The 144179-nt window shown below is 45.5% G+C and overlaps 7 protein-coding genes and 3 pseudogenes across 11 annotated transcripts in view; 3 read left to right on the forward strand and 7 right to left on the reverse strand.

Moving 5' to 3' along the window:
- The window catches only part of LOC125536801 (cysteine-rich receptor-like protein kinase 6), a 2881-nt gene extending 1088 nt beyond the window's left edge, over positions 1–1793 (forward strand). Inside the window, exons 2-7 of the mRNA XM_048700069.2 lie at positions 1–69; positions 174–313; positions 404–614; positions 731–968; positions 1061–1211; positions 1297–1793. The exon at positions 1–69 is cut by the window's left edge and continues 57 nt beyond it. Of these exons, the coding sequence (XP_048556026.2) occupies positions 1–69; positions 174–313; positions 404–614; positions 731–968; positions 1061–1211; positions 1297–1587 (1100 nt within the window). The 3' untranslated portion in view covers positions 1588–1793. The remainder of the gene's footprint in view (positions 70–173; positions 314–403; positions 615–730; positions 969–1060; positions 1212–1296) is intronic.
- Positions 1794–18268: 16475 nt separating this feature from the next.
- On the reverse strand, positions 18269–35744 carry LOC125535761 (cysteine-rich receptor-like protein kinase 6; annotated as a pseudogene).
- On the forward strand, positions 35743–36707 carry LOC125527137 (uncharacterized; annotated as a pseudogene).
- Positions 36708–41272: 4565 nt separating this feature from the next.
- Positions 41273–42819, reverse strand: LOC147984567 (uncharacterized). The gene is made up of 2 exons (XM_087543640.1): positions 41870–42819; positions 41273–41790 (listed from the first exon to the last, which is right to left on the reverse strand). The coding sequence occupies exons 1-2, from the start codon at positions 42575–42577 to the stop codon at positions 41443–41445; spliced, it is 1056 nt and encodes a 351-aa protein (XP_087399766.1). The 5' UTR covers positions 42578–42819; the 3' UTR covers positions 41273–41442.
- Positions 42820–49720: 6901 nt separating this feature from the next.
- LOC125537017 (uncharacterized) lies at positions 49721–54119 on the reverse strand. Of its 3 annotated transcripts, none has more exons than XM_048700302.2 (5): positions 53705–54112; positions 53401–53564; positions 53209–53241; positions 51460–51696; positions 49724–49988 (listed from the first exon to the last, which is right to left on the reverse strand). In XM_048700302.2, exons 2-5 carry the CDS (start codon positions 53433–53435, stop codon positions 49862–49864), a joined length of 432 nt encoding a protein of 143 aa, XP_048556259.2. In that variant the 5' UTR covers positions 53436–53564; positions 53705–54112; the 3' UTR covers positions 49724–49861. The 3 variants fall into 3 exon arrangements, with proteins under 3 accessions (XP_048556256.2, XP_048556259.2, XP_048556257.2); XM_048700300.2 differs by having other exon boundaries at positions 49727–49988; positions 51460–51667; positions 53705–54107; XM_048700299.2 differs by having other exon boundaries at positions 49721–49988; positions 53209–53564; positions 53705–54119.
- Positions 54120–54374: 255 nt separating this feature from the next.
- Positions 54375–55792, forward strand: LOC125536183 (cysteine-rich receptor-like protein kinase 7 pseudogene; annotated as a pseudogene).
- Positions 55793–56564: 772 nt separating this feature from the next.
- Positions 56565–61902, reverse strand: LOC125537018 (cysteine-rich receptor-like protein kinase 6). Of its 2 annotated transcripts, XM_048700303.2 has the most exons (7): positions 59726–61717; positions 58785–58916; positions 58199–58329; positions 57919–58129; positions 57531–57768; positions 57307–57457; positions 56569–57144 (listed from the first exon to the last, which is right to left on the reverse strand). In XM_048700303.2, exons 1-7 carry the CDS (start codon positions 60558–60560, stop codon positions 56803–56805), a joined length of 2040 nt encoding a protein of 679 aa, XP_048556260.2. In that variant the 5' UTR covers positions 60561–61717; the 3' UTR covers positions 56569–56802. The 2 variants fall into 2 exon arrangements, with proteins under 2 accessions (XP_087399764.1, XP_048556260.2); XM_087543638.1 differs by having other exon boundaries at positions 56565–57144; positions 57531–58129; positions 59726–61902.
- A 2186-nt stretch (positions 61903–64088) lies between these two features.
- Positions 64089–67739, reverse strand: LOC125537019 (cysteine-rich receptor-like protein kinase 6). 2 transcript variants are annotated; one of them, XM_048700304.2, is made up of 7 exons: positions 66787–67734; positions 66249–66374; positions 66053–66180; positions 65767–65977; positions 65186–65423; positions 64957–65107; positions 64089–64872 (listed from the first exon to the last, which is right to left on the reverse strand). In XM_048700304.2, exons 1-7 carry the CDS (start codon positions 67619–67621, stop codon positions 64531–64533), a joined length of 2031 nt encoding a protein of 676 aa, XP_048556261.2. In that variant the 5' UTR covers positions 67622–67734; the 3' UTR covers positions 64089–64530. The 2 variants fall into 2 exon arrangements, with proteins under 2 accessions (XP_048556261.2, XP_087399765.1); XM_087543639.1 differs by having other exon boundaries at positions 64089–65107; positions 66787–67739.
- Positions 67740–83865: 16126 nt separating this feature from the next.
- LOC147984568 (putative E3 ubiquitin-protein ligase SINA-like 6) lies at positions 83866–85010 on the reverse strand. The gene is made up of 3 exons (XM_087541162.1): positions 84876–85010; positions 84105–84793; positions 83866–83995 (listed from the first exon to the last, which is right to left on the reverse strand). Exons 1-3 carry the CDS (start codon positions 85008–85010, stop codon positions 83866–83868), a joined length of 954 nt encoding a protein of 317 aa, XP_087397288.1.
- A 30589-nt stretch (positions 85011–115599) lies between these two features.
- On the reverse strand, positions 115600–116804 carry LOC147984569 (uncharacterized). The gene has a single exon (XM_087543641.1). It carries the CDS (start codon positions 116731–116733, stop codon positions 115894–115896), a length of 840 nt encoding a protein of 279 aa, XP_087399767.1. The 5' UTR covers positions 116734–116804; the 3' UTR covers positions 115600–115893.
- Positions 116805–144179: the final 27375 nt, after the last annotated feature.

Raw genomic sequence — 144179 nt, forward strand, 5'->3', positions numbered from 1 at the left:
CCATAAACCTTGTCGTTTGCTTCCTTCTCTGGAGGAGGCGCCGGCCACTAGCAGAGGCAAATCAGCCATGTATGCCCTACAAATTTTCTCAAATTTACGACATTTTAACAGTTCATAGGGCCTAGCTAGCATGACATAACTTGTGGTGACAAACGACATTGATGTTTCAACAGATCCAGGTTATTCCGCCAAAGCCGAGGACATCGATAGTGTGGAGTCGATGCTGATCGACATCTCAACTTTACGAGCTGCGACCGGAGATTTCGCGGAAACAAACAAGCTCGGCGAAGGTGGATTTGGTGCGGTGTACAAGGTACAGTACCAAGCAAACATATATCTTGAAGAAAATTCATCGAAATTTTGGTAAGTGAGCTTAGTTCTAGTTATGGTTCGATTTGCACAGGGTACTCTCCCGGACGGCGAAGAAATAGCAGTAAAGAGACTGTCCAAGAGCTCGGCACAAGGAGTGGAGGAGCTGAAGAATGAGCTCGCCCTGGTTGCCAAGCTTAAGCACAAGAACCTGGTGAGGCTTGTCGGCGTCTGCCTAGAGCAGCAGGAGAGGCTGCTCGTCTACGAGTTCCTCCCGAACCGGAGCCTCGATAAGATCCTATTCGGTACTAACAGAATCGAATCCTATTGTGGCATTTCCTCTGCAACTTGTGATACCATTGCCTGCCTGTTTATTTGCGTACATACATTCACCACTCCTAGTTTTCTGAACCTGTGGTAGACACGGAGAAACGCGAGCAGCTTGACTGGGGAAAGAGGTACAAGATCATACACGGGATTGCTCGAGGCCTGCAGTACCTCCATGAAGACTCCCAGCTCAAAGTCGTCCACCGTGACCTCAAAGCCAGCAACATCTTGCTTGACACCAACATGAACCCCAAGATCTCGGACTTCGGCCTCGCCAGGCTCTTCGGGCGAGACCAGACGCAGGCCGTCACCAGCCGCGTCGTCGGAACATAGTCAGTGCCATAGCATACATATTCGAGTTCAGGCAGCAGTAGTCGTCCCACCGTGCAGAGAAACTGACTGAATTACCACCCTGTTGTTCCAGTGGGTACATGGCGCCGGAGTACGTGATGCGCGGGAACTACTCCGTGAAGTCGGACGCGTTCAGCTTCGGGGTCATGGTGCTGGAGATCGTGACGGGCAGGAAGAACAACGACTGCTACAACTCCCAGCAGTCTGAAGATGTCTTGACTACGGTACGTGCTGTTGTTTGGTTACCTCTGAATATATATGTATGTATCAGAAAGAATGTTTGGCTCATGGCTGCTGCGAATGACCCAGATATGGGAGCACTGGACGGCCGGAACAGTGCTGGCTACGGTGGACCCGAGCATCGGCAGCAGCTTCTCAGAGAGCGACGTCCGAAGGTGCGTCCACGTCGGGCTTCTGTGCGTTCAGGGGAACCCGGCGGATCGGCCGGTGATGTCGTCGGTGGTCATGATGCTCGGAGGCGAAACAGTCCCTCTCAGCGCCCCGTCCAAGCCGGCGTTCTACGCGAGGAACGCCGGTGCCGATCACTCGGTCATCTCGTCCACTGTGTCCGTGCAGGATGGTCCTGGAGTGTCTATTTAACAAGTTCAGTTGCAGATTAATGCATGCCTCACGCCTGAGGGCATGTGTAAAGAAATCTATTTTTTTTAAAGAGGTCACCCTGCATAAGTGATACACATTCTGTAAGATGGTTTCACTGCGAGATGGAGAGATGTCGTTCAAGGCAAGGTTGTTGTAATGTAACACTATTTTTGCACAAAGGAGGATAACCCCTGGCCTCTGCATTGAGCGATGCACACAACAATTTTTATTATATTATTCAACAGAGTCTGACAAAACAAATACATGAATCAATCCAAAGTCATCTTCGTGACGACCTATGTTACTACACCTACTAGTTTTATCATGTGTCGTGACCTCACACCAATGCACATCATCTAATCCGGTGGCCTCACCAAACTGCCACACGGCGAGCCGAGAGCACCATGCCCCCTACTGCAACAAGCAATGCTACACTCACGGAGGGATCTATTACGGGATGCACGGACTAGCTGGCGTGGGCGATTGGGATTGGATACAAGAGGAGGATGGGCCCCACCCCCACTGAAAACCAGGAGGGGCCTGATAAATTAGTTAGAAGGAAATTAAGTAAAAGCTTATAATGGGTTCGTGTGTGTAGGATTATTGTACTGCAACATACCACAACCTTTCACAAGAATCATTTTGTTCATGTGCCTTGGTGTCTTAGTATGGGAAAAAATTTATGCAAGTAAGACAATGTTGATTCTTTATAATAAGAACCTGATATCGTTCTCTCTACGAAGGACTCGAAAGCCATAGGCCGTGTATGACTGTGTAGCGAGCGTTTTGGTGGTGGCCTAACATAATTCCTCTGTTAAACTAGAATGGCTAGGAAAATTGCCCATGAGTTATAACAGGAGATGCAGGGTTAAAACACTATTATGGCAATGAAAACGAGCAAAAAAGAAAGTATGAAAGGATTGTGTGTGTTTTTAGCTCCACACTTGTCATGCGTGCATCATTGTTTAAGATCCTGCCAGTGCCAGGAATCAGCCTTAGCTTCATCATGAAGCCCGAGATGTTAGGCATCACCATGATGGCCCCCACACATTGGCAAGGCATGGCAGCCTCGGTGAGCGCATGGCGTACAACACTATAAAAAAAAGACATATCTGTATTGATACTTAGTTGTCATAGTAGGTCATATTTTCTGTCTCTCATATACATCTGTGACGGTTTTATGACAAAATCAAGATAGTTATATATATGTTGCCGTAGATGTGTTCTATGATAATAATCACTTTTTCATCATGAAAGTGTGCACTTTCATGATAGAAAATGGTGCGTCATGGCGTCATGGGAAGTGCTTCTTCAAGGGTAACCGTCAAGGGTGAACTATCGGGTGCGAGTTTGGATTCGATACCCGTTAATGACGTTGACCATTGTTGATCCTTCACGTGTCGTCCTCTTAATCATCAACGGAGCCATGTGTCAACTATTCATTGGAACAAGTATTGCGCGTCTAATGCCGGCATGCGCCTACGAAGCGACGATATGTGGCATGCATGGCCCAATAGTCACCCGTCTAGTTAAAAATACCGACCCAGTCAAAGGCATGCTTAAGTCCCAGGTGACTTAGTCAAAAAGTTAGCGGACTGGAGGATTCAAGGCCCATTAATGGCATGCTTGCAGATGACTCACTTAAAGCCTGGATCCATATGCCCCATTAGGACTTGTATCAATTAATCCCAGCAACAGTCTGTGGGACAATCGACATTATTACGGTCTGTCGATAGTTGCGGCCCATTGACGAACCGTGTTGACTTTGGACCATTTACATGCTGATGTGTCTTTCGGCCTGTTAGCGCCAGGTATTTTCTTTGGGCCCATTTGCGGCCAAGTGTCTTTTGTCGTATTGACGGCTTGCGGTTTTATTGGGCTCTTTTATGACTCGATGTGTCTTTTAGCATGTTGACGGCACGTCGTGTCTATGGGCCCATTTTTTGGACCAAGCTGCTTTTGTTGCCTATTAGCGGCCAATGGTGTTATTGGGTCCATTTATAGTCTGATGTGCCTTTTCGGCATGTTAAAAGGCTAATGCCGAATTGGGGCCATTTAGGGCCCAACATATACTTCGAGTAGGCTGAGGAGAGGAGGCAAAGCACCGCTTGCAAGGTGGGGACACATGCAGGGCTCGATCCTGCCGGTGAGGGCTCAAACCCTAGCTCCGCCTAGTGTAGGAGGACACACAAGCAAAGAAGAACGTTTTGACTCAAATGATTTTTTTATCTTCCCATTTTACCCTTGGACTACTTTTGAGAAGGAATAAAGGACGCGGTTTGTGCAATGATGAAAATGCCCCTTGTACTATACAAAATCATGTGTAGTAAAGCGAATTTGGATCTTCAAGTTCGCTCAATTTAACAGCCCATATAGATTTGATGTACCATAATCAAACTCTAATTTTAATTCCAATGTATGCAGTGGCGGAGTTTCAAAGAAAAAGTTAGGCGGGCGGCTAAAGAAGAGCACAACATAGAAAAACAAAACAAAACCTGGCCAAATGAGTTCCGAAATTTCCGCTCCCCTGGGAGAGGCGACTCGGCGGCGTTTGGGCGCAGCGGAAGACGTCCAAGATCTGGCGCACAAGATTAGGAGATTCGAGGGAGTAAAAGGAGATTTGGAGATCAGATCGGATGCGGGCTCCTATCCCGATCCGTTGGGCCTCCGAGAGTCCTGGATGAGAACAAGGAAGGCAGTACGAGATCTGGCAGAGAGGGGATCGTGGTCTGTGAAGAATAGAATCATATCAGAAGGAAATCAGATTTCTCCAAGGAGTGCATGCCTGGAAAGACTAGCAACCAGGATCAGAGAGATGCACGAAGATCTACAGAGGCCGTTCTTTGGAATGGATAACGCGCAGAAGCATGATATCCCGGCGATCCAGGAGAGGAAGGAACCACCGGACCGAGGGAGAGAGGTTTTTCAGCAGGAAATAACAGATCAGATCACAATGGAAGGAAAGGATCTTCAGAGCCCAAATCTTCAGCCTGTTGTGTTCGAGTTTGAGAGCCGGGCCATCTCTTTAAAAGCAGGCGGCTCAGGGCAAACTTCTTCACAGATCTCTCTTCCCCACCAGCATACACCAAAGTCACCGATGGCGAGCCAGGGCGCGAGAAAGGACAAGGCGGCGATGCACGAGCTCGAGGAGGTGGGCTCGTGTGACCGCGTGGATGGCGGTAGCCGCAGGATGCTGAGGGGGAGTTCGTCCAGGTCCAATGGACGGGTGACCATGGATGCGCAAGCACCCGACGTCGTGTTGCTCGACCTCTCAAGGGAGAGGGCGGCCATGCGTAACAGGTGGCTCGCGGTTGGTCTGTTTTTCTCGATGCAGGCCTTCAGCGCCATGGGCCTCTTCCGGGAGCTCAAGGATAGGTGGGGCTTGCGTGGCAAGCTTCACTACACGCAGTTGAAGAACAACAGGTACCTCCTTGAGTTCGAGAAGGAGGGTGACCTCCGTTTCATCCTCGACAACGGGTCGTGGTCTCATCGCGGTGACGCCTTCCTGATGGTTCCAGTGGACGGGACAAAGGCACCGGGCGAAGTGGAGATCGCCCACATGCCAATTTGAGCCCAGATCTTCGACGTTCCCCCATTGTTCATGTCCAAGGAGGTTGGGGAACAGCTGGGCTCCCTGCTTGGTAAGGTCATTGCAGTTGATACAGATAGGATGGGTAGAATCCGCAATGAGTTCATTAGGGTCAGAGTTGAACATGATGTTGATGTACCACTCTCTAGGAGTATTAAAACCAGAGAGCTAGGGATGATAGGCAATAAGGAAAATGAGTTGCACATCTTAGAGGTGAAGTATGAGAGAGCTCCACGCTTTTGTGCGTATTGTGGTTGTATAGGACATGGCCAACGCGATTGTAAGCTGCCAGAGGATCTCTAGATGATGAGGTACACGGCAGCAATGCGAGCCTCTCCTTTCAAAAGAAGCAATAGTGTTAGTGGGGTCGTTCTCCCCGATGCGGGTGGAGCTCGTCGCTTCCTCAACTTCGGCTCGGAGAGCGATGAGGAGACCAGGAGAGTCCCAAAGAAGCTTGCTATGGTGCGCTACAATGAAGTCCCCGAGGATGTGCTTGCTGACCCCAGGGTGCAGGCGGCCATCGCCGCCGTCAGTGCCATCAGGGTCGGTGAGGGCACTCCATGGGGGTATGCACGCAAGTCAGACAAGACGGCGGCGTCCTGTGAGGGTGTTGTGATGGATTCGGTTCTGCCCACGGCTGGAAGCGGCGGCGGTTCAGCGGGCGTCTTGGCCGAGGTCTCTGCGGATCCCAGCTACCCGCCAGGCTTTGGACCCACCCCGCTCTATGGAGGCACGGCCATTCCGGCTGTCACCGATGCTCATAGGCCGAGCCCTGATCTGTCCACTGGTGCACAGGAGACTGCTAGCCAGGATGAAATCAAGGGGAAAGTTTCCGAGGAGGACGAAGCTACGAAGCTGCTTGCAAATCCAGTACAGAAGGAAGGACATGTGGAGGCTGCACCAATTGAGAGTCTGGGCAAGGGTGGGGACGTAGCTGCAGAAGAAAAAGACAGAGTTATGCGGGACTTGGCTGGCATCAAGGGCAACGGGAAGGGCACACCTCACTCTGGATCGGTCCTTGGCAAGAGAGACACTCGTGGGCAGGATGATTCAGAGAGAGCAGGCACTGAAGAGGTGGGTACTGACTCTGACCAGAACAAGAAAAAGAAGGGCGCAGGGCAGGGGAGCAAGGGCAAGGATGGTGGACAGGAAGCAACCGAGCCAGGGGCTCTCGGTCAACTGGTGGGTGCGATGGACGGCACCCACCAGGAGCCATGACGATAATAAGCTAGAACTGTCGGGGCCTTGGGCAACTCCGGACAGTTCAGGAGTTGGTGTGCCTAGTGTGCACCTACCGGCCTTCTCTGGTCTTTATCTCTGAAACTAGGAAAAGCGAGGATTATGTTAATAAGCTACGTAGGAGACTAGGTCTCAAGCATTGCATCTCCCATGTCGGTAAGGGAAAGGGTGCAGGTATAGCTCTCTTCTATGATGAGCAAGTTGAAATAAAAGAACTCGCTATTGGCCCACGTTACATCGATGTGTTGGTACGCCTAAATCCCCATGGCCGGCAATGGCGGGGTACCTTTGTTTATGGAGAGCCAAAAGCTAGTGAGAGGCATCACATGTGGGATCTCTTACGCAGAATCAGGCTGATGTCAAATGAACCATGGCTCATGGTGGGTGATTTCAATGAAACTGCTTGGCAACATGAACACTTTTCTAGAACACCGCGAAACGAGAAGAACATGGAAAGTTTCAGAGAAGTTCTGGCCGACTGTAAGTTGTTCGACCTCGGTTTCAGCGGTCCAAGATGGACTTTTGATAATAAACAGAAGGGTGCGGACAATGTCAAGGCCAGAATCGATCGCGGGGTTGCTGACCAACAGTGGAGCTCTATCTTCCCTGAAGCTTCAATCGAGCACATTTGTTCATCTAGATCCGATCATCTTCCCCTGCTCCTTAGATTCGGTCCGAGGAAAGAATGGAGACCCCTGCATAAGGGATTCCGATATGAGTATATGTGGGAAAGAATGGAGTCGTTGACAGATGCAATTTTGAACTCATGGGAGGAGAGAGGGACAGCTGTGAACCTATCTGATATATCACAGAAAATTGCAGGTCTGCAACGCTCCCTAAACACTTGGGCAAAAAACAACTTCGGCTCAATTATAAAATAGACTGCTTCGCTCAGGAAGCAATTGGAGAGCCTGTGGAAGAAACAAGCGTCGGCTGCCAGAGACAGGGAGATTAAGGCTGTATCTAGGAACTTGGACGAGGTGTTGCACCGGGAGGAGATGATGTGGAGCCAGCGATCTAGAGCGTTATGGCTGAGAGAAGGAGATAAAAATACAAAGTACTTCCAACGGAAAGCCTCATGGAGACGGAAAAAGAATACAATCAGTAAGTTAAAAAATGAGGATGGTGTTTGGGTGGAGGAAATGGACAAGTTACAGGAAATGACCACAAGCTTCTTCAAACAATTGTACACTAAAGAAGAAGGAGTCGATCCTAAGGTAATAGTGGACTGCCTGAATGGAAGAGTTACTGCAGAGATGAATGCGTCGTTGGTTAAGGATTTCACGGAAAAGGAAATCAGCGACGCACTCTTCCAAATTGGCCCTTTGAAAGCTCCGGGGCCCGACGGCTTTCCAGCAAGGTTTTTCTAGAGGAATTGGAGTACTGTCAAGAGGGACGTGGTGAATGCTGTTCTGAAATTTTTCCAGGAGGGTATCATGCCGGAGAGGATTAATGACACGGTAATCATACTCATCCCGAAGAAGAATAATCCAGAGCACCTGAAAGACTACTGACCAATAAGTCTATGCAACGTGATATATAAAGTGATCTCCAAGTGCATGGTGAATCGCTTGAGACCCCTTCTGGATGATCTGATTTCTGAGACTCAGAGTGCCTTTATCCCCGGCCGCCTGATCACAGACAACGCCACGATTGCTTTCGAGTGCTTCTACAAAATCCAGCATTCCAAACAGCCAGCTAATACGCATTGTGCTTTCAAGTTGGATTTGGCAAAGGCATATGATAGAGTCGATTGGGGATTTATGGAAGAGTCTCTCCTGAAGCTTGGGTTTGAGCAAAAATGGGTTGGCTGGGTGATGAGCTGTGTAAAATCTGTGAGATACACAGTCAAATACAATGGGGAGCTCCTCGAGCCTTTCATCCCCTCGAGAGGGCTTCGGCAGGGTGACCCGTTGAGCCCATATCTCTTCCTTTTTGTGGCTGAAGGACTAGCATGCCTGCTGGACAAGGAGATTCGTCAAGGAAAAATCACCCCCTGAAGATTGCCAGAGGCAGTCCCGGGATATCCAACCTGCTGTTTGCCGACGACAGCTTACTCTTCTTCAAGGCGTGCAAAGAGGAGGCAGAGTGCATCATGCAAATACTTGCCAATTTTCAGAAAGGTTCAGGCCAACTACTGAGTTATAGCAAGTGTTCATTTCTCTTCAGTGAGCTGTGTCCAGAGGCGACCCAACAAGTTGTCTTGACGGAGTTGCAGATCACGTCCTCTACATTTGAGAGCAAGTATTTAGGGCTCCCCACGCCAGAAGGACGCATGAAGGATTCTTTGTTTCAGCCTATCATGGAAAGATTTATAAAGAGATGTTCAGACTGGTCAGAAAGATTCATGTCTCATGCAGCTAAGGAGGTCCTAGTGAAATCGGTCCTGCAAGCCCTTCCCACATATTGCATGGGGGTCTTCAAGATGACACAAGGTTTCTGTGATAAGTATGAAAGACTAATCCGGGATTTTTGGTGGGGCGAGGAAAAGGGCCATAGGAAAGTTCACTGGATGTCTTGGGAGCAAATGACTAGACCAAAGAGAGGAGGGGGTATTGGTTTTAGAGACATGAAGCTGTTCAACCTAGCTCTGCTCGCCAGGCAAGCATGGAGATTGATTCAGAGGCCAGACAGTTTATGCGCACGCATTCTAAAGTCAAAATACTACCCGCACGGGGAGCTAATAGACACGGTTTTTGCATCGGAAGCCTCCCCTGTTTGGCGTGGAATTGAGTATGGACTCGAACTGCTCAAGGCCGGTCTTGTGTGGAGAATCGGGAACGGGAGGAAGGTAAATATTCAGAGAGACAATTGGATCCCACATAAAGAGGGCCTCAAACCAGCAAGCTTCATCCGCCGGTCTAGGCTCAGATGGGTAAACCAGTTGCTAAGGGCTGACGGTACTGGGTGGGACACGGAGAAGGTGCACCAACTGTTCTACCACTTTGACGCGGAGGCTATATGCAGTATAAGGCTTCCTAGTACTGAAACTGAGGACACCCTCGCTTGGCACTTTGAAAAATCTGGCGTTTTCACAGTTCGAAGTGCGTACAGGTTAGCGGTCTCCCTCCAAAATCAGTCCAAAAACCCAGCCTCGAGCTCTACGAATGACGCCGACGACCGAAGCATTTGGGACATCATATGGAAAGCGAAAGTTCCTGAGAAAATCAAGATCTTCGGCTGGAGAGTTGCCACGAACACCCTGCCCACAAAGAAGAATAAATGGAAACATACTCTTGAAGTGGACAGTGTGTGTAAGATTTGTGGTACTGAAGAGGAAGATGAATTTCATGTTGTAGTTTCATGCACTAAAAGCAAGGCTCTGAGGCATGAGATGAGAGAAATCTGGAACTTCCCTAGTGAATCCCAGTTCAGACACACTGGGGTGGATTGGTTACAGAACCTCCTCATCCCTTGCAACCCAGAGACAAGAGTTAAGATACTGCTACTACTATGGCGTTGTTGGTTTCTCAGGGATGACTGCACGCACAACGCAGGGAAGGAGTCTGTCAGCCGGTCGGCCCATTTCTTGGAGCAGTACGAGGAGGAGCTGAAGTGTAGCGACACTATTTTGGAAACTGACACAAATATCAAACAGAAGAAGCTACGGGCAGGGCATGCTTTGGACAGGAGAATACCCATGGATTTTCTATCAGGGGCGACAGGCTTGCAGTTTGAGACCTCCCAGGGCCATACAGCAAATCAGTGGTGTCCCCCAGTGGCCGGAACTGTCAAACTGAACTCAGATGCTGCTTTTCTAGTCGATAGTGGGATATCGCAAGTGGGCGCTTCGCGCGGGATCATGAGGGGCTCGTCGTTGTCTCTCTGTCCAAAGGAATTGGATGTTGCTCTGCAGTGGAGGAAGCCGAAGCGAAGGCCTTACTTGCTGGCCTGCAGGCCCTGTCACCTCTGTACAGGGGGCCAATCATTGTTGAAACTGACTGCATTTTCGTTGTGAATGAGCTTCAACCGGGCGCCAGCAACAGTTCTTCCTGGCATTCAGTTTTCTCCGACATCAAAAAGGAACTCCAGAGGTTCAGCGTATCCCAAGTCATACATGCTAGCCGATGTCAAAACAAGCTAGCCCATGCTCTCGCTGCGCGTGCAAGAAGGCTGGAAGACATGCAGAGGGGGGGGGCAATCCCGGACGATCTGAATGCAGTGTTCTCTGCCGACTATGTGTTGGCTTAAGAGTAACGTGGTTACTCTTGCTCCTCAAAAAAAAAAAAAGAGCACAACATTTTTTGAGATTAGTCACTACTCGGTCCCTTTTGTTTTTCATTTAGTTTTAACAAACAGTTACCAGCAAGCTACTCGCTGGCACGATATCATCTTTTACCATGTTTCAATGAACTTCATACACTCAAATGCATTTAACAAAAAATATAAAGCATTAGGTACGAACATCCGCTGATTCACCAAGGAATAATATCGTCTTCTACTTCCACATATGAATAACTAATAAAATGCCTTAATTATGCTCAGTACAACCAATGCAACACCATCTTCCGTGTGTGCGTGCGTTCGTGATGATGTTGTGCGATCTGCGCGTGTGTGTGAGTGGTGGGCTGGCTGTGCGACGTGCCGACGCCTGCGCGGGATGCCGGCGGCGGCGGCGGTAGTCATGGGCGGCTGCGTGTGGCTCGTCCTGCTGTGTGCACTCGTGTGAGATTGGAGGCTTGGATCGATCGTCACCGTACCTTGTATCATGTATACTCACTCGATGTGGTTGACTCGGCTGACTGGTACAGGAAGTGCAGCATAAGAGTAACTCTAGCAAAACCCGCAAAACAGGCAAACCCGCAAAATTCCAACGAGTATGCCGGCTCGGTCCATTTTTTCTGTCAGAACAGAGCCCGCATACTCATTCGGCCCACAAACCGCACGCCCTCATCGCTATAACTGCGGTTTCGCGACTCGTTTGCGGGTCCAAACCCTATCCCTCGCCGCCGCCGAGCCACGCGATTTTCCTTCCCCCTCTCCACATTTCTCGCCGCCGGTAACCACCCGCCCCGCCTCCAGCCATCATGTGGAGCCGAATGTGGAGCTCCGGACGCGGCTCCGGCAGTAGATCCGGTGGCGGAAGGGACCCGGAGCGCGAGCGGCGCGTCCGGTCCGACTGCACGCGGAAGCGCAGGGCCCGGAAATGGACCAACCGCAGCCTGTCGCCGCCGGCGAGTTTCCAGCGGAGCGAGACGGCGGAGTACGACCGCCGGCGCACGTCCTTCTTCTCCGCGAGGTCCTCGTACGCTGGGAGCTCCTCCTCCTCCGGCGCGGGCCTTCTCCCCGTGAAAAGGGAGTGGTCGAAGGACGAGGAGGAGCCGGACGCGTTCGCCTTCGTCCCCGTGAAGGAGGAGCCCACTCCGCTCGGCCGCCGCGGAGTCATAGGGACGGAAGACTACGTCGCCGATGTCGACGCCGTTGCGTCCGCCATCGCCGAGCGGAGCGTGCACGAGGAGGCGGAGCGCCAGCGCCACGCAGAGGAGCTCGAAGCCCTACAGTGGCGGGAGGCGGTCGCTGCCAACCTCGCCGCCAAGGAGAAGGCCGAGGAGTGGCACTGCACCCGCGCGGAGCAGGCGGCGAAGTACGTCAACCTGTGCAGCTCCGGCGAGGAGGATTGAGCGTCCGGCTCCTCCACGGCGTCGTCCATTTGCCGCGACCTCGCCGCCGTCAGATCCGACCCCTCTAGTACTAGTTTAACGTAGTATGTAGTATAACTATGTTGGTGAACGTAGTAATTTCAAAAAAGAGTCTACGCACACGCGAGATCATGGTGATGCATAGCAATGAGAGGGGAGAGTGTCGTCCACGTACCCTCGTAGACCGTTAAGCGGAAGCGTTATGACAATGCGGTTGATGTAGTCGTACGTCTTCACGATCGACCGATCCTCAGTACCGAACGTACGGCACCTCCGCGTTCAGCACACGTTCAGCTCGGTGACATCCCGCGAACTCACGATCCAGTAGAGCTCGTGGAAGGGTTTCGTCAGCATGATGGCGTGGTGACGATGTTGATGAAGCTACCATCACAGGGCTTCGCCTAAGCACCGCTATGATATAACCAAGGTGGATTATGGTGGAAGGGGGCACCACACACGGCTAAGAGATCAAGAGATCAATTGTTGTGTCTATGGGTGCCCATGCCCCCGTATATAAAGGAGCTAGGGGGGAGGAGGCCAGCCAAGGAGGAGGGCGCGCCAAGGGGGGAGTCCTACTCCCACCGGGAGTAGGACTCCCTCTTTTCCTAGTTGGAGTAGGAGAGGAAAAGGAAGGGAGAGAAGAGAGAAGGAAAGGGGGGCGCCACCCCCCTCCTTGTCCAATTCAGACTAGAGGGGGAGGGGGCGCGCGACTGCCCTTGGCCGCCCCTCTGAAAGATCGTGGATGTCGCTTAGAGGGGGGTGAATAGGCGTTTTAAAATAATTACGGTATAGGCTTGAACAAATGTGGAATAAACCTAGCGGTTAATTTGTCAAGCACAAAACCTAAAACAACTAGGCTCACCTATGTGCACCAACAACTTAAGCTAAGCAAGATAAGCAACTATGTGATAGCAAGATATATGACAAAGAACAATATGGCTATTACAAAGTAAAGTGCATAAGTAAAGGGCTCGGGTAAGAGATAACTGAGGCATGCGGAGACGACAATGTATCCCGAAGTTCACACCCTTGCGGATGCTAATCTCCGTTTGGAGAGGTGTGGAAGCACAATGCTCTCCAAGAAGCCACTAGGGCCACCGTAATCTCCTCACGCCCTCGCACAATGCAAGATGCCGTGATTCCACTAAGGGACCCTTGAGGGCGGTCACCGAACCCGTACAAATGGCAACCCTTGGGGGCGGTCACCGAACACGTACACTTTGGCAACCCTTGGGGCGGTCAACGGTACCCGTCAAATTGCTCGGAGCGATCTCCACAACCTAATTGGAGACCCCGACGCTTGCCCGGAGATTTACACCATAATGATTGAGCTCCGAACACCACCAAGGTTGGGCTTAACTCCCCAACGACACCATGAAGGTTCACCACAATGGAATACGGCTCCGAGGTGACCTCAACCGTCTAGGGTGCCCAAGCACCCAAGAGGAACAAGCTCAAGGGTACCAAGCACCCAAGAGTAATAAGCTTCTCAACTTGTAACTTCCACGTATCACCGTGGAGAAATCAAACCGATGCACCAAATGCAATGGCAAGGGCACACGGAGTGCCCAAGTCCTTCTCTCCCAAATCCCACCGAAGCAACAAATGCTAGGGAGGAAAATGAGAGGAAGAACGAAGAAGAGAACACGAAGAACTCCAAGATCTAGATCCAAGGGGTTCCCCTCACATAGAGGAGAAAGTGATTGGTGGAAATGTGGATCTAGATATCCTCTCTCTTTTCCCTCAAAAACTAGCAAGAATCCATGGAGGGATTGAGAGTTAGCAAGCTCGAAGAAGGTCAACAATGGGGGAAGAACATGAGCTCAAAGGATAAGGTTGAATGGGGAAGAAGACCCCCTTTTATAGGAGCTCCCGAATCCAACCATTATGTGCTCAGTCCGCGCACGAGCGGTACTACCGCTCAGGGGAGCGGTAGTACCGCCTGGGCGGTAGAACACGGAGAGCGGAGCGAAACAGAGTGCGAGGCGGAGCCGTATGAGCGGCAGTACCGCTGGAGCCAGCGGTACTACCGTTGGCCGAAGCGGTACTGCCGCTTGGCCCAGCGGTACTACCGCTGGGACCGCGCACATCGCCTACCACGAGCACAGGGAGAAGGAACAGGGAGGAGGGCCATTGAGCGGCACTAGGGGCGGTGGTAGCCGCAGTACTACCGCACATGAGCGGTACTGCCGCTCCTACTGCCGCTGAACCCGACACGAGAAAACAACGCCTCGAGTTGAGGCGGTACCAGCGCGGAACCGGAGCCGTACTACCGCTTATGGCCATGGGCGGTACTACCGCTGTGGGACAGCGGTACTACCGTTTGTGGCGATAAACGGTACTGCCGCTCCGGCCCAGCGGTACTACCGCTGGCGCCATCCTTATGCCACTTCCACGAAAGCAAGTACTCCATGGAAAACCAGAACTGCCATAACGTTTGCATATGAGCTCCGAATTTAGCAAACTCAAGATTGTTGGAAACAAGACGACGAGTAGCATGCATCAAAACAGCGACTGGCTATAGTAAGAAGAGGCAGGGGAGGTATGCCTAACAAATAGAGGAGTGAAACCTCCAACCAAGAAGAACCGGCAAAACCTTCAACATCGAAAACATCATAGAAGATGCAAGTGAACTCCGTTTTCGATGAACTCGAGCTTGTCACCAAGATGACCATAAGCTCCAAAACTTACAAAGAGAAGAACCAAACAAGAACCAATAAAGATGATGCAAGGATGCAAAGTTTTGAGCTCTCTACGAACGATACGTTCAAGTTACTCATCGAGAGCCCCCCTTGATAGTACGGCAATCGATCCTATAACCCGGTCTCCCAACCACCACTATGAGACCGGTAAAGTAGAAAACCTATCAAGGGCAAACCTTTGTCTTGCACATAGTCCACTTGAGCTAGATGATGACGATCTTGACTTCCTCAAGTTGGACCACCTTTCTTGATTGTGTTCGCTCGATGAAGACTAGTTGATTGCTCCCCCATACTCCACTATGGGTGAGCCACTCTTCGGCACATCTTCATAAATCCATTGTTACCATAATGGACGGCAAGCTTCAAGTATTTGATCTCTTCGTGATGCTCCACTTGAACTTGCACATCGCAACCTAACCCCACAAAGAACTCTCACGAAGACCATGGGTTAGTACACAAAGCGAAATTGACAATGCTTACCATACCATGGGATCACTTGATCCCTCTCGGTACATCTTTTGCGCTTTGTGAGTTGATCAACTTGATTCATTCTTGACTTAATCTTGATCAACCTTGAATCTTTCCAATTCTCTTCATTTGGATGATGTTTTGAAGGTAGACATGAATGATCACACAATCTTCTTCTTCAAGACATGCTTGCAATAAGCTCAACACTCACATGACCAATCTTTGGATAATTCCTTGAATAGCACCTTGGTCGACGCAAACTCTCCTTGAAACCAACGCATGTACTCCAAGAAAAGCCTATGGACAAAACCTTCAAATATAACTCAAGGTAACCATTAGTCCATAGAGATTGTCATCAATTACCAAAACCAAACATGGGGGCACCGCATGTTCTTTCACCCTCCTCTTCTCCCACTAAGGCCCATTAGGCCCAATATACTCCCCCGGGGTTTCGGTAACCCCCCGGTACTCTGGTAAATGTTCGAAACCTCCCGAAACCTTTCCGGTATCCGAACATAGTCATCCAATATATCGATCTTTACGTCTCGACCATTTCGAGACTCCTCATCATGTCCATGATCATATCTGGGGCTCCGAACTACCTTTGGTACATCAAAACACAAAAACTCATAATACCGATCGTCACAGAACTTTAAGCGTGCGGACCCTACGGTTTCGAGAACTATGTAGACATGACCGAGACACGTCTCTGGTCAATAACCAATAGCGGAACCTGGATGCTCATATTTGTTTCTACATATTCTACAAAGATCTTTATCGGTTAAACCGCATAACAACATGTGTTGTTCCCTTTGTCATCGACATGTTACTTGCCCGAGATTCGATCGTCGGTATCTCAATACCTAGTTCAATCTCGTTACCGGCAAGTCTCTTTACTCGTTCTGTAATGCAACATCCCGCAACTAACTCATTAGCCACATTGCTTGCAAGGCTTATAGTGATGTGCATTACCGAGAGGGCCCAGAGATACCTCTTCGACAATCGGAGTGACAAATCCTATTCTTGATCTATGCCAACTCCACGAACACCATCGGAGACACTTGTAGAGCACCTTTATAATCACCCAGTTATGTTGTGACGTTTGGTAGCACACAAAGTGTTCCTCCGGTATTCGGGAGTTGCATAATTTCATAGTCATAGGAACATGTATAAGTCATGAAGAAAGCAATAGCAATAAACTTAAACGATCAAGTGCTAAGCTAACGAAATGGGTCAAGTCAATCACATCATTCTCCTAATGATGTGATCCCATTGATCAAATAACAACTCATGTCTATGGCTAGGAAACTTAACCATCTTTGATCAATGAGCTAGTCAAGTAGAGGCATACTAGTGACACTATGTTTGCCTATGTATTCACACATGTATTATGTTTCCGGTTAATACAATTTTAGCATGAATAATACACATTTATCATGAAATAAGGAAATAAATAATAACTTTATTATTGCCTCTAGGGCATATTTCCTTCAAACTATGCTTGTAGTTTGTTGATCATGTGATGAACTATGTAGTATGTGATGAACTATGTTTGTGCAATTTCTCCTGCGAAAGTGTTTTTTCAAATTATGCAGGTTTAGATATGGGTTCTATTCGGCCGCGCTAGTTTTTGACACGCAAACGCGTTTTGCGGGTCAAATTTTTGCGGGGTCTGCTAGAGTTGCTCTAAGTATAGAAAAAACATCAGAAATCCTGGGCGGGCCATGGCCTGGTTTGGCCCCAAGCAAGCTCTGCCCTTGAGGGTGTGTTTGGCAGGGTGCATGAGGGCAAAAGTTTTCAATCTGACCAACTTTCTCTTGTTTGATAGCTTGCATGGGCCTACCTATACCTGGCCATGGGCCGGGCCGGGCTTGGGCCGGGCCTAAAAAGCCCATGGCGGAAAAATGAGGCCCGGGCCCTCCAAGGCCCTTGGGCCTACTTTTCAAGCCCAAGCCCGGCCCATCTGGTAAAAGGCCCTAAAAAGCCCTTAGGGCTTAGGGCTGTGGCCGGACCTCTTCCTTAAAATGCCAATATGCCAAGCCCAAGCCCGTCCAGGCCCTGCTGGTGGACTCAAAACTCAGGCCCAAGCCCGGCCCACGGGCAAGCCCATCGAGCCTAGGCCCTGGATTTTAGGGTCGGGCCTGGGTGGGTCGACAGGGTCGGGCCGGAGATGGCCAGGACTAGGCTCACCTGAGCTATGCCCATCTGATGCATAAAAGGGTCCTCACCATGCCCAGGGTGCATGGAGGCAGTCATGCTGGCCCTGACCCTTGTCCCGACCCACCAGACCACGTCCAGATATGTTTAATTTTTTAAAAAATGTTCAGAATTTCGAAATTTGTTTAAATTTTCAAAAAAATCAGAATTTTAGAATTTGTTTAAATTTTTGAAAAAGTTTAGAATTTCAAAATTGTTTAACTTTTCAAAAAAATCCAGAATTTCAAATTTTGTTTAAATTTTCAAAAAATGTTCAGAATTTCAAAAAATATAAAAAAATGTTCAGAGTTTTAAAAAATTTTAAATTTTCAAAAAAAATGTTCAGAATTTCAATTTTTTTAAAAAAAATTATAAAATATTCAAATTTTGATCAAATTTTCAAAAAATCAAGAATTTCAAATATATTCAAAATCTTTAAAAAAATGTTCAGAATTTCAAATTTTTAAAAGAATGTTCAGCATGTATATGCAGGCTGCCAAACAGACTCTCAACTCAACATGTTTCGACGCGTAGATCACTGGCAAATAAGGGCAACTGCATGGACTCAGCGTGTCTACATTCAGCATGGATGAGAGAAGAACAACTAGGCTAGGTCCATACATGCTACCAAACACACCCGGAATGTATGAGACCTTTGTATGCCAGAACTTAGCATCTCCCTGGCTTCATTTCTGTGCGTTCGGTCATCGAGTTAGTTGCTTAATAAACTTTATTTTGTTGTTTGGGTGTTTCAAAGTGCCTTTTTTATCCAAGAACCGAGCCCAGATGGTATTCCAAACCACTCTTCTTTGTCTTTTGCTTATCTAAGATACAATCTATAAAAGAAATTATCTACGATATGCATCGGTAATTGTGAGCCCATTCAGAGAGATATTTTCAAAGATCACCTCAGACCGGTTGTACACGTAGGTGCCCTGCTAGCATGGCAGAGAAGGTGAGTTTGAGTCTTCCCCGAAGAAGAATGCAGGCTATGCTGGTGGCTGAAGCTCCATGTCCTCCCTGTTCAACATGAAAATGATGGATGGGATGTCAGGCCTGTCGTCAGGGTCAGCTTGGACGCACAGCAACCCAATGTGGATACATCTTAGCGGCTGGATTCGGGGGTGTCCTTCGAGTGATTCATCAATCATCTGTGATATCATCCCTTTGCTCCAACAAGTCCATACCTGTTCCCATCAGTTTGTTACTACTTGAAACTTGTCGGAAAAAATTATGTTTCATCCATGATAATAAGGTTTCCAGCTTGCTGCGATATACACATCCGCTTACATCACTTAGGAGATTCACCGTGTCCGTCTCGCAATCATCGGAGCCGCAGTTCCTCCTCTTGGTTAAAATTTCAAGCACCAAGACACCAAAGCTGAAAATATTGATCTTTGGCGACATGTTTCCATGTATTGCATACTCTAGCGCCATATTCCCGTTGCAGATGATTATCAGTTAGGCATAGAAGCAAACATCTTGACATCTGCAATATACTAAAAAACTTTTGTATGAAGTTGCTTACCATGTTCCAACAACTCTAGTTGTCATGGTTTGAGTATGGCCTCCTACTTGCAGCCTAGCTAACCCGAAGTCCGCAATCTTCGGATTCATGGCATCATCAATCAGAATGTTGTTAGCTTTCAGGTCTCGGTGGATGATCCTTATGCTCGAGTCCTCGTGAAGATACATTATGCCCTTGGCAATTCCGAGAATGATGTTGTACTCTTCATCCCAGTTTAGTGTATTTCTTCGACTAGCATCTACTACAACGTATTGTCCAAGTTTTATCAAAAGCTGCATTGACGAAAGATAACAGAGAGTATATGTTAGAGATATATTTGGGATACTTGTATTTGGTAGTCTAGGATTTGTAGTCCGTCTCCTACCTTATCTCTAGGAGAGGCGTCTTGCCCTCCAAGTCTTGTACTCAATATATACTCGCCCTCGAGGCTCAATAATACATCCATCATATTCCACCAATCCTCTCTCTCCCTTCTAACAGTAGAGAGCCATTCTACGTAGTAACTTTGCTAATGGAAACTTCAGTAATTCCTTACACTAACAGAATGTACTTTGCACTATCTAACTGTCTATGCTATGGACCTGTAGCAACTTCCTTTCCAGAAATGCTACAGTGAGTATGAATGACTAGTAAAGAAGGTATTTCCAAACAACAATACTCACTTCATGATTCCTCTGTTCTCGGCATATTTTGGTGGACAATTTTTTATCACAACCAATGGCTAATTTTTCATGAGACATGATTTTTTTCGAAAAGGGGGGACTCCCCATCCTCTACATCAGAACGATGCATACAGCCATAAAGGAACATTAAAAGAGATTTTAGTATATGGAGATGTGAGTGGAAAGGATGCAGGGAAATACCAAAAAGGAACGCAGAAGAAGATTAAAACAGTTTTCAGTACATGAAGATGTGAGTGGAGAGGACGCAAGGAAATACCAAAAAGGAAGTTGTCGAGGCTCCCATTCCTGATTTATTCATAAACAAGTAGCATCTCCTTCTGATGGAGGCAAAACCCCAGCAACCTAACAAGGTTCTTGTGCTGGAGTTTTGCCAACACCAGCACTTCATTGCGTATCTAATCCAGTCCATGTCCAGCACCAGCACCATCTATAAGTTTCTTCACTGCTATTTCTTGTCCGTCCGGGAGGTTTCCCTCAAGAAGCAAGTTCTTTTTTCAGTAGAAGAACAGAGTGTGGCAAATAGTTTTACCCTGCATTCTCCAAATCTTTTCTATTTACCTTGTATACAAATCCGCCTCGTGGTGGTGCTCGTAGTGAGACGGCGTGGGCGGTGGCGCAACCGCGGTGGCGCATTGGGTGGTTGTTTGGATGGTTGGCTTCGGATGGGCGGTGGTGTTTGGTGAGCGGGAGAAATCCTTGCCGGTTCGTCCGGCGCCGATGCGGTGACACCGGCGGGTGCCACCATTCCTTCTTGAAGGGCGTCGGTGGTAGCCATCCCCTACTTTCCTCCGCATACCGGGGGAAACCCTAGGACTTGCCCGGGCAGCAGCGTCGTCGGCGTCGCATACCTTCTTGGAGGTGTTGCTTGGTATGCGGCACTCGGAGCCTCGAGCTATGGTGGGGTGTTTCCGGAGGGCGCAACGGTGGCGGGCCTTCCGCGCTTTGTCGAGCTGTCGTTTTTGGCATTATGTTTCTTCTTCTTCTTTGTCTTTGGGCTTGTTGTGTTTCGCCCCAGCGTCGAGTTGTGTACTATGTTGGCTGGTTGCTTTGGAATACAAAGCGGGGGGGAACTCTCTTTCGGTAAACCGCCTTCTCCAAGCTTATGCTTCTCTGAGAAGTTTTCGGTTGCCTCTTGCAGCGTCAGAAAATCGTAGATAGTGCACTTCCCTCTTGCCGTTTTGTTAAATGCTGTTGAACAATGCACACATGTTAGATTGGGAAGCGTTCCTACTCCTCGATGAGGAGCTGCATTTGGTTTATATTGATATGAGGCAAACAGCCATGCCTTGGCTTACAAGTTGGAGGAGACCGACCGCATGTGATCAGGACCGATCGCATGTGATCAGGTCGTTACAAGGAGATCTCCTGGATAGCTACGAGAGAGAGAGAGAGAGAGAGAGAGAGAGAGAAGATATGTTGGTTGAGATTACAAAGTAGAGATAAACATAAATTCTAACACCCTCCCTTAATCTCAACTATCCTAGGTTCAGATTCCTCTTGAATTCTTCAAATGGTTTTGCTGGCAGTGCCTTGGTAAATCCATCAGCTACTTGATCTTTGGAAGGGATGAACCATATCTCAAGTTTCTTGGTCTGCAACTCTTTCATGTACAAAGTGAAAGTCAATTTCAATATGTTTTGTTCTGGCATGAAATACATGATTTGCAGATAAGTATGTTGCACCCAAGTTGTCACACCAAAGACATGAGATACGATTTAACTTAACTCCTAGTTCCTCAAGTAGTGACTCTAACCAAATAGTTTCTGTAGTGGCATTTGCCAAGGATTTATACTCAGCCTCTGTACTTGACCTTGATACTGTTGTCTGCTTTCTTGCACACCAAGAAATGAGATTGGATCCAAAAAAGACTGCAAAGCCTCCAGTTGATTTTCTGTCATCACTACAACCTGCCCAATCAGCATCAGAAAATGCACTGAAAAGTGTAGAATTAGAATGTTTGAAATTAAGGCCCAAGCTCACGGTGTGTTTTACATATCTCACAATCCTCTTGACAGCTGACCAGTGTGCAGTGGTAGGAGTATGCAAATACTGACAAACTTTGTTAACAGCAAATGAGATATCTGGACATGTGAGTGTCAAGTACTGTAATGCTCCAACAATGCTTCTGTACCTCATACTTTCTACCTCTTGAAGAGGCTCCCCTTCATAAGCTGAGAGTCTTTCTGAAGCTCATTGGCATATTTCTCTTGATTTAATACTATACCATCCTGAGTTTTCTTAACCTCAATACCTAGAAAGAAGTGTAGATCTCCTAGATCCTTCAAGGCAAACTCTGAGCTCAAGTCATGTAGAAGAGCATTAGTAGCATCTTGTGATGAACTTGCAACAATAATATCATCAACATAGATAAGCACAAAAATGACTACTCTTGCCTTGTTGTAAATGAACAATGATGTATTAGCCCTTGATGCAAAGAAGCCAAGACATCTTAACTGAGTGCTCAACCTAGAGTACCATGCTCTAGGTGCCTGTTTTAACCCATAAAGTGACTTGTCAAGCTTGCATATATAATGTGGTGTTTTCTAACTCACATACCTAGGTGGTTGTCTCATGTAAACTTTCTGTTCCAAAACACCATGCAAAAACGCGTTCTGTACATCCAGCTGACGCAAACTCCACCCCCTGGACACAGCAATAGCTAGAACAAGTCTTATTGTGGCAGCTTTCACAACAGGACTAAAGGTATCTTCATAATCTATACCATAGCGTTGTTTAAAACCCTTTGCAACCAATCATGCCTTATACCTGTCAATAGTTCCATCTGCCTTCTTTTTAACCCTGTACACCCATTTGCAATCAATAATATTTTTACCTCTCTGATCTGGCACGAGATGCCAGGTTTTATTTTTCATGAGTGCATAGTATTCTTCATCCATGGCTTTCTTCCACCTTGGATCATCATCAAGTACCTCATTCAATGTTGTTGGTTCACCTGAGATACACAACATGCCATATGGTATAGTGCAATCAGTACGCATTTCTGGATTCTTTATACCTTTCTGTAGACGTGTCATGACTCATGTAGAAGCTTCTGAATGTACACGTTGCACAGGAGAGTCGGCTGCAGAAGATCCAGTCGACCCCGCTGGCGTTGGCGCAGAAGATCCGGTGGAGTCTGGTGTGGCCCCGTCTCCACCAATCATCCTGGTGTCCATAGGATCTGCAGATGCAGGGGATCCCGCCTCGCCTAGTGCATGCATGCATGGGGACAGCGACCAGAGCACAAGGGGGATGCGGCTCCGCCTGTCGATGATGTGGAGGCGCGGGGCTGGCTGGACGAGGCACAGGACCGCGGCGTGAAGCATGAGGAGGATGCGGCCCAGCCTGCTGGTGACGTGGAGGCGCGGGGCTGGCTGGTCGAGGGAGCGTGCCCACGCCTGATGAGTCTGTGATCCGAGGACGATTACGTCCCGCGATCCGGGGCCAACGGCCGCACAGGAGTTGCTGGCGGCGCCGGATCAGCTCCGTTTTCAGTGTTGTTTTCGTCTTCTTGCGACACATGAAATATCCCTTCGTTTTGATCATTTTGAACATCATTTTGAGCACCATTTTTGTTGCCAACCTGCACAGGGACAAGAGCAGAACTGGTTCTTGCAATATTATCAACATTTTGGTCAGTGCAATTGTCTCCCCCTTGCTCAAAATTCCGAAGATGTTCAGGAAGGAGAAGAATTTCTTTTCGAAGGAGGGCACCGGTGTTGGGATGTAGAGATGCAAACGGAAAGATGGACTCATCGAATACACCATCTCTGGATATATAGACTCTTCCTGTAGGGACATCCAAGCACTTGACTCCTTTATGCATGGGACTATATCCTAAGAACACGCATCTCTTTGAACGAAATGCAAGTTTTACGTGTATTGTAGGGCCGAAGGTTCGGCCAACATGCACAACCAAAAATGCGAAGTGATGTGTAATCTGGTGTTATACCAAGGAGTCGTGTGATGGGTGTTTCAAGTTTGATGACCTTACTAGGAAGCAAGTTGATAAGGTATGTAGCAGTTAAGAAAGCTTCATCCCAGAACTTAAGTGGCATGGATGCATTAGCTAGTAATGCAAGCCCTATATCAATAATGTGACGGTGCTTTCTTTCAGCAGATCCGTTTTGTTGGTGAGCATGACGGCAATAAACATGATGAGAAATGCCAAGTTTTTGAAAGAATGAGTTGAGTTCCTCATACTCACCTCCCCAGTCTGTTTGCGTAGCAATAATATTGGAGTTTAGTTTGCGTTCAACAAGATTTTGGAAGTTGATGAAAACTCGGAATACATCAGATCATTTCTTTAACAAGTAAATCCAAGTAAATTTACTATAGTCATCAATGAAGCTTACATAATAGGAAAATCTTCCAACGGAAGTAGGGGCTGGCCCCCATACATATGAAAATATGAGTTGCAATGGTGCAGTGGACACACTGGTAGAGATAGGGTAAGGTAATTGATAACTTTTTGCTTGTTGACACGGATCACAAACTGACTCAACACTAGGCTCATAGGAGAGCTTATTCTTGCTAAGGACATGTCTAACAATTACTGAGGACGGATGACCCAAACGACTATGCCACTTTGCTGAAGATGGCTTGGTGACGAGATACACTTGCTTATTTGATGCTGATGCTGCTGATGATATGAGTGGGTAGAGACCTCCCACACACCGTCCTCTAAGAATGATTCTCCGTGTGACCAGATCCTTAACCAAGAAAAAATAGGGATGAAACTCTATGAGAACATGATTATCATGAGTGAATCGATGAATAGAAAGAAGACTTTTTGCTGCTTCAGGAACATGTAGAATATTTTTCAGATGCAAATTTTTGATGGGGTTTTTAACAATTGAACTGCCAATATGTGTTATTGCCATACCAGAACCGCTTGTCGTGTGGATTTGATCGCCTCCGTTGTACTTCTCCCGCATCGTTAGCTGATCAAGTTCTCCTGTTATGTGATTGGTGGCTCCCGTGTCGGCATACCAGTTGGTATCCACACCATAGGTGGCTGCATGTGTCGCCTTCTCTTCTGGTTCTCCATCTTCATAGCACCACCAGCAGAGCCGCGCCCCCTGGATGATATTTGAGGCATATTTGGCACTCAGGATTGTCGCGCTGCTGCTGATCACGCGCCTATTGCAGTTGATTTTGTCGCTGGCGCCCTCTGTAGTCGTTTCCGCCGCGAGCAGGAGAGGGCTGCCAATCTCCACGGTCGCGCCCCCTTGTGCCACGCCCACGGTAGGGTTTCCCGCGACCTTGGCCACGGCCTCTGTAGGTTGCGTTTGCCAACGTGTGGAAGCCACCAGAAGAAGCATCGTCCAACATCTCCATTCTCTGGTCGAAAGCAGAGATTTGGGCAAAGAGATCATCGGCGGTGATCGTGTTCTTGATGGCACTGATCGTCGCGACCACAGGATCGTAGTCACGGTCCAGCCCCGCCAAGATGTAGCCCACCATCTCCGGGTCAGAAATCGGACGGCCAGCGGCTGCTAGCTCGTCGCCGAGACTCTTCATCTTGGCCATAAAGGCAGAGCTTGACATGGTGCCCTTCTTGGTGTTGGTGATCACAATCCTCAGATTTGTAATCCGAGACTGCGATTGGGAGGCAAAGATGGTTGCCACCGTTGTCCACAACTGGAAGGTGGAATCCTTCCCGATGACCCGCGCAACTATTTCTAGAGTCATGGAGTTCAGTAGATATGAGAGCACTTGTTGATCATTGACGATCCAGGCCGCATCCAGTGGGTTCGGCACCATGGTCGTGGTCTTGTCCGCCTGCGTGGCCTCCATCGTCTTGGGCGGAGCTTCGTCATTGTTGTCCAACAAACCAGTCACCTGCGCGCCTCGCGGGGCTGGTAGGACTTGTGCCTTCCAGAGGATGAAGTTTCCTCTTGCAAGCTTCTCAGTCGGCGGTGACCCGAGGTTGAGGGCGACGGACGACGAGGAAGACATGACGACGGCAGCGGCAGTTGTGGTTTGTGGTTTGTGGTTTTGTTGTGTCTAGATGTGTACGGAAGAGGTGGCTCTGATACCATGTTAGATTGGGAAGCATTCCTATTCATCATGAGGAGCCGCATTTGGTTTATATTGATATGAGGCAAACAGCCATGCCTTGGTTTACAAGTTGGAGGAGACCGATCGCATGTGATCAGGTCGTTACAAGGAGATCTCCTGGATAGCTACAGGAAAGAGAGAAAATATGTTGGTTGAGATTACAAAGTAGAGATAAACATAAGTTCTAACAACACACATAAAAGACATGAATAAATACCCTTGTAGTAAGATCCAGTGCTTTGAGCAATTGACTAGTTACTCACAGTCGTCATGCTTCTTAGCCTTTCTTCTCTTGTATCGAATGAAAGCAGAGACTGCAAGAATCAACATCAGGACAGCGAAACAAGCGACGCCTGTAGAGATCCCTGCCACTCTCCCTTTCCTCCCTGCAATGAAATCAACATCGGATACATCAAATGGAGATCTCAAGATGACTTGAAATTTGCGTGGGATAGGGAAACCGTGAACCAGAGCCGACCTGTTGGCGTCTCTGCTATAGCAATAGAAGGCACGGCTGCGGGTGCTGGCGCCGGCGGCGCCGAGAGCTTCACCATGGCGCCGCCCGTGTAGAACGGGTTCACGCTGTACCTCAGGTTGCACCAGACCCCAAGAGCTCGGCCGCCGGAATTCCCGTTCTGGAACAAGAACCACGGCGCGGCTCTGATGAAGCCAACGAGGCAGCCTCGGCACTGCGCGGCCGTCACCTCCGGCACGCACAGCGCCAGCCCATAAATCTTCGGGTAGTAGGTCGCGTCGAAGCTCCCCTCGCCCGTGGCGAAGTACTTCTTGGCGGGGTCGCCGCGCGCAACCACGGCCTGGTCAACCGTCGCGTTGACGAGCGCGAGGGCGGCGGCGTTGAACCAGGCCGCCGGGGCTGCGAGGTTCTCCACGTCCGAGGAGTAGGTACCGGCGGGTGATTCCACGCCTACGAAGTCCAGGAAGCGCTGGTCGGAGAAGCGGAGGACGCAATCGTCCTGGTAGATGGCGACGTCCTTGTTGTTGGGGCGTCCTGGTAGATGGCGACGTCCTGGTAGATGGCGACGTCCTGGAAGCTGATACGTCTCCAATGTATCTATAATTTTTGATTGCTCCATGCTATATTATCTACTGTTTTGAATGTTTATGGGCTTTATTATACATTTTATATCATTTTTGGGACTAACCTATTAACCCAGAGCCCAGTGCCAGTTTCTGTTTTTACCCTGTTTTAGGGTTTCGAAGAAAAGGAAAATCAAACGAAGTCCAATTGACCTGAAACTTCACGGAACTCATTTTTGGAAGGAAAGAAGCCCAGAAGACTTGGAGTGCACGTCGGGGGATCTGCGAGGAGGCCACGAGGCAGGGGCGCGCCCTCCACCCTCGTGGGCCCCTCATGCCCCCCTGACGTACTTCTTCCACCTATATATCTCCATATACCCTAAAAACATCAGGGAGCACAATAGATCGGGAGTTCCGCTGCCAGAAGCCTCCGTAGCCACCGAAAGCCAATCTAGACCCGTTCCGGCACCCTGCCGGAGGGGGAATCCTTCTCCGGTGGCCATCTTCATCATCTCGGTGCTCTCCATGACGAGGAGGGAGTAGTTCTCCCTCGGGGCAGAGGGTATGTACCAGTAGCTATGTGTTTGATCTCTCTCTCTCTCTCGTGTTCTTGAGGTGATACGATCTTGATGTATCGCGAGCTTTGCTATTATAGTTGGATCTTATGTTTCTCCTCCCCCTCTACTCTCTTGTAATGGATTGAGTTTTCCCTTTGAAGTTATCTTATCGGACTGAGTCTTTATAAATTTGAGAACACTTTATGTATGTCTTGCCGTGCGTATCTGTGGTGACAATGGGATACCACGTGATTCACTTGATGTATGTTTTGGTGATCAACTTGCGGGTTCCGCCCATGAACCTATGCGTAGGGGTTGGCACACATTTTCGTCGTGATTCTCCGGTAGAAACTTTGGGGCACTCTTTGAGGTTCTATGTGTAGGTTGAATAGATGAATCTGAGATTGTGTGATGCATATCGTACAATCATACCCACGGATACTTGAGGTGACATTGGAGTATCTAGGTGACATTAGGGTTTTGGTTGATTTGTGTCTTAAGGTGTTATTCTAGTATGAAATCTAGGGCTGTTTGTGACACTTATAGGAATAGCCCAACGGATTGATTGGAAAGAATAACTTTGAGGTGGTTTCGTACCCTACCATAATCTCTTCATTCGTTCTCCACTATTAGTGACTTTGGAGTGACTCTTTGTTGCATGTTGAGGGATAGTTATGTGATCCAATTATGTTAGTATTTTTGAGGGAACTTGCACTAGCGAAAGTATGAACCCTAGGCCTTGTTTCAACGCATTGCAATACCGTTTACGCTCACTTTTATCATTAGTTACCTTGCTGTTTTTATAATTTCAGATTACAAATACCTTTATCTACTATCCATACACCACTTGTATCACCATCTCTTCGCCGAACTAGTGCACCTATACAATTTACCATTGTATTGGGTGTGTTGGGGACACAAGAGACTCTTTGTTATTTGGTTGCAGGGTTGCTTGAGAGAGACCATCTTCATCCTACGCCTCCCACAGATTGATAAACCTTAGGTCATCCACTTGAGGGAAATTTGCTACTGTCCTACAAACCTCTGCACTTGGAGGCCCAACAACGTCTACAAGAAGAAGGTTGTGTAGTAGACATCAAGCTCTTTTCTGGCGCCGTTGCCGGGGAGGTTAGCGCTTGAAGGTATATATTTAGATCTTGCAATAGAGTCTTTTAGTTTCTTGTTTATCACTAGTTTAGTTTATAAAAGCAAACTATAAAAAATAGAATTGAGTTTGTCTCATACGCTTCACATTTTTAATATCTTTCGTGAGTATGATGGAAAGGATAATTGTGCTCAAGTGCTAGAAAAAGAAATCTATAAAATGTTTGGCACTAAATATTTGAATGATGAGCATGATTGCAATGTTGTTATTACGAATTCTTTGAATATCCATGATGCTAATGATGATTGCACTAGTTATGATGAAAATGTCTCCTATAAACATGTCAATTTTTGTGGAGTGCATTGGGTTTGTAAGTACACACCAAATAGGGAAGATAGATATTGCAAGAGGCATAAGTACTTAGAAACTAAATTGTTGCAAGAAGAGCTAGATGAATGTGCTGAAAGATTCAATATTTCTCGTGCCCCTTGTGAACTTTGCAATGAACATGGTCATTTAAATCTCCAATGCAAATTTCTTTCATGACCGAATCGTATCCAAAAATTATGATAATTTGATTACCTTTGAGCAACATAAAGAGCTTAGTCTTCTTTTGGGTTATGAAGAAATGAAACGTATAACTAAGGGTATTCCAAAGTTTAATCTTGATAGAGTTCTTGATTTTGATCTAGAAGAAATTTATATGTATTGTGCGGTGAATTGTATTGAAAATCCTTATATTGCCAATTACATAAATAAAAGAAAACAAATAGAGGATGAAGAGAATACTAACGAAAGGGAAGAGACTTCCCAATATCCTCCTATTATTTCTTATGATGAATCAGGTAACGAGGAGGAGCCTCCTATTCAACCAATCTCATTAATAAGGAGCTCCAAAAAGAGGATTGAACCCACACATGATGTGGTGAAGAAGAAGAAGAAGAAGAAGAAGAAGAAGAAGAAGAAGAAAAGAAAAAGGAAGAGAGGTAAAAAGATATCTCTCCCAAATAATGCTGCTCCTATTACTATTGTGCCTCATGAAAATATAATTGTGGAAGATAATGATACTTCTTATGATCTTGAAAATCTTTTTGGCACTTACTTGGAAGAATATGATCATTGCTATACTATTGGTGTTATCTATACTATTAATGATGAGAGTGATTATGCTTATGATATGAAAAGGCCCAAGCTTGGGGATGCTATGTTTGATGAAGATTATGTTTTTGAGAATATATTTGCTGCAATTAATGTTTGTCCCAAGCTTGGGGAAGCTATGATTAATGAAGATGATATTTTTAGTCTCCCAAGTTTTGATATGCAAGTTTATAGTTATGATAGCATGCCTCCTACTTATGATGATTATTGTGATGATACTTATGCTATAAAAAGTAGTGATTATATTTATAAAACTTGTCATGATTATGATTACCCCTTCTCTGAACATTACTCTTTTAATGTGGAAACAATTTATAGTATTCGAGTCTCTTATGATACTCCCACTATTATTCATGAGAAGAATTTTGCTTGTGTGGAGAGTAGTAAATTTTCTATGCTTGTAGATCATGAAAAGAATGCTTTAGGTGCTGGTTATATTGTTGAATTAATTCATGATGCTACTGAAAATTATTATGAGGGAGGAACATATGCTTGTAGGAATTGCAATATTATCAAGTTTCCTCTCTATGTGCTTAAAATTTTAAAGTTATGTTTGTTTTGCCTTCCTATGCAAGTTGATTATTGTTCCCACAAGTTGTTTGCTCACAAAATCCTTATGCATAGGAAGAGGGTTAGACTTAAATGTGCTAGTCATATTCTTCATGATGCTCTCTTTATGTTACAATTCTTATCTTTTATGTGAGCATCATTGAAATCATCATGCCTAGCTAGGGGCGTTAAACGATAGCGCTTGTTGGGAGGCAACCCAACTTTATTTTTATTCCTTGTTTTTGTTCCTGTTTAGTAATAAATAATTCATCTAGCCTCTGTCTAGATGTGGTTTTAGTTGTTTAATTAGTGTTTGTGCCAAGTAGAACCTTTGGGAAGACTTGGGTGAAGTCTTTATGATCATGCTGTAAAAAACAGAAACTTTAGTGCTCATGAGAATTGCTGCCATTTTTATTTGGAGAGTGATATTTAGTTAATTATTTTTGCAGATGATTAATAGATAAATTCCTTAGGTCCAGAAATTTATTTGAGAATTTTATGAGTTCCATAAGTATATGTTTGATCCATATTACTACAGACTGTTCTGTTTTTGACAGATTCTGTTTTTCATCTGTTGTTTACTTATTTTTGATGAATCTATGGCTAGTAAAATAGTTTATAAACCATAGAGAAGTTGGAATACAGTAGGTTTAAAACCAATATAAATAAAGAATGAGTTCATTACAGTACCTTCAAGTGGTGATTTATTTTCTTATACTAATGGAGCTTACGAGTTTTCTGTTAAGTTTTGTGTTGTGAAGTTTTCAAGTTTTGGGTAAGGATTCGATGGAATATGGAATAAGGAGTGGCAAGAGCCTAAGCTTGGGGATGAACAAGTAACCCCAAGGTAATATTCAAGGATAGCCAAGAGCCTAAGCTTGGGGATGCCCCGGAAGGCATCCCCTCTTTCGTCTTCGTCCATCGGTAACTTTACTTGGAGCTATATTTTTATTTACCACATGATATGTGTTTTGCTTGGAGCGTCAATTTATTTTGTTAGTATTTGCTTGCTGTTATTTAGAACAATATTTTGCATCTTTTATTTCAATAAAAGTGGCATTGATAGCCTTTACTATGCCTATGTTACAAGTATACATGTTGCTGTTTGAAAACAGAAAGTTTACCGTTGTTGCATTAATTCCCTAGAAAAGTCAGGATGTTATAAAATGTTGAAACCTTTTGAATATTAAGCTCTGATAAATTTACTACAGTGGGAATTTTATTTCATAATTTTTGGAGCTAGGTAAGTATGGATGTTGCAGCATTCTTTACAGACTATCCTGTTTAGGCAAATTGCTGTTATGTTTGCATTGTTTCCATATGTTTGCTTCTTTAATGATTCTATTTGAGGATAGGACTATTAAATATGCAGAGGCATTTAGTATGCAATATTGAATAATAATTTTGGTGATTTTCTACAGTAGAGTATGATAAGGTTTTGCAATGGTTTATACTAACTTATCTCACAAGTCCTTGTTGAGTTTTGTGTGGATGAAGCTTTTGAGATTTAAGGAGACCGTGATATGAGAGGAATTAAGGAGACACAAAAGCTCAAGCTTGGGGATGCCCAAGGAATCCCGAGATAATATTTCAAGAAGTCTCAAGCATCTAATCTTGGGGATGCCCCGGTTGGCATCCCACCTTTCTTCTTCAACAACTATCGGTTAGTTTCGGTTGATCCTAAGTTTTTTCTTCTTCACATGATGTTTGCTATTCTTATATATCACTTTATTTTGTTTTGCTTGCTGTTTGAATAAAGTATCAAGATCTTAAGTTGTTAAATGTTAGAGAGTCTTCACATAGTTGCATAATTATTCGACTACTCATTGATCTTCACTTATATCCTTCGGGGTAGTTTGTTGTTGCTCTGGTGCTTCACTTATATCTTTTAGAGCACGGTGGTGGTTTTATTTTGAAGAAATAGATGAACTCTCATGCTTCACTTATATTATTTTGAGAGTATTTAAATAGCATGGTAATTTCCTTAAATAATCCTAATATGCTAGGCATCCAAGAATAGTAAAAACTTTCATATAGAGTATTGAATACTAAGAGAAGTTTGATGCTTGATGATTGTTTTGAGATATAGAGATGGTGATATTAGAGTCATGCTAGTTGAGTAGTTGTGAATTTGAGAAATACTTGTGTTGAAGTTTGTGATTCCCGTAGCATGCACGTATGGTGAACCGTTATGTGATGAAGTCGGAGCATGATTTATTTATTGATTGTCCTCCTTATGAGTGGCGGTCGGGGACGAGCGATGGTCTTTTCCTACCAATCTATCCCCCCTAGGAGCATGCGCGTAGTACTTTGTTTCAATAATTAATAGATTTTTGCAATAAGTATGTGAGTTCTTTATGACTAATGTTGAGTCCATGGATTATACGCACTCTCACCCTTCCACCATTGCTAGCCTCTCTAGTACCGCGCAACTTTCGCCGGTACCATAAACCCACCATATACCTTCCTCAAAACAGCCACCATACCTACCTATTATGGCATTTCTATAGCCATTTCGAGATATATTGCCATGCAACTTTCCACCGTTCCGTTTATTATGACACAGTCCATCATTGTCATATTGCTTAGCATGATCATGTAGTTTACATCGTATTCGTGGCAAAGCCATCATTCATAATTCTTTCATACATGTCACTCATGAGTCATTGCACATCCCGGTACACCGCTGGAGGCACTCATATAGAGTCATATCTTGTTCTAAGTATCGAGTTGTAATTCTTGAGTTGTAACTAAATAAAAATGTGATGATCATCATTATTAGAGCATTGTCCCAGTGAGGAAAGGATGATGGAGACTATGATTCCCCCACAAGTCGGGATGAGACTCCGAACGAAAATAAAAAAATAAAAGAAGCCAAAAAAGCCCAAATAAAAAAAGAGAGAAAAGAGGCCATAAAAAAGAGAAGGCCCAAATAAAAAAACAAAAAATGAGAGAAAAAGAGAGAAGGGGCAATGCTACTATCCTTTTTACCACACTTGTGCTTCAAAGTAGCACCATGATCTTCATGATAGAGAGTCTCCTATGTTGTCACTTTCATATACTAGTGGAAATATTTCATTATAGAACTTGGCTTATATATTCCAATGATGGGCTTCCTCAAAATGCCCTAGGTCTTCATGAGCAAGCAAGTTGGATGCACACCCACTAGTTTCTTTTGTTGAGCTTTCATACATTTATAGCTCTAGTGCATCCGTTGCATGGCAATCCCTACTCACTCACATTGATATCTATTGATGGGCATCTCCATAGCCCGTTGATACGCCTAGTTGATGTGAGACTATCTTCTCCTTTTTGTCTTCTCCACAACCACCACTCTATTCCACCTATAGTGCTATATCCATGGCTCATGCTCATGTATTGCGTGAAGATTGAAAAAGTTTGAGAACATCAAAAGTATGAAACAATTGCTTGGCTTGTCATCGGGGTTGTGCATGATTTAAATATTTTGTATGGTGAAGATGGAGCATAGCCAGACTATATGATTTTGTATGGATAGCTTTCTTTGGCCATGTTATTTTGAGAAGACATGATTGCTTTGTTAGTATGCTTGAAGTATTATTATTTCTATTTCAATATGAACTTTTGTCTTGAATATTATGGATCTGAATATTCATGCCACAATTAAGAAGAATTACATTGAAATTATACCAAGTAGCACTCCACATCAAAAATTCTATTTTTATCATTTACCTACTCGAGGACGAGCAGGAATTAAGCTTGGGGATGCTGATACGTCTCCAACGTATCTATAATTTTTGATTGCTCCATGCTATATTATCTACTGTTTTGAATGTTTATGGGCTTTATTATACATTTTATATCATTTTTGGGACTAACCTATTAACCCAGAGCCCAGTGCCAGTTTCTGTTTTTACCCTGTTTTAGGGTTTCGAAGAAAAGGAAAATCAAACGGAGTCCAATTGACCTAAAACTTCACGGAACTCATTTTTGGAAGGAAAGAAGCCCAGAAGACTTGGAGTGCACGTCAAGGGATCTGCGAGGAGGCCACGAGGCAGGGGGCGCGCCCTCCACCCTCGTGGGCCCCTCGTGGCCCCCCTGATGTACTTCTTCCGCCTATATATCTCCATATACCCTAAAAACACCAGGGATCACAATAGATCGGGAGTTCCGCTGCCAGAAGCCTCCGTAGCCACCGAAAGCCAATCTAGACCCGCTCCGGCACCCTGCCGGACGGGGAATCCTTCTCCGGTGGCCATCTTCATCATCCCAGTGCTCTCCATGATGAGGAGGTAGTAGTTCTCCCTCGGGGCAGAGGGTATGTACCAGTAGCTATGTGTTTGATCTCTCTCTCTCTCTCTCGTGTTCTTGAGGTGATACGATCTTGATGTATCGCGAGCTTTGCTATTATAGTTGGATCTTATGTTTCTTCTCCCCCTCTACTCTCTTGTAATGGATTGAGTTTTCCCTTTGAAGTTATCTTATCGGATTGAGTCTTTATAGATTTGAGAACACTTGATGTATGTCTTGCCGTGCGTATCTGTGGTGACAATGGGATACCACGTGATTCACTTGATGTATGTTTTGGTGATCAACTTGTGGGTTCCGCCCATGAACCTATGCATAGGGGTTGGCACACGTTTTCGTCGTGATTCTCCGGTAGAAACTTTGGGGCACTCTTTGAGGTTCTATGTGTAGGTTGAATAGATGAATCTGAAATTGTGTGATGCATATCGTATAATCATACCCACGGATACTTGAGGTGACATTAGGGTTTTGGTTGACTTGTGTCTTAAGGTGTTATTCTAGTACGAACTCTAGGGCTGTTTGTGACACTTATAGGAATAGCCCAACGGATTGATTGGAAAGAATAACTTTGAGGTGGTTTAGCACCCTACCATAATCTCTTCGTCCATTCTCCGCTATTAGTGACTTTGGAGTGACTCTTTGTTGCATGTTGAGGGATAGTTATGTGATCCAATTATGTTAGTATTGTTGAGGGAACTTGCACTAGCGAAAGTATGAACCCTAGGCCTTGTTTCAACGCATTGCAATACCGTTTACGCTCACTTTTATCATTAGTTACCTTGCTGTTTTTATAATTTCAGATTACAAATACCTTTATCTACTATCCATACACCACTTGTATCACCATCTCTTCGCCGAACTAGTGCACCTATACAATTTACCATTGTATTGGGTGTGTTGGGGACACAAGAGACTCTTTGTTATTTGGTTGCAGGGTTGCTTGAGAGAGACCATCTTCATCCTACGCCTCCCACGGATTGATAAACTTTAGGTCATCCACTTGAGGGAAATTTGCTACTGTCCTACAAACCTCTGCACTTGGAGGCCCAACAATGTCTACAAGAAGAAGGTTGTGTAGTAGACATCAGAAGCCCGCTGCGACGAGTTGGTGTCGCCACGACAGAGCGTCAGCGCGGAGATGAGGTCCAGCACCACGCCCATGGTGGCCGTGGCGAAGCCGGCCGGCGAGGCCGAGACGTTGGCCGGTAGCGCCGCGGCGAGCAGGTCCAGGTTGGTCTGGTAGGTGTTGTTGGCCGCGTAAGCGCCGCTGGCGCATGTCGTGGACTGCCACTGCGTCGCCTAGGGCGCGGCCAGCGGCAGTAGCACGGCCACGAGAAGGAGGTAGCCGCCGAGCATGGTTGTCTCTGGAAGTGGCAGAAAGCACGAGTTGGCTGCACAGTCAACAACAGCTCTGGCCTCCGAGATTGCCAATGCCATACACACAGACACGGAACACAATGAGCCACCTCGTCGTGGCATCCCTCACCGTCGTGCTGCTGGCGCGGTGCGCAGCGGCGTATATGTGGCAGGTGTGCGGCACGGCAGCCAACTTCACAGCCAACAGCACGTACCAGGCCAACCTGGGCCTCCTCGCCGCGGCGCTGCCCATGAACATCTCCTCGTCCCCGGACCTCTTCGCCACCGCCGTGGTCGGCGCCGCCCCAGACCAGGTCTGGGCGCTCGTGCTCTGCCGGGGCGACGCCAACGCCACGGCCTGCTCCGGCTGCGTCGCCATGGCCTTCCAGGACGTGCAGAACCAGTGCGCCTACGACAAGGACGCCGCCATCTACTACGACCCCTGCGCGCTCTACTACTCCGCCAACGCCAGCTCCCTCTCCTCCATGGACAACGTCGGGAGGACGAACCGCATCAACAACCAGAACGTCACGTCCGACCCCGGCCGGTTCAACCGCCAGGTGGTCGCGCTCGTGAGCGCCACCGCCGACTACGCGGCGTACAACTCCACGCGGTGGTACGCGTCCAGGGAGGCCAACCTCGGCGGCCAGTTCCCCAGGGTGTACGGCTGGGCTCAGTGCACGCCGGAACCTGACGCCGGCACGGTGTTGTGCCTGCCTCGCCGGACTCATTGCCGGAATGCCGAGGCGGTTCACCGACCACGTTGGAGGGAGGTCTCTTGGGGTCAGGTGCAGCTACCGATACGAGACGTACTCCTTCCTCGACGGCCCGGTGATGGTCAGGCTGGCTGCGCCGCCGAGCTCGGTCGCACCTGCGCCTGCAGATGGGCCCGCAATTCTGACTCCACGGGCGGTCGCCGGAGGTGAGTCTCCGTACTACCGTACATTTCAAAGTTCAAACTAATGCTAAACCTACGAAAGAGTATACGTAAGGTTATGAAACGTTCCAAACTAATCTAAACATCGCCTGATTTTCAGAGGGTGGACCCCTCACTCCCCTAAATACTAATCCTATTCTTCTACGTTGGTGAAAGTGCAACTATCCCTAGGTGGTTTTGGTAATTCATAACAACATATAGCTCACTGAGCTAATGCTATTCCAAGATGATTATTTCAGGAAAGCTCAATGATTGGCATGGCATGGATGTGAAAGTGGAACCCTCAAAATGCTAAGGACAAAAGATTGGCTCAAGCTCAAAAGCTCAAGACTCTTCATTTTATATTTTAGTGATCCAAGATCACATTGAGTCTTTAGGAAAAGCCAATACTATCAAGGAGGGATGAGGTGTTGCTTAATGAGCCTCTTGCTTCATGTGCTTAGTGATATGCTCCAAAACCCTCAACTACTTTCCCATATCCACTTATGACCTAAACCCTAAGCCAAACTCGGTCATACCGATTCTTTCTATCCGGCGCCACCGAGTTTCACTTGTCATAAGCCACTGCCAAACCCTAGCAAATCGGTTCTACCGATAGGGATCTCGGTCTCACCGAGATGGGATTGCAAACTCTCTGTTTCCCTTTCGTAACTTTTCGGTCTCACCGAAAGAGCGGATCGGTCCCACCGAGATTGCAATGTAAATTCAGTGTTTCCTTTTTGTAACTTTTCGGTCTCACCGAAAGAGCAAATCGGTCCCACCGAGTTTGCCTGACCAACTCTCTGGTTAGCTAATTACCAAAATGGGTCTCACCGAGTTTGTGTAATCGGTCTCACCGAGATTACGTTATTCCCAAACCCTAACCATATCGGTCCTACCGAGTTGCATGTCAGTCTCACCGAAAATCTCTAACGGTCACTAGGTTTACCTTTTCGGTTCGACCGAGTTTGTTGATTCGGTCCCACCGAGATTGGAAAACTGTTTGTAACGGTTGGATTTTGTGTGGAGGCTATATATACCCCTACACCTCCTCTTCATTCGTGGAGAGAGCCATCAGAACACATACACAATTCCAACTCATATGTTCTGAGAGAGAACCACCTACTCATGTGTTGAGACCAAGATATTCCATTCCTATCATATGAATCTTGATCTCTAGCCTTCCCCAAGTTGCTTTCCACTCCAATCTTCTTTCCACAAAATCCAAATCCTATGAGAGAGAGTTGAGTGTTGGGGAGACTATCATTTGAAGCACAAGAGCAAGGAGTTCATTACCTACACACCATTTGTTACTTCTTGGAGAGTGGTGTCTCCTAGATTGGCTAGGTGTCACTTGGGAGCCTCCGACAAGATTGTGGAGTTGAACCAAGGAGTTTGTAAGGGCAAGGAGATCGCCTACTTTGTGAAGATCTACCGCTAGTGAGGCAAGTCCTTCGTGGGCGATGGCCATGGTGGGATAGACAAGGTTGCTACTTCGTGGACCCTTTGTGGGTGGTTGCTTCTTCGTGGACCCTTCGTGGGTGGAGCCCTTCATGGACTCGCGCAACCGTTACCCTTCGTGGGTGGAGCCCTCCGTGGACTCGCGCAACCGTTACCCTTCGTGGGTTGAAGTCTCCATCAACGTGGATGTAGGATAGCACCACCTATCCGAACCACGGGAAAAACATCCGTGTCTCCAATTGCGTTTGAATTCTCCAAACCCTTTCCTTTACATTCTTGCAAGTTGCATGCTTTACTTTCCGCTGCCAATATACTCTTTGCATGCTTGCTTGAATTGTGTGATGATTGCTTGACTTGTCCTACAATAGCTAAAATCTGCCAAGAACTAAAATTGGGAAAAGGTTAAGTTTTTATTTGGTCAAGTAGTCTAATCACCCCCCCTCTAGACATACTTTCGATCCTACAGTTGGCTGATACGTAAGCTTAAGTAGTTTATTTACGTAAGTGTAGCATTGTTCATCTGGTCTCGTCGTGGCATCCTTGGATACGTGGTTTCTACCAAGGGTCTATTTAGGACACATCTAGATGTGACATAGTTGCGTCACATCTAAGTTGATGTACACTTTATTCGTGGTATTTTTTTGTCTAGCTTTTTTAAATTCTTGTTGTTGTATTATATATTTGTGGGAATTTAGATGTGACATCTTTAAAAAACATTTAAATATGAATTAGACAAACTATTCTACCAAGCCCATTTTTCTAATGCGTGTTTTGAGGAATAACCACCCAAAACTACGTTTGGTTAGCGTAACAAATTCCCGGATAAGTAAAACTCGTTTCCCGTAAAACCAGAAAAACGAGCTTTTGGAAAAATGACTATTAGTCGTTTTTGTATAAACGAGTTTAGCTTATAAGCCGGCCGAACTCATAGTCACATGTCCGCTGAAAGACACTACCGTCGTTTCCTGTGAACCCACGCCCATCGCTCAACGAACGTAGAGTTATTTACCCAAAACCACCACACTTGAGGCTAGGGTAACCGGTCAGTACCACATTTAAGCCATGTCACAAAAAACTACCAACTCTGGGACTAATCGGTACCGCGGAGCACTGACTGGCCGTTTTAACCGCGGAAACAGCGAAACCGACAGGTCGGGCCCACCTGTCGGGTCGACGTGGCGCGGGCTGACGGACGCCGTTAGACGAGGGGGACGGCCGTTTCCGCGCCCGTGTATTAGTGGGCCGTGCGGGTCGCTGGTCGGACCAGACCGCACCAGAGCACATCCGACCCCTCTGTCTCGACCTCGACGACCTCCGCCGCCGCCACCGTCGTCTAGCCGTCGTCCGCCGGTCCGCCATGGTTTCCTGGAGCGAGGGGTCAAGCTCTTCTTCTTCGGACGACGAGTCAGTGACTAGCGAGGTATGTTCATTTGGGGATTCCAACATTTAGGGTTAGGGTTAGGGTTCTCGAGTTGGGGATTTCTTACCAACTCACTGATTTCTTCAATCTCTTTGGTTTTAAGCTTCCTAGGATTATCCCATGCTATGAATGGAGTGGCATTGCTCATGAGCTCTCCTCTCGATGTCTGCATCGCGAGCCTTGCCTCAGGCTAGTAGCATTTGAATCTACGGACACGGGCCGCCGTTTTCTTGCTTGCGCTGAGGAGAAGGTATGTTGGTTAGTACTGTATTTAGTTAACCTTAGTTAGTTTTTGCTCCATTCAAATGCCAGAAGGAAATTTTGCTCTGCTTATTAGTGTGAACAATTGTCACTGCCCACAGTTGGATTTAATTATGCTCTGACAATAGTAAATTATGCTATGCCAGTGTAATTTGCTCCAAATAATTAAGTAGTGTACAACATTGTTAGTGCCAGTAGGAAATTATGCTATGGCAGTGTAATTTGCTCAAATAATTAAGTAGTGTACAACTAGTGTACAACATTGTTAGTGCCAGCACTAAATTTTGTTGTTATAATGACAACATATATTTAGTTTATATGCTGTTAAAAGTGACAAAAATTTCGTATTGAAAACACCTATTAATTTGATAGGCTTTCTTAATTGTTTGTGCATTTAAATGAACACAATTTCTTACTGAGAACATCTCTTGTGTAGTATGATTGACAATATTTTTTCTGAATTATAGGCTGAACTAAAGTGCAACTATCTGGAGTGGATAGACCGTGAGTGGTCAGTGGCTTTGCAGTTCTGCCTAACTGAATTGTGGAGCATGTATGACAAAGAAATCAATGACAGGCTGAGAGACAATGTTCAGCTTGGTGAACATAATTACAAAGTAGTTGGAAAAAAAGAGGAAGATGGAAGAAGAGCTGAGATTTTTCAAACTTGATTTTGCAAAAATGGTGGCTGACAAGGAGGATGCTATTACTGAGCTGGGCAATACTAGGTTGGCTCTCAATGATCTGAAAGAGGAGATGGAGAAGAAGAAGCTGGCAGACCATGGTTGCACAAACCTACATCAGTTACTCAGGGAAAAGGCAGAGAAAGAGAGGGACAAAATTGTGGTAGAGAGAGACCAAGTGCTCACAGAGAGAGACCAACTAAAGGAAGAGAAGAAAAAGCTAGAGTACATCATCTCTGATTTGCTGAAACAGAAGCATGGCTACAAGGACAAGATCAAGAAGTTGAAGGAGATCTGTGATGAATTTTAATTATGTAATGTGGCATTGTACTGGTGCAGTTGTGTTCTGTTGCACTGAATAATCAGCCCTACTAGAAGTGCACTATACTGTTGTAATGGTTAAATTTGTACTGAATTATGCAGTTTATCTGCAAGTCTAGAATTTGAACTTATGGCATGAATTTGAGCTAAATTTGTAGTGCTATCTCTTGTATCATATTGAGTGCTCTATTATATTTACTTCACTCCAGGTGAAACTGGTGTGATAGTCAAATTATTGTGCACAGAAAAATTTGAAATACTAGTAACTTATGGCATGAGTATACCAGGAACTTTCTGGCATTATTATTATGCACATAATGTGATGATCAGGGAGTGCAAACAACATAGCAGTACAGAGTAAATGTAGCAGTGCAAGCACATAATTATAGATAGGTACATGATGATTGAAGCAAGCCAACATAGCAGTACACAAGAATAATAGATAGCAGTTCCTCATAGCATAAAACAAAGATCCATACATAGGTTTAGCATAGCATTACACAATAGTAGTTCATAGTGGCACACATAGGTTCAACACATCATTACATAAGTTCAAATTTAGTCTTGGCATAGATAAAGTGCTCTAGTGCCTGATGGAGCACACATGCACTTGGATACAAAGTCAAACAAGAACTCTCAGTAGTTCCCACTGGCATAGAAGTACCCCTCCATCCTTTTGCTCATGTATCTTGCCCTTTTCGGCCTATTTCCTGTTGGCTGGCTGGTTGAAGCTTCTGCAGTAGTTCTTGGAGGATTGAAGGTTCTTGCACCTGTTTTTGCACCTCTCCTTGCAGCAGCAGTACCAGCACCAGAAGGAGAAGAATTTGCAGCTCTAGCAGATAAACCAGCAGCTCTAGCAGATTTGCCCCTTGAAGCAGCAGCATCAGATCCCCTTGAAGCAGATGTAGAGCTTGCACCCCTAGGAGTTGTTGTACCAGATGTTGAGCTTCCACCTTGCTGCCATGCAGGGGCTGTCCTGTTTTCCTGCAATTATTTTTGTTGGATAAATTTCAGTGATACTTAATGAGTGATGAGATAGAGAAGGAAGTCAAAAATAACATACCATGTGTTTGTTCTTCCTGATTTGCAGATCTGGCCTCAATGGCTTTGCACAACTTGTGTATTTGTGGCCCTGCAACTTGCAGTTACTACAAGTTATTGTATCCATCCTTGATGTCTGCTTTGCTTGAGGAGGCTCAAACCTGCCTTTCTTCCTTTTCTCTTCTGCTGGTCCCTTCTTGTCTTCTTTGAACTGAGGTGGGTCAATGTCAGGAGTTGCAATTTTCACCCAACAATCAGGACTAGGAACTGGGTAAATGATAGGCTTGTATGACTCCAAGTACATAGCTTTTTTGAAGAAAACATTTACATGGTCCTCTGGTAGTTGTTTGGACCTGTAGATGGCAGAACAACCATGGTTGCAAGGAATTCCGGAGATGTCCCGCTTCTTACAACCACATGTTTTCAGATTAGTGTCAATAGAGTAGGTCTTATCCCCAATACTCACTTGGAAAAGACCTGGTCCATCTATCAATGATTTGTAGCCCCTTGCATATCTCTTGTTCATCTCTAACCTCTCAACATAAGTTGGTGCAATTTCCCATCTTGAAACTAGTCCACCCTCTCTCTTTTGCTGATACCTTACCAGAAGTTTGTCCTTGATCCCATTGATCATGGTGACAATTGGCTTGTTCCTTACATCAAGTATGTACTTATTAAAAACTTCACTTAAGTTATTGACAACCAGATCAGTTTTGCAGTTAGTATCCATTGCATGTCTTGACTAAGCTTTTGGAGGAATCCTTGACATCCACTCCCAAGCAGCCTTGCACTCAGCCTTCATGCTCTCCATTTCCAACTAAAAGTCATGTTCAATGTAAGCATGTGCAGCTGCATCCATGCATTTCTTCAAGTCTTCTCCTCTGAATCCTACTCTCTGAAAGTTGGCATAAATGTGCCTCAAGCAGTACCTATGAGGGCAGTTGGGAAAGACTGTTGTGACTGCATTCAACAGACCCTGCAAAGGATTTTGAATTTGTTAAAATGAAATAAATTATCAAAAAAAATTTAATTCAATTTAATTGTTGTAGTAATATTATATTGATTTAATATTATGTTGATTAAATTCGATTTAATTGTTGTAGTAATATTATATTGATTTAATATTATGTTGATTTAATTCAATTTAATTGTTGTAGTAATATTATATTGATTTAATATTACATTTATTTAATTCAACTTAATTGTTGTAGCTTGTTCTATGTTGGCCCATAAGGGTCACCCTAGGCTACCTTGACTGAAGTGTCGACAAGATGCGTTACCACTCGACACATGCCAACTAGGGTAGGTGGGAGGTTGGTTGGGCTATGGTGGCCCATAAGGGTCACCCTAGGTGACCTTGACCGAAGTGTCGACAAGATGCGTTACCACTCGACACATGCCAACTAGGGTAGGTGGGAGGTTGGTTGGGCTATGGTGGCCCATAAGGGTCACCCTAGGCTATCTTGACCGAAGTGTCGACAAGATGCGTTACCACTTGACACATGCCAAGTAGGGTAGGTGGGAGGTTGGTTGGGCTATGGTGGCCCATAAGGGTCACCCTAGGCTACCTTGACCGAAGTGTCGACAAGATGCGTTAGCACTCGACACATGCCAACTAGGGTAGGTGGGAGATTGGCTGGGCTATGGTGGCCCATAAGGGTCACCCTAGACTATCTTGACCGAAGTGTCAACAAGATGCGTTACCACTCGACACATGCCAACTAGCTAGGGTAGGTGGGAGGTTGGTTGGGCTATGGTGGCCCATAAGGGTCACCCTAGGCTATCTTGACCGAAGTATCGACAAGATGCGTTACCACTGGACACATGCCAACTAGGGTAGGTGGGAGGTTGGTTGGGCTATGGTGACCCATAAGGGTCGCCCTAGGCTATCTTGACCGAAGTATCGACAAGATGCGTTACCACTCGACACATGCCAACTAGGGTAGGTGGGAGGTTGGTTGGGCTATGGTGGCCCATAAGGGTCACCCTAGGCTATCTTGACCGAAGTATCGACAAGATGCGTTATCACTCGACACATGCCAACTAGGATAGGTGGGTTAAAAGAAAGGTTGTTTAGGCTATGGTGGCCCTTTTGGGCCACCCTAGGCCCTCTTGACCTAATTGTCGACAAGATGCATTACCACTATACACATGCCAACTAGGGTAAGTGTTCAACAAATTAATGAACTAAATACACTAAATGCAGAACTAATTAGACTAAATACACTAAATGCAGAACTAATTAAACAAACTAATGAACTAATTAGAGTACTAATTTAGGGACAAGTGAAGATGTAGATGAACTCACCTTCTGTCTATCAGACATGAATGTGTACTTCCCAAATTTTCCCTCTTCAGTCCCTCCTAGGGCATATTTGAGTTGAGTCAAAAACCATGACCAATTTGGTGTGTCTTCAACTCCAACCACTCCAAATGCTATGGGGTACATATTGTTGTTTGCATCCCTTCCAGTAGCAGCTAGTATTTGTGCCCCACTAGTTAACTTAATGAAACAACCATCTAGGCCTATGAATGGCCTGCATCCATTCAAAAATCCCTCAACACATGCATTCAAACAGAAAAAAAGACCATGAAACCTTGGTCCTGCAGTTGGGTTTTCTCTTGTTTTTTCACTCACAGTACTGACAATGCATCTTGATCCAGAATTTGTAGCCTTCACAGTCTTCAAAAAATCTCTCAGCCTCTTGTATTGCCTCTTGTGATCTCCAAGCACAATCTCCTTTGCTTTCCTCTTTGCTCTCCATGCCATCATCTTGGGCACCTCAACACCAAACTGCCTCTTTACCTTGTCAATTATAGCAGGTACAGTAGTGTTGGGGTCTGATCTGATAGTTTCAAGCATTTTGTTGCCAAGCCACTTGGAGCTGATCCTTGTCTTCTCAGATTGGGTGGGACATGTGTGCTCCAATACCATCTTCTTAATGCAGAAAGTGGGCTCATTACTGATCTTTGCTGCAACCATGTGGAACTGACAGCCCTCTCCATCACAACACACTATTACCCCATCACTGCAGTTTCTGTAATATTTGTATCTTCTAAGTTGTTTCACATGCAAATTCACAAGAGCCTCTCTAAATTGGTACACATCTCTGAAACAAATCCTAAGCTAGAATTGATGCTCTGGATGCATCCTGCGCTCATCATACCAGACCCTAGGTGGTCTTTTCTTAGCTCTGCTCTTTCTACCAGAGGGGATTATAAAAGACATGGGTTCATTGCCATCATCATCAGCTTCAAAGCCTGTATCATCCTCTTCTGAAGATGGATACCAGTCCTCATTCATGCTTCTGTTAGCACTAGAGTGGGACCTACTAGTAGGCCCAGGCCTCTTTATCTTCTTCTCAACAGGCTCAGGAACTGCTATCTCTTGACAGTCATCATCCTCTTCCTCCAAGTCTATGTCATATAAATCTTCAGGGTCTGTGTCTCCTTCACAGTGTGTACTGCTCATGTATTGAGCTCTCTTTCTCTTAATGTCAGCAATTGTGTCTTTCAGATCACTGTCCACTTTCCTCATATGTTCTTCTTCTCTAGCTACATTATCTTCTTCTTCACAGTCCATGGAATCTGAATCTGCATCTGGGAGGTCTTCATGAGCTACAAAGTCTTCATCAAATACTGAGTCATCATCTTCATCAGATGTGTCCTCATTTCCTGCATGCTCCTCCTCATCTGTATCAAACTGGAAATCTGCATAATTAACACTAACTTGAGTGTTAACCTACTGCAATGCATTATTTTCCTCATCTGCATCTACCATCTCTGGCTCAATTGGGTGATCTTGTGTCCCAAGCAGTAACTGGCATGGTGGAGGAACTGATTTTATTGGCATATGGTTCACACTTTCTTGTGTACCAACAAAATATGATGAGCCAACATGATCAGTGTTTGTTTTGTGCACAACACCTGACTCATTAACAGCAAATACAACTGGTGGGTCCACTGTTAAATCTTCAATTGTTTCATCTGGGTCCACTTCTTCATCTTCTGCACTTTTGTTAACTGGTGCTTGCTTTATATCTAATTTCCCCTCTTTAACATACAAACACAGTGTCTGACTGCTTTTAAACTGCTTTATCATCTCATCCACTTCAGTGTTGTTTCTGATGAAAGTAATCCCTTACAGCCCTGCGCAATCCTTCCTCAAGTAGCAAATACTGCATCACTTCCATATCCATTTTTGACCATCACATTAAGCAAACTGCCATAAGTGATGTCTCTCTCATACATCTTCACAAGGGCATATTTTTGGCAGCATCTTTAGAAGGAAACTGAAAATATAATGACCATGGCTCCTCAGGCCTACAGAACACAAAACATATTAAAACATATTAATGACCATGACATTTTCAGTAACATTTTCAAGCCTACAGAACACAAATCAAATTCATGACCATGACATTTTGAGTGCCACAATAAAAACTATGACATATTCACATATAAAACAAAGTAACAGCAATAAGATTTATGCCACAAGAGCCAACAAATGCAGAATAAATTATGATACATTTAGTAATTCAGAAAAAAAAACAAAGAAAAAACTTCATCTAGGCATAGGAGCTTCCTCCCCCAACGAAGCAGTATTGCTAGAAGTAACCCTAGGCATCATAACTAAGCGAGTACTCTAACTAAGCAGTATTGCTAGAACCCTAACCCTAGATTTTTGCACTGAGATTTACCTGGGTGGAGATGGATGCCCGGGGGGTACTTCCTCCCCTAACGAATCAGCCGCCGCCGACGCCTTCTCTGCGTCCGCAGCAGCCTTCTCTGCCTCCTCTGCATGCTGCGACGGTGGCGGCAGGACAGCTTTTCCCTAATCCGTCGTCGAGTGCGAATCGCCATCAGGGTTGGGGCCCAATTTGCCAACGGGGTCGCATTGCGGGCGGCGGCCACTGGAAGAACGACCACCGCCGCCGGAGCCGTTGAGACCTTCTCCGCCATAGCCGCCGCCGGAGCTGGTCGCCATGAGCAGAGCGGGAGGAACGCGCGGGAGGAAAACTGAATCGGGGATTGGAGGACAAAACGGTAGGGGCGTGACCTAATACACGGCCGCGGAAACGGCCGTCCCCCTTCGTCTAACGGCGTCCGTCAGCCCGCGCCGCGTCGACCCGACAGGTGGGCCCGACCTGTCGATTTCGCTGTTTCCGCGGCTAAAACGGCCAGTCAGTGCTCCGCGATACCGATTAGTCCCAGAGTTGGTGGTTTTTTGTGACATGGCTTAAATGTGGTACCGACCGGTTACCCTAGCCCCAAGTGTGATGGTTTTGGGTAAATAACTCGCGAACGCACAATCAACGGAGGAGCTCACCATGGACGTCTCGCAACCAGCCGATTCACACTGAATCGACCGTCAATGTGCCGCCGATAACACCGTCGTTATGCCCACCGAGCGCTGAAACACCGCCACGGGCGGCACAACACCGGAGGGGCACCCACGAACGGCAAGCGGCCAGTTAGTCCGCCCCGACAGCATCATTGTTGTGCCCGCTGAGCGCCAAAACACCATCGTCGTTCCGGCGAACCTACAGCTGCCGCGCGAATCGAACGCCCAACCATCGGAGGAGTTTGTCATGGGCGGCACAGAACTAGCCAGCTTGCCATCAATGGCAGCGATCCCATGCGCCGTCGGCGAGCTGGTACCGGATGGGATGGTACGAGAAGCATGGTGTCCCCGCCTTCGAATGCACCGCCGGCGTCCGCGCGTAAGGTTGTTGAGGCGGAGACGAGCAGCGGCGTCTAGGAGACGGCCAGAGCATCAATTAGAGATGCAGCTTTGAACGCGCAAGTGTGAGGAAAAAGACGACTTCGACGGTGAGGGGAGAATGGAATCCTCCAAACAAGGAATTGCATAGAGCTGTTTTACACTTTCCGAATCCAAATAACTTTTTCTACAAACTGATTCTTCGTAAAAAAAAGTAAGTAAAACAGATTTTGCAAAAAGCAGGCTAAAACTTGTTTTCTATAAATCCATGGAAGATTGTTATTAGTGCTCGTTTAGCAATCATTCAGTGGCTACTCCTATACACAAAGATTAACATGCTAGGCTGTGTCATCTCCCACTCTCCCTATCTATCCATCGTTGACAACTTGACATGCATGCATCTAGAAAAAGGAAAAATCTACGTACGCCATCTATAATTTTGTTCACACACAACATTAGACTTGCACAGTGTTAAGAAAATTTCAGCTTTTTTAAGAGGATGTACCTCGGCCTCTGCATCTAGACGATACATGCAACCATTTTATTAATTATTCTCAGGTACTTACAAAGTATTACATCAATAAGCCTGAAGCCACCATTTTGACGACACATGTCGGTACACCTATCCCTTTGATACAGGGGTGCCGAATGTCCGAGCCTAATACGAAACAGACATCGCACCAAAATCTAACATCTAATGCCGGATGCCCCATCCCAGCTATATACTAGGAATGGGTCACACACCGGTCCGGCGCACTCACCAAGGCTACCGCCGCCATCATCCACCTAACCATCTTCAGAGCAGGTACCGACGCAAAGACCTTGCCAGGTCAGCTGTTGACGCCACCATGACGCCAGACAGCACCACCGCCCTACGCTCGTCCATCCAGCCGCATCTGTCGTCGATATCCAGCTGCACCATGCCGCCAAATACTCGTCGTCCTCGACATGGTAGAAACAACGCCGCACCTCCTGGCAACCTCCACATCGTCACCGCTGCTGGAGCTACACGGAGCCCATCACCCAGAGCATTTCTCCGCCGAACAGCAGAACCTCCCAAGATGGCACCTCCATGGAGGGTACGACACAAAGGACACCGCCGCCGCCCAATCCAGACTGTATTTTGGACTTTCGTCCGGGAGGGGTTCGGAGGTGGATATGAGAGACCTCGACATCGCCTCCACGAAGGGTAACAGCGTCGAGAGACGTCACCGATGCCGGACCGAACAAGCCGATCAAAGTTTCCTCCAGTCCCCATCCTATACCATCAAACCTCTGTCGGCTCCGGATCCGGCAACGGACCACGAACCGAAAGCTGCAGAGATGAGAGCGCCATGGGGCTCAACCCACCATGAAGGAGGATCGAGAAGAATCCATCATAGATCTCCCAGCGCCGAATCCGGCGATCCGGCGAGGTCAATGACGACCACCACCAACCCGCAGCGGCCGACGGTGTTCATGGCCAAGACCCAGAATTGGATCTGATCTGAACCCGACAGCGCCCGCGACCACCGATCTTGCCCATTACGCAGCCGTCACCATGCCGCGAGCAGGCCGCCGCCGCCGCGCCGCGCACGACGTCACCAAGAAACCCGCCCGCCGCGCTGCCCGGCCCCACGCTAGCCTGACGTGCCGCCTGATCTGGCTGCCCCGCGCCAGCCGCGACGAACAAGAGGGAGAGACGCCCCGCTGCCGCCCAGCCGGCCAAGCTTTGCCCGGCGGCGCTGCAGACGGCGGTGAGGAGAGGCGGAGGCGGAGGAGGGCCGAGAGGACGGCGGCTAGGGTTCCCACTGGGTCGCCCGTGGGGGCGACACGAGGGTACGAGGAGAAAAAAGTGAAAGGGAGCTTTTTGTTAAAGAAAAGCTTTTAGGAGTCATGGCGTAGTACTAGTACACGGCAAGTTAGATAAAATGTTAAAGAAATTGGTGGTGAATTATCTTTGGGACACTTCAGTCGGTCATGAGGTAAGATTATTTTTTACCTGGGCTCTTACGGTTGATTTCTTTGTTGTGTGTTTCACCTGACAGAAAATCTGAGTTGGCAGGCTTTTAATTATAGGGCTGAAATCAGTATTGCTTGATATAACAATGATAAAAAAAACAGTTTTGCTAAAGCACATGATATCAACAAGGTCTGTTTGTAGCCTTCCCAAACATTCCCAGCATCACCAACAGTTCATATTTGTAACAAAGTACACATAAACTTCATAGATTTGGTTAAATTTGTAGCCTCCACAAACATTCCCAATGTACATCACTATGGGTTTATAACCAGATACAGATATTGAAAAAATCAAAGTTCCTGGACAATTATGAGACACAAATACAGATACACTTGAGCTACACCTTCGGACCTCCCCATTTGACCTATCCATCGTGTCCAAGACTTGTAGTTGCTATGGCATCCGAGAGAAAGTAGGCTGTTAATTAATAAGGTCATTCATGAGATCCCAGCGACAGTACAGACAATAAAACACTTTTCTGAAATGCTATAGTTTCCAAATCGCATCAAACAATAAATCATTTTGTGATACAGAAAGGAATCTAGGATTAATTTCTTCGGCTTCATTGACGCTCATAATCACATTACTGGTGTATAAGTGATTAAGCGAAAGGAATAATCAGTAGAAGCTCTTACAAGCATTTAGCTATTAACAGTCCAAAAACTTAGGTTGCCTGGCAACATAAAGAAAAGTACTACATGATCCAAATGGTAAGTTGGCAGTTGTACTAATCCAAAAGCGGAATCTGTCTCAAAAAAGAAAGGAATTGAAATGTAATACCTGGACATTTTAAGAAATGCAGTCAGTGAGACAAAGCTATTTTTTTTCAGAAATGCAGTCATTATATAGAGCTGAAGACTATTGCTTGATAACATAGTTGCAATTGAATGGAATAAACTTTGAGCGAAACTATGACTTTATAATTTAGGTAAGCATGGCCAATTATTTCTGCTAAATTGCAAGAAGCATTATAAGCAAAGCAAACATGTAAGGCATAATTAACACTCCTCCGCACGATACATACTCAAAGACGAGTCCAGGGATTGATGCATCGATATTTACTCATGCGTTATAACTGTGTACAAATGCTTATACTCAGAAGTTGAGGCTGAAGCTTATATTGCCTTGCTATCATCACAAATATTTTATTTCCGAGGCATGGACAAAATAATATTGCTAATGTAACTACTCTTGTACTTAAATTAGAAATGTGTCTCAATCTATTAGAATTGATTATCACTATTCATTAGGAAATACTCCCTTGGTGTCAAAAAATGTCTTATATTTTGATACAGAGGGGGTACTATGCAACATTTTCTTCGCAATTTCAAATGGCCACCAAACAAGGGAAATTTCAAATTGATAAGAGAGATATAAAATATGTAGTTACGTATAAAACAGAAGGGTGCCTTCTGAAATGTCAACTGAAAGTCACCCAATGATGTTGAGAAGAATTTATAGTGCAGAGTTTGATTCCTTCACTGAACAAAAGGGGCAAGCATTTGATATGATCTTTGCTGCGTTGAGTTGACTCCAAATTTCACCAATTCAATACACACTCTTACGTTTTCAACTTTGGTATCTGATATTGCACTACTTCACTATATATTCAGTTGACTTTCTGAATTACTTACACAAGCTGAAATACAAACATGTACATTGCATCTGATAAATCACTAAAAGCCTACAGTACATGGCTTTTACACCACAAGAATAATATATTTTTCTATTCTAACTATCACAAAATAGAGATGCTTACATCCCACATCAAGCAAGAACTAAGAAATCAAGAGCTGCTCACGCTGAGCTACAAATTGGCAAACTACATGGAGTTTTGTTCACCAGAAGTTCATCCATAATTAAGTAAAGAGAAGAAAGCTTGCAATACCTCATGGAGGGATGGTACCTGGCACTGGTGCAGTAATGAGGCATCTCCACCAGAAACTTGACAGGGAGCACGAGGAAGCCATGGAACTCCGACCCCACTACAAACCTCCCCATGGCCACGATCTGCTGCCATTTCTGCTCATCCACCTTCTCCCGACGCCATCCTTCTTTCCCATGTAACAGCCACACGAATCTCCTGTTGCCGCTCTCTTTTTTGTGCAAAGCACGTGAGACCATACTATTTCATCAAATTTTGCAAGTGTACTTTACAGTTATATCATGATTATCATTCATGAAAGTTTTCAACAATTACAACGTTTGAAAGGAGCAACAGAGAGTGACAATATTATTGCTGCACACAACCAATATTACTTTCATAAATTTTGCGGCAATTACCTTCTAGGTAAATAAGTGCGAGGTGCATTATATTGACTGATATGAACATACTCGCGAATAAAAATTGTTACAGACTACAGAAATTGTGGTCAACGAAAAAATTGCTACAGAGGTTAGCAGATGAAATACAAAACATGTAGAAAGAAAGTCAATCTTCATGTATATTCTTGTTTGTATCTACTGCAAATAAACTTGGTGTAGTACTGTTTAAATTGCTGAGAATAAATGTGCCTCTTACCTAGAGTTAGCATTCAGATAAATTGAACAATATCGATAATTTTAACTTGTAGAATAGAAAAACTCCATATCAAATTTAGGTGTTGAGCATTTATCTAGCAGTGCAATTGTCTCTTTGCCAGGAAAAACACCTTATCATTCAAATATAAATGAGGTCTGCTCCTTTTTGTAATGCACAGAAGTTGGAAGACCGTTACTAAAAGGATATTACTCCCTCTGTAAAGAAATATAAGAGCATTTAGATCACTAAAGTAGTGATCCAAACGCTCTTATATTTCTCTACGGAGAGAGTACATGAGAAGCTAGTCCCAGGTAAATAAGCCACAACATGATACTTCTGATAATATGGTTGCAAGAAACTGTCAGCAGCATGAAATCTAGCATGTCCACACGATTAACATAACCAATATACTGTAGATGCGCTCAATGCTGAGTATTAATTGTCGTGGCTGCTCTAGAACAGTTTCTTGCAGACCATACTTCATAATTTATAAGGGATGCAGATTTCAACAACAAAAACTATAGGTCTCTCAGTAAAACAGAGAAAAAGAAAAGGTTAATTAATCTACCAGAAAATCATGATGACCAGAACACATTTGCAGAGCATACCGCAATTAATGATTGAGATGTGCATATACATTATACGTTGCTTGAGGAATACTAACGACAAAAAGGATAATTACAAAAAAAAAATAGTTTTCCTAGGATTGTGAGCGTAACAGTTAAGTGCTCCCCTGTAATTTTTGGCGCAACAATTTACATATTTTTAGTGCATATGTTGAGAAACATTTGAGATCATTTCTAGCTTTACCATATTACCAGTTGATTGAACGAAATCCTCAAAATTCTTCTCTAGAATTGAAGGATTGGAACGTTAGCAATTCAACAAACAAAGTACATTGCCCAGCATCCGAAATAAGTAGGAACCGGAGAAATAGAGAAGAATCTGAACTGGACAGACAAAGTGAACTTTTGCATAATTATATGTTGGCTGGATGTACTAATACAACGCTACAGGTCGAACCCGCCTTCAGAGTTCAATTACAGTTCGGTCCGGCAGCTTGCACGGCATGTGCATGATAATATGGTGTGTATTTTCAAGCTTGCTCAAACTGACCTTGCACTGCAGACTCGTCCTCTCCTTTGTTTGCTGCATCGCCGAAGAGACAGCCCAGGAAGTGCGACAAAAAGAAAAGTTGTCTGAGAATGAATCACAGTTCTACTTTTCGGAAATTGAATTAACCCCAAATGAGCCATATCCAATTTCTAATCCGTCTGAGAGAGAGCAGGGGTAGGATGGGATGCAGACCATGGCCGGTTAAGGAAGATGGCCGCGACAGACATTCCCGCCTAGCACCGTCGGAGTGCGTCATGGGCGGCGGTGGCGAGGGCCTTGTTGGCCTCCTGCAGCTCCCCCCACCGCCTGCTCCTTCAGGCTCCATGTGTCGCTGTCAGTTGGCCATTGACTCGTCGCTGCAGTTGAGAGAGATTGAAAATACAGCAGGCAATTTATCAAACACCTAGCTGGCACATACGGGATGATAGCATGTCCAATCAAAATCTCTAGCCAAAATAGAACGACACCAAGAGGGCAGAGAAGATGGAAGGCTCACCAGGCCAAGACCGTCCGGCCCGTGGGATGGAGCAGGAAGCAGGTGCAACACACGAAGACATGGGTGATGCGGCGGCAGATCACGGACAGAAGGACGACATTCCACCTGAAAGTCGGCGCCTCCTCTCCAACGACCACCTCGCCCAAATCGATCCTCACCCAAGATGCCAAGCACCGGTGGTTGACCTCCTCCCCCAAATCAGCCCTCCTCTCTCTCTCTCTCTCTCTCTCTCTCTCTCTCTCTCTCTCTCTTGAAACACAAAGCACAATGCAAGCCCAACACGGACATGCGGCGTGAGGAGTTTGACCAGACGTTGTACGTCGGTTGCGTGAGCTAACGTCGGTTGCATACTCGTGCGCTAGCAGGGGAGCTGAAATCACGAGAAAAAAAACACAAGATCGCTCCCAGTCCCAGGGCTCTATTTCCTGGGAGCTTAGAGCATTTCCAGCCGGCTCTCCAAGAAGCCTCTCAGAAACATTTTTTTAATGCCGGCGCATAAAAAAAGTTTCAATCACGTTCTCATGATCTCACTTTTTGCCGGATGAGTGCAAAAATACAGCCGGCGAGACCAGACGAAACTCATAATCCCGGGGGGCAGCTGGGAGGCACCGGCGCTTTTCTGTTTAAAAGTAATGGCCTATGTCATCATTGACTTTGACAACCACACTATCTTCAGTAACAAAATTTTGAATCCACTGACGCCTTCTCAACTCATTATGATGCGTAGATAAAGAGAAGCGCGGTCAACTTGATTAGGGAAAGAGGTACAAGATCATAAGCGAAATCGCTCGAGGCCTACGGTACCTCCACGAAGACTTGCAGCTCAAAGTAGTCCACCGCGACCTTAAGGCGAGCAACATCTTGCTTGACACCAACATGAACCCCAAGATTTCCGACTTCGGCCTCGCGAGGCTCTTCGGGGGAGACCAGACGCAGGGCATCACCAGCCGTGTCGTCGGAACATAGTGAGTAATGATACCGTAACGCACGCAGCAATGCCGCGGCAGATGTTGCTAAACTAATCTTTCCATATAGGCAACTAAACTTCAACGCCATTTTTCTTATTGACCGTCGTCAGTGGTTACATGGCACGGGAGTACGTGTTGCGTGGGAACTACTCGGTCAAGTCGGACGTGTTCAGCTTCGGCGTCATGGTTGTGGAGATCGTGACGGGAAAGAAGAAGAACGACTGCTACACCTCCCGGCTATCGGAAGATCTGCTGACGCTTGTGAGTGATGTTCGTGAACATATTCTGGATAGTTGTCTCAAGATCGTTGCAGCACAACTCTTGACTGATCGCCACGAGCTCAATGATTCAGGTGTGGGAGCAGTGGACGGCCGGGTCGGTATCCGAGCTGATAGACCCGTGCTTGGCCGGTAGCTTGAGACTCCGCGGGCCGGCCGGCGATGTCGTCGGTGGTCATGATGCTCGGCAGCGACACGGTGTCTCTCCAGGCCCCGCCCAAGCCGGTGTTCTACGCCAGGAGAAACGGCTCGGCCACGTCCTCCAGCATGTCCACGGCGTCAGCATAGGGCCCAGTCCTGCAAGTTCAGAATAATGTAGCTGCAGGCTGCAGTTGCCAAAGTCTAGCCCCGTCCAGTTTCAGAAAATGTACAGAAGGTCTGTCGTTTCAGAAAATGTACAGAAGGTCTGTTTGGATGAGAAATATTTTTCTTGGAAGTTCCGTAGTTTGCCCCTTAGGAGTTTAATCCAATATTAGGATCAAACAATGGTTTCATCGGTAGGGGTGTCAGACTGAACACTACTTTGTTATAATGTTTGCCAGGTTAGTCCTTGGATGACTTGGAAAAATAAAATACTGGAATCGTGTCAAGTTAGGATTAAGTAAATTGTTCGTTGGTTCACCCAGGATGCGTCCCCAAATGTACAATTTCAAAAAAAAAAAAATCAAGTAAGGTCGTGATGGGAATGATTATTTTGTGCGGGCTTGTAAACCGGTTTCCCCGGTACTTGGCTGTTTACAATACAGAACTGTACAAGCAGGAGCCTTTGTTCTAGAATTTTCCACATTGGAAAACCTACAAACATATTATATAATCTAAAGCATTGAGTTTATCTATTTTCTAAATAAGAAATAAGACTGTTTCGGTGAATGGAGAAAAATACCAAAAATGCGAGTGAATTGCAAAAAACATCGACACTTCAGGCTAGGTTTGCAGGTACCACACATATACGAAATTGTGCCAAAAAGCATTAATTTTTTTCATAATTTTTTGCAAAAAACACTAGTTGCTTGTTTGGACCGTTTTAAGTGCGTTTATGACAAGGGGGGCCCGCATCCGTCGACGTGGCAACACTGTTCACACGGCAACGCCGTTAGACGGCGTTACACGCCGCTAGCGCACCGGTTCGAGCCGGGCCGCTTAGTCTTCGAGCCGTACCCCGCCCGGTCCGCTCCTCTCACTCTCTTTTCCTCCCCCGCACTCTCTCCTCTCAGTCATGGCGACGGCTGGCGGCACAGGCGGCGACTGCGGCGGCTCTGTCGGCACTGGAGACGATGGTCCACCTGTGGGAGATATATGCGGGAGCTCAAACCCTAGCTGGCCGTCGGATACGAGCAGCCCCAGCCAGAGCCCCTAGCACTGCCCTGGCCCTGATCTTCAGGTGGACCATCGTCTCCAGCGCCGACAGAGCCGCCGCAGTCGCCGCCTGTGCCGCCAGCCGTCGCCATGACTGAGAGGAGAGAGTGCGGGGGAGGAAAAGAGAGTGAGAGGAGCGGACCGGGCGGGGTACGGCTCGAAGACTAAGCGGCCCGGCTCGAACCGGTGCGCCAGCGGCATGTAACGCCGTCTAACGGCGTTGCCGTGTGAACAGTGTTGCCACGTCGACGGATGCGGGCCCCCCTTGTCATAAACGCACTTAAAACGGTCCAAACAAGCAACTAGTGTTTTTTTGCAAAAAATTATGAAAAAAATTAGTGCTTTTTGGCACAATTTCGTATATGTGTGGTACCTGCAAACCTAGCCTGAAGTGTCGATGTTTTTTGCAATTCACTCCAAAAATGCAGCAGCAGAAATGTACTAGGGCCTTCATAAGATGATGATAACAAACCGACTATCCTTTGCAATCCTTCCCTCATCTTGGTTCAAGCTCTGTGATTGAAACTTCATTTGGTGACGCCATAGCTGACTTAGCGGTCGACTGAGAAGCCGTAGGGTATGACGACCCCGAGTATGGAGTTGAGTATGTGCCGCTCTTGGCGATGAAAAATGATGGCTTGGATGGAGACTGGAGAGACACAGTGTTACTGCTAAGCATGACATTTACTGTCGACATCATGGGCCTATCAGCTGGGTTATCTTGAACGCAGAGCAGCCCGATGTGAATAATCTTCACCATCTGGTCACCTGGTGCATGACTTCTCAGAGATGAGTCTATGATCTCTGACATTGTCCCCGTGCTCCAATGCTCCCATATCTGTATCAAATTAGCAGTCAGTATTTTTTTTTACAAAAGTTACTCCCTCCGTCCCATAATGTAAGACGTTTTTGCAAGTTATGTTAGCTTGCAGAAACGTCTTACATTATGGGACGAAGGGAGTACTTCCTTAAGGAGTTCAGAATCAGCACAAGAACTTACTAGACTTAAGAGGTCTACAGACTCGTCGAAGTTAAAGGAGCCACTGCTTCGTCGTCCGGTCACAAATTCTAACATCAAAATGCCAAAGCTGAAGACGTCCGATTTTATAGAATAGTGACCGCGCATTGCATACTCCGGGGCCATGTATCCGCTGCAAGAGGAGCACAATGTCATTATAGTTGACATATGTTTGAGTATCGTCAGGCCAATTGGACCATACTTACTATGTTCCAACAACACGGTTTGTGACCTCCCGTGATTGATCTGCTCCAAATAGCCTTGCCAAGCCGAAGTCTGAAATCTTCGGAGTGTAATCAGAGTCTAACAGAACATTGCTAGCTTTAAGGTCCCGGTGGATTATTCTCAGCTGTGAATCTTCATGAAGATACTGCAATCCTCTAGCAATCCCATTTATTATCTTTAATCTCTTTCCCCAGTCTAGCTCCTTTCTTCTCTCCGGATCTGGCATTTGAACAAGAAACCGTGAATGAGTAAAGTTCAGTTTTCCAACACCCAAGTGTTTGGACAAAATAATTCCTTCGGATTTTTCCATGCAATGCTTGGCTTTAGTAGTTGTTATGCTATTGCTGAAATAATGATCGGAATTAGTACCAAAAAGAATGGTGTCAATGCTTCTATTGGGCATGTATTCGTACACAAGCAGTTTCTCATGCTCTTGCAAGCATACGCCAACAAGCCTGACAAGATTCTTATGCTGAAGCTTGGCGACCAAAACAAGCTCATTCTTGAGCTCCCCTATTCCTTGCCCTGAATTCCTGGAGAGCCTCTTCACAGCTATTTCTTGACCATCAGGAAGTTCTCCCTGCATAAGCGTAAGCACTCATTTGTTGAAGCTGAAAAAAGTATGTTAATGAATCGGTATGGCTGGTACCTTATAAACTGCACCAAATCCTCCTTCACCAAGCTTATTTGCCTCAGCAAAGTTACCCGTCGCACCACGTAAGGTTGATAGATCAATGATAAGTGAGTCAATGCTATCTATGTCTTCATGATTAGTCGAATCTGTCAGAAAGCACATAGACATAGAGATGCATTATATATAGGCACCGGCGCACCGCAGCCAATTCCACCATATGCATGTTTCATGACTCTTTATGTTTTTTAACTAGATGTAAACTGTTTTATTTTTAGGTGATAACAAAATTCAATCTAAACAGAAATTCAGTTCTATCAAAAGTAGATGCTAATGTCCCCTACTAGGGACCATTTCGTTAAGAGCACTATGGATTCAACTCCTAATGGTTCAGTTCGAAATTCCCGAAGAAGTACTAATTTTTTTCTCGAACACACAGAAGAGTTGTGTATCATTTCATTAAGAAAGAGGAATATGTACAAGGAAGAGGAAGAAGTACTACTCATCCAAACATCCCTTTAGTAGGTCGAAGCCGACGGTAAGTTCATTGGTTTTCTTCCTACCTATTCATGATTCCAACTGTCAAGAGTTCAAGACAACATACCATGTGGTAGCTTACTCCTCGCTGGTATTCTCCTCCTCCTCCTCCTCAAATAACAGAGACAAACGGTAGTGATAGCAAGAATTGCGGCAACGATAGGCAGCACAATAGCCAGAACATTATTTGCCGATTTTCCTGCAAACAGATGGCATCAACTTCAGAAATAGGTATTCAGAATACCATAGAAACGGCTCAGAATATTCTGAAATATTTGGCGCTGGTAGCTAATACATTTGCTGCAATCATGTTTGCTTTGTAAAGATGCGTAGACTCTTTCTCCTCTTGCAGTCAATTTTGACGTCCAAAGCGAAGGCACTAGGAAGCTTAGTGCAGCTTGGCCCATAAACATGATAGAAGTAACTTAGTAATGTAGCACTAACAAGTCACAATGTGCTATTCAGGATAGGTCCTAACAATCCAAAGAAATCATGGTGTCAAACATGAGATTTGGACTAACTTAAAAAATTCATTCAACCACGTGTAGTGCTAGCTTCTAATACCGTCATTTGAAATATAGCCGACTGTTGAATGCTTCGCAGAAAAGTCATTGTGGATTGCATCCTAAAGCAATACCAGTCAAACAAGTAGCAAATGATAGGGACGGAACTGCAGACATGTTTACATCATTAACTAAACAAAGCCGGTCTGTATCTCTATGGGATTATCCTGATAATGACCTCTACCCAAATTTGTTGACATCTTAGTTTCCAGTTAATCCATTGTCAGTAATTCAGGTGTTGCTCGGTTGCCTCAAATTTTGAACCGGAAATTTCTACTAAATAGTAGTAGTAAGAAGGTGCTCTAAATCAGAAAGTATCAAAAGAACAACATTCTCCAGAAAATCAGAAAGGAATAAACAATGCACCTGTATGTTAAACTGAATAAGCCAAACAGGTGTGCTAGAAGAAACTGCAAATTGAGGATATTTTGTGTTTGCAATTCACCTCCTGGGGTCGCCGTCGGCGTCACGTTAACAGGCGCAGGAGGAGGAGCCGGCGGCGCTGGAGGTGCCGGCAATCGCAGCGTCGGGCTCCCGGAGAAGAAAGGGACCACCTCGTACCTGAAATTGCACCGCACCCCAATCAACCTCCCGCCTATGCTCCCGCTGAGACGCTGCGGCATCCGCGTAATTATGTCTCCGAGGCAGCTCCGGCAGTCGGCCGGTGACATGTCGGGCGTGCACTGCACGAGCCCGTAGATGGTGGGGTTACTGGTGTCGAAGCCCTCCTCCCCCGTGGCGAACCGCCTGGACGAGTTTGCCGCCGCGTAGTCCCCGGTGGCGTTGAGGAGTGTCTGGACGGCGGCGTCGAACACGTCCACCGGCGAGCTCACGCTCTGCGAGTTCTTGAGGCCGATGAGGTTGTCGTTGCTGGTGGTGGCGAGGAAGTTCTGGTTGGAGAAGCGGAGGTAGCAGGGGTCGTAGATGACGGTGGCGTCCTTGTTGAAGGCGCAGAGCTGCTGCGCGTCCTGGAAGGCGGTGGTGACGCAGGCCTCGCAGGCGGAGGCGTTGCCGTCGCCGCGGCAGAGCGCGAGGGCGTAGGCGATGTCCGGTAGGGAGCCGACGCTGCCGGTGGCGAAAAGCGTCCGGGAGGCGGAGGCGTTCTTGGGGAGGGTGGCGGAGAGCTGCCGGATGTTGGATTGGTAGGTGTCGTTCGCCGCATAGTTGCCGCTCTTGCCGCAGATCTGCCACGGCGGCTGCGCCGCGGCCAGTGGTGTGAGGAGGAACGCAATGAGGATTGTGGCGGCGAGGCGGTAGAACGCGCGGTGGTGCGTCGCCATGGTTGTCGCGGAAAATCTCCGGCGTGGTCACCGTTAAAGAAGAAGAAGAGAGGCCAAGGTGGTCACGGCTTTGACTTGCAACGTGCTGAAGAATTAGTTTGAGCCGTGAATGACGCGCGGGACCCACTCTTCGAAGCTGTCAGTATATTCATGTACCACAGGAGAAAATTGTGTGGTTTTATCACGCTCTCCTAAATGTTACTTCCTCTGTTCTAGTCTACCAAAAACGTCACAATGGTGGTAGTATTTTTCTTATGTCCATGCTAGGTGTAAGCAGATTGCTCCGCAGCAGTCATATCTTCGGCCCAATAATCCTAAAAGTACGAGGTTTTACAGGCATTTACGGAGCATTTTCTTAAATCTCTTCGGACCCCCCTGATTTCTACCCAAGATAGTCTCGCCTCACTCTTCTTCTACCATTTTTGTTAAGCTTTGCCTGTAATTACCTGTACGTGTAGCATTGCTCCTTGCGGCCTATAGCCATTGGATTGAGTTTTCCCACCAGCATAGATTCCTCCTCGCCTTCTTCTCGGCATATCCGTTGCTACGAGTTGCTCCATTGCAAAACAGGTTGTCCTTGCCCAACACCGGCGTCCTCATCCTTGCAGCAGCGTTGGTGCGGTGCCTCGGCGCTGCAACATGCTCGCCACCTCACATCATCGTTGTCATTGAATCCCTCCCTCCCCCGCGTTGCTGATGCCTCATCACCGTAACAATGTAACATCTATGGCCACTATCACAACATCCCGCCTCCCGTTGTCGGTGCTTTGAACATCTCCGCCCTTTCCTGCAGCACCTTAACACTCTACAACACCGGTGACGCTACACCGCATATCGCTCTACAACACTGGGTGCCTCACTTGTGACACTGCACCCTCAGGGCTGATTCGGACTCAGCACCAGCGCCACGGTGTTGACTGACACCACAACAAAATATCACACATTGCTACTGAGAGAGGAGGTTGCTTCCTTTTATTATCTCATTCTCCCCTGATGTTGTCGACGACCCACACTTGCGGTGTTTGCATCCTGATGCCTTGCGGCAGCATGACAAGTGGTGTTGTCGTCTCAGAAAAGTGAACGCCTTGCAACACCTCGACAACAGTGCCGATAGTCATCGTCATGGAAGCACTAGCAACTTGGGAGTCGTGGGAAAGTGGCGCACATGGTGTGGCTGTGAAGAAGGGCGACACGGCGAGATAGTGGTGGCGACATCAAGATCTCTGCAAGGAGGTAAGAGAGAAGGATGTTGAGAGAGAGGGCCTGAGTATGTGGGAATCAGGGGATGAATTGGGGGGATAACTGATGAAGAAAATGAAAGGATCAGGATGGAGCTAGAGGGAAGTGAATAGATACAATTACAAATTTTAATTGATTATTAGCAAGTTAGGCAATGCGGAATATAAATGTGGGCCTAAACAATTGCTACGATGAGGTAAGAAACACAATGTAGTGTATTCAACAATTTATAGTGAATGCAAGGTCAACTGACCAAAGAAACCACAAATAAAGAGATAGGGTTGAAGATAACACGGAGACGAGGATGTATCCCAATGCTCTCTTCTTTGGAGGGAAGCTAATCACAGTTGGAGAAATGAGTGTTAGCACAAAGTCAGACCAAGATCACAAAAGACTCATCCTATTCTCCTTAAGTTATCACAACGAATGTGATTCTCAATCACTAGTGGTAAACCTTGAGACGGCCTCCAAACCTTCAAAGACTTCTTGGGTAAATCACAACAAGTTGATTCCTCACCAAAGAACTAACACCTAGGAGTCTCCAACCTCCAAGACTAACAAGACAAGTGCCTAGGATCCAAATCAAGCTGAACTAAAAAAGTAATTGGTCAATGTGTGAAGAATGAGTGGATCTTGCTTTTGGGATGATTCCCTATATAGCGATAAGTGAAATCTGCCCGATATGGTCCAAAAATGACATACTGGAAAGTCAGGTCGATCTAGACCAGACAGTCAGGTAACAGACTATACAAACTAGGGTTTATGAAGAGTACATAAAATTTGACCTACTGAACAGTCTGGTTTATCCATAGAGCATTCTGGTCGGCCAAACAGTTGACCGGACAGTCCGAAGGGGCAGACTGTCTAGTGGCAGCATAAGGTTTTGGGGTGATTGGATTGGGCACCAGACACTCTGGTCCTGTGGATGAGATAGTCTAGCCCCGACCACCACACAATCTGGTCACTACCGAGAGCTTCAGCCGGTTGTAAATGACCTCCTGAATAATGTAGTCCGAGGATCAAACAATCTTGCGGTACTAAAAACTTCTAGATATGGTAGATCATGTGAACTATTGGCTTTTTTTGTGGCTAGTCCCTTTTGGTGATCATGTGGGCAATATTTGAAATGCGGAATGAGCTCAATCTTTCACCTTCGTATGTCCCTTCTTAATAGTGTGGGATCTGTATCTACTCAATATCATAAATAAAGGGCTACTCTAAGTCTTCGAGGATCCACGACTACATCTTTAATTTTGGAGAGGAGGGGTGGGGGGTCGACGATCCTCCATCAACCACCATATATGTCACTAATACCTGAGATATATTTGCAAACTACATTAGTCCATATAATGTGTGTGTCATCAATACCAACATCACATTAAGTGCATTGTGTGCTTTTAGAAAGAGAGATAGAATATAGGGATAAGGATGCGGGAGGAAGGGGATGCGGTGCATGGGCCCTACGCGACCCGTGTCGCTCGAGTGAGGCAGCTAACGCGGCGTGAGCAATCAGACGGTGTTTAAAAGCCTTTTCTCCTTATTCTTATCAAACCCTACCACATCAACAAGTTATCATATCGACCATGTTATTAACTAGTCGTCTCATCATAATTATTCCTTGCGATTATTCTTACTTTCTCCGTCACGGTTTAGAAGGCGCGCTTGGAATTCTCTGGGACCTAAGTGGTTATCTATTGGTTATGAGATGGGCTAAAAAATAGCATTCACACTATGCATGCATATAGAAATAGTATATCGGAGTACTAATTAGCTACTAGAAATAAATGCAATGCGCCCTAAACCTTGTCTATTGTGGAAACGCACACAAATTTAACTGTGCCTTTTAAACTGTGACGGAGAGAGTACCATCTTTCTTAGACAAACCCACATCATTAACCTAACCATGTTATTAGCTAGTCATCTCATCATAATTATTCCTTGCGATTATTCATATCATCTTTCTTAGACAAACCCACATCATTAACCTATTATTCCATTCAGGTGATACGCACGATTTTTGGAGTTGGCACTTCACATCAATTGTTAGATTTAGATTTAAGAGTTGAGGAAGAAGGGCATACTTACCTATTATTTAGGCGACTCATCTATTTCTATATAGTGAGCTAATCTTTTGTGCAAGAGTTTTTGGATATGGACTTAAGATAATGAAACAGAGGAAGTAATAGTCGGAGTACTAGAGATAAGTTCTCCATTAAGTACTTGAATTTAACTTATTGCGGAGCTTCCTCGAACTGTTAAATGCTAATTTAACACAATTTATGTTAACAGTGACTATAACAATATATCATAAATATATGTCTCTAAGCATTCTGTATTGGATCATTACACCAGTTTAGACCTCCTCAATCAAACATCTACATAGTATCAAGACACAATTTAAGATTGATGACAACCCACCTTTATGTACAAAAGAAAGCATATTGTCTATGATAAGTTGCATAAATATTTCTGGAACTTCTTCAAACCTTTGGATAGATACTCAACGTTTCTCGTGTTCAGGTTTTCATATATAACCTACATCTTAGGTGGATGGTCTTCGCAAAACAATATATAACCTCCATATTAAAAATTGCACCCATTGGAATACTACAAGTTTAGGCATGTGCAACTCTAGTGATTGACATTTACAAATTTTCAGGCAACTGTGAATTAATAAAACCATAGAAAAACGGTGAGTCCTAGTCATACTTGTAAAGCTTCAGGTTTCAGCTTATCTAGGATAGGGATCAGTATTAGTGACCTCATTCACTGAGAAATTATCCTCCACGATGACATCAGATTTGTCGTATATATAATTGCCATGTCTGGTATGTTCGAAAACTGAACTGGAGTCTCTCGCAAAGAAAAATGCTGGTTGTCGTGGTGGCTGTAGTTTTACTCTGTCTCGGGTTAGCATGAGAACAACTGAGGATATGTTCGGTCTGTCATCTGGATCCTCTTGGATGCAAAGAAGACCGATGTGGATGCAGCGCGATACTTCACTTTTGGAGTATACATTGAGCGATTTGTCAACTATTTGCAATGTCATATCCTTAGTCCAGCAGTTATATACCTGGCAAATGAGTATATGTTGTACAATCAGGTTATCAATTTTAAAGTATCCTTGCACTATAAAGTAGCTGAAAGTACTACTTACATCGCTTAGGAGATTCACTGTGTTATTGAAATCATCCGAACTGTTATTCTTTCTCCTAGTTACAATCTCGAGGATTAAAACACCGAAGCTGAAAATATCAATCTTGGGAGACACATTTCCAAATATTGCATACTCTGGTGCCATATAACCGCTGTGAAAGATTAGGCATTAAACCTAGAAAAACAATAGTGTATAATATTCAACTATGCGTTAATCTGTTTCCACTTACTATGTTCCAGCAACATTAGCTGTCTTGGTCTGAGTATGGCCTCCTCCTAACAGCCTTGCCAACCCGAAGTCTGCAATTTTTGGATTCATGTTCTCATCCAGCAAAATGTTATTAGATTTCAAATCCCGGTGAATGATTCTTATGCTCGAGTCTTCATGAAGATACAATATTCCCTTAGCAATTCCAATAATGATATTATACCGCCGGTTCCAACTTAATTCCCTTCCCTTCCTTTCATCTGTTTCAATAAAGTCAGAAACTTAATCATGTGGCTCTCTGTAAGAACAACGGGAATCACATTAAAATAGGAGACAAAATCTACAGTGAATGATGATGATGCACTTAAAATACAACTCTAATATTTCTTGGTCTTATCACAAGTAGTTCCTTCACATTTATTGTTTCAGTATAAGTTTGTAATGACATTCATAGATTCGAAATCAACAAATTCATTCATTATGCACATTACAAATTATTCCCACTGCCCTGAATTTTCAGAGCACGGACAATTTCAATCTGCAATGACAAGTTAGTTATGGCAAAAACGTTCATGCTCGATCGGTAATTCCAGATGAAATTACCAAACAGGAAGTTGTGGAGGCACCCGTTTTTTACGAACTCGTAGACAAGCATCACTTCATTCTGATGTGAGCAATACCCCAGTAACCTGACAAGTTTTATGTGCTGGAGCTGAGCCAAAACTTGCACTTCATTGTGCAGCTGATTCAGCCCCTCTCTACTAGCCTGTGAAAGCCTTTTCACTGCCACTTCTTGCTCATCTGGAAGTGTTCCCTGCAATGAACCCGCCTTCCTTAGAAAATAATAAGAGCATCATTGTGTATATTGCACCTAGACTTGTTTGTTTACCTTGTACACAGTACCAAAACCGCCCTCTCCGAGCTTGTTCTCCTCGGAGAAGTTCTCTGTTGCCTCTTGCAGTGTAGATAAATCAAAGATCATACATTTTCCTCTCGCAGCATTATGAAATGCCATTGCTGCAAGAATAAAGAGCATCAATAAACTGTAAACTCATGGACTTTGAAATCTACAAAATGCTTCTTACCTGGCTGCTTCTTCAAAGGTTTTCTTTTCTTGAAGCAAATAAAAGCAGAAGCAGAAAGTATTAATACCAAGACAATGGTACAGGCCACCGATGCAGAGATCTTTGCTGCTGATCTTTTCCTCTGCCCTGAAGAAAGAAAGAAATTTATCTTGTGATTCCGCCCTAAGACTTTTTTATTTTAGAAAATCTTATTTTGTTTTACCATATTTGGCCCAATTACTGGCTGTTTATGGTCCCACGTCAGTCGTCAGTGCTCCTAAATAACGGTCAAGTGTGCATTGTCCAACCTTCAGTATCTTATCTAGTTTTGTTAATTCTGGTACGTCGACAAGAATCTACTAATAGCGACAGGAGTATGGGAGAAGTCTATGAAACAAGGAGTCAAAGGTATTGAACTGGAGTAGCATGTGGACTTGTCTAGTGAAGAAATTTGACAAACACCATGTGGGCAACAGCCACCCCACCGGCCCATTGATATTTCTGAAAATTTCGTCAAAAATAGTAATGATTCCAATCAACCAGTCTGCCATGTTATTACCTCTTTTATTCGACGGCGGTGAAATGTCCACCGGTGACGGCGGGGTTCCAGCAAATGCCGGCACCGGAAGCCGCAGAAGAGGGCTGCCTGAGAAGAAAGGATACAGCTCGTACCGGTAGTTGCATCGGATCCGAAAAGCCCTTCCGCTCTGGCCCCCGCTGAGATACTTGGGCATCTTCTGAATTATATCCCCGAGGCAACTCCGGCAGGCGGCCGGCGCCAGGTCCGGCGTGCACTGCACCAGCGCGTAGATCGCGGGGGCTCCGCCTGTGTCGAACATCTCCTCGCCCGTGGCAAACCGCTTGGACGAGTTCGACGCCGCGTAGTCGGCGGTGGCGTTGAGGAGCACGCCGACGGCGTTGTCGAACACCGCCGCCGGCGCGGACACGTTCCGCGCGTCCGTCTGGAAGATGAACTGGTTGCCTTGCCCGTCGGCGTCGGACAGGAAGTTGTGGTTGGAGAAGTGGAGGAGGCAGAGGTCGTAGAAGACGGACGCGTCCTTGCTGAAGGCGCAGAGCTGCTGCGCGTCCTGGAAGGCGGTGGTGACGCAGGCCGCGCAGGCGGAGGCGTTGGTGTCGCCGCGGCAGAGCGCGAGGGCGTAGACGATGTCCGGCACGGAGCCCACGCTGCCGACGGCGAAGAGCGTCGGGGACGCGGACGCGTTCTTGGGGAGGGTGACGGAGAGCTGCCCGAGGTTGGACTGGTAAGTGCTGTTCGCCGAGTAGTTCCCGCTGTCACCGCACACCTGTGGTTGCGCGGCAGCCAGCCACGCGAAGAAGAAGGGCACGAGGAGCACGGCAGTGAGATTGGCGAGGGCGCGGTGGCCCGTTGCCATGGCCGGCGGTGCCGGTGCAGTGGTGTGGTCGGTGAAGAAGAGAAGTTCGTGACGACTTCCATCGTGCCGTGCAAGCTCTTAGGATATGGATGGTTTGACTCGCAACGTGGCGTTGTTTGACATTACAGAGCAAGATGAGAATGACGCATGGGACCCAACGCTTACAAAGCCAAGCTCCTATGGTTGGGAGTGTCAAGCTCGAGGACTTTTAACTGTTGAATATGTTAGCACTTTAATCCCAAAAGTAAATCATAAGCATGGAAAATTTGGTATGAAGCTCATACCGAAACATAAACATGTGAGCCCAAGCATAATAACATAGAATTGAAACATTTATGAACACAGTACACGCGAGCACATGACAATGTAAATAGGGGATGAACGAATCATACCCTCCAGTCGGCTAGGCTAAGGCCCCAGCGGCGGTTTCGCCCTCGGCCTTCTTCTTGGTGGCGACGTCTTCAACCATTTGCGTCGGTGTCAGAAAAGTAGTTGAATCTGAGGATGAAGACAAGAACGAACCGGAAGCAGTCGCGCCGAGACGCTCCCTAAAAACACTATCGCCCTTAACCCGGTGCAGGATCTCAAAGGACGGTATTCCAGAGGCTTGCTCTCCCGTTTGGATGTGCACATGGCTGGCGGGATGGGACCGTCGGAGGCAGCACACAAAATGGAACAGTGAATGACGACTAGGGTCGTGCGAGGAGGAATGAGTTGGTTTTCTCTCCGGCCGACCAACGCCTCCTATGTAAAAGCATCCGGGTAGGAGTCATGGGCTAAAGTCCACGACAGAGTTAGCATGCAGTCGGGAATGCCCACGCCCAAGTCAGTGTGCAGTCGGGTAGGTTCAAATCGGAATCAACGTGTAGCCGGGTCCAATGTCTCGAATAATGGCATCCATTAGTGACTCATAATTAATCCAAAATTAATGAACCATTTCTGATCGGCAAAAAATAAGCGCAGAAGTTTGAGTTCAGTTCGGCTCATTCACGAAACACGACACACGGGGAGGGAGGAGATGGACGGCGGAGTAGTGTGCGTGAGCCACTCCACTTCCTAAGCTCCAAATGCGCAAATGGAAGAGTAACCCTTTGTGGTGGTGTTCTCAGGGCAGATGCCATGGGATGGCTTATCGAGAGTGGTTGGGGCCGATATGTGTCGGTGGGTTCCGGAGGCGAGATTGGGCACGGGCAATGCTAGACACAAGACGTAACCAGATTTGTGGCCCTCCAAGGGAGGTAATACCCCTAGTCCTACCGGATCACTATGAAGATCACAAGGGCTACAAGGTTGCTCATAGAGCTTTTTTGAGTGGAGGAGGAAGAAGGAGCTAGCTCTCCTCTCTACCTCGTGTGTGTGTGTGTGTGTGTGTGTGTGTGTGAATGTATGGAATGAGCCGAACCCCTCCTAGGGGGCTCATGGGAGGTCTTATAGTTGGATCTCCCAGGTTACATACGATAAAGAAAGAGTGGCAGGACCCCGTTCCCAACGTCTCTGCCCTTCAGTAGGGCCCGCTGGCTACACGTCACTGTAGCTAGTCTGTCACGGCGTCATGGAGTAGTTGGCACTATGCCTCTATAGCGCCCGGCCGCGCTGGCGTCAGCGCCGCCCAGCCGACCCATAGCTGGGGAGCCAGCTGGAGGGCCAGCCGGATTGAGGGGCCTTGGCCGCCCCAATGTTTTGAAAAAATGACTTATACTCCCGAGCCTACCCGGGGGTTATCCCCCTGACACCCTTATAAAGGGCTCTCAGCTCTTCTCAACTTGTGAGGTTTTTTAGACAACCTCGTGAAGGTTTTATTAACTCATCACAACGTTTATAGGTATGGAGGCAAGGTATCCAGGGTGCCCTAACCAAACATGGTGGCCACCCCCGAGAGATAAAGCATGCTTCGCTAAGTTGTGAGCTTCAAAATTTTGAGCTCCTAAATTCATGACTAATTTTACAAAATAACAAAAGCCAAAGAGTGTGGTCCATTATTTCATGTATGATCACTCCATACCTAGCCAAGTTTTCCTTCTTTAAGTCATCAAACACCACCTTGCAATCCGATGTCACGTGGATTCACCGTAGATATAGGTCATCTCTGAATGCGGGAGCCTCTCTTATTGCTAGTGCTTAGAGAGTTTGTGGTTCCACGATATACCTGAAAACAAGCATGGAAGCTCCCATGAAAACCTCTCTGAGTGAAAGTGCAACTATCCCTGGGTGGTTTTGGTAATTACTAACAACATATAGCTCATTGAACTAATACTATTTCAAGATGATCATTTCAGAAAGTTCATTGATTGGCATGGCATGGATTAGGAATGTGGACCCCTCAAAATGCTAAGGACGCATATTGGCTCAAGCTCAGAAGCCTTCGAAGCCCAAGAGAAGCACCAGAAACATTCCTGCTGAAGAGAAGAACAAGGCCCCAGTGTCTGAAGTTGAAGAAGAAGATGATGAAGCCCAAGTGCTGAGAAAACTAAAACCCAAGATTCCAGATCACAATGACACTCATCCAGTGGCTGAGGACATGAACATCAGAAAGGATGCAGGATTGAGAGTTTGGAGGGAGTCTGATCCATATGCTATAAGAAGGAGAACTGCAGTGGACTATAGGTTCCACACCAAAGAACAACATGACTTCTATGAGACCATTCTGCTTGACAAGAAACCAATTGTCAGTGATATGAGATGGGTCGATTGGGAATTTATTAATGAGAATGAAGATCACTTCTCGGGTGTACATGAAAGCTTCAAAGCTTGTGGAGTTGACAAGTTTGTTGAACAGAAGCTCACAAAATGGAATGATGAGCTAATCATGCAATTTTACTCCACTGCTCATTTCTATCCATATGGGAGGATAGTGTGGATGTCTGAAGGTACACTACAAAAAAATACACTTCCGTGATGATACGTGTTTGTCACAGTAGGTCACGTTTTCTGTCATGCATGTACATCCATGAAAAATTTATGACAGAATCAAGATAGTCATACATGTGCTGTCATAGAAGTGTTCCATGACATTACCAAAATTATCATCATGGAAGTGTCCACTTCCATGACGATAAATCGCGCGTCACAGAAGTGCTTTCGTCAAGGGTGACCGACACGTGGCATCCACCGTAACGGAATGCCGTTAAGCTATCGGGTCCGGTTTTGGATCCGATAACCCGTTAACAGTCCCGACCAATGGGTTTTTTCCACGTGTAAAATCATCATTAGCTGGAGGAAACACGTGTCGGCTCAACGTTGGGACAGATGCCATCCACACATTGGACCCAAAGCGCCTATGATACGTCGACACGTGGCACGGCCCAACAGAGGCCCATTTCTGTGAAAAGGCCGGCCCGTTTGACTTGGTCAAAAGGTGGCGGGCCGACCCACGGCAAGCCTGTGAACGGCCTGTTCGCATATAGGCCATTTACAGCCCGCTAACCCAGGGCCCGTTTACGGCCTATCCGAATTAGGCCCAGTAGCGTCATCTGGGCCGTCCAATATAATTCCAGCCTATTTTAACTTCCGGCCCATGTATGGCCCATGACATCTTTCGGTCCATATGAGGCCCTTATTACTCTTGGCCCATTAACGGTCCGTGGTAAAACTGGCCCATAATGAACAGTATATCACTTTATACCCATTAACGTCACGTGGTGAAACTGGGCCGTAATGAACAATGTATCACTTTATACCCATTAACGACCCATTATTCCGTTGGGCCATTTCCAGCCCATGTTATCTTTCGGCCTTCTCGGGGCCCATTTATTCTTGGGCTCATTTCCACATTCGTTTACTTACGGCCCGTTACTGTCATTTTCTGCTTGTGGGCCAAATTTAGCCCGTGGTTACAGTCGGCCCGTTTGTGGCCCGATAATACGTTGGGCCGTTTTCATGTCAAAAAAACCCGTTGGGCTGTTTTCATAGAGTTATCAAATACGGCCTATTAACGGCCCGTTATTGTCCACGAAAGTACGGCCCATGATTGGCGAAATGATGATACGCCTCGTAGAAGGCCCATGGATCCTACGGCCCGTAAAAGGCCCATGAATCGTACGACCCGTAGAACGCCCATGGATCCTACGGCCCGTATAGAAGGCCAATGGATCCTACGGCCCGTAGAAGGCCCATGGATCATACGGCCCGCAGGAGGCCCATGGTTACAACAGTCCGTGTGTTGCCATGATTATTCTGGCCTAGTTTCCAAAGATAGGTTATTGTGGCCACTAGAAAAACCCAGAAAAAGAACTGCAGTGACTACAAGCAAACAACTAAACAAGACAATAAGGAAATAAATAAGCAAGCAATTAACGCTAGCCTATTACCGCTATTACACATATTACATCCACTGGGCTTCAAAGTTCGCCACCAATGCAAATATAGGGAACAAAGCCACATATTACATACACTGGCCGTCAAAATTGGCCACCAGTGCAAATAAACGCGGTAGCAAAACAAGAGCATAACTGAAACAACTTCAGAAGAGCTCAAGAAACGTGGTATCCACCATGCTGGCAATAAGCTTAGCAAGCTTACTAGCTTTGTCCTGTTTGGCGCTAAAATCCTCCAACGCTTGCTGTTGCACCAGAAAGTATGCATCTGAATGCTCCAGGGACTTCCGCAGTCCTTCCGCTTCTTTGTCGCAGCACAGCTGATCGATGTCTTTCAGCTTGTAGTTGAGACTCAAGAAACCGAACTGATTCAGACAGTGAGTTTGAATAGCTTGTGCAAGTGGTAGTGGCCAGTAACTCGAACACTAAACCAAGACAGGACTTTGGGGTTGTCTCACTGTCTTCGAGATAGTATTCCTTAGCTGTTTTATCAGCTTTGTTGGAGACCAACAAGGATGTGTCACTATCCTGAACCTTATCTGCATTACTTCCTTTACCATTGCTTAATAAGGCACTCTTCCCTAATACTCTGTCAGCATTCTAAAAGAAGAAACAAGCAGACACATAACAGTTTAGCATGTACTAGTATATGAAATTCATTTCGGTGAATCAGTTCATTAGTAAGGTGGACAGGATTAAACTAACCAAGTCTTCTATTGCCAAGTACTAGTACATAATAAAAGCATCAAGCAAACATATATCTATGTCCTATGGTCACTGCATTGTCTTGCCAAATCAAAATAGAGGCACGGTTCAAATCATATTAGTTCAAGACAAAGCAGCAGTGAAAGAATACAAACCGTGGGAAACTACACGGCACAACAAGATTTCAGATGGGTACCACGGGTCTACATGTACAATAACACTATTGGCTCTGTTGATGCTAGTAATGTGCATGATATGAGAAGTCAACTGTATACAGAATTGAAATTGAAATCAACAGAGCTATTGATAAGAGCAAGCCTGTTAAAGAAACATGCGTGAATATACCTGCTGTGCCATTGCAGTTTCGATTGGACCCTTCAATTTAAAAATAAGTTTGTATGAGTAAATACAGTGATACAAGAGCAAAGCAGTATGCACGATAGCAATCATAGTTAAAAAAGGCACGCCTAAGGGAGCACTTAAGCACGCCTAGGCTCTAGGCGTTGGCGAAACGCATTGCGCATAACTACATTTAATCTGTGCATAACTGCGCATAAGCATGCGCTTTGGTCAGTAAAGCGCAAGGCGGTGGCAAAACGCACAATTAACGCCTAGCGCTTTTTTGAACTATGATAGTAATGGAATCTTAAATTAGAACAGTTGTTCTTCAGGTTTAGGCACTTGTTCTACATGAACAGAGTACAGTAAGACGCAAGAATATAGTACTTAAAAGTAGAAAATGAGCTCATAGACCTTACCACATTCTTAGTTCGGGACCAGTACAGAACAAGGCGTTCCCAGTCATCGTCCAGTAAATGTGTCTTAGGAGAACGTAAGGGAATTTGATGAGTTTCTTTGCCGGTGAAGTACATTTCTTCAGGTAATTCCGATACTGCCACCAAGCATTCTTCAAGATAGCATAGGTATTAGCACAGGTTACCTCATCCCGAGTTTCCAAATCGGTCCTTCTCTATAGAGAAAATGGGAAAATTTGATGTATTATAACCATCATGGAGGTAGGATGTATGGGACAAAGTAAAGTAATTGCCATAAATAACATTACTTACACATAACTCCTAGACAAACACCTGCAACTGGCATTTTCCTTCATCTTCAGTATAATATTTCCAAGATGGGAAGATACGCACATATGATTTAACAACATCAAATGCGATAGATGCTAAACTACGACTACCTGGTTGTGCTTCCTCCACAGGAATAGGCGTACTAACTGGTGGAGTTGGGGTTCGCCGTGGTAGTACTGGCCCTTTGGGAACTGGAGCTGCCTTACTAACTACTCTTGTTTGGGAGCTCTGTGGTGGAGATGGTGTTGTGTCAACAGGAACTGGGTTACTATCTGCTGGGGTGGGGGTTAGATTGGGTGTAGTTGGTTCTCTGTCCATCACAGTAGGGGTACAATCTGCGAGAGTTTGGCTTATGTGTGGTAGGGTTGGTTCTCGTGCATGTACAACCAGGGTGATATCTTCATCAAGAGGTAGCACTGTTTTATTTGAAGACCATGTTTTTAGTCCGCTAGATGCTGGCATCGCCCACTCCAATTCAAATGACTAATAAACAGGAAACATAGTTGAATGTATAGACATTGTATGAGAGACAGATGCAATAGATAGTGTGGAAAAAAGATGTCATGAAATAGTTGACATGTATATTGTTTAACTAAAACGGATAGCATGACATAATTTCACATATATGATGTCTATCTAAACTGGATAGCATAGCATAGCATAATTCAAAGATATGATGAATAACTAAACAGGATCGCATGACATAATTCACCTACATGTTATCTAAGTAATCAGGATCGCATCATTTAATTCACATATGTGATTTATATGCTAAACAGAGGGCATTAGATATGATGTCTGAACTAAGAACATGGTGTTGAATATTGTGTATATGATGTCTAATCTATGCAATACAAGACACCATATGCATGATGTGAGTAGTATAACCGTGCCAAGTTAGAGCATACACCTCGGTGGGGGAATAGGACTGGTCATCTATCTCTGAATCCATTTCTGAGGAGCTATCGGGACCCAACAAGAGATCTGCTTCGACAGGTAGCACTGTCTGATCTGAAGGCCTTGTTTTCACTCCAGATTTTTCAATCTCCCACCCAAATGGCTGATTCACATGAAGAGTAGTTTAATGTACAAATATTGTCGACAAATGGAAATGTAATAAAGAAAAGGATGGGCAAGATATCATTCAAATATATGATGCCTGGTTAAACAGGATGGCATTGCACATTTCATGTATATTATGGCTGGCTAAAAGACACGAGACTGCACAATTCCCATATATGATATAGAAACTAAACAGGTGGCATTACAGAACATGTCTAAACTAAGTAGATGACATATATGATGTCAAAAGTAGGCACTGCAAGGCAACATATGCATGATATGACTAACATCATCATGCCAAGGTAGAGCAAACACCTTGGGGGTAAATAAGAGTGGTCAGCAGCATCTGAATCCGCCTTAGAACAAATATCTTCCTCTAGATTACAATCTGGAGAGGGGTGGGGAGGGTTTGCCATTGAACCCACCATGGAGCGATGTCTTCATGACATTGTATTGCCGTGCAAAACTCTTCTCTTTTTCTCCACATGTTCAGCATGACTGTGTACAATATCTGACATGCATACGAAAAAAATATGGTGAGATTATGTAAGGAGAGCATGCAGAAATTTAGAGTGATGGTAACAATCAGTGGATGGATCCAAAAATAATGATAGCAGGCTGATGATTGCTTTAATTTAATAAAAAGACAGATGATGATTGTTTTACTATTTGTTTCCCACCCAATATGAACAACATAGGCATACCCTAGGTGAACCAGATATTAGACAGAGATACTATTCATTGCTTCCTCGATACGTGCCCCACAACTAATTTAGAACTCAAGTTTGAACATTAATTTGGACCTGACTTTGAGTCCAAGAGGTGAACATGACAATAAAGTAGCAGGTAATTTTAAGCAATGCATAACATAAGCAGAATCAAAAGAGTGCGACCTCTCTTGTGGACCCGTGTACTCCTCAGGTTCATCTGCTGAGTCGATGATGGTGATGTCGTTGCGGTGGGTGCCGGCGGCAGGGAAGGAGATCTGAGGCGGCGAAAGACGGTCAGGAGTCATGGTGTCTGGTTTGGTGGATGTTTCTGTCGATGGAGCACCTCAGGTGAGGTGGACGACGTCGCGGCAGGAGCAGGACAAACCACACAAAGTTCCCTTCGACACCTACCTGTAACTAAAATAATTCTGTAAGGGCTCATTTGGCTTGCATGATTCTAAAAACGCAGGGATAGGAAAAACACCGGAATAGGATAGGAATGCACATGGTAAACAGAGCATTTGTAAACACAGGATTTCTGTCAACTTGGGTGTTTGGTTTACAGGAATTGGAAGAGCAGAGGAATGCAAAGAAACATGGCCAAAATAATGTGAAACCATATGAAAGCGTGTACAGTTAGAATGTTATTCTGCCACTAATGCACTTGGTCTTGTTTTCATGCATAGGATTTTGAAAAGTAGGTCTAGGTGGATGTTTTGCTTCATTCCTTTCAACAAAATGCATGAATAATTGAATACTAGAGTGCCATTGGAAAATTCCCTATTGCTATGTTTTTCCGTCGAGCCAAAATAGCCCTAATGGATCGACATGAATGTATAGTAATAAGTGATGCAACAAGTGTACAACCTCTTTGCTGTGGCCATGTCGACCTCAGCATCATTGGGTTGGTCGCTGAAGTAGTTAAGGCAAAGGTGGCTATCGGAGGTGTGGAGGAAGATATGAGGAATCTGTAGACGGCGTCCAGGGCACTGCTCTGTTGTGATGGATCATTCTGTCGTTGGAGCAGCCCTGGTGAGCCGTAAGACGTCAAGGCTGAAGCAGCACAAGACAGACATCGTCAATCTCAAGTGGGATTCTAATAGAATCTCCAATAGATGATGTAAAATAGATGTAAAATTTACATCACCAAAAACCACCTGACTACAACAGATGAGGTAAAAACTGTTGACTCTGAACTTAACTGTCGAAACTGAACGCAATGGTAGCAGAGAGGCACTTGACATGTAGTTTAGGGAGGGCCTGTAGTTCATCTTCAACCTGCACCCCCGTGAGCCGCCAGCCACCACCGGCCGAACCGCCGGCCCTAGCGCCGCCTCGCCACCCCGAAGCAACTCCCCACCGCCGGTCCGCCGCCGCCCCGGCCAGCCCTATAGCCCCCCGCCCCCACCCTGAACCCTAAGATAGATAGTGGGGTACCTCTCCGGCGAGCCCCCATCCCCGCTGCGGTGGTTCTTCCTTAACTCCGGCGAGCCCCCCACCCCCTAAAAATCAACTGACTCAAAAGTCAATTCAGTCGACTGAAGTGTAGGTAAATCAGAGCAGAGCAGCAGCACGAGCGAGGGGGGTGCAGCAGCAACAGCGCGAGCGAGCGAGCGAGAGCCGGAGCAGCAGCAGTAGATCCGGCTGGTATGGCCGCCGCCGCCGAAGGGGCCTCGCACTGGGGGAGAGCCGCCGTGGAGATGTTGCCCGCGGCGCCGGCTTCAAGGTAGCCGCTCCATGGGGGTGCGGGGTGGAGCACCGTCGGCGCCGGGAGGTCGAGCTAAGGAGAAGGTGCGATGCGATGAGTGTACATCTCTTTGGTGGCGCCGAGTAGGCCTCGGCTTCGTCCGAGGAATCGGTGAGGATGATGCGGTTCCGGTGGAGTAGCTTAAGGCAGCGCTGTGGGGATGGAGCAGCCATGATAGACGAGGCATTCGTCGGAGCAGCTCCTTGGAGATGGAGGACGGGGCGGCTGAACCGGCGGGATGACGGATCTTCATCCGAGGAGGTGGATGAGGGACGTCGAGCTGTTGCAGTGGACGACGTCATCGGGGAAAAGGCTCCGGCTGGGCAGCGGTGAGGTGGCGGACGGAGAAGGGTGGGGTTTCATGGCTGGAGCGGAGAGGTTATGGCAGCCTGGGATTTCGAATGACGAAAAGGAGGCGATTGGAAGGGGTGAACCATGACTTAGGGACGCGCTTGTCTAAAATGTAGGGTGTGTTACAAAAATACCCCACTGATTTGAACTAGCGGCCCTTTCGGCTCAGGGTTAGAAGGGGGATTTCGCGCGTCGGGATTTGGCAGCTGGAGGGAGTTTTCGCGCGCGTTGTAATATCGGGATAGCAAGGCGCGAGTTGTGAAGGCGTCAGTTTTGGGAGCACGATATCTGAATTTTCGGGATATAACAAGGCGCGGGTTGAATTTTAGGGACAAGCCTAACGTGTAATATTGTATTTGTACATATCAAATCAATTCGCACTTCCCTCAGCCAAAAAGAAAACGAAAAAAGTAAAACTATTCACACCACACAAGGAGAGAGTCTTGCCCCGTTTTACTATAAAAATGCTATTTAAAGCTACTCATACCAACAATTTAGTGCAATTAAATGCTATTTAGTAGTACGAATCCATGTTATGTCCAATTAAATTTTTTCGTTTATTGTATAATGCATGTAACCTACTCATATCAACATTTTAGTGCATTCTAAATGTCTATACTACCGCTGCAATTCGAACTGAATTTGAATTCGTTTCTCTATTTTAATAAGAATCTACAATCATGATTGTTGCCAACTTCAACCATCATTCGTGTATTACCTTAATAACACACCACATGATTACTATAGAGATAGATATGAACTATGTGTACTACATGAACTCAAATTCTATTTTTTGAATACACTTGATGTTGATTCCAAATAATAGTACATTTGATGTACTAACTATATATTCATAATCTAAACCATGTTCCATACGTGTACACCGTGTTTATCACACATAGTATAGTGCCCCGCGCCCTACATTATGACAAGTATTTAGACCTGAGCTGCAAAAGCCGCACATTAGCCCAAATTATGATCAATGTTCTATATGTTATACGTAGTACTAGCAAGATGCCCATGCGTTCCATAGAACATCAACATGATCAAGGGGAGGCCTAATTTGCAAATATGGAGAGGGGTGTGGGTATCTTTTTTCAAAATTGGCATAGTTTCCTTCCTATCCGTCAGATATAAATCGGACGACCTATATTGCAGGATGGCACCATCATCAATAACTCCGTTTTTATAAGAGTAGAGATAAAATATATTATATGCGGTATAACATGTTCATAACCACACCATGTGTATCACCGTTATATATATTCACACATGCGTCGGTTTAAAACACTATGATAAATTCTTCAAATATCCGAATTCGCTTTTTATAATGAAGTCTGATCTCTATTCGTCTTTTACACCCACACAATCCTCTTATCTTTGTAGCTAGCTAGCGCTAACTTTCTCTCGTGCATGCAGACGCCCGCATCCCTCTCACCCTCCCTCAACATTCTCTAGCTCCATCGCACAAATTCGTCTTTTCACTTTAGGTCGTTCACCCACAGTGTATGTAGGCCCCCAGCTCCTTCTTTACAGCACACATTGATCGATATGCCTCTCTAGCCAGGTGTGCCTAGCACAAACACAAGCTTCCCCTCTTCTCTTATCACCGTCCATGCCTCACTCCCACCACTCTTTTCATCGATCTCGTACTCGCACACTCCTTCCCCCTTGATATAGTATGACTCTCGCTCCACCTCCTAGATGCATCCCTCTCTCTCTATCCTTCTCCCCGTGCCTCATTTGCTTCTAACACACACATGCATGCATGTATACCGATCGATCTCCCAACATATACCTAGGTCGACTTTAACTATCCCCCCCATCGATCGACGTACCTCACAAGTTATGTCTCTCCTTTATCTGACAAAGGACGATTGATCTTCCTATGTAGTTATGTCTGCTTACCACATCCATATCTTTCCCCCTCATCATTCGTGCATGCCTCCTGACCCGTCTCTCACACGCACGTGCACAGACAGGCAGCCATCCCCTCTCTTATTGATATTGCAGGCGTGCCCTCCGGTTGTCTAGCAAGCCTATCCCACCATTTGTTAGAAACAACTCCACTACCACCCCCTCCAACACTCTAGCTCCGTGTCTGTCCCAACCTTATTCATCTCCTACACATATGCATGGATGCCGATCAATCTCCCTTAATACATGAGGTAGGCCTCTCTTCTCCTTCACACATATACCAGCCATTGTACCTCTATAGTTAATTAGGCCTCCCCCACCACACACCGATAGTCGAGCGCTGTAGGTAGGTATCCATGCCACAGAGACAAACCGCACCTGTCCCCTCTCTCGTTCTAGTACGCCAGCCACTCTATATCTTTGACATGGGCACACACAAATTCGATGGCACTCTTTATCGACCGCGTGCACACACACACACACATCACCCCTCTCTTCGATTCTATGGACACCTCAAGTCGATGATACCTCCACTCTCTTCTCGTGGATCGCCCCCTATATATATATGATATAACCAGGACTCTATTTCACACACATTGCATATGCTACTTTTTTGATTGACCCCCCTCCCCCTAAAAAAACTCTCACGAACCCACACACTATATCTCTCTACGTTTGTATCTCTCTCACATAACCCCACGTAGGTGGTGTACGTATACAAGAAGAGAATAGGTGCACCGTGCACACATACTCACGCTTCGTGCCCAACCACACCCGCGCAGGTACACGGTGGAGCTCATTTCTGTACGAAATGGCAGCCCACGTGCTAATTTGAACGCGTGTAGTGGTTGTTTACCTACTGAGGTCGTGTACCAAGTGTGCACGAAACAAAGATCGACTTGATGCGTTGGCGCGTTATTTTTAAATAAAGTTATATCGCTCAATGGCACGTATACAAAATACAAAATGATTTTTATGGAGAAAAAGGTAGTCCGCTCCACTATATACAACGGAGCCTGGTTTGTCTCTCTTCAGAGTATCTCACACAAGGCTGCGGTGACCTCTCTCTCTCTCTCACCGTTGGTCACTGATTCGGCCGCATCCCGTCTTCCGTCGGAAAGGGAGGACGTGCATCGTTTCTTCGTTCGACAGCGCCGAGGCAGCACATCCCGATCTGTGGTACACACCGTTCTCTCTGACCAAGCTCCGGCGCCGTAGGGCCTACGCCACCTGCTCGTTGTCACAGTATGGGCAGATTCCGCCCGCCGCCGCCGCTCACCTAGTTACATCCCGACGACCTCCAGGTATCCCCTCCGACCTTGCTCCACTGCCCATCTTCCCACGTCGCTGCATGTGGATCTTCCATATTTCTTTGCACAAAACGTAGCTTGTCCAGCGTACTTTCCATATTGCAATCTCGTCCTCACACTGTTTTAGACAAACACAACCGTGTTGTTATCTTCCCTTAGGACAAGGAATATGCTTCTTTTTTGTCGTCGCAACTGTCATCAACAATATTTGTCTTTTTACAAATTTCAAATGGGCATATTTTAGAGTGTAGATTCGCTCATTTTGCTTCGTATGTGTACTCCCTCCGTTCCTAAATATTTTTCTTTCTAGAGATTTCAACAAGTGACTACATACGGAGCAAAATGAGTGAATCTACACTCTAAAATATGTCTATATACATTCATATGTAATAGTCCATTTGAATCTCTAAAAAGACAAATATTTGAGTAGTCACTTGTTGAAATCTCTAGAAAGACAAATACTCCGGAGTATATTTAAGAAACAAGGGGGTAGTGCACAGCCGCATGAGAGACTCAGACCGGTTGTTTCGCCGCATTAATAGTGAGTAATGAGCAGTCAAATCATAAGCCCCACCTTTCCCACTGTAAGTTGCTCGGAAGAAGCAACCATCAATACGCTCTTCTTTGAATCCGCTCATACTACCCCATCCGTCACTGTTTATAGAGCGCGCTTCAGAAAAAGAGAAAATCTCTGGGACCAAGGCGACTAGCGATCGGCCTGAAAAATAGCATTGGTAGTTATAGCACGGCGTCTATTACTAGAGGAAATAATGCGCACACACATGCATGCAGTGCTTCCACCCCAGGTACATACATGCATGCACGTACTCCACTCTGTAGTACTACATCGAGAGAAAATTGTGGTTACCACGCCCTAATTAATTGAGCATTAAACCGAACGCGTCTAAAGTCTCTCTGGTGGTGGAAATGCATTGAGAGAAATGCATCATAATGAAGCGCGCCCTGTAAACTGTGACGGAGGGAGGAGTAGTATGAAGGTGCAAAACCAAGTACGCGTATGGCTAGTTGGCCAACGCACCTCCTCTTGGCATATCACCGACATGTGGGACCGGAGTGTGAGCAAACCGATCTCAATTGACGACAAAATGGCCAACCCGCCGTTCCTTGAGAGAGACGAGGAGCGAGAACACATAGACGGGCTCGCACGGAGGCCAAGATATATTCGAGCATGGTTGATCGATATCATCATTAAATGTTGGGCTGCCGTTTTCCGCCCTTCTCCGGAATAAATGTGTACTTTATTAGAGATTTAAAAAAATAAGAGTACAGAGGCTCCACCATGCGGTTCTAGTAGTAGTACTACTCGTACTACTAAACCTTGCGCTTGGCTCTTCGCCTCTTCGTGAAGTCGAACAATGATGGTACTCCGCATGTTCGGTACTACAGTGTATGCCTTTGGCAATCTGACACCGAATGAACTGATGCATGTCCACCGCCTGGGCGAGGGTACGTTGCATTAGTCAAAAGGTGTAAGCGATCTTCACCTTGTCCTGCAAGCTTCTCCTCGTTCTTCGAGTTGACGGGACACACTAACAAGTAGTGCTAGTCCATACTCCCTCCTTTCCGGTTAATATGGCTTAATCTTTTTTGCGGGTAAATGAGAGAGCTTTATTCATATATAAGCATTCTTAGGAAAATCAGCCAAGACACTCGTCACTAGGAAGCGAGGTACCCCGCAAAAAAGAAGTAGGAAGCGAGGTGTTTCATCAAGCCAGCTCTCGGCCACATTCAAAGTGCAGTAAGCACGGTTCGCACAAAGATGCGCCGCAAGGTTTGCTGACCTGTTTACATGCTGGATAACAAAAAAAGAGGGAATATTACCGAGCGCTCCTATTTGTAACAGGATATGAGCCAGAATTCAGTGAGAATTGTGGGAGTGTTCCATGCAATCAACTTCCATTATCACACGTGAGAACCCTCGAAGAGAACCAAATGTGTTGAAGATTGCTTTATCACATTTTAAAAATACAATAAGAGTGCAGACGCTCCTCCATCCGGTTCCTAGTACTACCTCTATAGACTATAGTACTAGTACTAGTAAACTTTGCGCTTGGCTGTTCGCCTCTTCAGGAAGTGCAACAATAATAGTACTACTAGTGTAGTGTATGCTTCTGGCAATCTGACACCGAATTAACTGTTGCACGTCCACCGCCTGAGCGAAGGACATCTTGCATTAGTCGAAAGTTTCTCCTTGTCCTGCGAGCCATCGCGCACAAGCTTCTCCCATCCTGCAAGCTTCTCCTCGTTCGGCAAGTTGACGGGACACAACAAAGTAATGCTAGTCCATACTGCCTCCTCTCCGGTTAATATGGCTTAATTTTAAACGAGATAAATACATTGTCTGTCACTGTATATTTGTAAAAATACGGTCAGTGAACTTTATAATACGCTCATTGCGCTCAATATATACATTTTCCGGTGTTTATACGGTCACTAGCTCACCCTGGCTGAGTATGTGTGTGCATGCATGTGTAGGTTGAGCACTTGAGCGTGACCGTGTGTGTTCTGTCGTCTGCTCGGACATGCATGCATTAGGGCATCGCGCGTGTTTTTGCGTCCATGTGTATGTGTGACTGTTGCATACACGTAGGGGGACTACGTGTAGGGGCCACTAAAGGAGCAGTCAAATCACACAGTAAGTTAGTCGGAAGAAGCAACCATCATTTCACTCTTCAATGACACGTACGCAATATAAAATGGTTGATATGGAGAGAAAAAGAAAACCACTATATATACACTAGCAGGAGCCTAAGCTACAAGCCTGCTTGCTTGGGTTGCTCTCTTCACAAGCATAGAACGATGGTGGCCACACCGCTGGTCACATATCCGACCTGATCCTGCAGCTGGGGGAAGGGAATAATGTTCTGCGTAGACGCGGTCGACATCGGCGAGGGAGAAAAATCCACAGTTGGTGTGTCCCAATCGGGGGTCACCGCGGTATGGGCCGATGCCGCGTCCCAACCGCCCTTCTAGCTACAGCCCGACGCCCGTTTCGAAAATATTAGTGCATGTCAACAAAAATTCTATTCCATTTCGAAAAAAGCATATAAGCTGTTACTTCTTACCCAAAGGATCTTTATATCCAACAGACACAAAATATCCATTCGACTGTTCGAAGTTATTTTCACTGCTGATCTAATGTCGAGGTAATTGCTGCATCGCCACCAAAACCCACCATATCTTAAGCTAAAGTAGACCGAGCTAACCCCTATATTAGCATATTACTAAGATAAACAGAAGGCACTGTAGAATCATTTAGGACGTGAGCTTGTCAATCTGAATGTGGAAGGACACCAGCTTAGCCCCGGCCAGCAGCTTGGGCGGAACTGTGAAGAAGGTCAGCTCCTGCATGACGACGTCGCCAGGATCCTTGCTGCTTGTCACCTCCATTTCCACCTTGACGGCGTCGGTCCTGCCTTTGGGCTCCCCCGGCAGGCCGTTCTCCCACAGCTTGGACACGTAGTGCGGGAGTGGGGACGCCCCCGCTCTGATGCAGACGACCGACACGGCGATAGGCGCGCCGATGTCGAGCACGCCGCCGACCAAGAAAAACATGCAGCCGTCGTCCTTCGCGAACAGCAAGAGTCGTGGCTCCGACAGTGGCACTTGCAGCTGGAGCGCCTTGCCGTACTGGATCCTGTGCACGAGCATGGGATGCACGGTGCTGATGTGGTGGGAGAGCACCAGCGGCGGGCCTTCGTAGCCGCAGACGGGCACGGGGCATTTGCAGGGCATGAGCGGACACACGCTCTGGTGATCGGCGAGCTTGTGGTAAGTGACGTAGAGCCCACTGCCTTCGTGCGGGCACTCCACCATCACCGAGGAGAGGACGACGTCCACCGCCGTGTTCCACACATCGAAGCCACCGCCGCGCTCGCACTTCTGGCACTGCCGCTGGTTCCCGGGGCGCTCGACGCGGCAGTCCGCGCAAGCCAGGTGCCCTCCCTTGCACTGCACAAATCAATCGAACAACACATCAATCAAGAAACCTGCACTTTGCTCGATCAGCCGAATGGACGAGGTGTATTCGAACCTCATACACTAGAAGCTTCAAGGGGCGGAGGCACAAGGGGCAGTGGAGCAAGGTGAGGTCCATCGAGACCATAGAGAGCTCCATCGTCGGGTCATCTTCCGTCTGCATGATCTCGCCCTCCTCGTGCACAACCATCTCTCGCTTTATTAGGGCCGGGGCATTACAAAGCTTTACCGTCACATATTCATACTACTTCAAGGTGCATTAAATCAACACATGCAAGTATCAAAAGGAGAGTCACGGTATGCATGCATGCGTTGTAATTAATGCATCGGTAAACGCAAATTATTGAAATATATCGAGTGTAGTGCTTTGATGTGTTGCGTCAACTGGTACAAGACCGAGAAGTTTGATTACTACAACGCCTCTCGCCTTAACCACAGCTGTCTTTGGCTGCATGGTAGGTGGGCTACCGACCTGTTGGGTCCACCTGTCATGGATGCAAAGGCAGGAGCAGTAAGTCAATGAAGCTGCGTCCCTCCCTCGCCCATGAGCATGGTGGCTGACACAACTAGGAGAAGCTTTCGTTCGCTACACGCTCTCCCTCCCGTACGCGGTGGACATGCAGCAGTTCAATCGGTGTCAGATGGCCAGAAGCATATTGTAGTACTCCTCCACTGCAGTAGTACTCCATCATTAGCCCTATTTGAATCCACGGGTTAGAGTTAGTTTGGGTTAGTTTGGACTCAACTAACCCAAAAATATCCAAACAGGAGGGTTAGTTTGGGTTAGATGCATCTAACTCATCCAAAAATTCTGACCCACCCAAGAGGTGCTTATTTGGGTTAGTTCTTCTCAAGACCACTAAAAACACCTTTTTCTCTCGCTCTTCCCGAGGCAGACCTGTCCTCACTTCCTCGAAGCTTCTTGTCCTCTCCCTCCCTCCCTCTCGCACCGTTCGTGAAGGCGCCTCGCCATATCCACGCTCCATCTAACCCTACTATCCAAACACCTTTTTGGTTAGAGTTAGTTCAGGGTTAGTTCTGGGTTAGAATCTAACTCTAACCTCTAACTGAGTTAGAGTATCCAAACAGGGCCATTGTTCGACTTCCCAAAGAGGTGAAGAGCCAAGCGCAGCCCGGACGCTCGTGTGGCAGTTTCATGTGTAGATTAGTATAGGATAACGTGTACCGTGCCTGTAAGCTTAAGGGCATGTTTGGTTCCAAATAAGTCACCAACTTATAAGTCAAAAAGTGAAAAAGTGACTTATTTTGCCAAATAGACCCAACTTATAAGTCACCCCAACTTATAAGTCACCCCTTTTGCGTGGGTCCCATCACCTTTACATAAAAAAAGAAAGTGAGAAGGTGTGGTCAGGTGACTTATAAGTCAGATGACAACCAAACAGGCATGACTTATAAGTCACTGGTTTTAAGTCACCTGACTTATAAGTCAGTTGAATTATTGGAACCAAACAGGCCCTAAAATCGTTGGGTCAGCTCCATGCTATATTTTTGGTTAAAATAATCTTCTGGCCCTACCTGTCATCCTGGTGATTCTAGTTTGCACGCTCATCTGGTCAAGACAAGAATATATATTTTAACTTGTGGTGAGGTAAATGTTAGAGGTTGCAGCAAATGGAGTATTGTACACGGCGGGTCTTTCAGCCAAGTTTAGAGGCAACCATGTGGGGCCAGTGCTATGATGTGTCGCGTCAACTCGTACAACGAGGAGAATCTTGATTTTACTACTACACGCCTTCTCCCTCACCCATGCGCGCGGTGGCTCGCAGACGAGGACAAGCTTTTGCTTATCCCTCCCGCTCGCGGTGGACGGACATGCAGTAGTGGATTCGAACATGCAACAGTGGATTTGAACATGCAGCAGTGGATTCGATACTGTAGAAGCAGTAGTAGTAACATCATTCTTCGTCTTCTCGAAGAGGCGAAGAGACAAGTGCAACCCGAACGTGGCAGTTGCGAACCTTGGAGCACGCATATAGCCATGCTCTTGCATGAGACAAAATTGCTATGTGAGCCCACTATTGTAGTACTACTTGCTAGTATAGCCCTGTAAATCAGAAAGGAGTATTTTCCTTTCTAGAGATTTCAACAAGTGACTAGACTGCACCGAGACGGAGTACATATGGAGCAAAATGAGTGAATCTACACCATAAATAAATATGTAGTTCTCTCGTTTTCCTCATGGCCTTGGTCGCGGTGCACAATATTGAGTATACTAGTACTATCATCTTGAAATTTACGAAGTCACCATAGGCACCTCGTCATGGACAGGAACATCTCCTGACACGCGATAGACGCGAGCGGCAGTCGCCTCGCCTCCACATGTGCTTGAATGCCAAGGAGGGAGAGGGTAGCGGTTCCCGAGACGTTGAACGGTCAATGACGCATCCTCAAATTACTCTACCTGCAGAGGGAATTAATTGGAGAAGCAGAATAGAGCCAGCACGATGTGAATGCAACAGGGTTTGGATTCTCATATAAAGGCGCCCCACCACTCCAATCCATCTACTCCTTAGTCTCTGCGCAACACTGCTCACTCCAATCCAAGACCAAGTAAACAGGAGCCAGAAGCACCTATGGAGGCGATGGTCGCGAGCGGCAGTCGGCTGTGCCAAATCATCCAAGGCGCCGGCCTGCGGCCCCGCACCGCGCAGCGTTTCCAGGCGGTGCTGGCCACCGCCGGCGTTGTAGCCCTCTCCGACGCTGGCTTCTCCTCTCGCATGGACGACATGATGGTCAACTCCATCCGCAAGTTCGCAGCCGTCAAGAAGCATGTAGTGAAAACTCCTACTAGTCCTGCCAGCCACCACGCTTATGCGCGAGGGAGGGACACGGCTTCATTGACTTACTGCTCCTACCTTTGCGTCTATGACAGGTGGGCCCAACAGGTGGTTGGCCCACCTGTCATGCAGCCAAAGGCAGGTGCAGTTAAGGCACCAGAGCTCAGTCCGCGAGGGAGAGGGCGTTGTAGTAATCAAATTTCTTGGTCTTGTACGAGTTGACGCGACACATCAAAGCACTGCACTCGATATAAGTCTTTTTACACCTTTCAAATGGACTACTACATACGGATGTATGTAGACATATTTTGCTTCGTATGTAGTCACTTGTTGCAATCTCTAAAAAGACTTATATTTGGAAACGGAGGGAGTACAACGCATGCATGCATGCCGTGACTTCCCTTTTGATATTTGCATGTGTTGATTTGATGCACCTTGCCAAATTTTTACTATAAATTTAACTAACCAAATTTTCATGCATGTCACAAAAAATTAGGGCTGTTTGGATTGTGACTATGTTTGTCTTATGTTGCCACATTATTTTTCCCACACTTTCCACACTTGCCTAACTTGAGTTGCTCAAATTGTTAGACACAATTTGGCTTGCCTAAGGGAATCTTGCCACACTTTTTATGTCTATGACATGTGGGGTTCACTACTAATAAAAAAATTCTTGTCTTAGGTGTGGCTAATAAAAAAGACTTATATTTAGGAATAGAGGGAGTAGAAAATATAAATAATAATGCATGTTGGGGCAACCCACGTTTCCAATAATTTTAGCCGTGGGCTTGTTCACAATTTTTACGAGGGGGTGGTTGTTCATTTAATGGAGGGACTTGTACCAGACTTGAACGATACAAAGTGTGACCTGGCACACCGTAACACCACTTGGAACAAGCGGGTAGCTATCTCAAAAAACAATCAACAACTAAAAAAACGGTGACCTGGCACGTAGTACACAATTTTAAACGATTGTTTTGATGGAGTGAAAAAGGAAAACTACCCCACTACGTATATATAGGCCAGAGCCTCCGCGCTTGCTTGCTAGGGTTGCTCTATTCACACACTCTCATCTTCTCCAGATCTAAACAAGATAGGGGTGGTAACACTGTCTTTCTCCCTTCAAAAAACACCGTCTTTCTATCCTCACCGCTGGTTACAGATCCGGACGCATCCCCCTCCGTCGGTGAAGGGGAGGAGGGGCAGCGTTTAGGCCATCGTCGACAGCGAGGGAGGAGACCCACTGTCGGCCGCACCGTTATCTCTGGCCGAGCGCCGGCGCGAGAGGTCCTACGATCCCTTCGTCGTTGCCCTAGTGTGGGCGGATCCGGCCTCCCGCCGCCCACCTATCCACATCCCGACGACCTTCAGGTATATCTTCGTTCGAAGCCGCCTTAGCTCTACTTCCCCAGCTTGCTACGTCGCTGCATGTGCATCATTTTCTACCTCTCAGCCCCTCTCGATCGGATGGTCCAACGTCACCTATTTTTCTTCTTCTATTGTTAGAGGTAAAGCTACTTCATGGAGTCGAATATTGTACTTGGCTCAAACAAGAAATAAAGTGGGGGTGGGGGAATTTAGTATGTAGTACATCAGACTTGGTACAAACAGGAAGGAAAGGGGATGAAAGTAGTACAGACTGGTCATCCAACCGGTCTCTTGGTCGTAAAGGGAAATATAGGGGTAACGCTGTACACAGTGGTATGACCAGGACTAGATTTGCTATCCACACATAGGAGTAGGTGGCTAGAGTGAACAAATATGGGACCAACCCAGATATGTTTGTTGGATGTTTGTTTCTCGGGGCAACAAACTATGAATCACCACTTTATGCCCCTGTTTAGGTACATGGTGCTGGACTGCTGGTGCACCCACTGTCCCATGCCCTTATACCAAATATTTAGTTGTTCTTAATCTAATGCCCCTGGTAAAAATGAAGCCATGCCACTGTTATAAGCCATGACAAGTTTAGCCAAATGTTTTTGCTTGTAATTGTTTGAGACTCTGACTGTTTCCTCTGTAGCTTTTTGTGCAAACAGGGATATCCATTTCACCTGGTTGCTGTTGTGACCTTTTGGTGCACTACACAAAACTCTTCTTAAAAGAAGTGACTTTTGTGTTGTTTAACTGGAATGTCAGAATGGAACAGTTGGTTCATTTCGGTGGAACTGCACAAAGGGAGATCTGTGTTCCAATCCTCATCATCCATATTGGCACGATAACCTTCCTTTAGGTAAGAATGATATTTAATGCATGTGTTCATCTCTATTTTGCGACTGCCATGAGAAAATAATGCTATTTTTTACTAGTACACTTGTACTCCCTCACTAACAAAACCAATTCTGAAATAGAAGGCCAATCATGTACTTGGTTTCACCAACTGGTGAGGAGATTGAGAAACAGAGCATGAAGAGGAGGAAGAAGAAGAGTAAATAGTGCCAAGGCGATCTTGCTGAAGCGGGAGGCCTCAGTCGAGGCCATTCAAGGGCTCCGGCAACGACTACTTTACATGTGAGATGATCCTCGAGGGAGCCCTTCCACTTCTGTTGTCTCACTTAATTAATTAGTAGTACTTAAGTACCACTAATTTATTGCTGCCTAATTTTCCTGTCGGAGTTAAACAAATCTTTAGTAGCACCCTATGCTGAATCATGTATGTGTGTATGTTTGTCATGAGGTGAATCATGTGGTGGAGCAGGGAGGGAATGATAACTTTACCCATTAAAATAATGAGGGTGCTTCTATTTGTTAGTGTATGTTTCATCAACTAGTCCCACTATTACAGTAATCTCACTCTCTCAATATATGTGCCAACAGGGATGCTCAATTTTGGTGGCACTGCGCAAAAACTTTGGGTGCTTCATTGCCTCAACAGCTTCCTTCCTTTCCTATTAGTCGCTAATCTCGGCTTGCATTCTTCCTTTGCTGTCAGTTGCTTGGCTTATCTCGGCTTCCAGTCAAAGGAAATAGTAATTGATATGTTACCTCACACAGGTTGGTACTGGTCTTTATCCTGATTATTGTGCTTTTCATATGTATTGGTAATTTGGTATTGTGCTACCATTTGACGATTTCACAAAGGAGTAACTTGGAGCCTGAACTCGCAGGTAAATCATTACATCAGGTGATTTCAGTAGAACTGCACAAAAAGATCAGATGGACATGTACTTATGCTGCTGCTATGTACTCCAAAGTTCACTCAGACAAGCATCGATGTTGACAAGAAGAAGTGCCTATATTCATTCGAGTATCAACCGGCGTCAACCAATTGTCAAACTCCAAGTATTAGGAGAGTGAACGCCAAAAATATTGCTTAGCGCATAGCCCAGAAACGCAGTCCAGTCTTTGGTCCCAACTTGTGCCTTTTGGTTGTCTGCACATATGGTAGCGAACTGCATGGCATGGAGTCTAAAGATTCCAGACAAGTTGGTTGACACGTATATTCATCTGGCACTTAATCAGTCTACACGCCAGGGATGCTCCATTTCAGTTGAACTTCACAAAAAAATTGGGTGGTTCATTTTCTCAACCGCCTCCTTTCTCGTCTGCAATGTAGAATTTTGGCAAGATACAGGACCAAGATGAGCCAGTAAACTAGTTGGATGAAAGTAGTGGCCAAGTTGCTCAAACCTCCCTCGGCACGAGGCCACTATTTGAGGATAAACCTACAAGCAAAGTTCAGATTGTCTGTGCTGCCTCTTATGTACTCGAAAGTTTACTCATAGAAGCATTAATTTTAGCAAGAAGTACCTCCGACTGAACACCATTTACCAGTCTGCAATGTAGAATTTTGGCGAGCTACAGAACCAAGATGAGCCAGTAAACTAGTTTGATGAAAGTAGTGGCCAAGTTGCTCAAACCTCCCTCGGCACGAGGCCACTATTTGAGGATAAACCTACAAGCAAAGTTCAAATTGTTTGTGCTGCCTCTTATGTACTCGAAAGTTTACTCGTACAAGCATTAATTTTAGCAAGAAGTACCTCCAACTGAACACCATTTACCAGTGTGTACCCTAGGTAATTAAAGTTCGTCCATGGATCATATTGGCTGTGATCTCAATCATTTGGATGCATAAACATACTGAACATGTGTATATCTGAATCTTTTTGTGAATTATCTATGAATATTGTTGTGTGATCTATCAATCATTTGGATCCATAGACATGCTGAACTTGTGTATATATGAATCTTTTGAGTTGTTGATAGTGAATGTTGGCTATGAATATGAACGTGTCCTGTGAACCTGAGTTTGATACGAATGTTTACCTTTTCTGTTGTGCTTGTGTGTGAACTTGTTAGTATGCCTACTGTGAGGTATGTGACATGTGGGTGTCAACGGCACACCTTCTTCCCGAGAAGAATTGCACCTGCTTTGTTAGGGTAGCAACGGCGCATCAGCTCTTTTAATCTTTTTGCTCTATCTTGCCCCCTCCCCCGCTCAACCCCTGCCGTAATGTTTTCGGCCTCAAAACAAACATAGTGTTGCATTGTTTTGGGGGCTTGATGAAAAATCGAGTGCTGGTTTCTATAGGTTGGCCCGCCCAGCAAATGGGATGTTGGTCCACCACGGACTGGGAGGCTAAAAATACAAGTTGTATGGTGCAGAGTCAAGTAAAAAAACGCCATCGAGAGCCATCCACTGAAGAAAAAAATCTCTCCTGATGTGCTTCTTCAGTCGTGCCGCCGCCCCCCTCTATAATCCAGTTCGCTCGGGGATATGGTATCATTTTTTCCCAGAGGGCGAACAAGTATTAGCTAGGCCTAGGTTTTGGATTTTAACATGCGTAGCCCACGACTTACGGGTGGCAGTGTTTTCAACTTATTTTTTGAGGTCCATACCGGCCTATGGGCTTTTTCTTAAAGATCGGCAACCCAATGTATTTTTTTAACCACATTATATATATATTTATATTATTACTATTATCGTATATTTTATAGAGACTTATATATACATTATGAAAACATCCCACGTGTTATTAACTTATAAAAGTAAATGTTTAACAGAAGTTGGCAAGGAAAATCCTAGTTGTTTTTGACTCACAGGCAAGGAAAATCCTTGTAATTGCGTACAAAATCTTGCGAAGATTTTACAGACCAATGTAATAATAACGCGCTCATTTTTATTTTGAGCAATAACTCGCTAATTTGTTAATTATGTATATAAAAAATGTGCCTCTCCGATTTATTTTTGATATTAATTGCTCCTTCTAACATAACATTATATATATAACGAGCCCAGCTAATTCGTGTATTTGAAGGAAGTGCAAATGGGCTGGGATTTCTTAGATAATATAAATGGGCCGTATTGACACAAAATTATTTGTACACCCAGCCCAGCAAATGGACTATACATTCTAGAAAACATGGGTTAAATATATGCCACATTTTTGCAGGCTGACATGTGGGCTAATAGGACGAAGCCTACGCAGGGCGTTGTTAACTTGGTCGGCATGCACCTTCAATCTCTCATCTTCTTCCTCCAGCGTCGCCGGGACCGCCTGGTTCGGCCTCCGGCGGCTAGCGGTTCTGCTTAGCACGCATCGCTGCGAAGCGCTACCCCACCACCGGCCAGGCTATCCCTCCACCCCTCCACACCTCCTGTTATTCTCCACCGACTGCAGCCCCACGCCGCACCAGAACCAGTTATAACCCTTCTCCTCCACTCAATCTGCGACTCCACTGCCACATCTTCCCATCTCCGAGTCGTTCCCGTTCGGGGCCTCTCCGTCGTCCACCGCCTCGCTGCGCTCGGTGCGGCGTGGTCAACAAACGGGAGTCATCGGAAGAGGACTGTACGTGTAAAGCCTGACGGCTGGGACCCACGAGGTCCATGGTCGCATGCAAGGAAAGTTCCTCCTTATTAAGCTGAAAAATGTTTCCTCCACCTGAGAGCTGGGACCCACCGGTTGTATCTTTGCACGGAAGGAAGTGCCTTCTTGTTATGCGAAAAAAATTATTCGTCCCGTTGACAGCTGGGACCCGTCAGATTTGGTGGCTGACTTGTGGGCCTACTAAGCGGACGTGTACGCAGGGCTTTGTCAACTTAATCAACAAATGATTCTAACAGCTGGACCATTGGATGTTAGTCCAACAGCCGTGCTCCTTCTTCAACCTCTGTTCTTGCTCCTGTCTCCCGTGGGCGGCACCGCGGCTGTGCTGCCGCGCACCCGAACCAGTCAAGTTTCCCACTCCTCTCCATTAGCGACTCCACTGCCCCGTCTTCCCCATCTCCGGGTAGTTCCAGTCTGGGGCCTCGCCGTCGTCCACCAGCCTTTGGTGCGCTTGGCACGGTGTGGTCAACGTGGTCAACAACCAAGAGTCGTCGGAACATGACTGTATGTGAGAGGCTGACAGTGGGGACGCACCACACATATGGACGCATGCATGCAACGGAACGCGGCGTGGTCAACGTGGTCAAGGAACGACTTCCATCGGAAGTGTACTGTACGTGGAGAGGTTGAAAGCTGGGTCCACAGCCGCAGCAAGGAAGTGCCTCCTTATTACGCGGAAAATAATGATTCCTCCACCTAACAGCAGGGACCCATCGGACGGGCCACCGTATTTTGCGAAAAAATGTTTCCCCCCTGACTGTTGGGACGCACCAGACGGGTCATCGTATTTCGCGAAAAAAACGTTCCCCCCGCTGTTAGCTCGGACCCACCGGAAGTGCCTCCTTATTATGCACAAAAAAAAGAATACTCCCCCTGCTAGTTGGGACCCACCTTGGTTGGTGGCTGAATTGTGGGCCTACTAAGTTGACGGGGACGGAGTGCTTTGTCAACTTAGTCAATATGAACGATTCTAGCTCCAGTGACTGTACGATGTCCATCCAATGGCTGTAGTGCTTCTTCAACCTCTGGTCTTCTTGCTCCAGCCGCCCAAAGCAGTGCCGGTCGTGCCGCATGCTCCTGCCTCCCGTGGCCGGCTGTGCTGCCGCGGAGACCTCACCGCCCCCTACTATTCCCACCGCTAGCCAGGCCCTACGGCGACGACAGCCTCACACCGCAGCCGAACCAGTGAACCCTCGTACTCCTCTCCGCGCGGGCTTCCACTGCTGCTTCTTCCCCGGCTCCGCGTCGCGCCCTTCCTAGGCCTCGCCGTCATCCACCGCCCTGGTGCTCTTGGCGCGGCGTGGTCAATGTGGTCAAGGAACGACTTCCATCGGACATGGACTATACATGGAGAGGCTGACAGCTGGGTCCATGACGACAGCAAGGAAGTGCCTCCTTATTACGTGGAAAATAATGATTCCTCCACCTGACAGCAGGGACCCACTGGACGGGCCACCGTATTTCACGAAAAAACTATTTGCCCCCTGACTGCTGGGACCCACTGGACGGGCCACCGTATTGCACGAAAAAAACGTCCCTCCCGCTGTCAGCTCGGACCCACCGGAAGTGCCTCCTTATTATGCACAAAAAAAATGAATACTCCCCCTGCTGGTTGGGACCCACCTTGGTGGGAGGCTGACTTGTGGGCCTACTAAGTTGATGGGGATGGAGTGCTTTGTCAGCTTAGTCAATATGAACGATTCTAGCTCCAGTGACCGTACGATGTCCATCCAACGGCCGTAGTGCTTCTTCAACCTCTGGTCTTGTTTCTCCAGCCGCCCAAAGCAGCGCCGGTCGTGCCGCATGCTCTTGCCTCCTGTGGCCGGCTGTGCTTCCGCGGAGGCCTCACCGCCCCCTACTATTCCCATCGCTGGCCAGGCCCTGCGGCGATGGCAGCCTCACACCGCAGCCGAACCAGTGAACCCTCGTACTCCTCTTCGCGCGGTCTTCCATTGCCGCGTCTTCCCCGGCTCCGCGCCGTCCCCTTCCTAGGCCTCGTTGTCGTCCACCGCCCTTGTGCTCTCGGCGCGGCGTGGTCAATGTGGTCAAGGAACGGCTTCCATCGTACGTGGATTGTACATGGAGAGGCTGACAGCTGGGTCCACGACCACAGCAAGGAAGTGCCTCCTTATTACGCGCAAAATAATTATTCCTCCATCTGACAGCGGGGACCCACCGGACGGGCCACCATATTTCGCGAAAAAAACGTTTCCCCATGACTGCTGGGACCCACCAGCTTCATCTTTGCACGCAACGAAATGCATCCGGCCAAAAAAATGATTCGCCCCCTGACTGCTAGGACCCACCAGCTACATCTTCACAAGCAAGGAAGTGCCTGACAGTCAGGACCCACCTGGTCGAAGCGTACGTAGCGTTGTCATTCTGGTCGCGAATGTGTACGTACATACTGGTCGATGTAGAGGCGCGCACGTGTTGTAGTAGAGACGCGCACGTAGCATGTACATGTACATACAGTTTCCAGTGTGCAAGAAAGAAAATACGACCATGTATGTACATACGGGCAGGGTCTCGAACGCCTACTCGTGCATACATACGGCCAGGGCTCGTGTACAGGGCTGGGTCGGAACGGAGAAACTGCGTCATCGTCGTGTTCATGGGGAGCCAACCGGCTGGGTCGGAACGGAATGCGTCGTCGTGTTCATCGGGAGGGCTTGGATGGAATAGCCGATGGAAACGAGGCCTGGTGTACCGCAAGACGGAGGAAATGGCCTTGTGTTCGACCGGCCATGTTCGAAACGAGATCCTGTTCATCGGGAGGGGTCTGGCGTACCGGAAAACGAAGGAAACGGACCTCCTACGGTCGAAACGGGGATCCTGTTGATCGGGAGGGGTGTGGCGTACCGCAAAACGTAGGAAACAGACTTGTGTTGGAGCGCTATGGCCGAAACGGGGGTCATGTTCATCGGGAGGGGTGTGGCGTACCGCAAAACGGGACTCCACAGGATACTGTTCATCTCCACCGTCGACCCCCTCCAGCCTCCATGGGCTACTGTTCATCCACCGTCGACCTCCTCCAGCCTCCACCTGCGACTGTTCATCCAGCCTCCACCGCACGCTACTCCACTGGCTACTGTTCAACCAGCCCTCTCCACGGGTTCCTATTCAACCACCCCTCCGCGGGCTACTGTTCATCCTGCCCTCCACCATCTACTATTCATCCTGCCCTCCATGGGGTGGTCCTGTTCAACCTGCCCTCCACGGGGTCCTGTTCATCCAGCCCCAATCGACTCGATCGATCGGGGTACTATTCATCCAGAGGGAACACCACGGGGTCCTGTTCATCCACCCTCACCGGGAACTGTTCATCCACCCCCCGCGCAACGCTCACTATTCATTCAGAGGCAGCTTCGATTGGCTTCAGTTAGCAGCAATAGCAAAGGAATCGCTCGATCGGGTTCAGTTAACAACCATCGATCAATCGCTCGGGTTCAGTAACGCGTAGCCTGCAGTGCAATCGCTCGGGTTCAGTTAGAGCCCAACGCCTCGCTCTGGTTCAGTTAGAGCCCAACGCCTCGCACACACGCGCGTACGTACGAGAGAAACGTGCATCGCTCGGCCCCCGACCACCCACCGTAACCGGGCATTCCCCGATATTTTCCATGCCCTTGCTTCTACCACGGTTTTTTTTCCGTCATGGACGGCCCAAAGAATGTCATGCAGCTGCGTCTCCGGCCCGCCCAGGACGAAAAGCCCATTTTCTGTCATGACTTTTTTCCATAGAAGTAGGACCCCACCACATCTATGATGATACCGGGTTTTTTCACAATTATCGTCATAGAAGTGTCATAAGTATGACAGGTAAAAATTTCGTTCGGCCCAAAATGCCATGGATGTGTCTTTTTTTGTAGTGGTACAAGGTACCAATCAACTATTGATGAATGGGCGAAGTTGATCAATGCCCCAGAAAAACATGAGGACGATTTGGATGTGTATGCCAAGAAGAAAAAGGACCACAACTAAATGGCAAATATGTACAAGGAGATCCCCGAGAAAGCTTTGGAGACACACAAGCTTGGATCTGTGCACTATTTGTTGTCTGGTCTGCCTAGTATCAACACCATCTTAAGGCATACTCTATTACCAAAATCTGGAGATCACAAGATGATAAGGGGACATTCCATCAACTTGCTGCAAATCTTTGATGTACCACAAAAATTCAAGGTCATGAGTTTGATTGTGGAGACAGTCAAGAGGACAGCTGCTGACTAGAAGAGATCTTGTGGGTATGCTCCACACATTCAGGTGCTCATCAACTCAAAGATGGGCACATGTACTTACTTGTTAGATAAGGAGCATTTACCCTTGTACCCAGATTTTGAAGACAATGAAGTTGTAATGAATGAGAATGAACCTTCATCAGCACACGCACAAGAGAAGAGAGCCAAGGCAAAGGCAGAAAAGGCTGCAAGGATGCCAACTGCTGAGGAAGCATCTCAGGTGTTCCTGAAGAGCAAACAAGATCAATTGGGTTATCTAATTCAAGATACATTGAGGATTGAGAAGGGCTTGGCCACCCTGACTCAGAATCAGGAGAGCTTGGAGAGGATCGTAGAGACCAAGTTCTATGATCTTGACCTCAAGGTGACTGAGATACAGACTGCAATCGAGCAGCTCCAGGAGGAAGCTGAGGAGAGGAGAGGAGGGGAAAGGCAACTATGGATGCTTTTCAGCATGTGCCAAGGAGTCAAAGGTTAGCTGCAGTGCCAGTATCAGATACAAGAGCTAGTTCATCTGCACCAGCGATAACTTCAGTACCACCTCCAGCACCTGCTCCACCAGCTCCAACATCATCCACTGATGCCTTCGTCCTTGGAGTTCTCTCTACACCACCTCCCAAAGACCAAACCTGAGAGACACATAACACTATGCATTTTCGAACTTTTTTGTAACTTTTTACCAAAAGGGGAGAAATGTATAGATCATAGGCTTTGAGAGAGTGTGTTTTGCTTCTTTGTCTCTCTTGTTTTTTGGTTGAACTTTATTGTGTGCTTGGTTGATACTCTATGTCTGTGTGAGATACTTGTGTGATCATGTGTTTGATCATATGCTACTTTAATGTTTGCTTGGATGACATTATCCTTTATACCCTTATATGATCATTCACTTTGCTTGGTGATGAGGGCATGTTTTTAATTCATATCATTTTGAGCGCTCCACCAAGATGTATGTGACATGGAAGAGTGACCCATGATCCTAATCGATTGTGCATTTGCATTCAAAAGCAAATCATAAATAGTGCACAAATTTAGGAGGAGCTCTTGCTTATCACATACTTCTCAAAGCGACGATGCATTTCAATCTTATTATCATTTGTCGAAGCTTTGATCTATATGTTGTCATCAATTACCAAAAAGGGGGAGATTGAAAGTGCAACTATCCCTGGGTGGTTTTGGTAATTACTGAGAACATATAGCTCATTGAACTAATACTATTTCAAGATGATCATTCTAGAAAGTTCAATGATTGGCATGGCATGGATTAGGAATGTGGACCCCTCAAAATGCGAAGGACACATATTGGCTCAAGCTCAAGACTCTACATTTTACTTTTAGTGATCCAAGATCACATTGAGTCCATAGGAAAAGCCAATACTACTAAAAGGGGATGAGGTGTTGCTTAATGGCTTGCTTGCTCAAAATGCTTAGTGATATGCTCCAAAAACCCTCAACCACTTTCTCATGTCCACATATGTCCCAAACCAAAAAGTCAAACTCGGCCCCACCGAAATGTTCTATCCGGCACCACCGAGTTCACTTGACATAGCCACTGCCACAAACCCTAGTCACTTCGGTCTCACCGATAGGGATCTCGGTCTCACCGAGATGGGATTGCAAACTCTCTGTTTCCCATCGTAACGTTTCGGTCCAACCGAGATGAGCGATCGGTCCCACCGAGTTCGCAATGCAAACTCTCTGTTTCCCTTTCGTAACATTCGGTCTCACCGAGATGGGCGATTTGGTCCCACCGAGTTTGCCTGACCAACTCTCCGGTTAGGTTATTACCAAAATCGGTCCCACCGAGTTTGTGTAATCGGTCTCACCGAGATTACATTATTCCCTAACCCTAATGAAATTGGTCCCACCGAGTTGACACGTCGGTCCCACCGAAAAGCCTAACGCTCACATTTTGAACTGAATCGGTCCCACCGAGTTTTTGATTCGGTCCCACCGAGTTTGATGAATTGTGTGTAACGGTTAGATTTTGTGTGGAGGCGATATATACCCCTCCACCCTTCCTTCATCATAAAGGAGAGCCATCAGAACGTGCCTACACTTCAGCATTCATTTTCTGAGAGAGAACCACCTACTCATGTGTTGAGACCAAGATATTCTATTCCAACCATTTGAATCTTGATCTCTAACCTTTCCCAAGTTGCTTCCCACTCAAATCATCTTTCCACCAAATCCAAATCTGTGAGAGAGAGTTGAGTGTTGGGGAGACTATCATTTGAAGCACAAGAGCAAGAAGTTCATCATCAACACACCATCTATTACCTTTTGGAGAGTGGTTTCTCCTAGATTGGTTAGGTGTCACTTGGGAGCCTCGTCAAGATTGTGGAGTTGAACCAAGGAGTTTGTACGGACAAGGAGATCGCCTACTTCGTGAAGATCTACCCTAGTGAGGCAAGTCCTTCGTGGGTGATGGCCATGGTGGGATAGACAAGGTTGCTTCTTCATCGACCCTTCGTGGGTGGATCCCTCCGTGGAATCACGCAACCGTTACCCTTCATGGGCTGAAGTCTCCATCAACATGGATGTATGATAGCACCACCTATCGGAACCACGCCAAAAATCTATGTGTCTACATTGCGTTTGCTCCCTCCAAACTCCTCCCTTTACCTTCATGTGCAATATTTTACTTTCCGCTGCTATACTCTTAGACTTGCATGTGTAGGTTGATTGCTTGACTTGTGCTAAGTTGTTAAAATCTGCCAAAACTTAAAATTGGGAAAAGGCTACATTTTTATTTGGTCAAGTAGTCTAATCACCCCCTCTAGACATACTTTCGATCCTACAAGTGTATCAAAGCCTTGGTAGCCATTTGCCTTGATTTCCATATCTTTTTGTGATCATAGCCTTGGTTTCTCAACCTAGGAGAGTATGGCGTCTAGCGAGGGAAATTACCACCATAGAGGTCCTTCCTTTGATGGTACTTATTTTGCTAGTTGGAAGCTGATACGTCTCCAACGTATCTATAATTTTTTATTGTTCCATGCTATTATATATTCTGTTTTGGATGTTAATGGGCTTTATTTTACACATTTATATTATTTTTGGGACTAACCTATTAACCCAAGGCCCAGTGCAAATTGCTGTTTTTTGCCTATATCAATGTTTCGCAGAAAAGGAATATCAAACGGAATCCAAGCGGAATGAAACTTCAGGAGAGTTATTTTTGGAACAAACGTGATCCAGGGGACTTGGAGTGGACGTTAAGAAACAATCGAGGAGGCCGTGAGGCAGGGGGCGCGCCTACCCCCCAGGGCGCACCCTCCACCCTCATGGGCCCCTCGTTGCTGCACCGACCTACTTCTTCCTCATATATATATATATTCATATACCCCGAAAACATCTAGGAGCACCACGGAACACTATTCCCACCGCCGCAACCTTCTGTACCCAAGAGATCCCATCTTGGGGCCTTTTCCGGAGCTCCGCCAGAGGGGGCATCGACCACGGAGGGCCTCTACATCAACTCCATGGCCTCTCCGATGATGTGTGAGTAGTTTACTTCAGACCTTCGGGTCTATAGCTAGTGGCTAGATGGCTTCTTCTCTCTCTTTGAATCTCAATACAATGTTCTCCTCGATCTTCTTGGAGATCTATTCGATGTAACTCTTTTTGCGGTGTGTTTGTCGAGATCCGATGAATTGTGGGTTTATGATCAGGTCTATCTATGAACAATATTTGAATCTTCTCTGAATTCTTTTATGCATGATTGGTTATCTTTGCAAGTCTCTTTGAATTATCAGTTTGGTTTGGCCTACTAGATTGATCTTTCTTGCAATGGGAGAAGTGCTTAGCTTTGGGTTCAATCTTGCGGTGCTCGATCCCAGTGACAGAAAGGGAAACAACACGTATTGTATTGTTGCCATCGAGGATAAAAAGATGGGGTTTATATCATATTGCTTGAGTTTATCCCTCTACATCATGTCATCTTACCTAATGTGTTACTCTGTTCTTATGAACTTAATACTCTAGATGCATGCCGGATAGCGGTCGATGTGTGGAGTAATAGTAGTAGATGCAGGAAGGAGCCGGTCTACTTGTCACGGACATGATGCCTATATTCATGATCATGCCTAGATATTCTCATAACTATGCTCAATTCTATCAATTGCTCGACAGTAATTCGTTCACCCACCGTAGTACTTATGCTATCTTGACTCTTGAGAGAAGCCACTAGTGAAACCTATGGCCCTCGGGTCTATTCTCCATCATATAAGTTTCCAATATATTTTACTTTGCAATTTTTACTTTCAATCTATACCATAAAAATACCAAAAATATTTATCTTATCATTATCATATCTATCAGATCTCACTCTCGTAAGTGACCGTGAAGGGATTGACAACCCCTTTATCGCGTTGGTTGCGAGGTTCTTATTTGTTTGTGTAGGTACGAGGGACTTGCGTGTGGCCTCCTACTGGATTGATACCTTGGTTCTCAAAAACTAAGGGAAAATACTTACGCTACTTTGCTGCATCACTCTTTCCTCTTCAAGGGAAAACCAATGCAGTGCTCAAGAGGTAGCAGAAGCATAAGATGAAAATGCATATTCTTGAACATAACCCCGCCGTTTGGGCTATTGTGTGTATTGGCTTGTAAGATGAATTATTTGATGGGAGAGAACCAAACCGTGAAGCTACCGCAGAAGAGTTGAAGATGCTGCAATACAATGCTTAAGCTTGTGATATTCTCTTCAACGGATTGTGCCCCGAAGAATTCAACAAAACCAGCTATCTTGAGAATGCAAAGGAAATTTGGGATACTTTGATTGATATGCACGAGGGTATCGACTCCGTCAAGGAATCCAAATTGGACGTGCTTCAAAGTCAGCTTGACAAGTTCAAAATGAAGGATGGTGAAGGTGTCGCTAAAATGTACTCTAGGCTCGCTCTCATCACAAATGAGGTTGCCGGCTTAGGAAGTGAAGAGATGACCGATAGATTCATCATCAAGAAGATCCTAAGAGCCTTGGATGGAAAATATGATACCGTGTGCACATTGATCCAAATGATGCCCAACTACAAAGATCTCAAGCCAACGGAAGTCATTGGAAGAATTGTTGCTCATGAGATGTCACTCAAGGATACGGAAGAGCTTCACAACAAGTCAAGTGGTGCTTACAAAGCCTCATGTGATGCTCCTACATCATCAAGTGAGAAACAAGCCTTCAATGAAGAATTGAGCCTAATGGTGAAGAACTTCAACAAGTTCTACAAGAGTAGAAGCAAGGAAAGGAGTTCCAAGTCAAGGTCCTACAATGACAAAAGATCTTCGAGTCGTGAACGTAATTGCTACAATTGTGGAAGACCCGGACACTACTCCAATGAGTGTACGGCTCCCTACAAAAGACGAGAAGATTCACCCAAAAGGAGAAGTAGAAGAGAAGAATCACCTCCTAGAGAAAGAAGGAGTAGAGATGACCGTTATGAACGAAGAACATCACAGAGAAGAAAGGATTCGGAAAGGAAGGACAAATCATCAAGGAGCTACACAAAACGAAGACATCAAGCTCATGTTGGTGAATGGGTATCCGGCTCCGACTCCAACAATCACTCCGAGAGAAGTTGTCACCCCGACTCTGAATATACTCAAGATGAAGGTGTTGCCGGTCTAGCACTTGTGTCAACCAACTCCTACGACATATTTGACTCACCAAATGAAAGAATTGGAAGATGCTTCATGGCTAAAGGACCAAAGGTATCACACCCCGAGTATGTTGATTTCAATAATGATGAAGATGATTTGCTAGGTGATGATGATTTACTTGTTGACAACTCTAGTGATGAAAACTATGATGAGCTTGCTATTAATCATGCTAATCAAGATAAAACGAATGACAATGATAAGAAGGAGATTGAGCGTCTAACTAAAGAACTAAACACTCTTAAGTTAGCTCATGAAACTACCTTGGAAGATCATCGAGAACTTTTAAAGACTCATGAGAAGTTACGCTTTGAAAAGCTCAACCTTGAGCAAGAGCATGGGTTCTTAAAGGCAATCAATGATGATCTTCGCAAGAAAAGTTCTTCTTACATTGCCAAGCATTTACTCTTGTCTACTTACATGCCACAAGTTAAATCTAGCAACAAGAGTAAGAAAGATTCTTCTTCTAGTAGTAACAACAATCATGTTAAATCCAATATTGTTGTTTCTAGTAGTTCTCTTGATTCCACTAATGATTCTCTTAGCCAAGTTACACTTGAGCAAGAAAATAGCCTATTGAAGGGAATTATAGAGAAAGGTGTCTACAAGAGTCTTGCCGAGAGTAAGCAATTTGAGGAAATTGTACGCAAGCAAGGAAGGCACCGGAAGAATCAAGGTATTGGTTTTGAACGAAAGTTCAATGCCAATGGAGTTGAGTGGGAATAAGATCAATACCCTAAGACGAAGTTTGTTCCTCAACAAGAGAAGTATGATCATACTTCTTTCTAAGGGACACAAGCTCAAGATGATCTTCCACCACAAGACCACAAGCAAAAAGGCAAGGACAAGCTCCAAGAGGAGATTGATGCATTTGAAGAAGCTCCTAAGGCCTTGGTCAAGTGGGTTCCCAAGACTACATCAAGTTCTACTACATCAAGTACGACTACAACTCCAAGGATTCCCATCAAGATGATGTGGATCCCGAAAAAGAAGAACTAGAAAGTTCTTGAGGGTGACTCCGCCAACATACTTCACTCATATCTCTTTGGCGAGAACAAGTGCAAACAACTTCCACATCTTGCACTAGTTCAAGGAGTCACAAACCCTCTTGTTAGTAAGACAAGGGACAAGGTAACCTAATGCTTTCATGGACATCATATTGTGTGTACATCACTCTATGTCTATGGATATCTGAAAGCACAAGTGCTCCCTAGGTGGTTTTGGTAATTAATGTCAACATATCTCTTGTTGGACTAACACTTTTACCTAGTATGTTTCAGATAAGTTCAACAATGAAGTGGCATGGACTAGAGGATGTGGAAACCCTTCAAGATGCTAAGGACAAAGGATTGGCTCAAGCTCCAAGCTCAAGACTCTACATTTTCTATTTTAGTGATCCAAGATCACATTGAGTCTATAGGAAATGCCAATACTATCAAGGAGGGATGAGGTGTTGCTTAATGAGGCTCTTGCTCAAAATGCTTAGTGATATACTCCAAATCCCTCAACTACTTTCTCAAATCCACATATTACCTAAACCAAAAGTCAAACTCGGCCCCACCGATTCTTTCTATTCGGCGCCACCGAGTTCAGATGTCATAGCCACCGCCACAAACCCTAGGCAAATTGGTCTCACAAATAGGGATCTCGGTCTCACCGAGATGGGATTGCAATCTCTCTATATGGATCTATTACCAAAATCGGTCTCACCGAGTTTGCGTAATCGGTCCTACCGAGATTGCAATGTAAACTCTCTTTTTCCTTTTCGTAACATTTCGGTCCCATCGAAATTAGCGAATCGGTCCCACCGAGTTTACCTGACCAACTCTCTGGTTAGCTTATTACCAAAATCGGCCTTACCGAGTTTTTGTAATCGGTCTCACCGAGATTACGTTATGCCCTAACCATAACCATATCGGTCCTACCGAGTTGCATGTCGGTCCCACCGAAAATTCTAACAGTCACTAGATTTGCTGAATCGGTTCGACCGAGTTTATCAATTCGGTCCAATCGAGATTGGCAAGTTGTGTGTAATGGTTAGATTTTGTGTGGAGGCTATATATACCCCTCCACCTCCTCTTCATTCGTGGATAGAGCCATCAGAACGAACCTACACTTCCAACTTACATTTTTCTGAGAGGGAACCACCTACACTTGTGTTGAGGCCAAGATATTCCATTCTTACCATATGAATCTTGGTCTCTAGCCTTCCCCAAGTTGCTTTCCACTCAAATCTTCTTTCCACCAAATCCATATCCTGTGAGAGAGAGAGAGAGAGTTGAGTGTTGGGGAGACTATCATTTGAAGCACAAGAGAAAGGAGTTCGTCATCAACACACCATTTCTTACTTCTTGGAGAGTGGTGTCTCCTAGATTGGCTAGGTGTCACTTGGGAGCCTCCGACAAGATTGTGGAGTTGAACCAAGGAGTTTGTAAGGGCAAGGAGATCGCCTACTTCATGAAGATCTACCGCTAGTGAGGCAAGTCCTTCGTGGGCGACGACCATGGTGGGATAGACAAGATTGCTTCTTCGTGGATCCTTCGTGGGTGGAGCCCTCCGTGGACTCGCGCAGCCATTACCCTTCATGGGTTGAAGTCTCCATCAACGTGGATGTACGATAGCACCACCTATCGGAACCACGACAAAAACATCCGAGTCCCCTATTGTGTTTGAATCCTCCAAACCCTTCCCTTTACATTCTTGCAAGTTGCATGCTTTACTTTCCGCTGCTCATATACTCTTTGCATGCTTGCTTGATATGTATTGTGTTTGTTAAACTTGTGCCAAAACTCCACTTCAACTTAAAGAAATTAAAAACTGCAAATTTTGGCACTTAGTGTCTAATCACCCCCTCTAGACACCTCTTCTCGATCCTTTCAATATCCTTGTTTGTTCCTTGTGGGACTAACCCGTGTAGGTATTGAAAGTGCAACTCACTCCAATGGATTGCTCCAAATGATCTACATCAACATTGAGCATCCACATCTTCAACATCTACATGAAGTCATCATCAACAAAACCCAAGGTTAGTTCATCCCTCTTAGGGGGGATATCACATCTAGGGGGGAGCTTTATTCTAATCAATTGAGCTAAAGCAACTCTAATGGTGTGAACACAATAATGCTTTATGTAAAAGTGGTAACCCCACTTGTGCTTAAACGATGAGTATGACCTACGATCAAATGCTATCATTTGACTCCTAAGTCAATATACTCATATATAGATGACCTAGTCATCGTCAATTGCTTGATAGATGCTAGAATGTTTGTGCATGCTTTGCCACATATTTCATTTGCCATTTTATTGAGTGAGCATGTTGATTGCATATTTTACTCATTCGAGGACATCCATTTGTTGCTTTGATTGTTTGCCTTTTTCCCTTTTGCCAAATGGATGGACGAGAATGCCTAAGAACCTCCTCTAGCTATTTATGCTTTTCTCTTCTCAAACTCTATTCATGCTACATCACAAAGTTTGATCAAGTCAAATTCGAACCACTCTGTGTGAGGAGCACTTGGAGTTCCCGATTCATCATAGTCTTAAACTTCCGAAACCTCTTTGTGCATTTCGGTATGACCGAGTCATCCACTTCGGTCACACCGAGTTCACCAAGTTGATCTAGGGTTTCCATCTCGGTGCAACCGATTTGAAATTTTCGGTCACACCGAGTTGCAATAACCGCTTGAGATTCTGCATCTCAGTGCCACCGAGTTGTTCCACTCGGTCACACCGAGAGGGTCGGGATATATATATATACCGACGGGTTGAATTTTGGAAATTCCTCCAAAACCCTTCATCCTGCGTGTGTCCCGCTCTGCCGCCTCGGGTCTCCGGATCGTCTCCTCGCTGCTAGCGACCTCCCGCCGCTGGTTTCCGCCGCATTCAACGGAATTCTGCTTCGCGGTTGTCGCCGTAGCGAACTCCCGCCGAACTAGGGTATGGGTTCGATACTTTGTGTTATTTCCTTACTCCGATTCCTAGCACATTGCTTCGCCATGATCTTTTCCACGTATGAAAACAATCTATCCAGAGAAAACATCCTTTAGGCTAGATTTGATTCGAAAATTTAGGGTTAGGTCTCCGCCGAACTCATCTCGGACCGACCAAGTTGTAGAAATCGGTCTCACCGATTTGGCTTAGGCCATTGCACATGCATTTTCGGTCTGACCAAAAATTGCAAATCAGTGCGACCGAGGTCGACGCTCTGTGAAACCCTAGCAATCTCGGTGCCATCGAACTGTGACTCGGTCTGACCGAGGTCACTAGTTTAGGTTCCAAAAGTTGCTTCGGTATCACCGAGTTTAACAAATTGGTAGCTCCGAAATGCTTTCTGTGGAGAACTAAAACTAAGTTTTTGACTCATTTGTTTTGAAAAAACTCAGCACTTTGTGATGCTCATCCATTCTACCTCATCTACATCTATTCATAGGGTTTGCTGTCAGTGTGATTGCCAGGATGTCTAACCAAAGTGACAGCCAAAACAGATCTGAAGAGCCAGTGCAATTGAGTGAGGGCACTAGTCCCTCAAGCACCTCAGATGATGGCAGCAGGAGCACTCCCAGTAATTTTCCAAAGGAAGCAACCAGGTCAAGGAAGAAGAAAACCTCAGATTCTGAAGATGAGCACTATGTGGCCACTTAAGAGGAAGTCAGCTCCAAGAAGAAGGTGCTGAAGAAAGAGTTTGGTACTGCTGCAACTACAAAGCCTGGTTTGCACAAGAAGGCCCCTGCGAAGAGGGTGCCAACCTTAAAGGTCAGAGCCTCAACTGTTGAAACCTCTAAGCCAACTGGAGAGGCTGCTGGAGAGGGAAAGAAGAGGAAGGAGAGGGTCAAGAAGACCACTGCCAGAGTGCTTGGTAGATCCTCCATAATGAGAGAGCCAGAAGAAGATGAAGAGGAAGAGGATGCTGCTCCAGCTCCCAAGTCTCAGAAGCTCATGGGAGATGCAATCAAGTCAGGGGCTGCAACATCAAAGCCCAAAACTGCTCCCAAAGCAACAGCTCAAGCACAGAAGCCTTCTAAGCCCAAGAGAAGCACCAGAAACATTCCTGCTGAAGAGAAGAACACGGTCCCAGTGCCTGAAGTTGAAGAAGAAGATGATGAAGCCCAAGTGCTGAGAAAACTGAAACCCAAGATTCCAGATCACAATGACACTCTGATAACCCACAAGTATAGGGGGTCGCAACAGTTTTCGAGGGTAGAGTATTCAACCCAAATTTATTGATTCGACACAAGGGGAGCCAAAGAATATTCTCAAGTATTAGCAGCTGAGTTGTCAATTCAACCACACCTGGAAACTTAATATCTGTAGCAAAGTGTTTAGTAGCAAAGTAATATGATAGTAGTGGTAACGATGGTAAAAGGTAATGGTAGCAAAAGTAATATTTTTGGTGTTTTATAGTGATGATAACAATAGCAACGGAAAACTAAATAAGCGAAGAACAATATATGGAAAGCTCGTAGACAATGGATCGGTGATGGAGAATTATGCCGGATGCGGTTCATCATGTAACAGTCATAACATAGGGCGACACAGATCTAGCTCTAGTTCATCAATGTAATGTAGGCATGTATTCCGAATATAGTCATACGTGCTTATGGAAAAGAACTTGCATGACATCTTTTGTCCTACCCTCCCGTGGAAACAGGGTCCTATTGGAAACTAAGGGATATTAAGGCCTCCTTTTAATAGAGTATCGGACCAAAGCATTAACACATAGTGAATACATGAACTCCTCAAACTACGGTCATCACCGGGAGTGGTCCCGATTATTGTCACTTCGGGGTTGCTGGATCATAACACATAGTAGGTGACTATTGACTTGTAAGATAGGATCAAGAACTCTCATATATTGATGAAAACATAATAGGTTCAGATCCGAAATCATGGCACTCGGGCCCTAGTGACAAGCATTAAGCATAGCAAAGTCATAACAACATCAATCTCAGAACATAGTGGATACTAGGGATCAAACCCTAAGAAAACTAACTCGATTACATGATAAATCTCATCCAACCCATCACTGTCCAGCAAGCCTATGATGGAATTACTCACGCACGGCGGTGAGCATCATGAAATTGGTGATGGATGATGGTTGATGATGACGATGGAGACGGATTCCCCTCTCCGGAGCTCCGAACGGACTCCAGATCAGCCCTCCCTAGAGAGTTTAGGGCTTGGCGGCAGCTTCGTATCCTTGGTTCAGTTCATTGACGTCATGATGTAGCTTTGTGCTAAGTTCTGACAATCAATTGGCTCTTGGCGCCTAAGGCTATACCATAACTCGAGAGGGTGATGAAGATGAACGAGTGTTACGATACGGAGCCGCCGCCAAGCCCTAATCTCTTTCGGGAGGGCTGATCTGGAGTCCGTTCGGGGCTCCGGAGAGGGGAATCCATCGCCATCGTCATCATCAACCATCCTCCATCACCAATTTCATGATGCTCACCGCCGTGCGTGAGTAATTCCATCGTAGGCTTGCTGGAAGGTGATAGGTTGGATGAGATTTATCATGTAATCGAGTTAGTTTTGTTAGGGTTTGATCCCTAGTATCCATTATGTTCTAAGATTGATGTTGCTATGCCTTTTCTATTCTTAATGCTTCTCACTAGGGCCCGAGTGCCATGATTTCAAATCTGAACCTATTATGTTTCCATGAATATATGTGAGTTATTGATCCTATTTTGCAAGTCAATAGTCACCTACTATGTGTTATGATCCGGTAACCCCAAAGTGACAATAATCGGGACCACTCCCGGTGATGACCATAGTTTGAGGAGTTCATGTATTCACTAAGTGTTAATGCTTTGGTCCAGTACTCTATTAAAAGGATGCCTTAGTATCCCATAGTTTCCGATAGGACCCCGCTGCCACGGGAGGGTAGGACAAAATATGTCATGCAAATTCTTTTCCATAAGCACGTATGACTATATTCGGAATACATGCCTACATTACATTGATGAACTGGAGCTAGTTTTGTGTCACCCTATGTTATAACTATTACATGAGGAATCGCATCTGGCATAATTATCCATCACTGATCCATTGCCTACAAGCTTTTCACATATTGCTCTTTGCTTAGTTACTTTTCCGTTGCCACTGTTATGATTGCTACAAAACCAATACTATTACTTTTGCCACCGTTACCGTTATTTTCATATTACTTTGCTACTAAATACTTTGCTGCAGATATTAAGTCTTTCAGGTGCGGTTGAATTGACAACTCAACTGCTAATACTTGAGAATATTCTTTGGCTCCCCTTGTGTCGAATCAATAAATTTGGGTTGAATACTCTACCCTCGAAAACTGTTGCGATCCCCAATACTTGTGGGTTATCAACCAATAACAGAACGATGGATATCCATATTGATCCCTATGACTACATGAATGACATTTGAGTGAACCTTTGGTTATCGTGTGCCATTCCCTTTGCTTCGCGATGCTCACAAAACCCGAGGTCAAATATATTTGTATCCTCTTGAGTCATACACATGGTAACTATACTGGTCTCCTCGTTACCGGTTTTGTTCTTCTTTCTCATTGACATGTTCCGGCATCCCCGTGACATAGTCACATGTGTCTGGCTAGATGATGATGGATGCCGTCACACCGTGAGGGCCCTAAGAATATCTCTCCATCGTCGGATGAGAAAATCCCACTATTGAGCTATCTAGTCCCTTGTCAAACTTTCCGTGAACCTGTACATTATGATCACCGTGTTACAAATAATGTTTGAGCAACTCCAAAGCCCATCGTATGGTAAGAAGTGACTGTGATACTCTCATGGTCAAATAACTAAATCACACATTAACTCTCCTTGTTATAACTATTGACTTGCGATGATAGTATCTCAAACTATAATAAACAAGTTTGGGTCAAATTAATATGATCGTTCTTCTAACGTCATACTCTCTTTGTTGTTTTAAAACTACCGTTACTCTTAACGATATTCTAAGATTCGGAAAACATGATCACCAACAACACTTGAGCTAGTCTTTGAGGCGAGACTAGGAGGAGTCTTATTTTACCGTTTATCATTCTGCACACGCATACAAGTTTTCCACTGAATCACATATTCCAGGATCATAGCAGTTATAACATAGAATATAAACTCTTAATTATGAAAATGAAAATATAATAATACAATATGATTGACTCTAGGGCATATTTCCAACAATCCCTTGCCCCACATAGAGTACATGTATCCTCTGGAGCCATGTTTTGGTGTTTTAGTAGCTCACCAGTGGGCATGGATTGTCTAGCTAGACGCCAGACAAACACATCCTCATCATCATGCCATGCCTCCCGACCGAGCTTTGTACGTAATATCACACGGTACGTAGAACATACACTTAAAATGTTGTGGCTCTCTTCTTGCCATGCCCAAAAATCAGTAACCTTGCCGGTGCACAAAGGTATCTTGAGTATCTTCGAAGCATCAAACGGGGTGAATGTGGACCGAACCAGATCCTCCTTCCATGATGTTGTAGTAGCATCGATGAGTTGTGCTACCTTCAATGGCGGGTACTGTACAAGGGAAGTAATTGGCCTCTTAATGTTGTCTCTCGAAATCCAGTTGTGTGCCCATATGTTTGTAGTCTCACCATCTTGAATCCTTGGGACAATGCCTTGCACCGAGATGTCGCGGCCGTCCAAGATCGCCCTCCATATCTGGGTTGGGTGCGATCCAAGCTCCGCTTCTAAACTTCCCACCATGCCATACACCTAAATGTGCTTTAAAGACTAACCAGAAATTATAAATTATATGGGCCCAAGACCCATCTATAATTCAATAGCCTTGGTTTCCAAATTCATCAATTTTGCACTTGTTTGAACTAGAATATGCGGGACCTAGGGGAAAAGATAATGTCTCATTAACCGCACATAATCAATAAAAGAGTACAATTATGCATACATACATAGAAACTAGCAGTCGGACTAGGGTATGATGTCTTCAGAAACTTTACAAAAAGAATCCTCCATAATCTCTACTCCTAATGGACGAGTTGGTGAATCGTCTCCATGGCTTATTTTCGCTGGTTTTTTTCGTCTCTCCTCCCACCACCCCTCCCACCCTGGTCCGCGGTTTATTTTCGCTGGTTTTTTTCGTCTCTCCTCCCACCACCCCCTCCCACCCTGGTCCATCACTTTATTTTTTCTCTCCACTCTTTATTACAACCAGAACTTTCCTAACGTATAACAAAACACGGATCTAACTTCCTTAAATTATGCAAATCGATCGATTCCTTTCATTGGTTCAATTTGTCTTAGGAAACAAATAACAGATTTTCAGGAAAAAAATAATACATTTTAATCTAACTTCCTTAAATTATGCAAATCAATCGATTCCTTTTATTGGTTCAGTTTGTCTTAGGAAACAAATAACAGATTTTCAGAAAACAAATAATACATTTTAATCTAACTTCCTTAAATTATGGAAATCAATTGATTCCTCTTATTGGTTCAATTTGTCTTAGGAAACAAATAAGAGATTTTCAAAAAACAAATAATACATTTTAATCTAACTTCCTTAAATTATGCAAATCAATCGATTCCTTTTATTGGTTCAATTTGTCTTAGGAAACAAATAACAGATTTTCAGGAAACAAATAATACATTTTAATCTAACCTTTCTAACTTATCTAAATCAATCGATTTCTCTTATTAGTGAAATTTGTTTTAGGAAACAAATAACAGACACGTCACAACTTTCCTCCCAATAAATAGTTTCTTAACATTTGCAAACTTTCCTAATCAGACACGTCACAAACGGGCAGGTACTAATATCACGTTACCAAACAATAAAACCCCATTTGCATAGAAATCAGTTCAAAAATCCTAACTTTCATAAATTTTTACCTTTCCTTGATAACAACCAATATTTTCTATGTTTTCCACCTATTGAAGGAAATCACCCCTCCATCGATATTAGTATTTTTTTGAACTGAGATCTCTGGGTTATGATTTTTTTGCGATTCTTTCCAATTGTGATCTCTCCTTTCACTCCGGCTCCTTCTCGCATAAACACCTCCACCACAGCCAGGTGACACCGCCCCAGACCTCCTGCCTCTCCACACCTTCTCCGCCACCTCCTTCTCGTACTCCATTAACAATCCCTCCGCCACATTTGTCCACAGCGGTGTCAAGGGCATGGCGCAGCAGCGTACCAGCGGTAGAGCAGCGCATAGCAGCAGGATGCAACACACAGCAGGCGAGGCGAGCGGCCGGCGGTGGAGGGCAGAGATGCGGCCGGCGTGGCTGAGGAGGCGGCCGGCGGAAGATGGCCATGACTGGAGGCGGCGCGAGGCAGGGGCGCGACATCGGGGCGAGCGAAGGGATAGGCGGCAACAGACGGGGCGGGCGCAGCCAGCGAGAGTGTGGCGCGCGGCCAGGGTGTGTGTCGCGCGGGGCATAGTGGTGCGGTGGCTGCGGCGAGCGCGACGACAGCGGCGGGCGCGACCGACGCGGTGTAGCACGGGCGTTGGCATGGAGAGAGAGTGGCCCTGCGGGCGCGGAAGAAGAGCGACAGGCTCGGGCATGGGCGTGCATAGGAGCGGGCATGTGCCACGGGGTCAATCCGAGGAGCCCGGTGGCTACCCCTGCAATGGCCATGGCGGACGGCGGTTCTCGGCCATGGCGAAATACCTAACGAGAGCAAACGAGAGGGGAAACAGGGGAAAAGCAAGAGGATATCATGGAGGTGCCAATGGCGCCCTAGGGGAAGACATGGGATCGAGCTCGGGGCGGCGCGGATCGAACGGTAATGTCGCGGTGGCCCAAGGTTGAGGAAGACGGCAGCTACGTCGATGCGGGAGTGCTGGACTTGATCTTGTTGGCGCAAACGAAGTAGCGAAGGTGTTCGGAACTCCTCGACAAGCTCCTAGCCCGCAGGGAGGGCAGTGGCCATGTGGACAGGGTCGGTCATGGTGGCCGTGGCGTCTGACTTCGTCCGGATCGACAGGATCGAACGAGCGAGGAGGAGAAGTGGATTTGGGAGGGGGCGTCGAGGAGGGGTGATGCTATGGGGGCAGGGAAGGAAGGGGCGTCACCCTTATCCATTCCCCTTCGTTGCCAGCGAGGTGGTCGGGCGGGAGCCCGTCTCTGTAGCGACGCGGCTCGGGGAACAGGAGAAGACGACCGCGTGGGGACTGGACCGCTGAGCCGGTTCGGTGGCAAGGCCCGGGAGGCAGGGCGAATCCCCTTTTACATCGTCCTTTTGGTTTTTCAATGTATTCTAATCTGTTTCTCCTTTTTAACACCGTTTTCTATTTATTCTTATCAACTAAATGATCTCTACTCCTAATGTCTCAGTTGGTAGTCTTCGTTCCGGATTTATTTTCATCCCACCTCCCGAGTGAGGGAGAGGGGGAGAGAGAGTGAGGAAGAGGGAGGGAGAGGGTGTGGGAGAATTTGATGGTAAAAAAGGTCGTCAATGTCACTTAATATGTATGAGAATATTAAATGTAATGTTAACATAATTAATATTAAATTTTTAAAATTAATGTGGCCCCGTTGCAACACACGGACGTTCTTCTAGTAAAATATTACAAATAAGTCTTCGGGGTCCCTGCAAACAATCAAATTTGAAACCGCCATCGACCGCCAGCTTCGTCGAGATGCAAATCGTAGGAAGAGGCAGAGCACCAGCAAACCAATATTCATGCCAACGTTATAGCCACACAGGCCTTCTGAGCCGAAGACTAACCTGCGAAACTGGCGCTACCACCAGTGTACATGCATTATTGCATAGTCGAAGACATGCAACTATAATTGGCAGCAGCCAGGCGGACATGCAAGTTTAGTTGCATGGAATGGAAAAAAGACAAAAGCAGAACCAAAACAAAAAAGGAAATCAATCAAACAGAAAAAGAAAAGAAAAACGTGAATCTCCGCGTACAACAAATAGATTAGAAGTATTTTTTGAGGGAAAAATGGATTAGAAGTTCGACATACTTTCTTAGATGAGAATTAACAAACCTATTCTATTTAATACTGTAATTTGGTTGTATCCTTGATAATGCAACTTTTCAAAAATGCATTGTTCTAGAGATCAAATATATTTTTCATCAACTTTATATTGATATATGTGTGTTGATATATGATCTTTATTGAATAATAAAAGTTTGTGTGGTATATTTTGCATGCTCGGGCTGGGCGAGCCGACGGCGGGGAGAGGGTGGGGGCGGAACCACACTCCGTCCTCTCGTAAGTCAGAAATTAGGTCGCAAGAGTAGCACGACACATCGGCACATGCATGTGTAGATTGACTCATTATTGATCATGGATACACAAAGCTGGTCGTACACACATGATTAGGAATAGTAAACACTGGTATTCAAGCACACTCAGATCGCCTACGTACATAGGTACGCATGCAACACACGAACAATGAACACACGAACGCGTACATAAGCAGTACCGCTTTACAACTCACAGGACTAACAGCCACACTGCTGCTTATTCCATGGATGGATACCTTACTTAAGCCTGTCGGTATACGTGACAGATTGCTTGATCATCCAATCCATGTTCCACGAGCCAGCTTGCTAGCTCAGTTGAGGGGCTTGTGGGAGCCAGCGCGACGTGCGTACACCGGCGGCTTCGGCTTCGATGGTCCCGGCTGGGGGTTGGGGTTTGGCCGCGGGTTTGGTGTTGGCTTGGGGGTCGGTTTGGGGTTCGGGTGTGGATCAGGTTTTGGGTTAGGGTTAGGCTGCGGGTCGGGCTTTGGGTTCGTCCTGTCGGAACCAATGTCGTCTAGTGAATACACCGGCAATGACCCTGGTTGAGGTTTAGGCTTTGGCTCTTCAGGAGTTGGCTTCGGGTCCGGTTGAGGCATTGGCTTTGATTGTGGCTTGGCATCTGGGTCCGAAATTGGCTTGGGTTCCGGCTTTGCAGGAGTCATGGGCTTTGGGTTCGGGTTCGGGTCCGGTTGGGGCATTGGCTTTGGTTGTGGCTTGGCATCTGGGTTCGGCTTTGCCGGGTTTGCCTTAGGGTTAGGCTGTGTGTCAGGTTTTGGATTCGTCCTGTCAAAACCAATATCATCTAGTGAATACATCGGCAATGACCCTGGTTGAGGTTTAGGCTTTGGCATTTCAGGAGTTGGCTTCGGGTCCGGTTGAGGCATTGGCTTTGGTTGTGGCTTGGCATCTGGGTCCGGAGTTGGGTTGGGTTCCGGCTTTACAGGAGTCGTGGGCTTTGGGTTCGGGTTTGGGTTCGGGTGCGGCATTTTAGGGTTGGGTTGGGGCGTCGGTTTTGAAGTGGGTTTCGGGGAAGGCTTGGGGTCAATGAGCTTCCCTCCATCGGCGAGGCTAGGATCATCCGCCGTGACCACGGCAAGGAGGAGAAGCAGGACCAGGTGATAGCACAGCGAAGTGCGGCCGAGAGACCACATCGTTGCGAGGTCTTCTTGGTGCTCAGTCTATGTATCACTTGCTGGGTCACTCTACGTGAGGTCTGTTTGTGCTGTGCATATGACATGGGAGTTTGTAGCAGATTTATAGGAGCGCCCAGCCAAGCAACACCGGACGTGTGTCCCTCCGTATCGATCTTGTAGCATGGGTCATGGGTACACCATGTGAGCCATGATCTGCCATGCAGCTTCCGACACGTCGCCACTGTTGTTTTCCTTTTCAACTCTCGACGGTTATAAAATGAAGTGAAAGTGATGATCACTTATCGGGCCTAACTTTGCCACAAAAATGCATGCATTGTATGCAGCCATAATATACTCCCTCTGTGTCCCATGGGAGTATCATTTTTTACCTCTTGACATTAGTGTCCAAAATACTGAGTGCCTACCCGCGTTGCAACATCTATCGTATCTTCTCTCAAAAAATAAACATCTATCGTATCCCCAAAGGAGATATCAAATGATGGTCGCTGGACACGTATGTACGCGGATGTATGTGCGCGGGCAGGCATAAAGTTACACGGCCCCTGCTGATGCTATCCTTTTTTATCATTTTTCTTACAACAATGCATTATTTTACTGCTAGTTGCCGTTAGCTAGCTCCATCCGTCGATCGATCGGGCCAGCACAATTGGCCGCCTCGGATCCTCGAACGAGGTTTCATGTTTGTTCTTTTTTATACACTCCCAGATGATATTTCTGATAAACTCGCCAGCTAAGTATTCACTAGCTCTGAAAGAGTGAAGCTAATTCCCATTTCTTTACATCACAAATAAAAGGAAATCCATCGAGTAGCGCATGTATCCTTCACTCGGTCTCTACTCAGATTGCATCTGTTCTTTTGCTTTCTCATTTTCATGTTCGTGATTTAGGAAGCAGGCAATAAATTAGCCGAACACATTCGATGGAATCCAGGGGCTCTTGTCGGAAATGTGCAGGGGCACTCACCTGTCAAGTCCTGCCACCCGCTTGTTTTATTTCGTGATTCGCGCAGTAGTTCAACCTCGCACAAGCGCACAACAAAATGGAAAACCACTAAAAAAGTTGTAAGTTTGAACGATAAAATTTCCAGGTTTTTGCGTCAGAAACTGCCAAGTCTCAAAGTTTCAGAGATATAATTTCAAGCAATTTTTTCTGTTGATTATAGATACAAAATAATTAATTTTATCGATCGCTCGTACTAAGTTCCGGGGGACATCGTTCTCCTTCTCTCGCCGCAGGACCCGTAGAAGATTCTCATGAAGCTCGTGCTCCAGGTGGAGGGCGATGTCGTTACCTAGCTCATCGACGCCGCGTATAGCGATGCCTCCAAGACCGTTGTGGTGAGTTGAGTAGGCTAGAGCATTGTATTGACTTCCAGGGTATGAATCTCTGAAACTATCATGAGCTTCCTTCGCCAATTAGCCTGGTTTTAAAAATTGATGCTCTGTTATTACTGGAACACTGAAGCTAGAGTTTAAGGCTCTAGTCTTCAGATCCTTGAAATCATTTTTTTTTCGAAAAGGGGGGCTTCCCGGCCTCTGCATTAGAGTGATGCATACGGCCATCTTATTAACCAAATAAACAAAAGGGCCAACAAGGTTCTAAAGTCTTCAACTGGAAAAAAAAAAGACAGCTCACACAGAGTCTAAAAGGCTAGATACACAAACTAGGCAGGAAAAGACGCCACAACCGGCTGGCTAAAAATAGATAGGTAAACTAATTGTCTATCCTATTACATGACCGCCATCCAAACCGGTTGAAGATATCCTGAGCTATCATCTCCCAACGGATAGATCCAGTAACCAAATGCTCCCTGACCTCCATCGGAGTGAGTAGCGACCACGAACGGATCAATACTGTAGCTCGGAAAATAACCTGCAAAAAATGAATCCGTGATGTTCTGTTAAAAACCAAACCATTTCTGCAATTTCAGATAGTCCACAACAAAGCGCAAACTCCAACCCGAATATGTCTTGCTAAGTCAGGCTCAACCCCATTAAGCCATGTCCCAAATAATGCGTTGACAGAATTCGGTGGAGTAATATTAAAAGCAATATGGACCGTCCGCCAAATAACTTTGGCCAACAGGCAATCAAAGAATAGATGCTTAATCGTCTCATCCCGATCACAGAAACTACACCTAGTAGGTCCTGTCCAATTACGCTTTATCAAGTTGTCCTTTGTTAAAATAACTTGTTTATGGACAAACCACATAAACACTTTAATTTTTAAAGGAACTTTGACAGCCCAGACAAACTTGGAAGTTGGAATGGAGTTCGAATTAATAATATCAATATACATTGATTTAACTGTAAATACTCCAGATCTAGTCAAATTCCAGCATAATCCATCGGGTTGGTGAGAAAGTTGAACCTCCATTAGTCTCCTAACTAGATGGAGCCATTCTTACCAACGATTGCCCGCTAAGGACCGTCTAAACTGAATATTAAGGGGGATAGATTGAAATACCGTTGCCACGAACACCTCACGTCGTTGAGCAATCCGATATAAAGATGAATATTGAATGGCTAAAGGTGAGTCGCCAAGCCAAGTATCCTCCCAGAAATGTGTACTTGCACCGTTTCCAATAACAAACCTCGTCCTATTGAATATTGATTGTTTGACTTTCATTAGTCCATTCCAGAAAGGCGAATCAGTCGGTCTGACTGTGACCTGGGACAATGTTTTAGTCTGGAGGTACTTGCTGCGGAGGATCCGCGCCCACATGGCCTCAGTCCCGGAGGAAAGCTTCCACAACCACTTACTAAGAAGGCATTCTTAACTTCAAGATTTTCAATACCAAGACCCCCTTGGTCTTTCGGTCGACAGATGATGTCCCATTTAGCAAGCCGGTATTTTCTTTTAAGTTCTTCACCCTGCCAAAAGAAACGCGACCGGTAGAAGTACAGTCTTTTCCTAATACCAACTGCGACCTCAAAGAACGACAAGAGGAACATAGGCATACTCGTGAGCACCGAATTAATCAAGATCAAACGGCCTCCGTAAGACATGAGCTTACCCTTCCAGCAGCTCAGTTTCTTCTCAAATCGATCCTCGATGCACTTCCATTCTCTGTTTGTCAGCCTACGATGGTGTATCGGAATACCAAGGTATGAGAAAGGTAAACTCCCCAACTCGCACCCAAACAATTGCCTATAAGACTCCTGTTCGTCTTTGGCTCTACCAAAGCAGAACAACTCGCTCTTATGAAAGTTAATCTTTAACCCGGTCAATTGTTCAAAAAGGCATAACACTAGCTTCATATTTCTCGCCTTGGCCAGATCATGCTCCATAAAGATGATTGTATCATCAACGTATTGAAGGACGGATACACCTCCATCAATAAGATGAGGTACCAAACCACCCACTTGACCATTCTCCTTAGCCCTTCCTATCAAAATTGCTAACATATCCACCACAATGTTAAACAGGATAGGGGACATCGGATCTCCTTGTCTGAGGCCTTTATGTGTCTGGAAGTAATGACCTATATCGTCATTCACTTTAATTCCCACACTCCCTTTTTGCGTAAAGGATTCGACCTGTCGGCGCCAGGCTTCATCAAAACCTTTCATACGCAATGCCTGTTGAAGGAATGGCCACTTGACCTTATCGTACGCTTTTTCGAAATCCACTTTAAAAATTACTCCATCTAATTTTTTGGAGTGGATTTCATGGAGCGTTTCATGAAGAACAACCACCCCTTCAAGGATGTTTCTGTCTGGCATGAAAGCAGTTTGGGATTGTTGGACCACAGGATGCGCAATCTGTGTGAGCCTATTGGTCCCAACCTTGGTGAAGATTTTGAAACTAACATTGAGGAGGCAGATCGGCCTGAACTGCTCAATTCTCACAGCATCCGTTTTCTTAGGGAGCAATGTGATAGTTCCAAAATTCAAGTGAAATAATTGAAGTTGTCCAAAGAATAGATCGTGAAACATAGGTAGTAAATCCCCCTTAATAATGTTCCAGCACTTTTTATAGAACTCAACCGGGAACCCATCCGGTCCGGGAGCCTTATTGTTTTTCATTTGTGCAATAGCATCAAACACCTCCTTCTCTGAGAATGGGGCAACCAGGATATCATTATCGGCATCAGACAATTGAGGCACATCCTCAGTCCTGGACTCATCAAGAGACACACAATTATCCTCCGGAGGTCCAAATAACTATCTATAATATTCGGTAATATAGGTTTTGAGATTATCCTGACCTAAAATAATACCCTCATCCTGTTCAAGTTGAAAGATCCGCTTCTTTCTGTGCTTACCATTAGCAATGAGGTGAAAGAATTGAGTATTCGCGTCCCCTTGGACCACTTTGCGGACCTTAGCTCACAAAGCCCACTTCAATTCTTCTTCACAGAGAAGTTCTTTCAACCTCTTCTCTGCCTCATTTTTAACCTGGAGCTCAGGAGGCAGCAAAGTCGCGGATTCAACTTTTATGTCCAGGGCCTGTACAAGAGAAAGGAGCCTATCCTTCTCGATCTTATACACCCCACTGAGGTGCTTAGCCCAACCCCAGAAGAAACTTCTCAAATGCCTAATTTTATTCTGCCAACGCTCGACTGCCGTCCTACCTCCTACACCCTTAGCCCATTTCCTGGCTATGAGGTCTAAGAACCCCTCGCGTTCGAACCAGGCCATCTCAAATGAGAAGGTGTTTTTGTTTCCCATATGGTTCGGCTCCCCTGAGTCGACGAACAATGGTGTGTGATCGGTAATTCCCCACGTGAGAGCTTGCACCGTAACAAGAGGGAACTTCTGTTCCCACTCAAATCCTTGAAATCATGCTCTGCAAACTTCAGGACCCATCATGTGTTACTGTTGTGATGTTATCCTCTAGATACCTGACATGGGATTTATATCTGTTTTGTAGTTATAATCTTTGACATGATGAATTTTCTCATGTTTTCGCCATGGGTAGTTTAAATTTTATGGTATATCTATAAAAAAGCCATGACAAACTTTAATATGTTCAAAAAAAATGTTTTTGCCATGGAACAGTGCAGGAGATGAGTTGACTGGACGCTTCTCTCTGCTCAGGTGCCATCTAGTTTGCACATAGCTGGGATACGTTTGGTAGCCTGCATTAGGCACAACCAGGCCCGATGGGTGCAATTTTGACCTGTTTGGTTGTATGTGTTACACCGAAATTTAGGTCCGCACGAACCTTAAAGCACCTCTGGGTCTGGCTCTCGAGGAACACTTGAAGAAACCTTTTTTTTGGAGTCAGGCCTAAGTGATGCAACTCGGGGCACGTGCGTGGAGGCGGCTGCAGGCGTGGAGACACAAGAGAGACACTGCATTGTTTCCTGAAGCTGCATCGTAAATCTCTCACCACTCACTTCCCCTCTCTCCACTCTCACACAGGCGGTGGTGAGCATCTAGACGGCGAGCAACGGCACGAGTTTCAAAGCCAAGATCTGGATGGTGAGGAGCGACGGTGAGCACCGGATTCATCGCCGCTCAGGCAGGCGTTTGTTAATGGTGGTAAGCCTTCTGTCCCTAATGGCATCGATTACCATGGCCGCATTCAATTTACGCATCGGTTATATATACCATTCGCGGACTTTATTTAGGCATCAAATCTACTTCTAGGCTTCGATTGGGCCTGAACGTAGCATACCCGACTAGGGATCTAAGCGGGTTGAACGGGATTGCATAGGACTTTCACTATAATAAGGTTTAAATGGAGCACATCCACTTACATCCATTCAAATCCAACCCAACAAGTAGTATAACCTAGTCGCGAGGAGCCTTGAGATGCTTGGAGCGGCGGTGCCTTGAGGTTTCTAGTCGTTGACCTCCAAGGGCATTGTACGGTAGCCTCTCTTAGGAGACCTACCCACCATCTCCACCGCTTCGGCATTGCCAGCATGCTCCATCTCCATCGCTTCGCCATTGGAAGCATCCACATTCTTCTCCTCCTCATCATCATCCTCCATAATGATGGTGGTCGGTGCCACCGCGACAGCTGCTTAGTCAGTAGGAATCCTGATAGACTTGTACTTGGCCCATCTATCTCTCTAACCTGGATCAACCAACTCAGCCTCCTCCATCACCCATGACAGTATGTCCACTGACATAGTGCCTTAAGATGGGTCAAGCATTAGCCTCTTCATCTCCGTCTTCATCGCCTTCAACAAGACAACGTCTGCCTCTTTATGCAGCTCGTCCACGCTCTTGAACCGGGAGCTCACCTCCATAGACTTCACGAACTTTATGGGACGAGCACCCAAGGATGAATACCCTCCATCCAGGTCAGTGGGGAGGGGGTTGAGGAAGGGGTTCATGGCGGTGGAGTGGTGGTCAGACAGAGAGGGACTTGTGGATGAGGAGATGGTATAAGACAAAGAGATGGGTGGAAGATGTAGTGTGGTGGTAGATAAATAGGGGCTTTGGAGGTTCAAAGGTAGGTGGGTGGGATGAACTAATGTTGAAGATGAAGTGTAGTAGATTTTCTGGATACTCCATTGATGTTGTTCATATGTGGATTACATTTTGCATCTACTTAGAACATGCCTGCAACATGCGTGTGTTTCTACTCAGTCGGATTGGATGGGATGTAGGAAAACACAATATGTGTGGAACATGGTTTTTTGCCCATTTTCACTTAGTTTGGCTGAGTCGGGCCACAAATACAAAATGCCAAAAATCCATGGATGTTACCAAACACGGCCTAGGCTTTTTTAAGTCATGTTTTTCCATGCCAATACAATAGGATGATAACTTCTATTTTTGTGTGTCCATGGTAAATCTATTATATAGACTACGACAAATTTTGTTTGACATACCATGGCAAAATGTTTTGTTCATATAACTTGGCAAATTTATATACGTCATAGTTGCCATGATCTATAGATCTCTTTTCCCATGATATTTATTGCTTTACAAAATACGTTTTTCTTAATTTTCCATGGCTACTTAGCTGTTCTGCCAATACCATGGCTTCTCTCTGCTGAGGTTTCACTTTTTTGTATATATTATTTTTCCAAGTTATGGTTTGCCATGGCCAATACAATAGGATGGCATTTTTTGTTAATTTACGCAAAAGTAGAATGCTCAGACTAGTGGCAACTCTTTTTGTGTGTCTCTGGCAAATCTATTATATAAATCATGACAAATTTGTCTAACAACCCATGGAAAAATATTTCTTCATATAGCATGGCAAATTCATGACAAATTTTTCTAACAACCCATGGGAAAATATTTCTTCATATAGCATGGAAAATTCATGGCAAATTTGTCTAACAACCCATGGAAAAATATTTCTTCATATAGCATGGCAAATTCATATATGTACAATTGCCATGATCTACATATCTACTTTGCCATGATATTTATTGTTTAAAAAAAATTTATTATGAAAAACTAGATGCGGGCAATTAGTGTGTATGCAATCATGACAACTTTAGACATAATTTTTGACATGATTTGTTTTTTGCATCATGATAATTCTGTGTGGAAATTTACATTAAGCATTTTTTTAACATCATGGTAATTGGTTTGTGTGCATCATGGCGATTTTATACTAAAGTTGCCATGGAAAATTTACATCAAATTTTCCACCATGGTAAGCTTACACACATTTTGCCAGTAATGTCCTTTTTAGCTTCATTGCTAACATCTTGTGTGCATCGTGGCAAATTTACACTATATTTGTCATCATGGCAAACTTACACAGACTTTGCCATTAATATCATTTTTTAGCACAAATACAGAACTGCCTTAGCCCCAATAAAACTAGTAAGATTGTCCGTCTTACGAGCTTTGCTAATTATAACGATTAAACGCAAGTGTGTATGAAATATTTATCGCAAAAAAACACAAGGAATTGCAAAGAGCGTTGATCAAGGTTGGAAGCAATAGGACAGAGAATGGACCGGTATTCATAGGTGCACTAGTGCTTTCTGTCCATAGCAAGGTGTGCTGAACAAATTATAGTTGTGGACCGATTAAATTACAGTTTTTATTAGTATGATTTTACATGGCATAATTACATATGAGCATCACGCCCAAACATTTATAGACCGTTATCCAATTGTATCTATTGCTAATACTTCACTCCAAGACCACTATCCTACCCAACATGCATCTCAAAGTATTAATTAAAGAAATATAGTATTGTATTAAGTATGATGCCATGAAGTAGATGATATATAGTCTTCATCCTTCGTCCAAAGGACAACTACACAATCATCATTTTATTCCTAGTGACAAAAATACAATACAAGTTTTTTCCACTTTCTGTCACTCATAGATTACTTGCAAGATTGAATCCAACTAAAATACACAACAAGATCATCCATCAAACTTGGCCAAAGAAAGACAAATAGACCAAAGAGCATATTACTTAGAAAACCCTTGCACTTCATGCATATAAAAACTCAACAACCGTGCATCGGATGAAAATGGTTTATATATGTAAAATGCTTAGTTTTTCATGTACTTTCATAATTTGCAACTTTCATCCATGTTAAAAGTGTTTAAAATGATGTTTGCACAATTTTCATGTTAAAATGATTTAATTCATAACTAAATAACCGTAGCTCCGAATTTAATAATCTATATATGTAAATGGGGTGGAAAATGTCTAGTTTAGCATGGTGGCATTACTTTGCTTGTTTAACAACTCTAAAATATGGTTTAGGGCAGAACATGACCAAATTCATAATATGCATATGGGGATTTTCCGGAATTGTTGTTTGTTATTTACGGCCTCATTTAAACTTGCCTAAATAGTTAGTTTACTTATGCCTAACCTCTTGCCATGTTAACCAACATTTAATATTGTTGGGTACATAACCAAGAGAGAACTAAAGAGCTCTTGGTACAGATCACAAGAGCCTCAAGTATATCTTCACTCAACCCAACCTCAACCTCAGGTAAACTCGTTGGGTCGAAATGATTCAAGAGTACAATCCGAGTATTGAATATACTCCAGGCAAGGCCAATGTCATTGCAGATGCTTTGAGCAGGAAGGCTTATTGCAGCAGCTTAATCCTCAAGCCATTCCAACCGGATCTTTGTGAAGCTTTCCGCAAACTCAACCTCCAAGTTGTTCCTCAACGTTTTCTTGCCAACCTTCAAGTCGCTCCAACTTTGGAAAACCAAATTCATGAGGCACAACTCCTTGATACCATGGTGAAGAAGGTGAAACATTGTATTGCCAAGGGCCAACCCAAATACAAGTGCTATCGCATTGATGACAAAGACACTTTATTTTTCGAGGACCATATTGTGGTTCCTAAAGGTGATCTAAGGAAGGTCATAATGAACGAAGCGCACAATTCTCTTCTATCCATTCATCCTGGCAGTTCGAAGATGTACCATGACCTCAAGCAGTCGTATTGGTGGACTCGAATGAAGCGAGAGATTGCTCAATTCGTGAATGAATGTGATGTATGCCGAAGGGTGAAAGAGAACACCAACGACCAGCTGGTCTCCTCCAACCTCTTGTTATTCCAGAATGGAATTTTGATCATATCGAAATGGACTTTGTTACTGGATTTCCTAAGTCCAAGTGTGGGAATGATGCTATCTTCATTGTCATTGACAAGCTTACAAAAGTGGCTCATTTCCTTCCAATTAAGGAATCTATCACAACAGCTCAGTTGGCAGAGCTATACACCTCCAGAATTGTCTCCTTGCATGGTATTCCACAATTGATCTCTTCAGACCGCGGAAGCATTTTCACTTCTAAGTTTTGGGACTCCTTCTAGAAGGCCATGGGCACCAACATTCACTTCAGCACATCTTTCCATCCTCAAACAAGTGGCCAAGTCGAGAGAGTCAATCAAATCCTCGAAGACATGCTCAGGACTTGTGTCATCTCTTTTAGTATGAAGTGGGAAGATTGTCTTCCATATGCCGAGTTCTCCTACAACAACAACTTCCAAGCGAGTTCGGGCAAGGCCCCATTCGAAATTCTCTATGACAGAAAATGCCGTACTCCTCTCAATTGGTTAGAGACTGGTGAATGCCAACTTCTTGGCAACGACTTGATCACAGAAGCTAAAGAAATGTGTAAAGTCATCTGTGAAAATCTCAAAGCCGCGCAATCGCGCCAGAAGAGTTACTATGATAGCAAGCACCGTGACTTGGCTTTCGAGATCGGAGACCATGTCTACCTCCGTGCCTCTCCAATGAAAGGCACTCGACGCTTCGGTATCAAAGGGAAGCTTGCCCCTATATACATGGGCCCTTTCAAGATCATTGGCAAAAGAGGCGACCTGCCTATCAATTTGAGCTTCCTTCCAACTTCGTAAATGTGCACGATGTGTTTCACGTGTCACAGCTTCGCAAGTGCTTCAAGACCCCCGAGCGCACTATCAACTTCGAAGAGATTGATCTCCAAGAAGATGTGTCTTATCATGAGCACCCCGTTGCTATTCTTGAAGAAACCGAGCGCAAGACTCGCAACAAGTCAATCAAATTCCTGAAAGTAAAGTGGTCACACCATTCCGACCGAGAAGCCACCTGGGAACGCGAGGATCACCTTCATTCCGAATATCTGGAGTAATTTCAGTCGTAGATCTCGGGACGATATCCTCTTGTAGTGGTGGAGTGTTGTAACACTCTGGATGTAACTTTCCATATTTGTAACTCCGACTCTTGCCATTTTCGGCTATGTGATATGATATTCCCTTCGTGGTTGGGTTTTGTCTTTCGTTTTGCATTTGGGTTCATGTCATGCATTTCATCTCATGTCATCATGTGCATCTCATTTGCATTCGTGTTCGTCTCATGCATCCGGTCTTTTTCCCCGTTGTCCGTTTCGCACTCCTACGCTCTCTCATGCCCCGTTGCACCCCTCTAATCTTGTTTCGTGAGCGGGAGAAAAACGTTCTCGAGGCCGAGTGGACTTGGTACATCACCGGCAGGCCGCCTGTCAAATTTCGTTCCATTTGGAGGTCGCTTGATGCCCCAATGGTTAACCGGGTAACTGCAAAAGCCTCTCTTTCATTGCAGCCCAACACCCCTCCAAAACAGCCCAATAACCCATCTAAACCCCTCCATGCTCTCCATCGTTGGATCACGATCGTGTGAGTGAAAACCGCACCTCGTTTGGACACTCCTAGCTCCCCTACCTATATAAATGCACCCCCCCACCCACCCCCCCCCCCGAAATCCCAGGTCCAAACCCTAGCAAATCGCCCCACTCCACCGCCGGACACGTCCGGATCCCACCGGACAAGTCGTCGCCGCCGCCCGCAGCCAGTGGCGTGCTGCCACGTGGCCGCCACCGCCGGCCCCCGCCTGGCCCGAGCGCCCGAGCCGCCCCCGCGCGCTCCCCGCCGCCGCCTGGTCATCCCGCAGCGCGCCTCGTCTTCTCCGTGCCGGACGCCACCCGCGCCATCGTTCTCCGACCTCGCCGGCGTCGGCCCCACTCCAGCGACCGCTCCGGCCCCTCTCCTGAGCTCCTCCACACCGACCACCATCGCCCCTCGCCTCCCCTCGTAACTCCGGCGAAGATCCAGCCAACCTCGGGATGCGTGCCCCGAAACCCTAGATCTGATTTTCGGAGGTGATTTTCATCTAAGTCTTTTCCCTGTGTAATTTTTATGCCTCCTTCATCATGTTGTATCTCCATGCTCGATGCTCCGATTCATGTATATGATATGTCCAAATGTTTGCCTCGTGATGCTCTTCATGTTAGTGTCATTTGCATGCATGTTACTATCCATATTGATGCCATTATCCTCGTTGCAAGAGTGCTATATGATGTTAACTGCCGGTTCTTAACAGAACTGGATGATTTGTCATTTTTTTGCATTTTGTGTGTGCATCCTATGAGCATCATGTCTACATGTTTTATGATCTCCATCATGCCATCTTTACAGGGGTGTAAGTCTTGTATTTTTGTGAGCTATGTGGTGACTAGCACAAGCATGAAAAGTAGGCTTCATAATGTTGCGGTTTTCAAACACTTAGTCATTTTGCTAAGTCCTTTTCCTATTACATTTTGATGCTATGTAAACTTGTTGCTACCATGAGATCCGTGCATATTTTGAGATAGTTAAGTAAGCATGTTTTATAGATGTGGTATTGCTCTATCCATTAATGTCTCTGGTTGAAATTATGGAGCAATCTATCATGCCATTTCCTTGCTCTACTTTTGCTAAATATTACTTCTTGCAGATTGTTAACATGATATTCAATGTTGCCATGGTTGTTGCTAGTGGTGGATGTACCCTATGAACTTTCCCTTGCCATGTTTAGCTTCTTGAATATGTCTACTTCGTGTCGGTTACCTTGTTATGCCATAAAATGCTTTGTAGTGAGTGCCATGAGCTTGTATATTTTCTATCATTAATATTTTTCTGTCATGCTCTGTTTTTCTTCCAAGTCTGAAATTGTTTATATAACTTGCCATGTTTGCATGGGTTCCACATCATTTTCTATGCATCTTTGAGTAAAGTTCAGTAAGGGAGTTTTGTTCTATGCCTTTAGTACTACCATGCCATGCCTTTGTTTGCCATGATATTTTCCTGTAGCATGTTGTTTGCTTGCTCTAAACATTGCTATATGCTACTGTTTTGACATGTTAGTATTTTCTCTAAGTCTGTGAAGCTGATATCATTTGCATTTTGCCATGCTATTTTGAGCTTGTTCTAGTGAGAACTAGCAGGAGCTTAGTGTTCATGATTTGTAGAGCTTCATGTGTACTTCCTGTTCATATACTTTGTTGCTATGTTGGAGTGCTATAGTATAGATTCTTGTTGTATTCTAAGTGCTATGATACCGTTAATCACAGATTTGCATCATTCTTGTTTTGCTTGTCATTTGCAAAACGTGCATTCGTTTTCGGTGATCCTTATATCGATTTCAACCGAAATCACCTCATCTTTCCAGCGGCATACTTGTTTTGACAAGTTGATACCTTGATCATCTTTTCCCTTCCGGAGTACCCATATGCATTGCATATCATATCTTGCATTCCATGCCATGTCTTGCATCATGTTGCTTGCGCATTGCACCATGATTGATTGTTGTTCCATTTCTTGTGTTCTTGCTTTGGGTAGAGCCGGGAGATGAGTATGTGAACGAGCAACATGTTGAGTATGCTAACGAGGATCAAGCTTTCAACTACTGAGAGAACTTTGCAGGCAAGATGACCATACCCTCGATATCACTTCTATCTTTGCTTGCTAGTTGTTTGTTCTATCGCTATGTCGCGCTACCTACCACTTGTTATCATGCCTCTCATATTGCCATGCCAAGCCTCTAACCCACCTTCAGCAAACCGTTGTTTGGCTAAGTTACCGCTTTTTCTCAGCCCCTCTTATAGCGCTGCTAGTTGCAGGTGGAGTTGAAGTTTGTTCCATGTTGGAACATGGTTATGTTGGGATATCACCATATCTCTTATTTTAACTAATGCATCTATACATTTGGTAAAGGTTGGAAGGCTCGGCCTTATGCCTGGTGTTTTGTTCCACTCTTGTCGCCTTAGTTTCCGTCATACCGGTGTTATGTTCCTTGATTTTGCATTCCTTATGCGGTTGGGGTTATGGGACCCCCTTGACAGTTCGCTTTGAATAAAACTCCTCTAGCAAGGCCCAACCTTGGTTTTACATTTGCCTACCTAAGCATTTTCCCTTGGGTTCTGCAGACCCAAGGGTCATCTTTATTTTAACCCCCCCGGGGCCAATGCTCCTCTGAGTGTTGGTCCGAGCCGGGCAACCTGCGGGGCCACCTCGGGGAAACTTGAGGGTTGGTTTTACTCGTAGCTTGACCTATTCGGTGTGCCCTAAGAACGAGATATGTGCAGCTCCTATCAGGATTTGTTGGCACAGTTGGGCGGCTTTGCTGGTCTTGTTTTACCATTGTCGAAATGTCTTGTAACCGGGATTCCGAGACTGATCAGATCTTTTCGGGAGAAAGAATATCCTTCGTTGATCGTGAGATCTTGTAATGGCTAAGTTGGGACACCCCTGTAGGGTATAAACTTTTGAGAGCCGTGCCCGCGGTTATGTGGCAGATGGGAATTTGTTAATATCCGGTTGTAGAGAACTTGACACTTGACTTAATTAAAATGAATCAACCGCGTGTGTAGCCGTGATAGTCTCTTTTCGGCAGAGTCCGGGAAATGAACATGGCTTTGGGTTATGTTTGAACATGCATAGTTCAGGATCACTTCTTGATCACTTCTAGCTTCACGACCATTGCATAGCTTCTCATCTTACTCTTATTTGCGTATGTTAGCCACCATATTTGCTTAGCGTTTGTTGCAGCTCCACCTCATTACCTTATCCTACCCATAAGCTTAAATAGTCTTGATCTCGCGGGTGTGAGATTGTTGAGTCCTCGTGACTCACGTATACTTCCAAAATAGTTGCAGGTTCCGATGATACCAGTGCAGGTGATGCTACCGAACTCAAGTGGGAGTTCGACGAGGAACTTGGTCGTTACTATGTGTCGTTTCCTGATGATCAGTAGTGGAGCCCAATTGGGACGATCGGGGATCTAGCATCTGGGGTTTATCTTCCTTTATTCGTATTTGACCATAGTCGGTCTATGAGTGTATTTTGGATGATGTATGAATTATGTATGTATTGTGTGACATGGCGAGTGTAAGACAACACTATTTATCCATGTCTTATGCATTACATGGGATGTATATGAAGATGACCCTTCTTACAACAAAACCACTATGCGGTTATGTCTCTAAGTTGTGCCTCGACACGTGGGAGCTATAACTGTATCGTGGGCGTTATAAGTTGGTACAAGCCAGCTCCGAGGTGTATGATAACCCACAAGTATAGGGGATCACAACAGTTTTCAAGGGTAGAGTATTCAACCCAAATTTATTGATTCGACACAAGGGGAGCCAAAGAATATTCTCAAGTATTAGCAGTTGAGTTGTCAATTCAACCACACCTGGAAACTTAATATTTGCAGCAAAGTGTTTAGTAGCAAAGTAATATGATAGTAGTGGTAACGGTAGCAAAAGTAATATTTTGGGGTTTTGTAGTGATTGTAATAGTAGTAGCGGAAAAGTAAATAAGCGAAGAATAATATATGAAAAGCTCGTAGGCATTGGATCGGTGATGGAGAATTATGCCGCATGCGATCGATCATGCAACAGTTATAACATAGGGTGACACAGAACTAGCTCCAATTCATCAATGTAATATATGCATGTATTCCGAATATAGTCATACGTGCTTATGGAAAAGAACTTGCATGACATCTTTTGTCCTACCCTCCCGTGGCAGCGGGGTCCTATTGGAAACTAAGGGATATTAAGGCCTCCTTTTAATAGAGTACCGGACCAAAGCATTAACACATAGTGAATACATGAACTCCTCAAACTACGGTCATCACGGGGAGTGGTCCCGATTATTGTCAGTTCGGGGTTGCCGGATCATAACACATAGTAGGTGACTATAGACTTGCAAGATAGGATCAAGAACTCACATATATTCATGAAAACATAATAGGTTCAGATCTGAAATCATGGCACACGGGCACTAGTGACAAGCATTAAGCATAGCAAAGTCATAGCAACATCAATCTCAGAACATAGTGGATACTAGGGATCAAACCCTAAAAAAAACTAACTCGATTACATGATAAATCTCATCCAACCCATCACCATCCAGCAAGCCTATGATGGAATTACTCACGCACGGCGGTGAGAATCATAAAATTGGTGATGGAGGAAGGTTGATGATGACGATGGCGACGGATTCCGCACTCCGGAGCCCCGAACGGACTCCAGATCAGCCCTCCCGAGAGAGTTTAGGGCTTGGCGGCGGCTCCGTATCATAAAACGCGATGAATCCTTCTCTTCGAATTTTTTCTCCCCGAACACGAATATATGGAATTGGAGTTGAGGTCGGCGGAGCATCAGGGGGCCCACGAGGCAGGGGGCGCGCCCCCACCCTCGTGGACAGGGTGTGGGCCCCCTGATGTGGATCTTTCTTCCAGTAGTTTTTATATATTCCAAAGATAATCTCCGTTGATTTTCAGGTCATTCCGAGAACTTTTATTTCTGCACAAAAATAACACCATGGCAATTCTGCTGAAAACAGCGTCAGTCTGGGTTAGTTCCATTCAAATCATGCAAGTTAGATGTAACGACCCGACCCAAAATCGGTCAACTCTCTGTGTAGCTGTACCATCCCAAGATCATGCTGGCACACACAGTACATTGATGAAAAGATTCAAAGTTCAATCACACCTGAATTTATTACATGATTCTCATATCGAGTCTTTATTACATCATAATAAATTCGGCCGAAGGCCAACTCATGAGAAATAAACTAAATAAAGTTGCAGAAGCATAGACGAATAGCGAGTCCATCCGACTCCATAGGGCAATCGCCAAGCGTAGATCGTAGCCTCACTCCTAGTCGGAAAACTCCTCTGCAACATGAGACATTGCAGCCGTGTAGGTCAGCATTTTGAATATGCGGGCAAGTCATAGAGAGAACAACAATAATAATGCTAACACTATATGCAATTTGGCTGTGGGGCTCTAAGTTTTATGTTTTTGCAAAAAGCCAGTTTTCCCTACAACCAAGGACTTGCTTACAATTACTACAAAATGTTGGTAGTTATTGACATGGTTCCACCAACCAATGTCTCATTCCCAATTATTAGTTAACCCCTCAATTAATTTATTTGTTCGGTGTTGAGATTTATGAAATACTCCAATTTCCAGAGGCTCATTTGTCCGTAACCGGGGACACGGCTAATCGATTAGGTTGCTACTCTGCAGAGTCTTGTGCACTTTACCTGCAAGAATCGTTCCCTCCTTTATGTCCTCGCACTGCCTGGTGTTTGAAGACGGGATGAACGAAACAGGGTCTTCCGTAGAGTTTCTCTGGGCACTGTCGGTGCCCATGCATGTCCTACCGTTCTTCTACATCTGCTGGCACTGTCCGTCCAGAGTCACGCCTAAGGTCAACCCAGCCAGAGCCCATAATGGCTTGCGGCTGCACAGGTAAGCTTCCGGTCAAGGGGTATCCATCTGTCTCTTCGTGGCTGCGTGAAGCTTTCCGCAAGATGTCATGGCGCTTCTCCATGCATCCCGGCCATCCGCTGGTTCCTCCAGGGTGCCTATCAACCGTCCTCCACCCAGTAGTGAATTTGAAATCCATCTTGAGCTTGAAGTCATGGGGTTGTCATCATCTTGACTCTCACATCTCCCTTATGAATCTCTCAACCAACCCCGTCTACAAGCATAGCAAAATAAACTACATCGTCCCGGGCAATAGTAAAGGGGAATTGGGTTCATCCTACCGCATGATACTACTCAAGATATAACTTAAAATTCTCCTACTGCATGCATGGTGGGGAGGAATAATTCTAATGCAACAAAATCATAGGTATTGTAAAACATGATCAAATGACTTGCCTGGCTGACGGTCTTCAAACGCTAGCGACATGAGATAGCAAGCTTCGCACGACGGAAATTCTATCGAGTCAAACAATAGCACAAATAAATATTCCACTAAACATCATAACAGCAAGCTAAAGAAAATCACACAAGCACTCAAACCAAAACCAAAGAAAACTCGAAGAATTCCAAACCAACAACTAGCAAGAAGAAAAAAAACATTTTATTTTACTATAAATAAAAGTTCACCCTCTGTAACTACAGAAACTAATCTAAAATATACTATAATAGAGGTGAAAAAAATCCTAAATTAATTAGAACAACAGAAAACAGCAGCAGGCTAAATAAAACTAGAAAGGCTATTTTCGAGTAAAACTATTTTTAATAAAGACTAAAAATACCCAAATAAATTCCTACTGCTACACAAGGTGAAAACAAAGCAGTGAAAAAAAAGAATCACTAAAAATAATAATCCTAACTTAAATTATAGCAGAAATACTAATCTGACTAAAACTAATATAATACTATTTTTATAAACTTAAACATGGCCGGATGTATTTTCTACAGAAATTATAGGAAATTTGTAAACTAACAAAAAAAGAATCAACTATAAATAATAAATAATCTAAAAGATATAGACTTTACAAAACTGAAACTTTCTGTTTAAAAATAGAGACGAAAATGACAAAAAAAACTAACGGGCGCTACTGGGCTTATGGGGTGTGCGATGTGAAACTAAACAGCGCCCTGGCGCAACTTAAAAGGACGTACATGTGCATTTTTTTTTGACTAAAACCGATCTACTGGTTTGATCTGAACCGTACTAAACCGCTAAAAAACTATAACTAAAACCGATCTAATGAAAATAAAACGATCTACTAATCGATCTAATCTAGCTTAACGATTCGATAAAAAAATGAGCGAACAGAGGAGGTGCGCTCGTGCTTACAGAGAAGAGCCTGGCGTGGGAGGGAAGAAGAGGCCAGTGGGCGGCGGGGCTCTGGTCGTCGGCGTCGGCGAGGATGTCCACGTGATGCGGGTGTTCGGGGGCGTCCGATTTTCTGTGGACACTGAGCTGAGGGGAAGTCGGGGACGGCGGAGACAACGAAGACGAGGCGGTGGAGCTCGGTGCTCCGGTGGAGCGTGCTGGGTTGGGGTGGCCTCTGTAGATGACGAAGACGAACAAAAACATGTCAAAAGGTTTGTGAGGTCGGGCTAGACCGATAGCAGAGGTTAGAGAGGTTGGGGATGCTCACCGATGAAACAACACGGTGGTGAACTGCGGGGGCTAGGGCGCGAGCTATGGTGGGAGTTGGGGTAGGGTTTTAGGGGGGTTCAGAGAAGGAGGCCGAGGGGTTTATAAAGGGCATAAGCGTGGGCGAGGGGTCGACTCGGGATCACGATCCCGAGAGGATCGGAACCGCGGCAACGGCGTCGAACGCGCTTTGGCGCGGAGTCGTTGGCGAGGGGTTAGGGATAGGGTTGAAGGAAATATGCCCTAGAGGCAATAATAAAGTTATTATTTATTTCCTTGTATCATGATAAATGTTTATTATACATGCTAGAATTGTATTAACCGGAAACATAATACATGTGTGAATACATAGACAAACAGAGTGTCACTAGTATGCCTCTACTTGTCTAGCTCGTTGATCAAAGATGGTTATGTTTCCTAACCATAGACATGAGTTTTCATTTGATTAACGGGATCACATCATTAGGGGAATGATGTGATTGACTTGACCGATTCCGTTAGCATAGCACTTGATCGTTTAGTTTGTTGCTATTGCTTTCTTCATGACTTATACATGTTCCTATGACTATGAGATTATGCAACTCCCATTTATAGGAGGAACACTTTGTGTGCTACCAAACATCACAACGTAACTGGGTGATTATGAAGGTGCTCTACAGGTGTCTCCAAAGGTACTTGCTGGGTTGGCGTATTTCGAGATTAGGATTTGTCACTCCGATTGTCGGAGAGGTATCTCTGGGCCCTCCCGGTAATACACATCACTTAAAGCCTTGCAAGCATTGCAGCTAATGAGTTAGTTGTGGGATGATGTATTACAGAACGAGTAAAGAGACTTGCCAGTAACGAGATTGAACTAGGTATTAAGATACCGACTATCGAATCTCGGGCAAGTAACATACCGATGACAAAGGGAACAACGTATGTTGTTATGCGGTCTGACCGATAACGATCTTCGTAGAATATGCAGGAGCCAATATGAGCATCCAGGTTCCGCTATTGGTTATTGACCGGAGACATGTCTCGGTCATGTCTACATTGTTCTCGAATCCGTAGGGTTCACACGCTTAACGTTACGATGATAGTTTCATTATGAGTTTATATGTTTTGATGTACCAAAGGTTGTTCGGAGTCCCGGATGTGATCACGGACATGACGAGGAGTCTCGAAATGGTCGAGACATAAAGATTGATATATTGGAAGCCTATGTTTGGACATCGGAAGTGTTCCGGGTGAAATCGGCATTTTACCGGAGTACCGGGAGGTTACCGGAACCCCCCGGTAACCTAATGGGCCTTAATGGGCCTAGTGGAGGTAGTAGAGAGGAGGCCAAGGGGCAGCCGCGCACCCTTCCCCTCCCCAAGTCTGAATTGGACAAGGAGGGGGGCGGCGCCCCCCCTTTCCTTTCCCCTCTTTCTCTCCTTCCCCCCCAAGTCCTAGTCCAACATGGAAAGGGGGGAGTCCTACTCCCGGTGGGAGTAGGACTCCTCCTGGCGCGCCCCTTGCCTGGCCGCACCTCCTCCCCCTTGCTCCTTTATATACGGGGGCAGGGGCACCCCATAGACACAACAATTGATCATTGATCTCTTAGCCGTGTGCGGTGCCCCCCTCCACCATAATCCTCGATAATATTGTAGCGGTGCTTAGGCGAAGCCCTGCGACGGTAGAACATCAAGATCGTCACCACGCCGTCGTGCTGACGGAACTCTTCCCTGACATTCTGCTGGATCGGAGTCCGGGGATCGTCATCGAGCTGAATGTGTGCTAGAACTCAGAGGTGCCGTAGTTTCGGTGCTTGATCGGTCGGGCTGTGAAGACGTACGACTACATCAACCGCGTTGTGCTTACGCTTCCGCTTTCGGTCTACGAGGGTACGTAAACAACACTCTCCTCTCTTGTTGCTATGCATCACCATGATCTTGCGTGTGCGTAGGAATTTTTTTGAAATTACTACGTTCCCCAACAGTGGTATCAGAGCCAGGTTTTATGCGTTGATGTTGTGCACGAGTAGAGCACAAGTGAGTTGTGGGCGATATAAGTCATATTGCTTACTAGCATGTCATAGTTTGGTTCGGCGGTATTGTTGGATGAAGCGGCCCGGACCGACATTATGTGTACGCTTACGCGAGACTGGTTCTACCGACATGCTTTGCACACAGGTGGCTGCGCGGGGTCAGTTTCTCCAACTTTAGTTGAACCGAGTGTGGCTACGCCCGGTCCTTGCGAAGGTTAAAAAAGCACCAACTTGACAAACTATCGTTGTGGTTTTGATGCGTAGGTAAGAACGGTTCTTGCTAAGCCCATAGCAGCCACGTAAAACTTGCAACAACAAAGTAGAGGACGTCTAACTTGTTTTTGCAGGGCATGTTGTGATGTGATATGGTCAAGACATGATGCTAAATTTTATTGTATGAGATGATCATGTTTTGTAACCGAGTTATCGACAACTGGTAGGAGCCATATGGTTGTCGTTTTATTGTATGCAATGCAATCGCCCTGTAATGCTTTACTTTATCACTAAGCGGTAGCGATAGTCATGGAAGCATAAGATTGGCAAGACGACAACGATGCTACGATGGAGATCAAGGTGTCGCGCCGGTGACGATGGTGATAATGACGGTGAGATGGAGATCACAAGCACAAGATGATGATGGCCATATCATATCACTTATATTGATTGCATGTGATGTTTATCTTTTATGCATCTTATCTTGCTTTGATTGAAGGTAGCATTATAAGATGATCCCTCACTAAATTATCAAAGTATAAGTGTTCTCCCTGAGTATGCACCGTTGCGAAAGTTCTTCGTGCTGAGACACCACGTGATGATCGGGTGTGATAGGCTCTACGTTCAAATACAACGGGTGCAAAACAGTTGCACACGCGGAATACTCAGGTTAAACTTGACGAGCCTAGCATATAACAAATATGGCGTCGGAACACGAAGACCGAAAGGTCGAGCGTGAATCATATAGTAGATATGATCAACATATTGATGTTCACCATTGATACTACTCCATCTCACGTGATGATCGGACATGGTTTACTTGATTTGGATCACGTGATCACTTAGAGGATTAGAGGGATATCTTTCTAAGTGGGAGTTCTTAAGTAATATGATTAATTGAACTTAAATTTATCATGAACTTAGTACCTGATAGTATCTTACTTGTCTATGTTTAATTGTAGATAGATGGCTCGTGTTGTTGTTCCATTGAATTTTAATGTGTTCCTTGAGAAAGCAAAGTTGAAAGATGATGGTAGCAATTACACGGACTGGGTCCGTAACTTGAGGATTATCCTCATTGCTGCATAGAAGCATTACGTCCTGGAAGCACCGCTAAGTGCCAAGCCTGCTGCAGGAGCAACACCAGATGTTATGAACGTCTGGCAGAGCAAAGCTGATGACTACTCGATAGTTCAATGTGCCATGCTTTACGGCTTAGAACCGGGTCTTCAACGACGTTTTGAACGTCATGGAGCATATGAGATGTTCCAGGAGTTGAAGTTAATATTTCAAGAAAATGCCCGGATTGAGATATATGAAGTCTCCAATAAGTTCTATAGCTGCAATATGGAGGAGAATAGTTCTGTCAGTGAACATATACTCAAAATGTCTGGGTATCATTATCACTTGACTCAACTGGGGGTTAATCTTCCTGTTGATTGTGTCATTGACAGAGTTCTTCAATCACTGCCACCAAGCTACAAAAGCTTCGTGATGAACTATAATATGCAAGGGATGAATAAGGCTATTCCCGAGCTCTTCGCGATGCTAAAAGCCGCGGAGGTAGAAATCAAGAAGGTGCATCAAGCGTTGATGGTCAATAAGACCACCAGTTTCAAGAAAAAGGGCAAAGGGAAGAAGAAAGGGAACTTCAAGAAGAACAGCAAACAAGTTGCTGCTCAGGAGAAGAAACCCAAGTCTGGACCTAAGCCTGAGACTGAGTGCTTCTACTGCAAGCAGACTGGTCACTGGAAGCGTAACTGCCCCAAGTATTTGGCGGATAAGAAGGATGGCAAAGTGAACAAAGGTATATGTGATATACATGTTATTGATGTGTACCTTACTAATGCTCGCAGTAGCACCTGGGTATTTGATACTGGTTCTATTGCTAACATTTGCAACTCGAAACAGGGGCTACGGATTAAGCAAAGATTAGCTAAGGACGAGGTGACGATGCGCGTGGGAAATGGTTCCAAAGTCGATGTGATCGCGGTCGGCACACTACCTCTACATCTACCTTTGGGATTAGTATTAGACCTAAATAATTGTTATTTGGTGCCAGCGTTGAGCATGAACATTATATCTAGATCTTGTTTGATGCGAGACGGTTATTCATTTAAATCAGAGAATAATGGTTGTTCTATTTATATGAGTAATATCTTTTATGGTAATGCACCCTTGAAGAGTGGTCTATTTTTAATGAATCTTGATAGTAGTGATACACATATTCATAATGTTGAAATCAAAAGATGCAGAGTTGATAATGATAGTGCAACTTATTTGTGCCACTGCCGTTTAGGTCATATCGGTGTAAAGCGATGAAGAAACTCCATACTGATGGACTTTTGGAACCACTTGATTATGAATCACTTGGTACTTGCGAACCGTGCCTCATGGGTAAGATGACTAAAACACCTTTCTCCGGTACTATGGAGAGAGCAACGGATTTGTTGGAAATCATACATACAGATGTATGTGGTCCAATGAATGTTGAGGCTCGTGGCGGATATCGTTATTTTCTCACCTTCACAGATGATTTAAGAAGATATGGGTATATCTACTTAATGAAACATAAGTCTGAAACATTTGAAAAGTTTAAAGAATTTCAGAGTGAAGTTGAAAATCATTGTAACAAGAAAATAAAGTTTCTACGATCTGATCGTGGAGGAGAATATTTGAGTTACGAGTTTGGTCCACATTTGAAACAATGCGGAATAGTTTCGCAACTCATGCCACCCGGAACACCACAACGTAATGGTGTGTCCAAACGTCATAATCGTACTTTATTAGATATGGTGCGATCTATGATGTCTCTTACTGATTTACCGCTATCGATTTGGGGTTATGCTTTAGAGACGGCTGCATTCACATTAAATAGGACACCATCAAAATCCATTGAGACGACGCCTTATGAACTGTGGTTTGGCAAGAAACCAAAGTTGTCATTTCTGAAAGTTTGGGGCTGCGATGCTTATGTGAAAAAGCTTCAACCTGATAAGCTTGAACCCAAATCGGAGAAATGTGTCTTCATAGGATACCCAAAGGAGACTGTTGGGTACACCTTCTATCACAGATCCGAAGGCAAGACTTTTGCTGCTAAATTCGGAGTTTTTCTAGAGAAGGAGTTTCTCTCGAAAGAAGTGAGTGGGAGAAAAGTAGAACTTGATGAGGTAACTGTACCTGCTCCCTTATTGGAAAGTGGTTCATCACAGAAAATGGTTTCTGCGACACCTACACCAATTAGTGAGGAAGCTAATGATAATGATCATGAAACTTCAGATCAAGTTACTACCGAACCGCGTAGATCAACCAGAGTAAGATCCGCACCAGAGTGGTACGGTAATCCTGTTCTGGAAGTCATGCTACTAGATCATGATGAACCTACGAACTATGAAGAAGCGATGGTGAGCCCAGATTCCGCAAAATGGCTAGAAGCCATGAAATCTGAGATGGGATCCATGTATGAGAAGAAAGTATGGACTTTGGTTGACTTGCCTGTTGATCGGCAAGCAATTGAGAATAAATGGATCTTCAAGAAGAAGACTGACGCTGACGGTAATGTTACTGTCTACAAAGCTTGACTTGTTGCAAAAGGTTTTCGACAAGTTCAAGGGATTGACTACGATGAGACCTTCTCACCCGTAGCGATGCTTAAGTCTGTCCGAATCATGTTAGCAATTACCGCATTTTATGATTATGAAATTTGGCAGATGGATGTCAAAACTGCATTCCTGAATGGATTTCTGGAAGAAGAGTTGTATATGATGCAACCAGAAGGTTTTGTCGATCCAAAGGGAGCTAACAAAGTGTGCAAGCTCCAGCGATCCATTTATGGACTGGTGCAAGCCTCTCGGAGTTGGAATAAACGCTTTGATAGTGTGATCAAAGCATTTGGTTTTATACAGACTTTTGGAGAAGCCTGTATTTACAAGAAAGTGAGTGGGAGCTCTGTAGCATTTCTGATATTATATGTGGATTACATATTATTGATTGGAAATAATATAGAATTTCTGGATAGCATAAAGGGATACTTGAATAAGAGTTTTTCAATGAAAGACCTCGGTGAAGCTTCTTACATATTGGGCATTAAGATCTATAGAGATAGATCAAGATGCTTAATAGGACTTTCACAAATCACATACCTTGACAAAGTTTTGAAGAAGTTCAAAATGGATCAAGCAAAGAAAGGGTTCTTGCCTGTGTTACAAGGTGTGAAGTTGAGTAAGACTCAATGTCCGACCACTGCAGAAGATAGAGAGAAAATGAAAGATGTTCCCTATGCTTCAGCCATAGGCTCTATCATGCAATGTTGTGTACCAGACCTGATGTGTGCCTTGCTATAAGTCTAGCAGGGAGGTACCAAAGTAATCCAGGAGTGGATCACTGGACAGCGGTCAAGAACATCCTGATGTACCTGAAAAGAAATAAGGATATGTTTCTCGTATATGGAGGTGACAAAGAGCTCATCGTAAATGGTTACGTTGATGCAAGCTTTGACACTGATCCGGATGATTCTAAATCGCAAACCGGATACGTGTTTACATTAAACGGTGGAGCTGTCAGTTGGTGCAGTTCTAAACAAAGCGTCGTGGCGGGATCTACATGTGAAGCGGAGTACATAGCTGCTTCAGAAGCAGCAAATGAAGGAGTCTAGATGAAGGAGTTCATATCCGATCTAGGTGTCATACCTAGTCCATCGGGTCCAATGAAAATCTTTTGTTACAATACTGGTGCAATTGCCTTAGCAAAGGAATCCAGATTTCACAAGAGAACCAAGCACATCAAGAGACGCTTCAATTCCATTTGGGATTTAGTCCAAGTGGGAGACATAGAAATTTGCAAGATACATACGGATCTGAATGTTGCAGACCCACTGACTAAGCCTCTTCCACAAGCAAAACATGATCAGCACCAAGGCTCCATGGGTGTTAGAATCATTACTGTGTAATCTAGATTATTGACTCTAGTGCAAGTGGGAGACTGAAGGAAATATGCCCTAGAGGCAATAATAAAGTTATTATTTATTTCCTTGTATCATGATAAATGTTTATTATTCATGCTAGAATTGTATTAACCGGAAACATAATACATGTGTGAATACATAGACAAACAGAGTGTCACTAGTATGCCTCTACTTGACTAGCTCGTTGATCAAAGATGGTTATGTTTCCTAACCATAGACATGAGTTGTCATTTGATTAACGGGATCACATCATTAGGAGAATGATGTGATTGAATTGACCCATTCCGTTAGCATAGCACTTGATCGTTTAGTATGTTGCTATTGCTTTCTTCATGACTTATTCATGTTCCTATGACTATGAGATTATGCAACTCCCGTTTACCGGACGAACACTTTGTGTGCTACCAAACGTCACAACGTAACTGGATGATTATAAAGGTGCTCTATAGGTGTCTCCGAAGGTACTTGTTGGGTTGGCGTATTTAGAGATTAGGATTTGTCACTCTGATTGTTGGAGAGGTATCTCTGGGCCCTCTCGGTAATACACATCACTTAAAGCCTTGCAAGCATTGCAGCTAATGAGTTAGTTGAGGGATGATGTATTACAGAACGAGTAAAGAGACTTGCCGGTAACGAGATTGAACTAGGTATTAAGATACCGACGATCGAATCTCGGGCAAGTAACATACCGATGATAAAGGGAACAACGTATGTTGTTATGCGGTCTGACCGATAACAATCTTCGTAGAATATGTAGGAGCCAATATGAGCATCCAGGTTCCCCTATTGGTTATTGACCGGAGACGTGTCTCGGTCATGTCTACATTGTTCTCGAACCCGTAGGGTCCGCACGCTTAATGTTACGATGACAGTTTCATTATGAGTTTATATGTTTTGATGCACCGAAGGTTGTTCGGAGTCCCGGATGTGATCACGGACATGACGAGGAGTCTCAAAATGGTCGCGACATAAAGATTGATATATTGGAAGCTTATGTTTGGACATCGGAAGTGTTCCGGGTGAAATCGGCATTTTACCGGAGTACCGGGAGGTTACCGGAACCCCCCGGTAACCTAATGGGCCTTAATGGGCCTAGTGGAGGTAGTAGAGAGGAGGACAAGGGGCAGCCGCGCACCCCTCCCCTCCCCAAGTCCGAATTGGACAAGGAGGGGGGCGGCGCCCCCCCCCTTTCCTTTCCCCTCTTTCTCTCCTTCCCCCCCAAGTCCTAGTCCAACATGGAAAGGGGGGAGTCCTACTCCCGGTGGGAGTAGGACTCCTCCTGGCGCGCCCCTTGCCTGGCCGCACCTCCTCCCCCTTGCTCCTTTATATACGGGGGCAGGGGGCACCCCATAGACACAACAATTGATCATTGATCTCTTAGCCGTGTGCGGTGCCCCCCTCCACCATAATCCTCGATAATATTGTAGCGGTGCTTAGGCGAAGCCCTGCGATGGTAGAACATCAAGATCGTCACCACGCCGTCGTGCTGACGGAACTCTTCCCCGACATTCTGCTGGATTGGAGTCCGGGGATCGTCATCGAGCTGAACGTGTGCTAGAACTCAGAGGTGTCGTAGTTTCGGTGCTTGATCGGTCGGGCCGTGAAGATGTACAACTACATCAACCGCGTTGTGCTAACTCTTCCGGTTTCGGTCT

This window comes from Triticum urartu, chromosome 2A (genome assembly GCF_056163025.1).
Source record: "Triticum urartu cultivar PI428250 chromosome 2A, HENAU_Tu73, whole genome shotgun sequence".
Classification (NCBI taxonomy): domain Eukaryota; kingdom Viridiplantae; phylum Streptophyta; class Magnoliopsida; order Poales; family Poaceae; genus Triticum; species Triticum urartu.

What these genes read in the sequence shown, in the direction of transcription:
- LOC147984567 (XM_087543640.1), bottom strand. Translation starts at nt 42,577, where the DNA reads ATGGATACTAACTGCAAAACTGATCTGGTTGTCAATAACTTAAGTGAA. An exon ending in TCAGGAAGAACAAACACATG is followed by an intron (nt 41,791 to 41,869) that starts GTATGTTATTTT and finishes AAATAATTGCAG; the next exon opens with GAAAACAGGACAGCCCCTGC.
- LOC125537017 (XM_048700299.2), bottom strand. Translation starts at nt 53,348, where the DNA reads ATGGCTCATTTGGGGTTAATTCAATTTCCGAAAAGTAGAACTGTGATT. An exon ending in GGACGAGTCTGCAGTGCAAG is followed by an intron (nt 51,697 to 53,208) that starts GTCAGTTTGAGC and finishes TTGATGAAATAG; the next exon opens with TATGGTCTCACGTGCTTTGC. An exon ending in AGGTACCATCCCTCCATGAG is followed by an intron (nt 49,989 to 51,459) that starts GTATTGCAAGCT and finishes ATTAATTAACAG; the next exon opens with CCTACTTTCTCTCGGATGCC.
- LOC125537018 (XM_087543638.1), bottom strand. Translation starts at nt 60,560, where the DNA reads ATGGCGACGCACCACCGCGCGTTCTACCGCCTCGCCGCCACAATCCTC. An exon ending in AACCGTGTTGTTGGAACATA is followed by an intron (nt 57,458 to 57,530) that starts GTAAGTATGGTC and finishes CTCCTCTTGCAG; the next exon opens with CGGATACATGGCCCCGGAGT. An exon ending in CTGTAGACCTCTTAAGTCTA is followed by an intron (nt 57,145 to 57,306) that starts GTAAGTTCTTGT and finishes AATTTGATACAG; the next exon opens with ATATGGGAGCATTGGAGCAC.
- LOC125537019 (XM_087543639.1), bottom strand. Translation starts at nt 67,621, where the DNA reads ATGGCAACGGGCCACCGCGCCCTCGCCAATCTCACTGCCGTGCTCCTC. An exon ending in ACCGCCGTCGAATAAAAGAG is followed by an intron (nt 66,375 to 66,786) that starts GTAATAACATGG and finishes TTCTTTCTTCAG; the next exon opens with GGCAGAGGAAAAGATCAGCA. An exon ending in GCTAATGTTGCTGGAACATA is followed by an intron (nt 65,108 to 65,185) that starts GTAAGTGGAAAC and finishes AATCTTTCACAG; the next exon opens with CGGTTATATGGCACCAGAGT.
- LOC147984568 (XM_087541162.1), bottom strand. Translation starts at nt 85,010, where the DNA reads ATGGTTGTGCACGAGGAGGGCGAGATCATGCAGACGGAAGATGACCCG. An exon ending in TGAAGCTTCTAGTGTATGAG is followed by an intron (nt 84,794 to 84,875) that starts GTTCGAATACAC and finishes TGATTTGTGCAG; the next exon opens with TGCAAGGGAGGGCACCTGGC. An exon ending in ATTCAGATTGACAAGCTCAC is followed by an intron (nt 83,996 to 84,104) that starts GTCCTAAATGAT and finishes GTGGCGATGCAG; the next exon opens with CAATTACCTCGACATTAGAT.
- LOC147984569 (XM_087543641.1), bottom strand. Translation starts at nt 116,733, where the DNA reads ATGTGGTCTCTCGGCCGCACTTCGCTGTGCTATCACCTGGTCCTGCTT.